Genomic DNA, 144,179 nt, shown 5'->3' on the forward strand with positions numbered 1-144,179 from the left:
ATGTTGTTATTTTTTCAATTAAAAAAATTTAAACATCATGCTTTCCTCATTAGGTACCATCATCAGTCCAAATTTATGCCTCACTTATGAGTTTTAGTTAAGTTTTAGGTTATTCGACATCACGTTATGTGGGTTACATCACGACATTTTTTTTTTATATTTTAGGTAAATTAAACGATTCTCTCACGCATAAACATGATTACAAAGTTAAGTCACTCAAATTCCTCGTTTGAGTTTCAGTTTCATCTTACTCGTTGCGATTTTATCATCCAAGACATCCATATTCACATATTCAAAAATCAAAGCAAAAAATATACTTGAATAGTCCCATAAGATATCTCGCGATGGAAATTCGATTTGGTTTGTTAGGCTAAGGTCTGATATAGCGATTCAACGAAAGTTCCCCGCCGAGCGCTGCATTCAAAAGTTTTATTAAGTTTAGTTCGTCAAAGCGCTGTTGGATACAGGTGGATTGGCATTGATATTTTGCTACTAGTTTGAATAACAAGTTGCTGAATTGCGGGGTTGATCTTGAATTTGTTATGTACTTCTATTATTTTTGGTATATAATAGATCATGATTTAAGTATGTATAAGTAAAAGGTAAGTATGTTTTCTTTCGGTTTCAGTATAAGTGATATTATGTTAAAAAATAGATCAATTACTTATATGGTAATAGTTCGGACGTCTTTAGTTTTTATTTTACATCTAGATAAATGGTCAGATTTTTTTCATTGGTGTTATTATGTGAAGGTAAAATAAATTCAGAGGTTGTATCGTGATTGAAATTGGAATTCTAAGAACATATAAAATAGCAATGTCTGATGGTTATAGGTACTGGAAAATATCTTGCGTACTAAAATCAAACTCTGTTATATTGCTCCTAAGCTTTCAATACACTATAAAAAAGGCTCACCCACAGGCTCACCTCTTCGGTATGCAATAGATAGCTATTTAGATACGGTGCTACATTATACAAAATTAATTAGACTGTGCTTATAATTCACATAGTACGTAGCGTGTCAGACCGAACTTAATCCAAGCATCCCGTTGGGTTTTACGGTGCACAAAATAAAGACATGTAGTTCCACTCCGACCCACGTATCCTAATAGAAGAGGAATTAGGTTAATCTTCTGTAGCGTGGGATATTTACTGAATGACTTTTAGTTAGCTTCTTTTATCCCTCGTCATTTACATTTGTAACATTGCTAAATTCTGCGGTTAGAAATGTATTTGCAAACTAGATTTAGGTTTTGATTGACTACATTTTGGGTGAAACTAACAAATTGTTGTACGACTAGTAGGTTTTAGCATCATTAATCATTACGGGATTAGCAATAAAACACAATTACAATTCACACAATTTTATTGTTTTATTACAACGTCAGCCTTGCTTTTATAAATATTTATACATATACATTATTTACATCCATCTCTTCTCGCTCTCAAACAAGTATAAAGTCCGTAAAAAGTTTCAAATATTATTCAAATTATAATCAGTTGATAAATGCAGATATATGAGAAAATAATTCTATTTTATGATAGAATGGTAACAAGAAAATATACACGGTCGAAATTTAATATTGATAAACACATCCAATTATACTGGACAATAAAATGCATTCACAACAATGATCATAACATTCTCAAGTGATTGTCGGTCGAGCTACATTCGCTCTTCTCGTAATGTCATTGACGAGACAGGCCTAAGCTGCTGGCTAGTTGCGAACATCGGGCCACAACCTCATCTTGTAGGAGACTAAACGACATCGCTATTAATATAAGTCCAAAAACAAGATAAGCACAACACGCGATCATTTGAATGTATTCACTTTTGGAGTATTCTGCGTTGGGTTTGGAAGTGAGAAAACTCGTAGGAACAAAATCGCCGAAGCCAATAGTTGCTAAGGCGATAAAGCAGAAGTAGGCGGCGTCGAGGAAGCTCCAGTTTTCCCAGGCGGAAAAAATGGCGGCGCCGATAAAGATGTACCCTAATAAGAGGCAGAGGACGATACCGACGGGTATGTGGCAGTGCTCGATGCTGTGGCTGTGGTTTTGGATGCTCACTGCTGTACTACTGCTTGGGACAGCGCAACTCTTCTGTTTGTGGTTCTCTTCATTCCATATTAAAGGCACTCGTGATGGTGTATCGTGAGGACAGATCCTAAAAAAATAGATTATCATTATACATGGACTTTTTTCAATCATGTATCAGCATGATGAAATCCTTGAACATGGTGACTTTAAACTTTTAAACTTTATTGACTCGGTAGTACAAATTAAGACTATTCGTAAGCGCTGTTTAATACAGTGTAAAATATTTTGATATTTACTTTCATTTCAAATTGAATTTTCCATATCTAACAAGCAAAAACTTACGATTCATCAGCATCTTCAGAATCATCAAGATCCTCGTGACTTCTGTTATGTATAACCTCTCCACACTCCTCCGCTATAAGCTGTTCGATAACTGCACCACGTGGCCTTTGTATTATCCTCCCCTTTCCCCTCCCTGGCCCGTGCACTGTGGCCATGCACTTCGTATTGCCCATAGTTTTCTTCCTGTCTAATGTTTGTGTTTGTGATGATGACGTATTGGGTTCTGTAATAAAGATAAATACATAAACTTTCATCTACGTATATTAAAATAAATGTGTATCTGTATCTCCATTATAGAATCGTAGACTACGTATTTGATTATGTGATTATCTTAAGCAAAGTGTTGTGCATGATGTCACGAAGACTAATCCGATAGTACGGTCAATCTCGACAGTGTACCACAGATAATACGGGGTACATAGCTATTTATGGATAATATTTTTGTATAATTGCACAGCAAACAGCTGATTATATTTTATTTAATATTTTATGTAGGAAAAGTATAGGTAAATATTTCAAAATTTACCCTCAACAAAGGCACTACGCTTGACTCGTCCCAATGTAGCAGATCGCGGGCTTGCTGGCGCCTTCTCGAAGACCTGCGAGTACTGGCCCCTGTCTCCAGCTCTTGCCTTCACAGTGCCAGGAGACCGGTGGCTTCGAGGTGGAAATGATGTGTACTGATTGCTTTCTATTGGCTGAGGAAGAAGCCGCTGCTGTTCGTGAAGTTGGAAGTGATTTTCCATCTGGGAAGAAATTATTGGTCTATTATATAAACAAGGAAATCTAATACTGAATTTAGAATTTATTTTCCTTTCTAGAATGCATTATAACACTAAGGTAAGGAAATATGGCTTTAAAATTAACGTAACCTTTATCAGCGTGAAAATCTAAATGGAAAAGCAGGATAATTCCGAAATAATTTACTCCAAAACACTCCGCGAAAGGGTAAAAGATACAGAAATATTATTGTGTATTTTGATCCTCTAATCTTAAGCGTACTTCGCTTCGGTGACTACGTACTTATTATAATTCCCTGTCCTTTACGCTTTTTACGATAAATTATTATATTCAACGCATTTTCATTATTCTAACATGCTTTGTATTACCAAAAATTTACATATAATTTAAATAGTATTTAAAAAAAAAACTTTTTGTAACATACAATTTACCTACACAGTATACCTACACAGTCAATCAATCTATACTAATATTATAAAGCTGAAGAGTTTGTTTGTTTGTTTGTTTGAACGCACTAATCTCGGGAACTACTGATCCGATTTGAAAAATTCTTTCAGTGTTAGATAGCCCATTTATCGAGGAAGGTTATAGGCTATATTTCATCACGCTACGGGCAACAGGAGTGGAGCCACGGGGGTGAAACCGCGCGGAGCAGCTAGTTCATAATAAAAAGGCTCGTATCACAATTCACAACACAGATACATAGCTTCTGCTTGCGCATTTAGAAAAGTCTAAAAAAAACAATCAAAAAATTCCTAGCTTAGAGGTAAAAGGACTATCCTGCTCCTATCACCTAAAACATTCACGTTTAAAATACCTCATCCTTTCTCCAATTATTGGGCACTTTGTTGTTAGTAGCTCTCAGCCAGGCGAGTCGCGCCAGCCTTGCCAGCGATGCGCCAAGCCCCGCCAAGCATGCCAATGCCAGAGGTACTCCAGCAGCTGCATAAGCTACTGTGGCAGCTCGACCAGCTGCTGTTCTTGGAGATACGTTGCCATAACCTGTATTAATGGTATTAATATAAAGTTTTTGTTTAGCTTGCTGCATTTATCCGCATTATCTTATATTCTTCTTATTTAGTTGACGTTTCGCAGTTTTTGTAAAAAAAAATATAAATTCATTATTTTTCTGCACAGCTACCTACATCTTAAATGTTATTGGGAGTTAATATTTTCACGCACTTCCTACAAATACGTATGTGCTATTTTTGGAAAAGAAAGTAAGTTTAAAACAAAACACTGCAGAATATATAAAATATTTGAAATATTTCACAGCATTTGTTTCAACTTATAGATGAGTAAAAAAAAAATATTTATGTTATTACATACATGATACAAGCGCGCGGTTTTATCACGTATAACAGTTAAAATCACACTTTTAACGTCCATTATTTGGATACTCTCAAAACGGAATAAATTTAATTAACGACTGTCCTCAGAATGTCATCATTAAGCACAAACAGCACCAAACAGAATCGTGATACATACTTTAAACACGTACTTTATGATTAATCCATTTATTTATTACGTACTTTATGATTAATCCATTGATCGACACTATATTTATCGCATTGTATCATTTTTCGTACATGTATTTTTGAATGGAAAAACAGTCCTATGTATTGAGATGATACCTACACAAAAATTGAGAAAATCAATAAACAATTCCCATTAAAACACCATACCTATAGTAGTAATAAGCGTGATGCAGTATATCAGCGCGCCAGAGAAGGTCCACTTGGACTCAAGCGCCAACTCGGACACATGAGCGTCTGTCTTCCTCGCCGCTGCCACTATCGAGGTCTCAAACTTTCGGAGCTGCTCGTGGACCAGCCTTGTCCAGTTCCTCTCGTATAGGACGTTCAATCGCTCTGGAACAATGGAAAATATGTATAAGATAAATAGATATAATATTATAAGTGTTTAAACCTCTAACTGTCAGTTAAACAATATCTTGTGTTGTGTACGTGAATACTTGTGTTGTGAGGCAGAAAAATTCGTTCAGTAGAACGCGCTTATCAAGGAACTACTGGTTTTAAATGAAAAATATAATTATGTATCACTGTGTTGGAGTCAAATTATAAATAGTTTTTACTATAACATCAAGCTTAAAAGCTTCAGGAACACAAAGTTACAACAAAATCTTGCAACACGCGCCATTCTCAGATATCAAATTTTAAATTATTTTTTAAATGCTAAAGCTGGTTATCCCTTTAGTTACTTTTATAATATTACGATTATTATCAATCGTATCCCATCGATATGTTATTAAACAACTAAAATATTGTGTATAAATGTATATTGTCCGAATGTAATTAGTGAAGTAATATTCATAGAACGATAACTAGAAACTAACAAAATATGACTTAATTATGGAAAATGATTATTACGTGTAAACGACGTATGACTTCATTACGAAACATAATTACAAACAGTAAATTTCTATGACACTTGTACATAAACTAGTGACCTACCTTCACGCTTTCGTTTATTTAAATTTATTGGACGCCACCTACACTTCACTGATATAAAAATTTAAAATGAATATAATTTCTATAATTCAATGTACAATGATAACAATACGCCAATTACAGATAATTTTTATTAAATAATATGAATATTTATAGAAGTTTATAGGACAGTTTTTAAAAAATGTAGATATATTTAGGAATTTTGTTAATATTTAGATTTCATTTGATGTTTTTCAAGGGTACCTTCTACCTACTATTGGAATATCGTACAGCAAATTGAAAATATTTGATTGAAGCCATTTAGGTACTACCGCACCTTTCCGGTCTCTATTTTAATATACCTATGTATAAAGATGTATATTGGACTTATTCCTTGTTACTATTCATCAATGGTCATACGTGGATACATAATAAGGTCACAAACTAAGAGAACAAGGCGTCATCGGGTCGTCAAGCTAACAAACGTACAAAGACGTTCGAAGCACAAAAGCTTGACAATTATCTCTGTTCTAAGACAATAGCATGTTTTCACGGCTACAATAGTTAATTTAACAATGTCAGAGCACGTCACGACTTTGACTTGTTATCTAATTGAGGACATAATGTTGCAAATTAATATTTGCCAAGTAAATAAATTGAATTCGCGCAATTGTTTTGTTAATAATTAAATCGAATTATTAAACGTCTAGTTGTTCATGTATGCCATTTAATGTTTGTGACATGTTTAATAATTTACGTTCGATTCCTGGTTGATATAAATGTTTCTATAGGTACGAGTCATCAAAGAAAATAACTAGGTACGTGAAAGCTCATATACAAATAAATAACGTGATTAAAAAAAACAATATTTCATTTAGAAATACACTAATGGATTCACAAATCCGTTTGGAAAGTGCATTTACGTATGAAATACGTGTATTTGCTTGCTACTGCTCTTTATTTTTAGGGTGTTTAAAGACTTTTCAATCGGTAAACAATCTACTATAACAGTAAGAAGTATTTATTCAAATTCAAAGATTAATTATTTATTCAATTAGCGATTCGGAAAGCAGTATCTATGGAGAAGAAGCGGCAAGAATCTCCATAGTTGCTTTTTTAAAATCATGTCAATATTCTCTAATGAGATATTTAACTTTACATGCACAATATAAACATCAAATAAATCCTTTCGTTCGCAAAGTCCCAGAGCAACGGGGTCGCTGAAATTATAAAGAAAACAGCACAATTTCTAGGGCTTGAGATTTCGCCGATAACATTTCAAGCTAAGAGGCCATTATAACTTCGATGGAGCTTCGTCGAAATTAATGAGGTCCGCAATCAGACGCTCTGTTTAGTTTAATCAAAACTGAAAAGAGCCATTTAACTTTTAAGAGCCTTAGCCTTTCTTTAAACGAAGGCCTGTTTAAAGAATTAGTTTTTGTTAATTGCGTATCAACGATAGCAGCCTTTGGGTAAGTCAAAACTAATATAAACTAATCGCTTTGCCAACTTTATTTTAGCGATTTATTTTGTTTAGTAGATTTATTTATAAAGCAATTATTTATTTGTTTGCTAAAACTTTAAATACAGCAGTTTATGCAGTGTTTAGTACATACAACATTCCAAAAATTACTGTTATATTTGAATGTTGTGTATAATACTGTTCTGTATTATACAAGCAACCATGTCGTCGAATTTTTTATGAAACTTGCATTGTATTTTTAGAGAAAGTTTTCAGTCTGACCTTTAGACAGACAGCGTTGCATTTTTAAAGCCACGTTACATTTCTCCTTGGTTGAATGTCATAGTTTGAGTTTAAACCTTTAGAAAACTTGATCATTCTTTTCAAATTATTGACACAGAAAAAGATACTTTATTTAATTGGTAAAATAAAATAAAACAGATACTTTATTTAATTGGTAGCGATCTACAAAGAGCTTTTTCGGGGAATGGGGCGGGGCGTATTTTAATATTTTCAGAGTAAAAGTTAATATTTTTCACGTACACAACAATTTTTTTTTCATTTATTTCAACGCATACAAAAAAGAAGTCTGGAAATATGTAACTTAGGTATTAAACAATGTATTAATTATGAAGAGTAAATTATTAATAAAAAAAAATATTATTTAATAGGTATTAAAAAAAGATCCATACCTACAAAATGTTTTCTTCTATACGTGAATAATTAAATTAATACCGTAGTCTGTACGTCAATTAGAGCGGCTGCGTGTGATAGACATACATAAACAACAATTACGTATGTAGTTCCTACTTAACACTTCCTTGATGGGTTTGTATACACCTAGCAGTCCGCCCTGGCTTTACTTGGTTCAAAAATTAATTAATATCTCTAAATTACTATCTACCACTATAAAAAAGATAATGATAATAATGCATCGTGCATTCATAATAATATTATAATCTACTACTTTTTCATAGTTCAGAGGATTTCGAGAAAGTTTTACACACAGATAGACTAAAGAATAAAGAAGAAGCTTTTGTATGTTTCAAAAGTCCAACTACAGATTTAAATTAATTTATTTAAAAATGTAAAGAGATCATCAGAGTTCGCATTAAAAATTTTACTTTATTATTACTTCTTAAATTCAGGCAAAAATGTGGTTAAAAAAAATAAGCCCTGAAACATTCATCTTCCGAGGAAATATAACATCTGTCGATCCCTCAGAATTGTACAATAACAAAAGAAACTTTTTCATTCATTTCGCGATAGAATGTAACTTTACTAATCGTTCCTTAGCGTGTGATAAATTAAACGTATATTTGTTTGTAAAAGTTTCGACTTGTTTGATTCATGCGATTGTTGTTATGATTATCTTGAACCTCAATTATATTATGATGGAAAGCTTATGCTTTGGCATTGCTACGGTTAAAAGGTTAAAGATTTTACTCAAATAAAGAGACACCTAAGCTAAGTAACTCGACGGTATGCATAAATATAAATCTTTTTTTTCCATGCACTGTTTGTGTAATTTAATATTATCTATAAATAAAGGGAATTTAATATAAAATTAAGATATCAGTTAAATACTCAGACTTTGATGTAGTTATCATAAAAAATTACATTATTCACTTTAACAAATGTATTAAACATTTTGCGAGGTTTTTACGCCTACTATTATATGTATTATACTACTAGATTTCCGCCCGCGGCTTCGCCCGCGTTTTCAAAGGAAAACCCGCATAGTTCCCGTTCCCGTGGGATTTCCGGGATAAAACCTATCCTATGTGTTAATCCAAGTTACCCTCTATATGTGTGCTAAATTTCATTGTAATCGGTTCAGTAGTTTTTACGTGAAAGAGTAACAAACATCCATACATCCATACATCCATACATCCTTACAAACTATATTAGAATATTAGATATAATTCGTATATATGTATATTTTATAGTGTAGTACAATTCAACATAGGGGTCACATTCGTTACTTGCAAACACTTTCGAAGAGAGATGTCAAATATATAACGAGGACTTGAAAGCAAATCGGATTGTTCATGTTTCTTGAATAGGAAGAATGAAGATAAAAATGCTGTGAAAAACATGTATAAATTCACTGAAGTATAACTCGAATAGAATTCAATAAAGTATAATAACATGAAGATTATATTAATAGTGGGAACTGGGAGCATATTATGCACATATTATGTTAATTTTTAATCATTTTATCAAAAAAGCAAGAGGATTCGAAACTTTATTACAATGTTTCCAAAAACCTACTATATATAAAGGAAAAAAAGTTAACTTACTTTTGTTACAAACAGTAATATTAAATATATTTTGTACCTAGAAAGCTTTTTTTCACATCAATAAAAAAGCTAGTAACTTTTATGAACGTGAGATATCCAAGTAAGAACTAGAAAAAGTCTCCGTATAAAAACCATGCTTGAGTAAAAACGTGAAGAAATAAAATCCAGTGCATTATACATCGACTGACAACTATATAGGACGAAGGCAGCTTACATTTTATTTACACCAATAAACCCTAAACTTTATAGACACGTCTTACCGAAGTAAGAGTTTCGCGCACCCTCATAAAACATTTAACGACCCGAACGAAAGTAAATGAAATTAATTTTTATATCATCCGCCTTTACTTCAATAAGCTAATGGTTAATTTAACTCACACCTCACGGGGGATTTTATTTAACGATATATTTTTATTTGTTCTCTCTTTTTTACACTCGTATGTTTTTCTTGCATTCATATAAAATTATCGTTTCTGTTAAATCCGTTGGTATTAAAAAAATAACATAAAAATAAAATGCGTTGCGAATAAATTTGCTAATAAAACGACAGTAAAACGATCACAATATTTATTTAACTAGGTACTTATCTATGAAAAGCGTTCGTTAGGCAATAAAATATTATTTCATCATTATTAATGGCAATACTTGAGAGATTACAAACATTCTTTTTACATCCATTCTATGAGATGTCTAGAGACCATCATATTTTAGGGCTGACCTGCATACAAGGAGGAACTAGGAAGTATGTCTCTAAATAAATGTCATTCTGCTAATACCGATTATCTTACGAGCAAGTCAGAGAGAACACAATATACGTCGTTCATTTTTGCAAGTCTTATTTGAAGTACGTTAAACGTAGTAAGCTAGTTTATTACTTATCCTAAATACAATTAGAGATTATGTGAAATAAATAAAACTATACCAAGATATAATATGTTTCCTTCATGGTTGTAGTTATACAAAACATAATAATAATCTTTTTTACATAAATAATAATAAAGCAAATAAATGAAATTAAATATATTCATCACTGGACTGGAATAGCTGAACGACGACCAACAAACACGATTGAGTAAAGTGCAACCACTAGGTAAGCAGAAGTGATTGGAGTAGTTTGATTGTATTTAAGTAAATATCACCGCCTCAGTGATTGCCTCTGTTAGGATCTCCTAACATTAGTGGAGATTACAAATCAATATTGTATTATAGCTAGTGATGGTATCACGTTCTGTTGACTATATTAAAGGTGCTATTGTGTTCGTGGCTGTAAGAAATGATGCGAAGATCTAATGTATAAAATTCTCGCGTCGCGGTTTTTGTCGTTCAACTTCTTCTAAACGTCTTGGCGTCAAAATTTTGTGTGTATTTTGGATTGGGTATGTCTGAGAATCGGACAACATCTAGTTTTCATCTCCCTAAATGATAGGAGTAACAGAACATTATTTAGACAGAACAACGTTTGCTGGATCAGCTATAAGTACGATAATATAAAATTTTTATGTGCGTTTGCATGTGCCTGTGGGTACATAGGTATGAGTGTGTGTGTGTGAGTGTGTACGTGGACGTATGTGTGTGTAGTGATATTTGTATTTATTCGATCACATTGTGTAATGTGTCTTCAATACGTACCTAGTATTGAGCGGGTTCAGGCCCAAGACTGCTTTATTTGATTTTCGAGCCACGAGGGTAAACTAACATTGTCAGTAGCATGATTGAGCACCTTTGGCAACAAGGAAGAGGCAGTTAAATCTTTAGTAACTATATATTAATTTATAATATTAGACATTATATTTGTATGTGAAATAATTTTGAATTCTTGTGTAGGTACGACTTTTTATAATAATCTATTAACTATAAATTAAGTAATTAATAGAGAGTCTTCTATTTGAACTTACTACTCGTACCCTAGCCACATTCATAGGAAATTTAAATTTAAATTTCCATTCCTACATTAAGAAACCATTTATAACGCGTTCAACAAAACCAGAACTAATAACCCCACCGCTAAGTATGCACAAAATAACTTCGCAATTCCCCATAAAAAAATCAACATAATGAAATGAAAACATGCGATACGGTACGCAAAACGCCCGGTGCTAATGTATTCTAATAAAAATAATGCCTTATGAACGTGTGATAACAGCTATGTTACATAACGTAGGCAATACTGGTATCGCCTGTAGAATCACGAACATTCAATACAGCCGAGATAGCTTGCAGTCCGTGCCTACACGTGGGTTTTTCCGCAAATTGTCCAACAGATCGGATCTATATTGAATTCCCAACTTTTACGGCGACAGATAACTGAATACGTGTCTATGAATAAACCTGTTTCGAAGAAAGTGCGCTGAAAAATTTTAACAAGTCTATAACCATCTTAGGTAAATTTAATAAGTAATTCTAGAAAAATTAATCTTCTTAATTTAACGGCTCTTTGCTCATTTTTTAATCATTACATAGGCAGTTTAAAATAATATTTTTCAGACCATACGTTGTGTGGCTACGAAATAATTTCATTAACATTAAAAATTCATGCTAGAAAAAGCGGTCGACGCATGTCTTAATAAATTAATGTAAGTGAATTAATGCAGTATTTTTACAACATTGTGTTTATGTTTAAGAATTTATAATTACGTTGTATTTATCGAAAATTTACATTTTCCTGCAGAGGCATTCTTACAATCACAACATATTGAACATCTTTTTTCATGCGAAAAATTTGTTCATTTCGAAAATTGCTTCAATTTTATAACTCGCTGCATGTCAATTGTAAAAATACATTCGAATCAATTATGAAATTATATTTGTAGAAACTATGTACTTCATTAAAGATATGAAATACCTACTAAATTTTCATAATTATATCAATTTTCGTAGTAAATATAGTTTAAAATATTATAAGGAATGAATCACTAACACTGTTACCTTGAATAAAATAAATATTTAGAATTATTGTATTAAAGAGACAGGTTCAAAGAGATGCATACATAAATAGAATCGTTCCTCGTATTTTGGCCTGCGTTGAAAATAATCAAACTGGGAAAAGCGATTTGGAAATATAGATTCCGTTGGAATTCCGATTTGAAATCGTCACTATAGAAGGATGGCATGGACTTTTATTTAATTTATGGTTCGATAAAATTATGTCTGGTCGAAAATGATATTATTTTATTTTTGAAGTGAAACTGCTTTAGGCGATTTGAAAGTAAAATTTCAACGACGATTTTGGTTGAATCATGACAAAGAAGTTTCACTTCTGACACGTCACACGCGCTCTTTTTATTATTATTGTGTTTAATTATGAAATTCTAAAACGAAAATAACATTTTGAGTCTGTTATTTCATACCAATCTTCATCATTTTCAGTTACAAAACTGTTACTGATAAGGAACAATAACTACATTTAAATTACATAATATTATCAAGAACAAGACCTTCAAATAAAGGAACCTGTACACTAACGAATTCGAATGAATTTAACATGCCATTAATGAAGTATAATTGGTCGCATTTACGTTGCGCTTTCGGCTATCATTCTGTCACGCTAACCCCCTTGTTTCGATCAAACTTTATTTCATTTTCTTCCATTGTTACCGTCGCTAGAAACGGTCGCGATTTATTACGGAATGATTTAGAAGTTCAGTTAAACGCAGATTTGATTTAAATAGCAGCTTTTAATGGAAGGAAGGAATTAGAAACATCTGTAATCTATTGAAACTCTAAGTAGTAATGATGCGTTCATTAAATAAAATAAATTGAATTCGGACACGAACCCAAACACAAATATTCATTCATTTAGACTTCAATAAGAATTAAATAATAATTTTTAGAACCGGCTCTAAAAGTATCTTTACATCGAAACATAATTATTATTAGACATAAACTTTTTAGGAAGAAAATTTTAATAAAATAACTTTGTCGAAACTGTTATTGATTAAGGTGCAAGGCACATGCACTTTTTTTGCAAAAGTAACTTATTTTCACATGTGTATCAAACAAAATTCAAGTCTTGTTAGTCAAATAAGTAAATGCATGAAACTCGTACCTCAAAGCTGATTAAAATCCCGACTGGCATCAAACACAGACTTTTTCAGCTCAATTAAAAGTTTGACGGGTAGCAAATAGCTACTGTTTCGTACCAACCCGGATTAGTTAGGAGAGCTTTCGCGCCAAAGTGATGTATGTATATGTAAATATTTTTAGCTGTTTTAATATTTTCACAGAACTCTTTAATTTTTATATCAATGTTATATTATAAAGTCCTCCGCTGAGTTTGTCTGTCTGTCGAATCGCGAATTGACTGCCTGTTCGCGATAAACTCAAAAACTACAGCACCGATTTTCATGCTGTTTCCAACCAATGGATAGTGCGGTAGGTAGTAGGTACTAGAGGCAGATTTGGTATATAAATGTATTGTATTTTTCACAGAAAGAAAAAAACGAATTCTTACGAAAATTACGAAATTTGTTTCATGTTTCAGTTGTATATTGATACTAATATGTAGTACAAAAGAGGAAAAAAATATTCCCTTATTTTTGAATATTTGTAACGAATAAACCACTGGACCGATTTTAAAAATTATTTCAGCAGCAAGCAAGGTTATTCGTGAGTGACACAGGCTATGTTTTATTTTTGTTTTTTTTTTATCCCAGGTTCACCTGGCCGGAGTTGTTATGTGCGACTAGTACATAATAAATACACATGCACAAAATAGTGCAATTTTAACGTTTATAAAGCTGTGGAAAAAATACCACAAGTTTTGTAAAAATCTTCTAAAAACTTTTCTTATTATCTGGTAACAAAATTGCGTATTCAGGACCAGCCTAACTATAACATTTCCCTTCCGTATTTATAATATTAGTAGAGGAGGATTATACTCACTTATTCCCCGACAAACTTAAATCTATCGAAACAGGACGCTTTTGTAGGATGATTTGTTTTCAAAGGGAAATCTATTTCAACTATTTTCGAAAACGAAAAATGTGTCAGGCTAATATTGAACTAATTTAGTTCTTTTACTTAAATAATATAATATAATCAATTTAGATACATATAGCTAATATCTACAATCTACATATTATGTGATTTAAAGATAAAATTAAAAACAATTATACCAACGTCTTCTTTAAATCTTATTTTTTTAAAAGTCGGTAAATAAATCCGTAAGCTATAATTCGGTCAACTAAGAGCCGATGAAAATTCCGTGATTCCATTATTATATTTGAAGAGGACGGGATAAGCCTACAGCGGTGGCAAAGGTAAGGAATTTCAACTCCAATACAAACAATTGTTCCAAATGGCCAAATATTTGCGGATTATAGCTGTATTTATTGAATAATATCAGATCGGTTTAGGGTTTTGTGTAAATAAGAGTGGGCAGAAATATGAATTAAAAAAGTTATTTTTGTTTTTGAAGAAATAGTAAGTTTTTCAATTCATACTTCATTCCTCTATCCTTCAACTTCGTGTTTTAGTGAATTTAAATGTATGGTGGCATTTGGGAACCATTTTCGAAGTATAACCGATCGAATATTTTGAAAATATTTTCACATACAACTATACTATGTATATAGGTATAACATTTTGTTTTTTATCATAGTAATCCCCACGGAATATTTGTTTAACTTATATCTTTATCTCTAAAAGCCAAGTTTTATACAACCGTAATACGGAAGTCGAAAAGTTGTTACTTATCTATTTACTTTTAATCTTTTCCTATCCTTGAGTGTTTTATAGATAGCATGTAGTGTAGTAAACTATAGAAAAACATTGTATTATATTCGAAAGTATCTATAACGTTACAACGTAAAAATTATTCAATAGGTAATTTTTTTTTTTTATAAAATCTACATAATATTTAATAAGGATTTTAATAAGGTTCAAACCAGAAAAATGACATACCTACTACCTATAGGTAGTTATGATATTATGTTTTCAAAATGCAGTGTCATACAGGTAAAATAATAAAAGCCAAGTCTTACTCAAATTCCGAATCAAGTTTAACAACGAGCATACCACTAGAATCAAATGAATATGCAGTCGAAGTATCGTTGATAAGAGTCAGTTGACTTGTTATAGCAGCAGACTGATTCTGGACCATGGAACTATGACCTATCTCGTTATCTGAGTGCAGATTGCTAACTATTTCATAATCAGTGAGTAAATGATATCGAATATTTGGATTGTGTATGTTTTTCGATACTCAGAATTGCCTAATACGTCTCTAATAGCTTATTAAATAATCTGTTGAAGATAGGTACATACACTCGTTGGAAGCTTTAATTTTACGAATGTATAACAGTTGGTGTCATGGTTCAAATATAATATTAATATTCTTAGGGCTTTATTGTTCAAAAGAAAAGGAAAAAAGCAAAAATCTACAAAATCTTATTGAAGATCAGAATATAAGATACGTTTGTTATTCAAATAGAAAAATCCCACATGAAAGCTTATGAATTACATAAATGAATTTCGTGCATGTAAAAAAATTTAGATTACATTTATTTCCCCCTACTTTCATTTTTTTCCACTATAGAAACTATACTACTAACACTCATATTCTACTTTATTTTCAAGAGACAAATTAACAGGAACTTTCTAGGCGGACGTGACTTACCACCTTAGATCTCGTCACCACTTTCCATCAGGTGGGACTGGGGTCAAACGTCCACCTATCTATGTATAAAAAAACTAAAGGTAATCTAACGCATTCTTTTACGTTTTCTTTAAAGGATATTAAAATATGATGATATTGTGCAACCACGCATATCGCCAAAAAGTTCAATCACAGTGACAGTTAGCGTTTCATTCGATGTGACTTTGTAAACACAATGTTAATTAAACATTAATTACGAGTAAATGAACCAACAGCTAATGACTCATAAGAGTTAATATCATCTTGCCAAATTCGCATTTCTCATTTCTTCTTACTGATAATTATTATTTATTAATGAAAAAGTGTTTGTCCTTCTTACACGTGGCAACGGAGCGATTATATCGAATGATTTTTGTATCTATACATAGTTAAGAGGCTAGCCAATAGGCTACTTTTCACCACGGTGGAATATCTCATTCCCATTGGAATTTCCTCCATAAATACCAATACAAACTGTTAATTTAAGTAGCCTATGTTACTACCACAGTTCTAATAATTACAACGACACGCAAGTCAAAATTTGCCCAGCGGTTTCATTCCGCTTTGGGCTGTCTACATACACTCGAATAACAAAACCCTTCATCTTTTGCAGTTGGTTAAAAATGCCCATAGTGATTGGTGACATACAGTTTGAAGATCCCATCGCCAATCAAGGGCACGGCAGACGTGCAAAAGTTCTTGGCGCGCTGCCAACTAATTAGGCATGTAAATGGAAACTAGCGTGTCACGTCAACACCACTATGGAAAAAAGCTATACGCTGTTCATATTTTTTGGTACATTTATTAAAAAGTCATTATAGTTGATCACATGTGAATTAAATGAAGTAGACTCTTAAGACTGTGAAAGATTATCATTGTAGATTTCATACCTAGTTGTCTTTTTATCTGAAGATTGTCATTTTAGATTTAGCCAACTAACATTTCTACAAGGGATGTAGTTGATATAACGTAGTCAATACTAGTAGATTCGAAAATAAAATTATTACTTAGTTCTATTACACTTATAAAGATGTTATTCAAAAATATATTTAAAATGCTTCAAACTTATATGATCACACTAAACTTTTACTAATATTCTTTCAAAGTTATAAGCACAACTTTCTTTGAATATAAATCACGATAGTAGAAAATAATCCAAAAGTCACTGCATAATAAATTTATGATCGAAGTAGAAATTGTTTTCATTTCTTAAAAATGTTTTCGAAGCAATATATTCGCTAAGAAATGAGAAAACATTTTAAGAAGAGATTCTCATCGACATGCTTTAACTTTGATTAAACGATACAACTAAGTATATACTTGAAGAGCTACCACAGTAGAGAAAGCTCACAAATGAATTACGTACAGGATAAATCCAACTACCTACTACAAAACTGTACATGGAATATACTAGAAATTTTTATATATACTTAGTTAATTTGATATTTTAATAATTGTAATAAATATTCTGTCTCTACCACTATCAACTTATTTTAAATGAGAAAAAAGGTAATAATTTTTTTAAATTATCATAAGTAAATGGAAGTGTTTTATTTCAACCAGAAGGTTTCAAGTTATTTTAATTCTTAAAATTTTCTAGCATTACATTTTGACGAACTTTGATAGATAAATAAAATATTAACCATTTATTTAACAAACAACAACTTCTTTGCGAATTTACATGTTTATAGAGAACTTCAATATATTCGAATCATTAGTTTTCCCTACGATAGAAAATCGTTGAACTACGAGTCACATGTTTGTATGTAAACAGCATTTAGCGATATTGCGAAAGTAATAGCTTTTGAATTTTTGATCAGCCTTTGAATGGTATAATGGTATTGGAATAAGCGAGGTCGTTTTAACGCGAAAATTGTTGTAGCGTTTATATAGCTTTACATAATAGTTATTGTCTTCATTTGAAAATGTCAATTTTAATTGTGTATTATTTATTTAAGGCTTAAGCTCAAAATTTTCCAGTCCAACGTAAAAACTGTATTGCTATACGGGTGTGAAACATGGAAGGTCACAAAGGACATCCCGCGCCAGCTGCAGGTACATTTGTTAACCGCTGTCTCCGCCGAATCATCGGAATTTACTGGCCAGAAACTATCTCCAACGACGACCTTTGGAAATGCTGCGATGAGACACCGATCGCCCATCAGATTAAACGCCGTAAGTGGGGCTGGATTGGCCACACGCTACGTAGAGACCCGGAACACATACCAAAGCAAGCTTTGGATTGGAACCCCCAGGGAAAACGGAAACGTGGCCGTCCAAAGCTCACTTGGCGTCGTACTGTTATCGCAGAGGCCAAGTCAATCGGAAGGTGCTGGAGCGAGATAAAACGAGCTGCCCAAAATCGACACGCATGGCGGAGTACTGTTGACGCCCTTTGCCCCAGCTAGGGGCCTTAGGATATTAAGAAGAAGATTATTTATTACTCCTTTTTGATCTAGCTCCAATTTAGTAAAATAGAAATGTTTTAAAGATTTTAATATATATCTATTATCTTGCTTTGGAGAAAAATGCAATAAACTGAAATTGTATTTGCTATCTCTTCAGTAGTCCTTATTTTGTAAGTGGTGAATCTAACACCACTCTCTTTTATACATCTAGAACATACAGACAACACAAATTGGTGTTTAACATGGACCTATCATTGTTTTATGCTGAAATATAAGAAAATTATAAATATCAGAAGTATAGCGTCAATCTCCTTATTTCACGATTAATTTGTCCTTATTTGAATTCACTTTAATTAGAGCTGTGGAAGTTGAAAAAGTTTTTTTATTAGATCTCACCTAATCAAAACCTCCCAAGAGTTTCGCTGAGGCGATGTTCCGAGTCATTTTAATAACTTGTTACTCAAAGTTTTATGACACAAACTTTGTCTTTGCTTTTTTGAATATTTTTATTTAAGATGCTACCTACTTGGATTGTTTGATCTTGCACGTAATTAATTGCAGCTTTTGGAATGTTTTACGTGGAAGAATTTCAAGTATTGTTGTGCTCTTTGTTTGTTTTATATTACAATACACTTTCGATTATTTTTATTAATATGCGTGTAAATATTTTTATTTTTCTAATGCTTTAAAAAATACAAAATTATAACTAAATTAAATTAACTCGTGTAATTGTTTCTCGCGTCGATAAATAATAATTGACCTCTTGTATATATGGGATTACCTTATAAAATTATCTGTTTATTTGTTTTGAATGATAAAAATACGCAATCACTTTTATTTGTTATGTTAAGTTAGGTTCGTTAGATTCGCGAAAAGAAGCACGAATATTTTGAAATTATTTTTGAGCGCCCAAATTATCGGGTACAACAAAATTAGTAAAATTCAAATAAACTAATTTACCTTGAATCGCATTCCATTCAAGAATTTACTATTTTTCTAAAATTATCTTTATCTTTATCCTTTTCTTTATCCTTTATCTTATTTAACTTTAATCTTTACTAGAATATGAATAAACAAGGAATGGAAAGCTCCAATTTGTCCCTATAAAAATAGTTCAATATTATAATTTCATTATAGAAACTTCATACGTGATGGATGAAGATAGGTCACTTGAATCGACTTTGCTTGCTGTTTAAAATAGATAACTAGTAGATATTAGGTAGACACAATCATTATACATAATTTAAGGTATTCTAAAATTATATAAAATATATACATACGACATAATAATTATTAAACACAAAATAGTATAAAACTTCGCTACGATTTTTCTCTACTCAGTTTTATACACTTCACTCTTCAGTAACAATGTCATAGTCCTAACCATTAGTAAATACATCAATCAAGTTCACATTAAAATTAATTTTATCTCATTATATTGTTTCACTAATTAACACCTTTTACGTCTTTCAAATAACACCTGAAAAGCAAGACAAAGTACAGATTAATATTATTCAGTTCGCGCTGAGTCTTTTTCCGTCCCATTTACTTCAAACAATGTACTTAAAACGGCTTCTTCAGTACTGTATCATTCTCATAGTGTAGTGGAAAGCTTTACTCCACTCCCTCTGAGTAATTACAGAATTCAAACGCGTTTCACTTTATATCTTTATTATTATACTAGCTGTGCCCTGCGGTTTTACCCGCAGTGCTCCACTCCTGTTGGTCTTAGCGTGATGATATATAGCCTATAGCCTTCCTCGATAAATGGTCTATCTAACACCGTAATAATTTTACAAAAAGAACCAGTAGTTCCTGAGATTAGCGCGTTCAAACAAACAAAAAAAAAATAAACTTCAGTTTAAAAAATTAGTATAGAAATGTAGATTTCTCCTACGCAATACAAATACCTTGAATGTGACCCAACAACCTAGTATTTTTGCGCCGACTAAAATAAATAGCATGTCTTTTATACGCGACTTCAATTTCCTTCACGTTGTTAAGTCAATACAAATTACATTTTGAAAGAAATACTGACATTTAATGCTTTTAACTCTCAACAGGATATTAAAAAAGGAAATTTTATTACTGAATTCTTGTTTTGTTAGTTTGGCGTTAACTGTACAAGGAATGTGATACGAATACATTTCAATTGGAATTTAAGTGTGTAAAATTGGGTCAAGTATGAATCTATGTTGATACTTGATATAACTTTTCATTATATTTTATACAAATGGTTTTTAGGTTACTTATACGTTTTGCCTTCTGAATTTTTATAACATGTAAGAATAATCAGATAAAACCACAAAAGCTGCCAGCGAGTTTTCGTCAGAAGCTATCTGCGATTGCATAAGAAATTGAATGTTCCATTTTTCAAAACAATGAAAGAGCAACTTACACCTTTATACAATATTATTATTATACGAACTTGAGGACAAATTATACTTATTTTTAAGTATCGGCAAACTAGCGATGTTTAGTTGTGTAAAGTTCTTAAACTTTCCTCATCTTTTACCACTAAAAATAGATTGGAACCCAAAATATTATTAACATGCAAGCATTCCATTTGAATTTGCACAAAAACCTCCTCAGTTACGGTATAAAAGTTATTTGTGAAATAACTTTTTGTTTTTGTAGTTCGGTAAAGGTAATCACGCGAAAAATTTGGTATTCAAATGATGTGCAGAATATGTATTTTATGAGTCGATATTTATAATGTGAAACTTCAGCTATACATAACCATTATATATAACTGAGATTATATTCCTGAGCTTAGCACGTTCAAACAAACAAAAAACTTTAACTTTATAATAAAGTATATATAACAAGTTTCTAAAGTGCTACGACATGGCTACGACGAAGACGACGTTGACTGAATCCATACTAATATTATAAATGCGAAAGTAACTCTGTCTGTCTGTCTGTTACTCAATCACGCCTAAACTACTGAACCAATTTGCATGAAATTTGGTATGGAGATATTTTGATACCCGAGAAAGGACATAGGCTACCGTTTATTGCGAAATAAAACCTCGGGCGGACCTCTAGTAGTGATATAAAGTAGACTACATGTTTCTGTTTTATTAACAAAGGTAAGGTTAGATTTTTTTAAATTAGGTCAGAACTGGATACTATATATATACACAAACCACACAGCTATTAAATAAAAAAATAATCATCAAAATCTGTTAACTTATTCGAAAGTTCTGAAGTACAAAACACAAAAACAGTCACATTGAAAACATTCCCAATTTTTTGAAGAAGTGGAAATGACTATTTTAAAATCCCTTCTTCATGCTATAATGTTGAATTATTTCACTTTTATTACAGTAATAAATCAAAGATTTCAATGATATTTATTATTTTTCGTAAATAAATAATAGATATTAGATAGGTGTACATTGGATAATCCCTTGTTAGTGAAGATCGTCTAGTTGGCACACCGAGGTCTGGGATTGAATATTGAATTGTAAATTCTATTCAATTGTTACACTGCTATTATTATTTATTTATGTACAAGAATAATATTTAAAGTTGTTAAAGATATATTACATACTAACTTTCCGTCCGAGGCTTCACCCGCGTTTGCAAATAAAAACCCGCATAGTTCCCGTTCGCGTGGGATTTCCGGGATAAAACCTATCCTATGATAGGATTAATAAATCCAAGTTACCACTTATATGTATGATAAATTTCATTGTCATCGGTTCAGTAGTATTTGCGTGGAAGAGTAACAAACATACACATACACATATACATCCATCCTCACAAACTTTCGCATTTATAACATCTAGTAGGATAGGATAGGACAATATTCTACTAAATTCAAAACGTATATCGGTTTTTAACGATTACATAAATATAATGTAGCTAATAGTTTTATCTTAATGAACATGTTCAATGTTCACACTTTGACGTAGTACCAACATAACCGCATGTTATGCTTCAGATAAATTCTGTCCTACAATTTCTATTTAGCTTGGTTAGTTCGAATTTTATCAGACCCGATATCTCTCGCTAGCTCTAATAGAAAGGTCATGTTTGATTGCTAACGATAACTACGTCAGATTTTCAACGGTAACATACGTCATGGTTTGCAATTTGAAACAACCTAAGTCCTCGATATTAATTCATTATCTGATATCTAGGAATTGATTCTGGGTTGTTTTGAATTGATTGGACCTATTTTATCTTGCAGGTATATGATTAGATTTCATTTGAAATCTGGAAAATGTTCAAGAAGGTAAATTACAACACTCCGAACACATACCTAATGAAAAACAAGACAGATTATGAAATTAAGAATTAATTAATGAAAATAGAATATACAACATTGCTCATCTCAAATTAACGCAGTTTTACTAACTACGTTATAGGACATTGAAGTAAATTTAGTTTAAATCACTTGAAAAGTTGAAACCAACAAATTAAATCCCAACAGAATAGAAATCATTCATTACCATTCATAAATAAACCATATTTTCTCGACTGAATGCTGAAAAATGTTTAGAATCCATTTTATTTAGGAAAATATTAATTTAGTGATGGGTCTCCTGTTTGCTGACCCTTCCTATATGCAATTAATTTTGCGACATTCCGCCCCAACGGCTTTTAACTTCCGATGAAAATAATGCGGAAATATGTTCTAATTAAATTTCTGTAAATATCTCAGAATACTTTTTTCAATTTATTTAATGACCCTTTATTGTACAGTGCGAGATATAAGAATAGAAAAGATAACGAAAACATAAACATGGCAAGTATACAGACGGCCTTATTGCTTAAAGCAATCTCATCCAGGCAACCATTAAAATAAAGCACATGTATCTACCACGATGGTTAAATGCGGAGGCGCAACCAAAAAAATAGAAAACAAACTCAAAAACTTCGAGATGTATATAAAAAAAGAAATTATTCCAAATAATGAAAAAAAAATGCGCAGGAACACGTACTCCTGTGTCCGATAAATTAATAAAATTAATCAAATGGTTGAAACGTCACGAACAGTTCTTGTAATTAATTTCGTTTCAAAATAAAGATATTTGCGCCCGAATTTTGTGATACCGTAGCTGAATTTTCAAGTGTTCTGCTAATTTACTTTTCTGAAATGTCTGGGAAGATAGTAGATACTGATATAAGTATAATTTAAGGCTAAAAATATTATGAGCTGTATTTATATTTCGTAGTAATTTAATTAGTCTTGCTTACTGCCCGCGTCTTCGCCTACTTTTTCTAAATACCACATTACATTAACCTTTCTTGATAACCACGCTTTCCATCAGAGAGAACGGAATAAAAAAAATCGGTGCAGTACTTTTTGGGTGTATCACGAACATACCTATAGTGTTGTTATGTATAATGATATAAATGTAAATAATGTATTAATTTTATAAAATAGGAAGATATCACATTTTTTTAACATAATATTATGTTCGTTTTATTTTGCTAACCGTTGTTTTTTAACATAATATTATGTTCGTTTTATTTTGCTAACCGTTGTTTGGTTAAATCGATACTTAAAATTAATTATAAAACGATTATTCAAATTTTATTCCAGCTGATTAATTCCACAGAAACTATTTTAATCGAAGTCATTTCAGCGATAAATCAAATATTGTTGCGTTAATATCAAACGAATGAAATGTCCATTTATTTTAATTAATAAAAGGCAAATATATCGAAATAATGAAGTGAACATTTCATCGCACACAATAATTGGACTATTTTTATTCGTAAACTATAAAATTTATTCAAGAATTCTGCCAAGCACTCAGATAAGTTTTTGACTGTGTAAATTATTTATCTAGGTGTTGGGAATTCAGTTAGTGTTAAGTGAATTAAAAAAAAATCTCCTTGTTTATCCCCTTTATACAGTTCTAGAAAATTTACAACAAAGAATTAACGGCCACATAGATATAATATTAGCTAAGTATTCTAATTCAGATTTTAAAATATAGGCTACTGCCTACTTTTAATAATCTTGTAGGTCTCTCTTCTGCGCCGAAAAATGATTCCGCCTACAAATTTTTAACCTTGCAACGAAAATATTGTCGATTGAAATCAAACCCGCAACAATGTGCCCATACTATGGAATTCACGTTCATTAAACACACCTCATAATGTATACATCAGTATAATGAAACAAAATATAATTTAATCAAATTGCTAAATGTAATTATCAATTTTCATGATGATGGATTTTCAGCTCAACGAGCTGCGTGTAATCACGCTTAAATTAAATCGAGATATACATTTGTATAGCATTTTTAATATGCAAATACAATCGGAATAATATAAATAATATAGTATCATTGTTGCATGTATAATGTATTTATTATATTACTTGTTTTTGGCAATATTTTTCTCTGTGTTTTGTGCATGGTCAGTCTGTATTAATTGGCTATGCTGGGGATTTTGTCAAATTCTATTTATTTCGATGTCAAAACGTTGACACAGCTCTTTTTAGAAAATGCTTAGGTCAGTAAAATATTAAATAGAAATACTGCTTTGTTACTAGGCCTCTGGATCAATGTTATTTAATTACCTAATTGCTATAAAGAAACCGTAAACTAACCCAACTTAATACATTTTGGAAAGAAAGATTAAAAAAGGTGATTTCAATATTTTTCACAAAATAATGGCTAGATTTAATGGGAAAAAAGTGTAAATAATTAAGTCGTAAAAACTAACCCTTGTTATGACGATAAAAATGTTAAAATAAAACCAATTCATGATATGATTTATTTACAAGCCACATTTCATCGCGCAATCAGGATCATATTTCAGGACAAACACGTTATAAATTTTACCGATGCTTTGGGAAAATTTAAGATTTCGGAAAGAAATGGTTCTGTACAAATTATTCGAAGAAATTATTTATGAAGAATGTACCTAATGTAAATAAGCCAGGTACCTATATTGTGGAAACTCTATAAAGTATAACTAGAAATATCTATGTTGAAATTAAAATAAAATTTTAATTGAATTAGCTTCATCCGATAATCAAATTTGGATCTTCTCACTCAACCGACTGACCTCTACGTGTGTGCATTGTTCCATGACTGAACGTATTATGTAAATAGATAATTTATTAACGTTCATGTAAAAAGGAACCCTAAACTTATTACAATAATAAACACGTAAAGAACCTATTTAGATTATGATCTCATAAATAATTAATTTTACTTAACGTGATAATTTACAGTAGTCATGTTCGAAAGAAATATTAAATTATCTTTCATTTCGTTCCATTAACAATGGAAAATATATATTTTCCCTCAAAATTGTATGAAGTAAAGCGCGTCACACACGGTGAAGATACTATAATATTTTATGTTAAGATTCTTCAATATAAAATATTACAGTATCTTAAGGTATCCGGTATCAGCGTTCTGACCATCATTTTTCTTTTTGTCATTGCGTACTAAGACCCCTGTAGAACCGCCATCCTGTTACAAATGACCCGAAACACTGACACAAAATTTCGGGTCATTTGTAAAATGATGGTCAGAACGCTGATACCGGATACCTTAAGATACTGTAATATTTTATATTAGAGAATCTTAACATAAAATATTATATGTAGTATCTTCACCGTGTGTGACGCGCTTAACTATCCACGTAAAAAGTATTTAAAAATAACTTTCTACATGTTCTCGATTTTGTTATGTTATCAAAATCACTACAAATGTGTCAATGTAAACATCATTTTCGAAATAATAATCATAATATCTTTATATATTACTACCTATACATTTATAATAGTACCTTGTTTATTAAAAAATATTGCAAATATTCCTTTCATAAAATTGTCTATTCCAAATATGTATAATAAAATATAATTCGTTATTATCTACAAATAACAATATCATCAAAATACAATGACACAAAAATAACGTTATTACGAAAAAAGTTCAATAGATAACCTCTACAATTACCACCTACGTCTTTACGTATATTAGCTTTCTATAGTTTTGCTATATATTTATATTATCTGTGGCAAAGCATTGAACATTTTACTATGATATATGAAACTCAATTTGATTATTATAACAGTTATTCCAAGATTAAGATGGCTTCGTGTGGGCGGAGGGATTTCAATTTACACAATGTAGACAACAATATACTGGGTATAATAGTCGGAGAATAGCGTATATTTATTTATTTATTTATTTATGGTTCAATGGGTAGATGATTTGGGATGTAAACTCGATTTGGCAATTGCTTTGATTGAAAATTATAATGATTTTCTATGTATAACCATACAATAATTAATAATATGGATATGCAACGTGTATCGTTCTAATTGCGTTTTCTATTGGATTATTTTTGTTGGGAAAAAATATTTTCCGTAAAGCAAACTAGAATCATTTTATTAGATTCAAGTTAGCAAGTTCCTTTGATCAGAGAACAATAAAATGAGAGAACAATTATTATTTTCCATAAATAGGACTGTAATAGTCATTAACATAGAGATAGCCTATCCATTTTATGTTATTTATGCAAAACTTTAATAAATTTTCAAGAGATAATACGGTATACAAGTTTAAATGCATGTGATTTTAAGTAAGCCAAATACAAAAGTTCATACAGTACACGCCACGGCATCAATATTAAATTCTACGAGTACTCCACTGTATATATTTTTCAAGTAGGTACTGCACTAAAGCCCCGAAATGACTTGAGAATTTAGTTCCACTAAACTTTGTACGTTATGAAATGTATTGTTTAAGGACGTGAATCTGCACAAGAAAGGTACATTGTAACAACATTCAACGTACAAAATATGATGGAAGTAAATATATTTTATTATATATACATACTTGTATGTAAGAGGATTCAAATAAAACAATTGTTAGTATGTACTTTATACAAAATACTGAGATATTTTAAATTTAGATACTGTTTAAAAGATAAGTAAGTACGTAGTGAAGCTTAGCTGTTATAAAAATAATTAATTTTAAAGTTAAATAAGTGTTTAAAGTCATTACTTAGGTATATTCCACGATTCAATTACTTCGCAAAGAGCGTAATCACGAATAGATTGAAGAAAACAACACGAAGAAACATAAAATGTGATAACTTTTCTCAGAAAAGTTATATCTTTTAGGCTGTCTCAAGGCGTATCAGTGAATATTTTTATGAACTTTCTAAAGGTTGACCTCTCTACTTTACGCACTACACTAAGATAATTAATTTTATAGAAATAATCTTTAAAAGAGAAGTAAATAGTAATCTATATGCAACTTAAATATACAACATATTATTATAATATCTTAAGCCAAATTAATTACAATTCATTACTTCTAGTTAAGTGACTATAAACCGAATGTTCAACAAAATATAATATATGAGGACAAGGGAAATTTTCCATCATGTTTACTGAGCGGTTCATTATTTGGATTAGCTGAGGGTTAAGCGAGGGTCTTAGTACTCTAATACACAAGATCGTTTGGAGAGGTCCTTTAGAAAATAGTGTTTATGAAAAATGTGAGCAGGGCACGTGTATAATGTTAATATTCCTGGACTCCTGAATAAACATACATATTACATAATCTATACTAATATTATAAAGCTGATGTGTTAGTTTGTTTGTTTGAACGCGCTAATCTCAGTAACTATTGGTCCGATTTGAAAAATTCTTTTGGTGTTAGCTAGCCCATTTATCGAGGAAGGCTATAGGCATATCATCACGCTAAGACAAAACAGAGCAATGCGGGTGAAACCGCGGCTAGTATTATTATATAACCTTGTTCCGAATGCAGACTTGTTATCCCGATTAAAAAAATCGTACGCTATTTCTCTAGTGCCTAGTTCTTAACCTAGAGTCTAGACTCTAGCTATTAAAAGCTCGTACTGAATAACACAGGTAAGGCCTAGCCAAGTCGATATTTTCTTAAAATACTTTCCCGGGCTGAGAAATCTTACGATGAAATAATAATGAAATGTTGGTAGTCATCTTCTAATTAGTTGTAGTTAATTATAATTTTTTCATGCCCATATAATAGGCCTTTTTTATTTTGACAGCAAAAATATTGTAGTTTAATATCAACTAGAAATAAGGACGTTTCTTTAGCTTAAGGGCCGATTTTTCAATGCTTGGATAAAACTTATTCGTCGAATAATGTATAAAACTACCATTTTAAAAACATATTCTAATTGCCCGTATTTGACAGTTTACGTGACATTTTAATATTATCGTGTAATACTTTATTGGACGGATAAGTTTTATCCAAGCATTGAAAAATCGGCCCTTATAATGATAAAACCACAGATAAAACGCTCATAGCTTCTGTTATTACGCTTCCTAGAAATCTAATTTATCTTTTTATAAAAACAGCTTTATTCGGGATTAAGACATGCGACATACTTTTATAATGATTGGATTAAAGCTTACTTGGGGATATCAAATAATATCACGTTCCCATATTAGGTACTATGGTTACAATAGGTTTTGTTTAGCTAAGAATCCTGTAAAGAAAACTAGCATTATATTATCTGTGATAGAAAATAAGTAAAGCCTCATTTCAAAGTTTCATTGACAAACAATTTACTTAAAAGCGAGCAATACTAAATACAGGTTAAAGATATTACCCTAATCTCTTCTTTACACTTGGTTGAATTGTAAATTGGCTTTAACTCTGTAGTATTTAGCATTAAGACATTACTGTTTTCAGGAGTTGAACATTTTAATGGCTAAATCCGTGATAAATTATTATTGTTAAGTAATTATTTTTGTAAAACATTATTTGATTGCATTTGTAATTTCAAATCTATAAGAACAATTCAGTGTATTCCCAAAGTGTATGTCGGTAGGTGGTTAGATGCATAATTTTAGAACTATGTAATAGATAAGAGGATACTTATTTAACAAGGATTAGGATTGCTATCAGCCTGCTTTTTCAAATTTAACTAAAAGTTCTGTCAATATGTAACAAAATTAATTCTTTAATATTACTTTATTTTAAATTTTCTTAAGTAAACGAATAACTTGTTAACCAATTGTAACAAGATACAATCAACTCGCACGTAAAACAAAAAACCATTTAACGGACATTCACGGAAGAGAAGTAAAAACTACGCTATTAAGAGCATATTGAATGAAGTTTATTTAAAAGTTGTATATATAGTTATATGAGTTTAAAACTGTCTATATATTTTAGCATCGCTTTTCGTATTTTATATAAAACAGGCCATTCTAGAGAAGCATAGATGCTTCTAACAAAAACAATACACAGAACAAAATACGTTTTCATTTCTATCTTTTTATATTCGTGAAAGTCATACCTATTCTTTCCATTTATATAAAAATGCTTTTACTTAAAACACCATAGACCTAAAGCATAGTAAAGCCTGACAACGCCTTGCGCTATTCAATTACAGAACCGATTGTGTGCTGATGTACACCGTTCATTGTCTCTTTTATATGAAACGAGTTTGAACAGCTATACACGTTCATCAATGGACGGTGTGCTGGCGCAAAACACGTCCTACTATTGTTTGTTGAACGTCAACATTTTCCTGTAGAAAATGAATGCAGAACTGGGACGGTGATTGTAGTTCGCGTGAAGTGGTAGTGAGAATTATGTTATAACTGGGTGATTGCACTGGACGCTGGTCTTTAACCTTTACAGTGGTTTTTAAATGTTTATCATATGAGAGACAACATGTATTTTAAACTGAAATAAAGATATAATATTTCGGGATGAGACTGCATTAGATTTGCATGTATAATATATAGGTATAGATTGTTAAGTTCGGCTGCATACTTATCAAATACTACCTTTCTGTCCGCGGCTTCGCTCGCGTTGTCCAGTATAATCCGCATAGTTCCCGTACCGTGATAAAAACTATCCTATGTCCTTTCTCAGGTCTCAAAGTATGTACGCGTACAGTGGTGAAGACAGACAGAGTTACTTTCGCATTTTTATCATAAGTGAGGATTTATAGCTATCTGGTGTCAGTAAGCTTTTGTTAAGCTAGACTATACCTCCGGTCGTATCGGATTTTCATCCCATCGGACTACCAAAGTGTTGGAACAAACATTTGTGTTTGTACGAATGTTCGTGCACTATTTCTTTGAAATTTAAGTACTTGTTTCAATAGACAGTCGATTGAAATCAAAATTCGGTCAGTGTTTTATATGAAGTTTTTTTTTTGTACTGTATATTGATCTCTTTTCTTTGGTCGCTACAAAATAAGAAATAAAACTAAAGGACTTTTTATTATTAATTAATACTCAGCTTATATAATCTGCCAGCGGGAATGCTATCACATAGCAGCAAATATAAGAGCAGAATCCGTATTTAATTAAAAATAAGAATTTTACTCGGGAATTTTTAAATTATACCATTCACTTATATTATACCTTGTTACTAACTATTGTTTTTGTTGTTTGCTCTCGTAAAATGAAAAATACTTTGGCAGAAAAAATTGTTTTAATTCGTAACAAAAAACTGATAAAGTGTCGTAGAAATATTCATTCTACATTAAAATTAAATAATTTAGTGAAGTCCCGTGTCCCCTAGTGGGGTAAGGGGCAGATGAATTATACATTTGTTTCACTGATCGATTTTCTTTAGGGACAAGTAGGTGATCGGCCTTCTGTGTAAAATTAAATAATGACAGATGATAATTGTTTCTCACAATGTAGCTGTTAATGTAATTGCAAAGATTTTAAATTTTTTACGTTATTTTACAATTCGGCCAAATTCGGCAAAATTGAAATGTTAAAACACAAAGGTAACCTAAACTTATAAGCTACTGAAACCTGTTTACAAACGTCCATACACTACAGATAGCGAGCGATAAGTCAAATTATTATTCATAGAATTAGATCAAAGGACCTTTGATAATCCAGACGTAAATATCTTGTTCAATGAGATTCTGTATCGTGGCAACAAATCTGAATTTCAGCCGGAATTGCATAACAAATGGAATTGGAAATGGTGATTGAACCCACAACGGATATTATTCAGCCATTTTGAATGTCTGCAGAACGCGGAACGAGCTGAGGACGCGAGAAAAATTGTTATTTTAATCCTTCTTATGGATTGAGATATAAATTCGATATTGTATTGTGTATGGTGACGAAGGTTAATGCCACCGAAATATTGTTTTTGAAGTGAAACTTCTTTAGGCGCGTTGAGAGTAAAATTTCAAGGTCGCGTCATGGCAATACGTCATGGAGTAAGGCGACCATTTTGATATCTTTGAATCTTGCCAAGGAAGTTTCACTTCTAACGCGTGTACTCGGAACACACGCTCTTTATTGTTTTTTTTTTTCATGAAACCTACAATCATCTTAATATAATCTAAAATGGCTCATCTAGATTGTTAAATCTTACTCAAATCTCTAAAGTATAACTCAGGTCGGTGGCAATATTATGACCGCGGTCGGTAAATATGAAAGGGTATCAAAGAAAGGCCCATATTTCACACTCAAATTACGACTTACGATAAATAGTAGCAATTATGGGTCAGTTATTTCTGGCTACAGCTTAATCAAAGTTGCCTTTAAATTTACATAATAACCGGCTTTTAAACGCTTTACTCTTGTGATAGTATAGCTGTAGATAGATAGGTATATTATATGTAGTTTGATGACTTTAGTAGAACATTTTTTTAATGGTTCACAAAGAACGACAGACCTTAGTAGAAGTATCCTATGTAGGAACTAATTTGGATAGTCTCATCACGAGAAATGTTTTTAATATTGTAAAAATATGTATTTTAAAGGTACTTATAATGAAAAAAATACATCAAGTACCTACCTAGTAGCACTTTTTGAATTCGTCGGTATAAAATTATAATCCGTTATAACGAAGAAGAATAACCTAATAAATTATATACTAAAACCTTCCTCTTGAATCACTTTATCTATTAAAAAAACCACATCAAAATCCGTTGCGTAGTTTTAAAGATTTAAGCATACAATAGGGACATAGGGACAGAGAAAGCGACTTTGTTTACTATGTAGTGATTTATTATTATATGCAAATTATAACGACAACACACTTTAAAATAAAAGACTTAATAGTCTAAGATCCCACCGCAGGATTAGTTAGTGCGTTCATAGTTTTTTTTATGAGACAAAAATTTTATGTATATTTATAAAGGAAAATTCAAAATATATATCGACTAGGTTGCCAGTCCAAATTTGGCCGCAAGCATGTTCAATTAATTTTTTTCTAATCGATTTTTTGAAAAAAAAATCCGTTCACTTTTTATTTATAGTCTACATCACGGCAAATTATATAAGCTGCGGTGGGATCGAGTACTATAAAGTCGTAATTGTATTTGCTAACACCTACGTCTGAAGTATTTCTAGCTGTGCTCGCTGAATTTGGCTCATTAAAACTTTAAATTGCCTCTATTATAAACTAGGTTTGTTTAACACAATACTCAAAATTATATAAAAATCACTGTATATAAATGAATGTTTCATGCCTTGTAAAAAGTACTGTGTAAATAAAAAGAGATAATAGAAACAAATGCATACCTACTACGCAAAGCTGGCTTTGTAACATAAAAAACAAGTTAGACTAGTAAAACACAGTTCTATATCGAATTGCTCATTATTATATTTATAAAATAGTGTGCATAATATGGCTCTCTATATAAAGTACAATATAATATTAAAATATGAGCTGTTGCCCCCGTGGTAAAATTTCATCGCAGTAAAATGTAGCTTACTACTAGTTACTACACTACCTCCTATTTATCTACAGACACAAAAATGCTGTCGCTTCGTTCTTATACACGTAGGTACTAATTTCTGGGGTACTTAAATAAAAATCCTATATAAAAAGTGGAGAAATGGTAAGAGAATTCCACATTTCATGTTAATAATATAACTGAAAATACATTTGAGGAACAGAAGCCCGTAAAAACACGGTTTGCTATTTTAAAAACTTCCCATTTTTATTGAATAATTACATTATAAATTCCATACATTAATATGCCATCAGCAATAAAATTTATTCACAGTACACGAATAATATTTTATACCAAGTCTGAAATTAACATCGCACAAATTAAATTCAAATTAGATGTTAAGCAAAACATTTTTATCGCAATCCAGTTGAAACAAATCCTTTTAACCATCGTTGGAAGCAAATTAATTAGTCTAAATAAAAATTAATCCGCTCGAGGAAGTTAATTAAAAGATACGTTTCTCGGATTCATCTACCTAAGTTAATCTCGACCGCACTTTATTTTAAAGAATAACCATTACCACGTTTATAAATTACGCAGTTATTCGCAGAATATATGTTTTGGAATACTTACCTAATTTATCTGTAAGGGAAATTTAATCGAGCAGCATCAAAATACCATTGAAAAGTATGGCCCTTTTTAAATGAGTCCCACATAATGCGGGTCAAACGGTTGGGTCATAAATCAGTAATCCAAAAGGTAATTTCCGTGTTCTACAATTTTTACTCACAAAATACGGCATAAAATTTTTTGTTTGCAAGTAAATTACCTTTTTAACTATTCAGAGTTAAACTACGCAGCTTTGTGTGGAATTTAAGAATCGTTTTCATTTAACGGAACACGGTTTTCAAGCTAAAATAGCTCAGTTACGAAATGAATAAACTGTTGGCGGAATTTACTACGTTAATTGCTCAGTATTTGTTATTAAAATAAGCTACATAGAAGATAGCGATTGTGACAGTTTTGTATTGTAGGTGTTATAATATCTATACCTACCTAAATGTAAAGTGCAGATGTACTATAAATATAAATAAACTGAACAAAAAAGTGGCTTCATAGCTCGTAACATTTTGTATTTTAACCGAATAAACCGATTATAATCAAACGTATCGTACTTTTAGCAAATGTAGGATACAGAAAACATTATTATAATCGCATAAATTGTTTACATCTATGATGTTTTGTGTTTATTGTTTTTATAAATTATAATACAAAACGAACGATAAAATAAAACTGTATAAAAAAAACATACAACGTTTTCATAGTACTAATTTCAATTAATAGACATTACATGTAAGTCCATTAAAAGAATCCTTTAAAATAAATGCACAATTTAAACAGTCACAACCAGGTTTACCTGTACATTTTATACACTGATTAAAACCCGGTTACGTTACGTAGTCGACGTCAAAAGGCAAAAACAACCTGATCACCAGCATCCCGCAAATTGCCGTGTTGCATTTTTCATGAGCTCCAATATTGGATGGTTTGAATCGTTGATTTAATTATTGAGATAGTCCGTTATTTGAATAATGGTTAGGCGTTTTAAGTATGAATGATAAAATATATCGTTGGCATTAGGGAAATATTTCTTCCATTATCGTGAATAATGCTTAACTGAAGGAAATCTGAGTGCTTTCGAGACGTTTTTTGTAATAATTATGTCCCAAGAGGCATCATTGATATTTTCTTACCTTAAATTTTCTTACATTGGATCAAAACCCAACGTAAATAGATAATTTTGTCAGAATAATCGACATAATTATTGTGTTTACATATTTGATAACAAAACACAAAAAACTAAATAAAAACATTAAGAACAATAAATTGAATCATTACAATGTACTTAGTTTACCCCAAATAATTGTTCTTTGAAAGAATAATTATTAGCGACGTTGTATTTGTTGAAGCTAATACAAAATCATAAAAGCCATTATCCTGACAAAAGAGTTCAATAACATACAGAAATCGAAGACCATTATAATAATTTTCATCCATACTTTTCTACTATCATACTAATCTCTAAGCATTAATACGCAATATGAATATCTATTAAATACAATCTTCTGGATTATGATTGATCGTAATCACGAATGACTGTTATTTACTCATTGAAATGATATTTTAGACCTTGGACTATACCTCTATAATAATTGTTTTAATGTACAATAAATTACAGGTTGTGTGTATGGAGTGTTAAAAAGAAAACAAGGTTAATTAATGTTCAATCGATACTTAATAAAGTTTTCATGGAAACTATATTTTCACCACAGGACTTAGTCCGGGATACATCGCCCATTTTTGCAAGTGATTACTATCAAGCTAATTTTTCGTGAGTAGCTTTATTTTGATGAGATGCCCAATAATTTCATGTACGAAACTCTCGATTGTGGTAGCTTACAGAGGTAACAAGGATAAAAAATTTTGATTTGACGGTTCTCAAATAATATTTATTACACAATTTGTAGGACAATATGTCTGTTGAATTATATAAGTATTAAATAAGTGAAAATAAAAAAATCAGCTGGTTAGTAATCATTTATGATGACTTCGTTATCGATACACATTGGAAAGGGGGACTCTTTGATCAAACCATAGATTTTGTAGGACAAATATTTTTTCGAATAATTTAGATAATTATCTTGAGATTGAACAAAAAAAAAACATTCAGTTAGTAATTAATATTTGAGAACCATCAAATCAAAATATTTTATTCTTGTTTCCTCTGGTAGCTACCACAATCGAGAGTTTCGTACATGAAATTATTGGGCATCTCATCAAAATAAAGCTACTCACGAAAAATTAGCTTGATAGTAATCACTTGCAAAAATGGGCGATGTATCCCGGACTAACTATTGATGTTTTGCATAAAGCATAAAAATCGTACCTTTATTATTTAATTACCTTTTATAAATATGTATCTGTTGATCGACTATATAAATTGCTCTTGTTAAGATTTATTTATATCGACGGAAACTTTTCAGTTATCGAGGAACGAATTAGCATGAATTATTTTCAGTCTGCTGGTTTTAAGAGAAAGCTCCAGTAAAAATCAACATAAAATATAACACTAAAACACTATCAAACCTAGAACCAGCGCATTCGATCAATACAAGGATTTTCCCAGATACAAGCTTGCATACTGATATTTACATACATAAAATATTCATACATATTCCAAAATTCAATATCAACTCACGACAGAGCGCTAGAATAGATTCCCGAATCAGATCCAATATGTATAAGAGCTTGGAGTGCCTTACCATTCTGTAGTAAATCTCTTTAACCTGTTGAAAGCGAGTTTAACTCGCACCTAAGTATTCGACGAAATGAGTTATGCATGGGAGGAGTAATGACATAGCTATTGTTGAATACGAAGGTGTGGAAACGGTTTTTCCAAACGCTAGCTGAGCTTTTAAATTCGAAATGTATAAGGGAAAGTAGAACTTAGATAGATTCTGTTATTCCCAGGTTTCATCACAGAGGTAATTCAAACGACAATTCTTTCAACAGCAAGACAGATATTAAAGTGGAATTCTACAAAAAGTCGAGGTTCCGAGATTTGACAAGCATGGAGCAAACAAAAAATACAAAGCAATTTTTAGTTTAATATTTATATTACGTAAGAAAATAAAACGTAAAAAAACGAAAAAGCGTCATCAACAGTCAACCTTCACTATGGTGATAGATGTTAAGTCACATAATTTAAAGCAGTCCATAGTATATGCAATTAGAGCAAAATTAGACACTAATAATGATAAATAATTGGAAGATTATATTTTTAAACGCGGTACGCCAATTTTCGAATAATTAGATATAATGCGTACATTATATGTAGGTACCTAGCTTATGAATACTTAAGTAAATGAAGTACCAGAAGACGTAATTCATCTAAAATATAAAACAAAATTTAAAAATGAAAATAAACTCAATACATTATCACAATGATGTTTACATTAGGTACCCACTCTGACGCGATAGCTGTTTGTATTTTCCCATCCAATGGAAGACTGAACTCTTATTCAATATCAGAATAAAAAATATTAAAAGCAAACGTCGTCAAGGATTTAGTAAACAAGCAATAACTATGATGAATTGTAAAATGGACGAACGTTGACGGTTATAAGGGCGTGTTTACAGTGAAACGACGAAAAACATTTTTTCAATATTTTCTTATACCGAAGCAGGTTGAAGGAGAAACAGATGATTAACAATGTAGGTAATTTCGAGATCCTGCTATTTAATTATGCAAACAATTTTAATTATGCAAAAAATTTTAATTTACCTTGACTTTTATCTTTTATATCCACTACGGGATACGAGAAATAGAAGAATACGAATATTAATGTAATATGTTAATTTGTCTACGTTAATGAAGTACACACACAGGCGTAATTTTTTTGTTAATATGAATAAATGTAACTATAAAAGTAGCTTTTCATTCAAAACCCTTTTCATAGAACTACTGACATAAAAGCATTCAGTGTAGTCAAGTGCTCTCTAAACGTTTGTCTATTACATTTTTGTTTTCGTAAAGTTTACAAATTACATTTAAACTTTTAATTCCCTTTTTTGGTATGTTTTAAAAAATGAAAAACTTGATAATAATAATTATTTTGCCTATATCACATGACTTTTAATCCTTCTACACGAAAGAATTATCAAAATCAGTTCATATTTCAAAATGTGTCTGCTTATAAACTTACAAAAAATTCTCCCACTTTATAATTAGTATACATTTGGTTCCTTATAACTACCGCCTAAAGTTGATTCCGTGACGTCACCCATTGTATAAACTTGCCCGCTTTTCATGTCAATTGCCAACTCGGATATCTCATTTCATCTTAGCCGTGGTTTGAGCACCTTCGTAAATTTGAAAAGTTCGCGACAAGTTGACTAGATATGCAAACTTGGTTTAGTTCTTACCTAAGTTATAAAACTCGGAATGAAACTTAGAAAGCTTTTCTCGGTGAAAAATACTATGTTTAGATTGTTTTACCTAAATAAGTAAGAAAACATATTTCAGCATCGCATCTTTCTCTTTTTGGATAAATGACTATTTTAATATCTATAGCAAGTAATAAAATTTCCTAAAAAGTTGCCTGGAAAAGATAACTTACAAGTGATAAGGATACTGGACAACCTCCTTGTTACAGCTACAGGTAAATACGCTTTTATACAACTTTCTGGATGTTACCATAAACTTACGACATACCATCAAAACAAGACAAAAAAACAGTGGGAAACAAAAAACGACTGAAATAGAAAATGTAATAACTCTATACTGGGTAAACCCTAGACCCGATCTTTTAATCCTAATCCGAAGTTGCTTCGTTTATCTCCCTTCTGTCAGTTCCCTCTTTTGTAGTGACCACAAATAAATGCTTGGCTTTGTCGTATTGCAAATTGCAATCTGTTATGCTGTATTATGTTACATTTAGATATCATTTGGTTCACATTGCATCATTATGACATAAAATAAAGATGAACAGAAATTAACGTATTTTAATGTTGAATGAATATATTAATATTTACAACTGTAGATGTTATTCATATGTATATACAAACATTGCAAACACTATAATAATTTTACAAATAACACTTTTTGGTAGCCTCAAAAATGTACATGTAACATAATTTTCGATCGATCTTTTATCAATGGTAATAAGACTACGTGACGGTATATGTATTCTAGCTAAGCTATAACAATAGTACGGTATGGCAATTGAGCTAATTCGAACTTCGAAGGTATGCGATTCTGTTTATGGTAATTGAACATTACCAGTTTAACAGGTACAATGTACATATTTTGTGTACTATCGTCTATCTTCAGAGATTTAACCCATCTCAAACAATGAATGGTCTACATCGTAAAATATTGGAATCCCTTCTCAGAAGACTGTACATTTGTACAACGTAGTATTCCAAATTCCTATTCTTCTATAGAAAAGTATCCTTAAAATTGCTAAGTTAAATTTTCAGTAATATTTGAACTAACATTTTTCATAACATTTACAGATTTAGAAAATTAATTTTTTCAAATTAATTAATTTTTAAAATTAATTTGCTATAAATCTTTGCTATATTCTCGTTAAAATAATACCCATTTTAGTATTACATGATAAAAGTTTCATCACATTCCGTTTAGTCATTCAAATAATAATGAAAACAGGTCATCAAACATACAAAGCTCAGGATAATAATTAATCTCTGTCTATTCGTCATTAGAATATTAGATGCATTTATGCAAATGCATTGTTAGGACATCGATCTAAAGGGAAACTGGTCATGATATTCTGTGTATCGCATCCAATTCACTCGATAATCCAACTCGTTAATACATTTCTAGATATTTCGGAATATTCATATCATTAGGAATTGTTTATTCTTACTAGCGCATCGTGTATCACAAAAACGCACTAAAAATATAGTGTATTATAAATTATAATTTCCACATTTCCAGTACCAAGATATATTATAATTATTTGTTTGACTTTTGCAAATTGGTTTTAAGAGACCATGCACCGTTAGAAGATAGATATTCCTATTAGGACATAACACACTTTTCTAATTATACTCACTTGTTATAATTTGTAGCATTGATAAAAAGGTGTTTCTGACCTACATTTTTAATTATACATTCTTCATTAAAACGTAGGAATTATTTTTCAGTTGTTAATTCTGAGCCATGTGAAGTTATTCAAAGTATAGCATTGTAGTGGACAGCAGTTTCCTCTGTGTGTGACATAACAAGGATTTAGAGCTTGCATTGTACAACTGCATCAACTATTCAATGTGTAGTGATATTTTCATTTTCACCACTTAGGGTACCAAAGTCTTGATTGAAACGAAAGAAAATTGAAAAATTATATATTTGCTTTTTAATGCGTGAGCTTTCTAGTTAAGCTATTGCATAGCTTCTATCGCGGGCCTTGAGCGCGGGGACCGAATCTAGAAATTGCGTAACGAAAAACCTCACGCTCCCCACTCCGACGGGCGGAGGTGTGGCTTGAAGGCATAGCATGCAATAGCTTTACCGCGGTAGTCCCCGAGTGCCACACGTCTTTTTTTATTAGTAGTTTTATATTATACATTTAAAAGTAAAGTAAAGGACGAGAAGAAGTATACTATCGCTTTTCTAACTGAATTGGCAGTAGTTTTTTGAGACTGTAATTTGCTCTTGCGTTGAACATATTTTGCTTGACTCCAAGCTTTTTTTGACCTTATTACCAACACACTACGTATACTTTTACTTAATCAGAAATATGCGTTTCTTTAATAATATCTTTTCTATGCATTAAATTTATACATCAGATAGTACAAGGGGTACAAAAATGTAATTTATGAGTGCTCATCAAAATAGAACCATCTGGCTGGACGTTTAAGAAATGCGAACGCAAGCCTCCTCATTCAGCGGTAAGTAGCCTTAAGCCGTAGATCTCCAGAAATCTCCAGAAATACAGTTTTTATACGTGCAGCCTGTCCAAAGAGAGCAACTTAAATTAAATGCATCGGGGATTTTTCCAGCGTCCCGAATTCGTCGTGTGATAGAATATTCAACGTGTTAAATTTTAATTTAGAAGCGCGGTGTTGGCGTGTGTGTCTTTCTGATTATAAGTTGTATAAAATAAAACATAATATAATGTTTAGAAATACCCATTTCTAACTACATATTTTAAAAACTACAATTATTTTCTAGTTTGCTTTTAAGACAAATATATTTCGAGAAGACTGAGAGCAAAATTATTAATGCCTAAATATAATATTATGTTTATTTGCTACATAATGTTATTAGTAGCCGTATTTAATAAGCCATTCTAAAAATATCTATAAATAATATCTATCCTGTGATTAAAACTTATTCTATTAAAGTTATAATATCTTCGAAATGTAAGCATTTTGAACTGTCACATGGTTTAGGCAAACCGCCAATTGGCTAAGTAAGTATTTAGTCTCTAAAGTGGAATCTCACTTAGGTACATGTTATCCATAGATAATATTATTGTAGAATGTGGTGTTTGAATTACTTAAATCTTATCTTTATTAATATCCTTTTCCAATTAAATATGTACAACAGAAATATAACATTGAGATTGCGTTTCCTAGAAATAGACATTGTAATAGAACGTGGTATTCATAAGATAGATTTTTCCATCACAAAAGGCATTCAATGAACTTAAGACATGCCGCATGTACGATGTAGTAATGATACTAGGTACTTTTTACCGTTCGCGGTTGTAATTTAATTTAGGGAATATAGAAATCAAACCATTAATGTGTATTAGTCATTCATATAGATAACTTTCGGATTATAGAGAAGAAGTCGATTTTGATACAGTTGGGTTTGAAACAAAGAATTATATAATATGTCACTTTTGTAACATTCAAACGCAGAATATTATTGAAGATACCTAGTACCTACCTAATAAAAAGTAACATGCATCTCACATTTCAAAGGTACGAAAGCGAAATTTTATTCAACATCAAAGACCATGTACGCGTCGATTTATCCAACAACAGCATAAGAATTCCTCTTTATTGAAACGTGATCATAAAATTGCGTGAAATGGCCGACGAAGGCAGAGGGTGGCGAGTAAACTTTTACCCGCGACCGTACTTATCCGATCTAAGCTTTCAAATGGATTCTATTCTTCGTTCCTTGCGTATTTATCGAACGACTAGTTATCTCCGTAATAGTATTGGCGGAATGGTTGCCAAACAGAATGTTCGTGATTTAATTGTAACAAAGTATGTGTGTGTGTATGCCTGATGTAGCTCCGATTTTCTATCATTTAAGTTATGTTAATTTTCATTTATTAACTTTATAAACATTAATATTTATTTTTTTAGTTATTAGTGAAGCCTAAATATTGATAATTGTTTATGTAAAATATAATTTTACATAAACATTTTGATGCCACAATAAGCAATAAAAAATAGTAGAATAACAATTATTCAAATTAAATTGCGCTACCCGTGAAAAAAAAGTAACTATACAACCAACTTAGATACGCAATAAACAAACTTGTTATCTTTGTATCCATTGATTTATATAAAAGTATTCTTATACATTTATTAGCTCTGTGTATATCTGTTTACGAAGTGAAAAATGATCCAATTATAATCCATCCCAATATTTTCGTCGAACAAGAAAACGTCAGCATCGTTATCAACAAATCACTTGCTTTTAAGGAAAATGTATAACTGAAGATTCGCCGTAAATCTTCGTTCCTCTCAAAACCTATTTACTTAAACAATAATAGTAAAAACAGTAACAATAGCGTTCCGTAAATTGGATCCATTACATACAAACGAACCTTTGAGAAACATAAAATTAGGGAAAATCCCATAGCAATTTTTTAACGACCGCCTAACTCAACTTCGGGGAAAAATTAAAGAGTTGACAGTTTAGCAACATTGAATTCGTAATAAACAGTTTTATCGAGTTAAGAGTTCTAATTATTAAAATTTATTTTAATTGATCAAACGAAGTTAATTGTTACGGATGAAATTATATACTTTCCGAGCTTTTGATCCGAAATTCGAGGCTGACAGAGTTTATATTTGTCAACTTGTAATAACATTTTATTTCAAAATTCAAAGGGCACTTAGCTAACTTTAAATATTGAGAATATTAATAAAGGAAATAAGTAATAACTATTATATAAACTAACGTTGTTTCCTTTCCTTTACGAAAAATCTCTTCACTCCAAAGGGCCAGTTTTGTTTGACCAAATGAAAGTATTACTAAGATCTATTCTTTAGCAATATATAATTTGAAATAATATGGAAAAATATTGAAAAGTGTGTTAAATACGTTGAGGTTAATAAACCCTACTTTACATGATGTTTAATTACTACGAAGTCTATAATTTTTTTTAATTGATATATTGAAATAAAACTTCGGATAAACCAAGCAATTTAAAAACTGTTTAACATTAACTACTAGTAATCCTAAATGCTTACTCCTCTGCAATGTTCACATTACCATGAAAGCCTTGTCAAAACGTATATAAAATACCGAGATGCAAGTAAAAGCCATGTTAACACTTAACATGCTGTAAACACGCATAACAATACATACGGTAAGGGCACCAAAAGAGCCACAATATAAAGTGTTCACACGTTCTCGCTTGCATAATTTTTATAGACTGGGCTGTGGTCACAGTTGCGATAAACCGCTTCCCACAAAGGTTTTATATCTTAAAACTGGGGCGGCTTGGATAGCTCTAATTTATAACACCATTTTAAAGTGATTTTTCAATTTCAAGTGAAACGTATAGCTGTATTTAGGTAGAGAATAGTTGTATTTTCAACGCTTAATTGAAATTGTAAAATATTCGGATTCGAGCACTCGAATAAGAGAGTTTAGTATTTTTATCGTCTGTTCTATTTTGTTCTTTACGAAAGAGAAGGTTTTATAAATTACTTCCTCGTCCCATCTGTGTCTGGTGTCTGGTCGAAATTCTCGTCATTATTTAAGGATTATGACACATTTGCACTGACAAAAATATTACGATGCTTCTGTCATATTTTAGTTTCTGCTTAAATGCAGCGTAGACACACATTTTATATAAATCATAGAATAACATAATTGTGAACTATAAATACTATTCACTATAGTTACTGAGGATATCCTTATCACTAAGGGTTATTTTTCTCAATTCTTCCCTTCCTATAATTTAATTTTGCTACGTTACACATTGGCTCCCAAAGTGGGATACAGCAATGATTGAAATTGACATCTGTAAGCTATTGCTGTTAGAGCCTTAGTTTGTTTTATTCCTTAACAAAAAGTTTATTCCATTAGGCCGGGTTCACCGTAAATTGTGTGTATAAAATAGGAATGATATGACATTATATGTATAATTTCGATAATATAGAGTTGTAACCACCGAATGTTTATGCTTTATTTTCCTTATTCCTTACATAATAATATAGCAATGTCAAAAAATCATTTGTGTATTATTATAAGTTTTAAATTGGACATTTTAGAATAAATTTTAAAGTAACACACACTTGTCTTAAACACGAATATTTTTGCAAGGCTCTAAAATTTCATCCAACATGCGCGTTTGACTAAATAAAAATAACCCATATTAGTAAAATACTATAGATTCTTATTGTATACCTTCAGATATTCGTTGTTGGCGTTAAAGTCTCAAACATTTTTCTTATAGCAAAAAGTAAAAAGAGTTAACATTTAATATAACAAATCGTAACATGCGGGCGCTACACAAAGCTTCATACAAATTCCGAATACACAATGGCGCTATCACTGGACAACGCGGATTCGGCTTTGTTAAATTTGTTTTGTTTGCAAAAAGTTCAGTACACAACTATACAAGCTGAGCGTAAGGAGAAAATATTACAGGTCTTTTGTATTTCAGGGTAAGTTTTCGGCTGTGATATGTGCCTTGATTTTTTTTATAAGGATGTTCTATTGGAGAAACCAAAATCTAGACCTGAAAAATAGTTTTCTTTAATTTTTTTAATAATATTACTTTCATGTTGTCTGTTATTCATTTCATTTCATTGAAATACACTATACTTATGATTCGGATTTTATTAAATTGGTTGTTATATCAAAGTGGAGGTACCTTGTGCTCTTTTTACTTTGAATGCTTTTGATGTACCGGTACTTTAAACGTATCTAAAGTTTCATTCGAAGTAGATAATATTAATATCAAATGTAAGATAAAAATAATTTTGCATTTATATAAATATTATGGAGTCGTTCTCCTAACAGGCTTGTATTTTACGATGACAATTGAGTGGATTTTTATTTCATAAGTAGAATGAATAGTCTGATACATTTTATTGAACATGAGATTTCCATTATAATACCTATATTATTATGATATTCTATATTAGTTATAAAATTATTTGCTTTGATTATTTTGAAGCATTAGCTCCATTAGTACGTAATAATAGTAGCTGTACTTAATGACATCTTTTAAATAAAATCCATTATAAATGAATTGCTATTTATTATTTTTAATATAGCAATTTTACACAATAGCAATAAATTATAAATACAGGACGATTGGACCAGGACATGATCTAATGATTTCCAATTCTTCACGACATGTCTACTTCTCAAGTAATGTTTTGTCGTGTGTTAAAGATCGATAAAACGCAAATCTATGGAAACTTTGTTAAGGTACATCTCTTATAGTTTGAGGGAACCCTAACGACGCCTTCACGACACAAGCATTACTCAGCAAATATATTAATATCACAACCAATCAATCATGTATTTCAATTGAATGTCTTAACAATATTTATGAAACGCATACGAAAATTTACTTGTTATTTTTAGCAAGTCATTATGCACGAATTTAATAAACTCATGGTAGTTAAGATTTTTAAATCAAATTCGACTTTTTTCAGTCTGAAACGTTGTGTTTTTTTATTGTAAGTTTAATCATAAACCAATTAAATTCGTTAGAAGATTACCAAATTAAATTAAATATTAAATTATTAAATTTAATTTTGATACATTTCTAATGTTGTAAGATCATTATTAATTATTGAGATTGATTAGGTACTCAATACTTTGAATAAAGTATCATCATAAGTAACAATACCTACGCCACAGCCCACAGCCTACGCGCTGACAGTTTAGAAAGTGATTTTATTCGTCGACAAAATTACGCACGCTCTTAAGTACTAGGTACATTATATCACGTGCACACGATAAAAAGTAATTGTAAGGCATGGGGTACCTACCCCTTTATCCCCCGATCCCGAATAATAAAATTTCAATTGAATGCGTACCAAATTCCATACGTTTCGAATTCGATTTGGTGAAACATTGTTTGAAATAGTCTCAAGTATTAGTGGACCTTTTCTAAATCGAAAGATGTAATCGCGATCTTTATTACAGCTTCGATTTCGGACAGGTACATTCAGCATGTAATGAAATGAACTAGGAATGCGGTGCAAGGAAATCAAATCGGATTTTAGTACCTATCGAATTATATTGATTTTATCAAGATTTTACGCTGTATGTTGTGAAAGTTTGATAGAAAGAGCTTTATCAGATGAGCTTATTTTATTATTCTGAATAATAAATAAAATAAAGCAATCAAATCAAAAATTATACGTTCTTTACTACAGTTTGTTCACTACAAAAGGGAATAAAAATAATCTTATAGACTTAGTTAAGTGCTATAAAATTCAAACAGTCTCTCGGACCATTCGATCGTTCTCTACGACTCAAATCAACCGTGCAAACGTGACTTGTAAAGGATATTTACTGCAAATTACTTTTTCCTTAGTTTCCTTTGAAGGACTTTCAATTGTTTATTACTGTATAAAGAAGTGAAAGTAAAAAATGTGACGCGATGTGAAATAATAATGGTAAGGTTAATTATTTTGTTTCATAATAATAAGAAACCGGTATCATAGACAAAGAGACTGAAAATATAAAGTGTTGTTTAATTGTTTTTAATAGTTTTTTGTTGATTTTGACGAAGATGTGCAAATATTTTAAATACATCCATTACATCCCACATTTTTAAAACATCCTTGAAACAATCATCCATTTATCATTTTATCCATTTATCATTTATACAATCATGCATTTTAGTATTTTAAAATACCTATTAAAAATAAATCTATTCACAATTTATTTTCTTTAACAAATACGACACAACATCTAATGAAACTCCACTTTGCACCATCAAATATTCACAAAAGTTGTGGATGGAACGAACTCAGCGTTAAGTTGAAATCCTTTTGTTGCGTATTTAAACTTTCTTACTTTCTTTTACAACGAGAATTGTTTTTATGTTTGTCTGTCTTGCTGTTTTTTAGTTTGAAATTGTTGCTTTTTGTGGAAGGCTTAAGTTTGATCTGAAATAAAAGAGTATATTGCTGTTTTGGCGAATAACAATACCTACCTAACTGCAAGGGAAGTAGTTGTGGATGAAATAGAGACAAGTTACTAACGCGATAATTATATATGAGATTAAATGGGCAACAGACTAATTATAAATGGACGTCCTTGACATGACAAGGAATCCTTCAAAGAAATCCTTTGGTAGGAATAACGAAAAAACTTGTGCGTAGATACCTACCTAATTGAGAAAATTTGTTCTATTTCTCCGGTTTCTTATTATCTCATTTATCATTTATATATTCTTCCACATAAAAGCCATATAAACAACACTAGGAATAGCTCGTAAGACAGGCAGAATAGTGCGTACAAATTTGGCACATTTATCAGCCCTGTTGCGGCCAGATACAGGCCCATTAATTTAGGACGCGATTTATCTCGATTTCAAAGTAAACAATGAACGATAAAAAGGTGTTAATTGCCCTTGCTTCGAGGGATTCTGTTAACTTGACTCATTTATATAAAGCTTTCGTTGCCATAATAACTGAGTACGTAATAATTAATGTTTCAATTTCGTAAACAATTATTAAACAATATTCATCTTTCCAATAGGATGAGATTGTTAATAACAAATTTATTCAACAAATCATAACAAACCTTGGTTAAAATTTTCTGATAATAATTAGTTGTTATTATTCTGTTCTCGGTATTTCGCTGAATTTAATTCAATTTATATATCACACTGATTAATTATTTAACGATTATAATAATGAATGAACAACCTCAAAATGATTATTATAAATTAAATTAATCGAGAACAAACTGCAGGTATTATAAAAATATTTACGATAATATATCCGTAGATAAACATTCATAAACAATTAGTAATAAAATAAACAAGAACAAAGAGATTTGTTACAGAGAAATACTTGATACAAAATATTATCTTTAAAGTGGTTCGTAAAAAATACAAAATACACAGATAAATTACTGTAGAAGAGGATTGGATACTAGCGTTAAAACTTATAATTAAAATAAAACACCTTTATTCATGTGAATGTATCCCTGTTTAATAATACAGTAGTTAAACGAACTAAATAACAAAGTTCCAAAGGAATGTCCAAATTCTAAGTCTAATTAATGATGTATCAAGCTAACTTCCTTTCGATATTTCGGACGCATTGATTGATTCGGGTTTAACGAACTTATGTTTGGAGAAATTGTTTTAAAATCCTGAAATGTATTTAAAACTAGCTGACCCAGCAGGTGCTATTGTCCTATTTCACCTTTTCGTGTTTATGTAGGTACTCTCTATAAGAACCTTTCTTGTGCATTAACAAAAACGTTAAAAAATTGCCGAATTGATCGAGCCGTTCTCGAGTTTTAAGCTTAGCAACACATTTGGCGATTCAGTTTTATTATTTAATGTTACGTCTTTATTTAGCTTCTTTGTATTTGGTTACAACTAGGAAATCCTGGGATACAACAGTGGAGACTAAAGCACACAAATTTCGTCTAAAAGGGACAATGCATACACGAAAAGCATGTACGTATGTTCCTTTGGGAGGCACTGGATTACCCTTTTTAATGCTCGAAAAGTACAACCAACAACTGAAAAAACGGTAGTAATGTAGAGTAATAGTATAATATGTTCAGTAATAATTCATGAGGATTCATTTTATATTCATTTACCCGTATTAAGTACCTAATAAATTAAAATAGCTACTTCCCTAGTTTAGTAAAGTTTCCTAGTTTTACAAACATGTTGCATATAATTTAAACATTGAATATTCACAAAACTATATTCAGACCAACACCCATTGGATTTGAATTGAAATGAACAAAAAGCATCAGCTGAACTGATAAATGAAGTCGATTTGAGCAAATAAGGTCACATTCATTGTTTACTGTTTCCCGCCGAACAGTTTAAAAGCGTGTCATAAAACGTTGATTATGCTATTAAATTGTACAGTAAAATCCAATGGCTATTAATTAAATAAGATAAAAATTAATAGTATAGTATGATAATTTATTTAGCTACGGCAACCGGACCTATGTACAGGAAAAGGCCTACGAAAAATTGTAATAATTCATTAATGTTAATTTTTGTATGTTTAATTATTAATACTAAATTATCTGTGAAAATAATAGGATTCAAATAAAGGTAATGAATAAGTTTTACTATTTATATAGGTAGTGATTTTATTCACGAGAACAATGTTAATACATAAATTGGACTGTATTGTAGATACTTTTGGTTGCGTGTGCCACCTGAGATCAATCAGACTGTTATATAAAATCGATCGAATCTATTTCCGAAAATTTTGTTCCACAGAATAAGAAAACATACAATTATAAATTTATATAATTATTAAACATGGTTATTAAACATACAATTGTTAAAAATACAATTATTTAAATGGTTTCGTAAGATAGTCTACAATCTACTCTGTTATACCTAATCTACTTGATTGGTCTTGCCTCTAATCCGGTCTTCAACATACAGTTCTCAATTAATCAGTCAATACGTTACGTAACGACCTTTTAAAACAATCCCATTGGGATCTGTTATCGCTTAATTAATAATGTATAAAGGAACATTGCACCCCACGACGATGCTCCGTCATTGATTAATTCTCTAGGGAGAAGATTGCATTAACCGCTCTGAAGGGCTTTAGGCATTTCACGTTACTAATTGCTGGCCGTCAATACAGCTGGGGATATTCTATTTATCCGAGAGCTAAATATGGAAACACGTCAATTTGAGACAACTAAAACGCTGTAAACATTTTCCAGTCAATATTGTCTGTATGAGATGAGGCAGGAATGAGGCACCAATTTAATGAACAGTTCTGGTATAATGATCAAAGTGATTAGAGCTTTTAGCGTTAAGAAGATGTGCTCTGAATATTCTGGCAAGATGTAAAGAAAGGTACTGAGATAGTATATTTCATCACAATATAAATGAAAAAAAGAAATAGTTCGAAAGGATACACCACGGAGGTGGTTCCATAATCATAAGGTGAAGGTGAATTGATGAAGTTATGTCAAAGAAATCAAGGGAAATCACAATTATTAACAATGAAAACGTATGAAATGTGCTACACTTACCTAAAAACTTCACCAACTAATTTTCTAGCCATATGTAAACCTGAGATTCAGGATACCGAAGCGTCACGTAGCAAAGGATCTCAAGGCACCTCAATTTTAAGATTGCGAATACATGCCTCGCGATGTCAATCGCCTAAGTGTGGAAACGGTGTCGAGTAGAGTGCTCTCGGGATGTCGGCCCGATGGTGACATGTTTTCTGTCAGCACTTAATGATCATGGATATTTCTTTGTGAGCTTTTGGATTATAGCCTTTTGAACGCTTAGAAGAAATGCACTATGTTATCTGTACGCGACAAACAACGGAATAGAAAAATTCCTTACACCTAATTAAGCTTAATTAATATTATAAATATTTATTATTATCATAAGTCTAAAATTAAATACAAGCCACAAAACGTTAGATACTGTATTCTGTCAGATCAAGAACTTTTCTTAATAGTCAGACTAATTACTACATGACTAAGGTTTAGGTTAATTAATATACTTTATACATAATGTGTTTGGCATTGGGCTAGAAAGATTTGTGTTATCTAAACATCATTAGTAGCTGTAAAGCTGTATAGCCTTGACCTTATCAATATTAAATCTATTGAATATAATAAGATATAACTGAACAATCATAATGCTACATGAAAAAAAGGCACAGCGAAAAATCACATTAATTTCTCATCATTTGATATTCTATATTTGACTATCCTGAAAACTATCAGCTTGTCAGAACCTAGTATTTATCATCACTGTTTGAACTAGGCTTTGTTCAAATAGTGAATTATAGCCCGATTTGAGCAGTGCAATTGGCACGAGTATAACGTTCTGAATTGATTTCAGACCAGCTGTTTCTTTCCAATAAAATTTTAAAACCTAACTTAGGCTTTAAATTCTCAAATTTATTATCCTCTAAACTGTTATTGTCAGAGAACTATTAGGATTTTAATATTCAACTGCCTGTAGTTATGAGATTTTTATTGAAGTTTCTTGAATATAAAATTACAGCCTTGTCCAATTTTTGTATAAGACCAGGAGTCGGGACCATTGAGTTGGTTTTTCTTTAGAACGAGCTGTTTTTATTGAATTTGAAAACGCTGATAATTGATATATCATATAAAAGATGTAGGATATCTAATGTCCTCGCTCATAAGCAGTGTATTCAGCAGAAGGGCTATCTGTTATCATTACACATATACAGGTAATGAATGAAAAGATTAGAGCCCTTTTGAATAGATGGTAGATATGGGTAAGGGTTTGCGAACAATATTCTAATTACAGACCTACCTTATATGAAACATGACCTGAGATAAATTAGGTAAACGGTTTTATGGAGACATTGCTACAATGGGCTTAATTTGTGCGAATACCTTTTTATAAATGGGACATTTAGCAATAATTATGACCTTTATAAATTTTGAAGGAAATTATAAAATGAAAAAGTTATTAAATCTTTTCAAATATGAATGTAAAATAGAAATAAATTAAGTTATCTGTAAGAATAACATAATTTATATTTGATACTAGCTGTGCCCGCGACTTCGTCCGCGTGGAATAGTGACTGCATAGTAGTTACTACTTAACACACAATTATTGAGTAAACACGTCTTGAAACACGTTCTATCATATACAACTAAATTATAAGTACCTACTTACACATTATTATAAAGTAAAGAAATAAAATAAATAATAACACAAAAGAACTGTTAGTAAAATTTATTACTAAACTGAGCTATAAAACTTAGGTACAGAAGAGTTCAAAATTTCCAGGATGTGGCTATTCTCCCGCTCCCATATTCCTTCTACTTTCACAGACTTTCAACTTTTCCCTTTCACCCCTAGTAAATGGCAGAACCGATTTTGATCTAAACCATGTCTAATCATACCTATATATTATGTACAATGTACATGATGTCATATCCTTTCGTTTGGTACTCCATTTGGATTATTTATCCCCACTATCACCCCTAAGGTATATGTAATAAACAGATAAACCAATTTTGATAAAACATGACTAATTTTAATTCACACGTCATTTGATATGCCGCTTGATAATATTATTTGACCACATTCGATTATTCATTCCCACTTTTACCGCCATAAATCAATAAATGGATGAACCGATTTTGATTAAATATGCCTCATCATACTTCTCACGTCAGGTCATGCCCTTTCATTTGATATGCCACTTGGGTATATTATTTGACAACTTTTATTCCCACTTTTATACCTATATCCAATAAATGGATGAACCAATTTTGATAAAATATGTCTTATTGTACTTTACACGTCATGTCTTTCATTAGATAAGTCACTTGAGTATATTTGATAAAATTTATTTATTTATTCCCACTTTTACCCCTATATCAAATAAATGGATGAACCGATTTTGATAACATTGGACTACTTAATTGTTTCTGACAGGTCGTCTTTTTTCATTTGATATATCACTTGGGTATAACAGACAGCATTCGTTTTTCTCATTCCCACTTTTGCCCTACATATAATTATTGGATGAACCGATTTTGATTAAATATGCCTCATTATACTTCTCACGTCAGGTCATGCCCTTTCATTTGATATGCCACTTGGGTATATTCGACAACTTTTATTCCCACTTTTATACCTACATATTATATCCAATAAATGGATGAACCAATTTTGATAAAATATTATGTCTTATTGTACTTTACACGTCATGTCTTTCATTATATACGTCACTTGAGTATATTTGATAAAATTTATTTATTTATTCCCACTTTAACCCCTATAACTATATCAAATAAATTGATGAACCAATTTTGATATAATTTGACTTGTTGTTTCTGACAGGTCGTCTTTTTTCATTTGATATGGGTATAACAGACAACATTCGTTTTTTTCATTCCCACTTTTACCCCTCTATATAATAAATGGATGAACCGATTTTGATTAAATATGCCTCATTATACTTCTCACGTCAGGTCATGCCCTTTCATTTGATATGCCACTTAGGTATATTTGACAACTTTTATTGCCACTTTTATCCAATAAATGGATGAACCAATTTTGATAAAATATGTCTTATTGTACTTTACACGTCATGTCTTTCATTAGATACGTCACTTGAGTATATTTGATAAAATTCATTTATTTATTCCCACTTTTACCCCTATATCAAATAAATGGATGAACCGATTTTGATAAAATTTGACTAATTGTTAACATGTCGTCTATTTTCATTTGATATATCACTTGGGTATAACCTACATTAACAACCTACATTAACAACTAACATGCGTTTTTTTCACCCCTATATAATATAATAAACAACTAATGTAACAAAAAAACGCATCTAATTCGTATTACCCGTTAGCGAGCTACGGTGGCACAGACAGACACGCAATACACACATAGCGGTCATAACATCCCTCTTTTTGCGTCGGGGGTTAAAAATATAATACCTACGACATAATTTCAAAGACCTTTTATATAGAAAATTTACCTAGAAGTAACCATAATGCTATTTGTGCAGGTTTTAGACTTATGAGCAAAAATCTAAATAAAGGTCCTTTGACCCCCCCCTACTACCCCCTCAGCATAACCACCCCCCCCCCCGACGCTTGGGGACTTTCGATATGATCATCTGGACATGTCAAGGAATAACTTTAGCGTATAATTTACGTAATAAAGTAATTCATGTATAGAATGCCTTAGCAAATGTTCGCTGTGATTACTTAAATGGTCATAACTTTTTTATTTATGAACCGATTGACATGAAATAAACACTAAATGTTAAATGAAGCTTACCACAATATATTAGTGAAAACCGCATCTAAATCGGATAAGCCGTTTCTGAGATTAGCGTGTTCAAACATACAGACAAACAGACAAACAGACAAACCGACAAACAGACAAACAGACAAACAGACAAAAATTTTTTTAACAACAGTTTTGGGTTTGGGATCGATTTAGTAATAACCCCTGCTAATTTTTTTTTACATATTTTCATTGTACAGACACCACTTTTCTAGAATTTTATTATATGTATTGATTTAGTTTTTAAGTATTTAAATGCAATATTAATGAGAAAATTTTAAATTTCTCATAATTTGTGTAAATTAAAATTGTGCTCATGCAGTAGTATGCATATTTTACTAATTACACCTATAGCAATTAATATGTTTGCGCTAAAATGTCTCTAGATTATAAACGGTAAACATAAAAAGCAAGATCTACATAACGTGGAACAAAATTAGTCCTTACACGGCTCTTTGAGGTTTTGATGCTAACTCACTAAGAGGTCCTCAGTAACGGACCCTCGTGGCCTGACGTAAGACAAACTCTTCAAAGTCACTGCTTTATTCAATTTAAATAACTTTCAGCGCTATGAATGTTTAAAGCTGTTATACATTAAATGATGATGGATTTGAATATTAATTCTTCAAACATTTTAGGCAAAATTAAAATTTCTTAATTTAGACGCAAGTATTAAAAGCTTATTGAATCGCCGTTTAATAGAAATGAATAAAGCTCATAATTTTCTAATTATTATATTTGTAAAGTTCTGTAAATAATATAATTTAACTTTTAAACTGAGGCTTTGAAATTCTTTAGCAGGAATCTATTCAATAAACGAACTTCTGTTACAGACAGGAATCTATTAAATAAATACAACTTATTTCAATACAACTGTATAAAAAGAGAAATATTATAATCAGCTATTGAATGGTATTTCCCTGCTCACGAGGGATGCTTCAGACCCTTAATCACCGAGTTTATCCGTCCTAAAATATTTTGACAATGTCCCTTTTTGTGTCTCATTACGAGTGATTGGGGAATAAGAAGGCTTTCAAAGATTTCCATCTTTGATATTGGGTATATTTTAAACAGAGGTGTAGCATTTCAAATAAAATTGGAATAATTAAATGATGAATATCGGATCAAATCATGAAAATATTTTATCTTTTTCAATGATTGGTAAAGTAGCGAAAGATTAAATTAGTCATGTAATTATTACTAATGTTTATTGTATGTTGTATATGCTCAAAGATAGGACATTATCTGGGTAGATAATATTTTTATAAGAATTTAATTTTAGGAAATCTTTAAACTCCAGACTCCAAAGCAAAGTATAATCAAGAAAAATAATAGGTACTGTAAAGAGTCAGATCGTAAAGATTTTAAATATCAAAATAAACAAAACAAACAATTTTTTAGCTATAAAGGTAACCTACAAAGAATGTATTGAACCGAAATATCAATAGCCGTTTATAAGGATGGATTTATGAAGCCATCGGCTGTTACCTGATTTATTTGTTTCAAGCATTTGCGAACATTAAAGGGTGCGTGATTGATGAAGACGGTTGGAGTAGAATTTGGCTTGCTCGTCGATACATAACAGCCTTGTTTTGGGATAACCTTGTTATATTACAAGTCAAGAAAATTATAGTGTTTTAAGTATATAATATAATTCCTATCATGTAACTGTTTTATCTTTAGTTAATTAGTTTACGTATCTATTTTAAGTTTAGTTCGCTATTTTGAATCAAAAAGCATTTTTAACAAACCTTACCAAATCCTTACCGTTCTACAAATTCCAAACCTTTTTGTACATACATGTGATAACTTTATACTGAACTATTTAAAAGAATCAAACAATATTAAATTCTATACACAACACACTTACACTATAATAATTCATTGCTGAATGGAAAAGTTACGTTTAATAAAAGTGAGCCTATATCGCAAAAATATAAGTCACGTAATAGAGCTTTAGTCCTTACCTCATTCCCAAGCTCCCAGTATTTGTTGGAAGCGACGTAAATAACGATTACCGAGGCAAAGCTAACATAACATGAAACTATGACGCGGTAGAATTCAGGTCTATGAGGTAATCCTGTAAACACGACACGCTCGTTTATCATGTTCTCGAACGTTCTATAACTCCATAACAGGTGAATCTCACAATGATATTTTAATACTCATCTAATTTCGGGTCTAAAGGGCCGTGATACAGCTAAATCGTTTAGTTTGTTCAGTGGAGGGTAATGTTGTGATAAATTACGCATAATACTGGATCATAGCTGGAATAAGTCATTGAAACTAAACAGCTATTTCACATCAAATTTTGAATTCATATTAATTAACCTAGCCTAATAAAAATATGTAATATGAAACAAGAACAACATAATTAGTTGGTAAAAAAGGGTTTATTAAAAAATCTGTAGCACTCCAAACAACGTTTAAAACGGTACAGTTGGAAAAGTGTTGATTGAAAAATTTTTAATTTGGGAAACACAGAAAGAACATTTTTCGCGAGATTTTGACGGAACAAATCAACGAATGACGAGTCTTTGCCAGTTAGAAACGTGAACTCTTTTATCGTAAAATCTATATAGGCAGTAGCGCATAACCATAGTATCAGGAATAGCAATTGCTCTTCGCAAAATTGAGTTATAGTTAACCACTTTAAAAATCTATGCCTGATCGTTATTTTATTTCGCTGTTGCATTGTGGCTGTTGACTATTAAGCACTACGTATTAGTTGTTATAAGCATATTCTTTGCTCAATGAAACAATAACAACATCTACTTCTCAATTTCCTTATATATATTCTACACACTAATTCCTCTAACCACATACTCAAACACGAATACAGGCCATGTACGGTACCCAAGTGATTCGAACCTTTCATTACGCATAAAAGGTATACCGTACGTGTAGGTCTCAATCTCAAGAGTAGTTATCGTACGGAATCCAAACACTCGAGCCGAGGTTATGTTAAGAGAGTGTAAATGAAAACTGGCGTCGTACAACGTGGATTTCGTGGTGTACACAGAGTAATAGAGTGTGAATGCACGGCGTTTTATCCCTGGACAGAGACTGGATAGTGTTCTTATTGTCTTTCCGCTTAAATTTTTTTATACCTACATAATATTCTTCTAAAGGTGCCTCTTTCGATTTACTATTTTGCTATGAAAAGTTTAACACTCAGTAGAAAGTGTGACGCTTATTTATCTAAAAGTTTTGTAACTGCAAGCTAATTTTATTTATGAGAATTGTTCATTCATATTGAGTAATACTAAAATAAACAATACTATGTCAAACAGTGAACTTAATCCTATCAATAATAATTATTGTTAAAAGAAAGCTTAACTTTTTTGATCTATAAATATTTTTTTACATTCGTTTGGTAACAGATTGATAGATTGGGCATAGACACTATTATTACTTCTGGCAATTCATCCTTTTCAACATTTCTAAAAGTTTGTGATAAATTTGGCACAGAGATAGATTTGCCTTGATTAGAACATAGATAACTTTTTATCCTTTCTACTATATCTAAAAAAGCTCTCTCTGTAGAATTAATATGGATAGGTAGCCAAAAAATAAAATTGGTTGTATCCAACGTATCACTACTCTGTATCGAGTGCCCCATAACATTTACTCTGCTGGATTACATTTCGTAGGACGCGTTAAAGCTACGCAATTAGTTTAGCTGCTAATTAGGTGAGATAGCACAGATTACCATAACTTCGGTAGCGTGAGGGTTACGTGATGCGGTTTCACTCGACGTCTATTCACTGCCGTGGATTAGTTTGTCAAGTTGTCAACTAACTTGGCTGAGATTTACTTCGATTTCTGATTCATGATTCATGTGTCTATTCTTAGGATATGATTTGTAAAACAACATAGGTGAAATAAAAAAAAACTGCGTGTTAATGTTTAGACAACGAAAGAACGTACGTAACGATGAAACACTGGATAATAATTGACCTATACTGTTTTTAACGTGGAAAAATATACAAGCTATTTGTCCATATAATTCGCTGAGCATAATAGCAACGAAATAATTACGCAGCACCCAGCTAAAACGTTTTCAATCAACAAACCATGACAGATGTTTGTGAATGCCTCCATCTATCAAACGCTCAAGACACTTGAATACTGAAGGGTATCTGCCGATTGTAAAGTTTACGAAATCTCAACAAAATGATGGAAATTAAACAAAATCATCCATTTATTTGGTGTTTTTAAATGCTAAACAAAATTAATTTAAACATCAGCTGCTGTTTCTAATTTGTCTTATATCGAGAGAAGTCAGAGTTCAGACTGAAAAAAAGCACGGTCTATATTATGTAGGTAAGTATTGTAATCTGTTTACAGGAAAAATGTTTGATTTTAAATAATCAGGACAAGTTTAATACAACATTGAAATATTAGATCGATAAAAAAAAATAGATGGAAAAGTTTAAGCATTTTCAACTGATAAGCGGACTTACAGATCCTTAAGAAATCCTTAAGAATTAATCTTTAAAATGGCGTTAAATAGACAATTTTCACAGGAAAACTTAACGATAACAATGTTTGTCTCAAAACTATCCAACCATACATTATTGGAGATCACAAAAAAAAACATTAAGATAAAGAAAATATAAGTGAATATTTTAGTATTTTTACACGGCAAGGTCGAGTCAAGGTTGGTGTAAAGACACAAGGTCCAACAAGGGCCATACACTATGCTGAGTGCTCTCAGTACCGACGTGTGACGAATTTGTGCTCTTGATAAACTCTTGGGCTTCTTCTGGAATGTATTTACGTACATATGGAAAATAAATAAAAAGGTAAATAAGAATGTGAAGGTATCTAAGTGATGAATGTGACCCTTGTGACGTTTTTACTTTAGAACTATAAGTAACTAGATTTCCGCCCGCGGCTTCGCCCGCGTTTGCAAAGGAAAACCCGCATAGTTCCCGTTCCCGTGGGATTTCCGGGATAAAAACTATCCTATGTGTTAATCCAAGTTACCCTCTATATGTGTGCTAAATTTCATTGTAATCGGTTCAGTAGCTTTTACGTGAAAGAGTAACAAACATCCATACATCCATACATCCTTACAAACTTTCGCCTTTATAATATATATTAGATTATACGTGAAGGCGTCATAAAACGGTTATAAGAAAACAGAATAGAGTATAAATTCAATTGCTTAGTCAAATTCCATTCAATTTGCTTTGAACTTATCAAAGTTTTGTATAGGAACTAGATAACTGATACTCAAACAATAAGTAACTTGTATGTAACATCAGTGTTTCTCTAATTTCAAAACATATCAGCTCCTTACAAATATTAAGTCTATAGATTAATTTTTTGTTGTAACGTTCAAATAGTAAGTTATGAATTATCAATAGAATATTCATAATGGCAAAAACCAAAAACAATTGCAGTAATTCCTATAAACTTTAAAATGGAAAATTCTAGGTCAAATCTGAAATATCGCCTTTGTTTACAATGGTCGATGAACTGAATAAAGAGGCTGGCATTGAGCGATAGCCTAGCCTTCGATATAAGAATTTGCAAAAATATATAAAGCACATATTTTCTATTCCTCTAGAAATACTGGAGACTGAATTTCAAACAATTATAAGGATGGACGATGTAATTTCCGAACTAAAACGAAAATTAACATAAAATAATAATATGACCTCGGACGTTTATGGTATAATTAATAATATATTACATGTGTTACATAATTTATCATACACCAACTAAGTAATTGAAACCCATTTAATTATTAACAGATTTCAATTATTCGCCCATTAATCATCTCATCAGAGTACATTTCACTAAGTGACCATACTGCTTTGACATAGCCATCAACTGGATATGGCCAGTTTAATCCAGTTATGGGCTGATAGCCACTTTATGACAATGTATGGAACGATGAATTAGCGACAATGTTGGATTATGAGAGCAAATTGAGTGGTTCACATATAACATGCACGTACACTATAATTAGAATACAATTTATGTAATAAATATACCATGTTTATAGGGAAGAACTGACTGCGTTCAAAGTAATGATTTTTATGCAAATTCTAATACCTTCATCTCTAGGGTGCGCAAACAATATGATTGTGATGTTATGTATTTCTAATTCAAAACAATTGATTTGCAGATAATGTAGTTATAGTAAAGAAAAAACAACCAGAAGAAAATTGTGTTCACTTTCTGGGCTTGTATCAAAAGACATTTGTCAGATTACATACAATAAATCCATTTGTAACGATTTATCAAATACACCACTTATGAAACCGTACAAACTCCTCATTTTATCCACAAGCCACACAACTACAAATCTTTAATTTAGTTTCGTTTTTTTAGTTACAAAAATATTTAAAAAGAGATTTATGAAGTTGCGTAAGCTGCATTATAAAATGTTACTTTTAAACTACGAAACGTATCAATATTTCATAAAAAATACCGTAAAATAGATTCATATTGTGTTTTAATTATTTTCTATTTATTCGAAGTTCAAAAAGTTATTCTGCTCTGCAATTATTCTTAACTTGAAAAACTTTATCCGTGTACAATTCTATTACTGAAGCCTTACAATAGTTAAATTAATTTAACGTGACCCTCGAAGTTGTAAAGTTCCTTCCAACTTGATGTTAAACCATTAAAAGTTAACGCGAGAAAATTGTAAATACCAACCAACCTTACAGCAAGTTCTTGATAAAATAACATCTCTAGCGTCCATTAGAGCTCTCAACATTTAGGCTAAAAATTAACCCAAATAGTTGATATTTCTGGCTGCCTAGGGATCGTCCCTGTTGCTTGTATTAAATATATTGTACTTCACTAATGTACGTGAAAGTATAAAAATAGAATTACATTGTATAAAAAATGCGTAGCAGAAGGATTTTTCATCGTTTGAGTTTATGAATATGTACTATTCAACATAAGTATAGATTTAACTATTAAATCAATGACACACAATAAATTCACAAATTACAGATCTCAACGCACGCAAAAGGGCAAAGCTTAAAGCAATAAGAAAAATTATTACCATTCAGAAAAATATCAAGCGAAACTGTGTCTATTGATTTTCTTACAAATACTTACAGTAATCCACGCAATCAATCCTTAGGTCTTTTGTGCGTCTTTTTATATACAAACCGAGTAGAAAATTATGAATGTATCCTCTATGAAAATCATTTCCAGGAATCCACATATTTGAAAATATTCTTTTGAAATATTTTTTTTTTCTTTCATACTTATCTACTTTTCTTACTCCTTTTATTCGGCGAATAAAAATGCTACGTTTTAATGCGGGCACAATTTTCGTTTTTCGTCATTTCAAAATACGGTCTAAAAAGTTCATGTTGTAGTGTATTAGATATAAGCTTCTTGTCTTGTACTGTAGTGTATTATAAGTGCAGTTATAATAAATCACTCGAGGAAGATACACGTGTTTCATTACCCCGCAACCCGCACTCTACATGGCGACCCTGCCATGCGCGAGCGCCGCGGTGTAAGTTGCCGGGTGTCGCGTATCGGGCGAATTATGCAATTCAGCGGATTCCTGTGTGCCTCAGTGCTCTAAGTTAGAGCATTTATAATATTAAAGTAATGAAAATGGAGATAACGCAAGGAACATTCTCCATAACCAGTCACGTACGTCGCTTCAGAAATGGGCAAAAGTTACTCTAAAACGGGAGACAAGGAGGTAATAATTGCACAAAATGCATCCCAAGGAAGTAATTCTGCGGTCGAATCTAATATCCACATAAATAATATATTATTGGCGACAACCTTGACAATTTTCGCTGTTATAATTGTCATATTTATATGGAAAAAGCTGAAGGACAGACAAAAGAAATGGATCGAGAAACAAATTGAATCACAATTTATAAGAAGAATGCGTTTGCGGTTGTCGGGAAAGCGAGAACGTGAAGAAGGAAACGAATCCGTGTAAAAAAAAAAAAAAAAAAGTGAATTCCGTGTTAGTGAGCTCGAGTGAAAAACATATATCGTATATTAAGTGCTTTCTTTTTGTAATCATTTAGTGAGCAAAAGTAATAAAAACAACGAACTGTGTTGCGTCATCTACTATCGACATAATAGGAACTATAAGTGTCGGATTAAAAATAAATAATAATTATATTACAATGCCAATGTAATTGTTACTTTTGTCATAATTTTATGTTTCTTGTATCTTACAGCCTAAGTATTTCGGAATGTCACATGGAAAATATATTGGCCATAATGCATTCATGTAAGGACCAAACTACTAGGTAAATCATTTTTATGTAAGTATGTTTTAATTTCGTTTTATATGGAAAAAGATTTAGAAAGGATTTTTAATGAATTATCTGATATTCAAATTACTTTGAGGAAGTTAGGCCCATCTAGAAGGTTACAATATAAAAGTAAAGTTAAGGATAATATATTAAGAGCTAAGGAATTATATTCATCTTATAAAACTATTATTAGTATATTTTCTGAGCGAAAAACCTCGTTAGAATTAGCTGAATACGTTTATGAAGTCTTGAAGGAGAGAATAAACGTTATTTACGATAAGATACTATCATATGATTTTCAAGGTAACGTAGAAACAACTACTTCAAACATGGAGAAGTTTGAAATAAAAACTGCAACATCCTTGATACCTGTTATGGATGGTTCAGAAAGTACGACAGAAAAAATCATAGACGCGGTAGAATTATATAGCGATTGCCTAAAGGACACAGACCAAGAAAAAATGTTAATATCTTTTGTTTTGAAAACTAGATTAACTAAAACCGCTAAACTAAAACTAAAATGCAAATATGATGATGTAGCAAGCCTTTTACAAGATTTAAAAACTTATTTACTTACAAAAAAGTCCGCCAATGCAATACTATATCAATTAAATAATTTGAGTCAAAATGATATGTCAATTTGTGATTATGGAAATAAACTATCAGAATTATTTATAGACCTCACTATTGCGCAAGCTAACGGTAACGAAAAGACCTGCGAAATACTAAGACCTATAAACGAAAAAATTGCTATTAAAAGATTCTCTGATGGATTAAGAAATAAACGCTTGAGCACTATCATTTCAGCGCGGAACTTTTCCGAGTTGAAAGATGCGGTGCGTGCGGCGGAGGACGAGGAGCTGGGGCAGCTCTCGACTTCCGGAGGTATTTTCAGCGCCAGGGGTAAGTCAAACAACAGATATAATAATAATTTCACTAGAAGAGGGCAGAATAATTATTATAATAAAGGTTTCAATTTCCGTGGCAATTCTCGAAGTCAAGTTTATAATAATAATTATTATCGGCAGAATTATAATGGCAATCCCCGTGGTGGATATATACGCGGAAGAGGTAATAATTTTCCAAAATTTGGCAATAATCATAATGCTTCAGGATATTATCGTGGTAGAGGTAGTCGAGGTAGGAACAACCAACACAAAATTTTCTCAGCCGAAGGGAGCGCGAACCGTCAAACAAATAACGAAGAAATAGAGACCAAAAACCAGTTTTTTCGGTCCTAAATGTTATAACATTTTAACCTGCAATAAAAATGTTAGGTACGTCCATTTCGACATAAACAATTCTAAGTATTCATGGTTACTTGATACCGGCGCGTCCATTTCTGCTGTTACTAAGAACGCCTTATTAGAACATACTACTTTGTATGAAGATAACATTATAATAAATGGTATCGGTGGAAAAATATGCTCAAAAGGATATGTTTATCTTACTTTGCGTACTCAAAATAGTAGATTTAATCATAAATTTTATTTGTTCGATCATTTACCGTGTAAATCAGATGGAATCCTCGGTTTAGATTTCTTATCGAAATTTAATACACATATTAATCTAGAAAACGATACATTAATTCTACATAACCAATGCAAAAATATTATACCACTATATGCGTCACCTACTACTTCACATAACTACTTAACTATTCCTGCGAGAAGCGAGTCCATTCACTACATACCAATTATGAATAATAAATTAAATAATGACTGTGTTGTTTTACCACAACAATTACAAGAGGGTCTATTTTTAGCAGCTCTAATAGTGAAGCCAGTAAATAACGTTATTCCCATTAAAATATTAAATACTCAAGAAGAATCAATTACTATACCGACCTTTCAACCAGACCTACACTCGTTAAACGATTACCAAATATGTCAGTTTAATAAATGTAAATCAAACGCAGAGAGAGCTAATATTTTGTTAGAATTATTAAAATTGGATCACTTACATCCTACCGAGCGTGAGACTATACAAGCAATTTGTACTAAATACAATGATATCTTTCACTTACCGGGTGATAAGCTTACAACTACTAATTCATATGAACATAATATTTATTTAAAACCAAATGCTAGCCCCGTTTATACAAAACCATACAGGTTACCACATAGTCAAAAACCTGAAATAAATAAGCAAATTGAGAAAATGATACAGGATGATATTATAGAAGAAGCTCAAAGTGAGTGGTCTAGCCCCATTTTACTTGTTCCTAAAAAGTCAAATGATGATAGCAAAAAGTGGAGATTAGTGATAGATTACCGTAAATTAAATGAAGTTATACAAGATGATAAATTTCCGCTACCGAATATCACTGATATCTTAGAGTCCCTTGCTGGTGCCGTGTATTTTACCCATTTAGACCTTAGTCAATCTTATTACCAAACGACCTTGAACCCCGAATCACGTAAGATTACTGCCTTTACAACCAATACTGGACAATACCAGATGAAACGAATGCCAATGGGTCTTAAAACCAGTCCAAGTTCTTTTTCAAGGTTAATGACTATAGCCATGTCAGGCCTAACGTATGAGAAATGTTTTGTTTATCTTGATGACCTTGTAATTTTTGGACGTAATTTAGAAGGTCATAATAAAAATTTAATAGATGTTTTTGAGAGACTTAGAAAAGTTAACTTAAAATTAAATCCCATCAAATGTAATTTTTTGAAAAAGGAATTATTATATTTAGGACACACAGTGTCAGCAGATGGAATTAGTCCAGATAAAACTAAAATAAAAATTGTTGAAAATTACCCAACACCAAAAAATACAGAAGAAGTAAAACGTTTTGTTGCATTTTGTAACTATTACCGAAAATTTATAAAGAATTTCGCGGAAATAACTATCCCTTTAAATAATTTGTGTCGTAAAGATGTCCCTTTTATATGGTCGGAACAATGCGAAAACTCGTTTAAAATCATGAAAAAAGCGTTAGTATCACCCCCCATTTTACAATATCCAGACTTTTCAGACGAAAACGAGTTCATCTTACAAACTGATGCTTCTGGCATTGCAGTAGGAGCAGTACTTTGCAATAAAGATAAAAGACCAGTCGCTTATGCAAGTCGGCCTTTAAACAAAGCTGAAAAAAATTACCCAACTATACAAAAAGAATTACTTGCGATAGTGTGGGGAGTTAAATATTTTAGGCCGTATCTCTTAGGTAAAAAGTTCACAATCATGACGGACCATAAACCATTATTGTATTTATTCGGAATTAAAGATCCATCGAGTAGATTATTAAAATTTAGGTTAACATTAGAAGAATATGATTTTAACGTTGTGTATATTAAAGGTAAAGAAAACGCCGTAGCAGACGCGTTGTCTAGAATTACAATAAACTCAAACGAATTGAAATGTATCAACGATAAAATAATTAACGTAATGACTAGAGCACAGAAAAAGAAACTAGAAGAAGTTAAAGAAAAGAGTGACACTCCAACTACCAATAATGACACAGACTATCGGCCTGATCAACCGAGAATCGTGGAATTATTGCGAGTTCCGAGTGGTGCGATAGAGATGATTTTAATAGAAGGAAAAGAGTTAAATAGGATTCGAAATCGAATGGGTATAGATGTAGAAACCGAGTGTTTTGCTTTCTCCCAAAATAAGAAAATTTTATACATTAATCTTGATTTCAAAGCACAATACACGCGAGCCGTTTTTGTGAAGAAATTAAGTGAATTAAGTAAAAATATTAATGTCGACGAAATATGTATAATAAAAACAAATAATAACGCGTTATTTATAAAAGAACTAATAGAAGAAATTAAAAGTAAAGATATATGGACCGGTCCACGGATATGTATATTACGAGGTGTAGAAAGAATTGATAATGAAAATGATAAACATTTTATTATTAATGACTATCACTTACTGCCCACTAGTGGCCACGCAGGCATTCGTAGAATGATAAATAATATTAAGAAAAAATATTTCTGGCCAGAAATGGAAAAAGACATAAGAGATTTTGTAACTAAATGCGAAAAATGTCAAAAATCTAAGTATTCCCGCAATACCAAAGAGCCGATGGTTATAACAACCACAGCCTCGTTTGCTTTCGAGAAAGTATTTTTAGACTTAGTTGGTCCTTTGGATCAAGATGTAGACGGTAATAATTATATACTTACGTTACAGTGTGAATTAAGTAAGTTTGTTGAGGCTTATCCTCTTAAAAATAAGGAAACGGTCACCGTTGCTAGAGCATTTGTTAATCAATTTATTTTAAGGTTCGGAATCCCAAAAATTATAGCAACAGATAGAGGCACTGAGTTTATGTCATCTACTATGATAGAGGTCTGTAAACTTTTAGAAATTGAAAAATTAAACTCAACCTCCTACCATCACGAGTCGATTGGTTCACTCGAAAATGCACATAAACATTTAGGTTCATTCTTAAGAATACAATGCAATAATTACCCTGAAACGTGGAGCCATTGGCTACCCTTTTGGTGTTTTAATTTTAATAATACTGTACATTCCTCTACAAAATATACCCCGTATGAATTAGTTTTTGGAAAACCAAGTGAAATTCCGAGTAGACTAAGTACTAGCATAGAACCTTTATATAACCCAGATAATTATAGTTTAGAATTAAGATATCGTTTGCAAGTAGCACATAGAGACGCACAAAACAATTTGTTAAAAAGTAAACAAGTGCGAAAATCTGTATATGATAAAAACATAAATCAAGTCCGATATAAGAAAGGTGATTTAATATTGTTAAAAAATGAAACTGCAAATAAATTAGATACTTTGTATAATGGTCCATTTATTGTTATTGAAGATAAGGAACCTAATGTTATAATTTTGAAGAACAATAAAGAAGAAATTGTACACAAAAATCGAACAAAATTGTATAAAAATTAGGAATTTTCTTTTAATCTCATATTAATTGTTACTTACTTAACAAAAAAAAATTTTAGTATAACATTTTTTTTTTATCTCCTACCCCTGTGGTGTAGTGTATTAGATATAAGCTTCTTGTCTTGTACTGTAGTGTATTATAAGTGCAGTTATAATAAATCACTCGAGGAAGATACACGTGTTTCATTACCCCGCAACCCGCACTCTACAATGTCAACGACATGTCATCAGTACAACCTCATAAGCAATTTGAAATTGAGGGCGCATTTAATATTTGAAAAAGGCCTGCCTTCGATAGTAGCTGGCAGTTTGCCAAAGATCTAACAATGTTGGATATCTCATAGTTCTGGCTTACATGGAATTGGCGATAATAGGGCCCTGCTGGTGGATCGTATCGTATAATTAAACTAGAAACCTTATTAAGTTTGGGTCGAATTACACCGTACACTTTGATTATAATATCTTCAATTTTACATATCCAATGACTAGTACCAAAGTATTTTGTTAATATAATTTATTGGATTTGGCTATTTTTTAAAATATTCGCTGTTTATGATTCGACTTCGATTGTAGAAACATTTTACGATAAAGTACAAGGGTTTATAAAGATTAATATCGTATCTTATTAAAATTAATATCGTAGCTTCTATAACCATAGAATTTAAGTAAAAAATATTAATTTGTTTACAAGGAAAAACGTTCAAAACACAAGGGTTAATATTTCAGATACGGCTCTGTATTGGATCCACATTTGGGTCATAATACTATTTTATCGGCGGTGTTGTTATTGATAGGTCCCATTCAAACGTATGCATCCACTATTTTAATGGTTTTTGGAATGTCAGAGCTTTATCGATAGGAATATAATAAAACTTATTTTTTTGTATTTTTACTACAAATTTTTGCAATGTTTATTTGTGTATAAATACATGTTTCATTATTGGAACACCAGTCATCCTCAAAAATTTACTATGTCTCCATTTGTTGCTTTATTCAAGTACGTACCTAATACTGTATTATTATTACATTAAACAATTATTTCTAGAACGTGTAATATCATAAACTAAATTAATAAGAAATTTTACCTAACAGTATTTCTTACATAAATAACATCCGACCTTGAAATAAACACGAATTTTTACAATTTAATGGTGTAACATAATTTGTTATACACTTAAGTAATTGCCATTAGATTTTATGAATCCATGAAAATTGTGAATTATGAGAATAATGACGTCGTAAATGTTTTACTGTATTTTGATGACTTTACCATTCATTCGGCAGTAGTAAAAATAAAACGAAAACGTTCCGAATGGAATAAGGTTAAACGATACTTTACTCATACAAAACCTTCAATAGCGGTGAATCGACACTTTAAAAAGTTACTCAAAAAGCGAACTATCTAATTCAGGTTTCGTTTTTGCAAAAAAACAATAAATACTTGAATCTTTTTAAAACGAAATGTATGAAATGAAAATGAATTTTTCAACTGCGTAGTACCTACATGTCACTACGTATAAAAAATTAAATATTTATTTTAAGAATTTGTAGTTGTAAACATGTTAATCACTATTCACTATTTAATAAAATCGATTACATACCTATACTTGTACTTATATAATAAATACCGTTCTTAGTTGTCTATAAATATAACAAAGTTTGTACAAAACTTTGAAAACAAACCTTACGCGGAAATGAGCATTCGTTTTTCATATTTTCCCTCCGTTTGTAATATTAAATTATATTTTTCGGCGCAGGGAGTTATGACAGCTATAACAGATGCATGGCATTTTCCTCCAGTTTACTTAACAAAACAGATTATAACCATTCAACATTATGTGAGATTGGGATTGTTGTAGGTATCCTACAGTTGACGGTAATTCGAAAGAAATAGCGAATGATATGCAATGAAAATGAGTGAAAATAGACCGTTACTAAATCAATCTATGCGCACTTATTTTGGTCCAGCTTTTAAATGAAATTTGACTTAACGAAATGAACTACGTTATAACAGATTTTAATCTTTAATTAGTCTGTAGATTCTTTTACAATATCCCTTGGATGAAGGAATAGGTACACGATGACGTTAATTTTGTAAATTTCGAATGTGGGTAGAACAATCTTAATGATTATTGATTATACATGCCAATGAACTGAAAATAAATTATGTATTGCGTCATAATATTATTACCTATATTATTGGAATGGAAATACCTGATTAGATAAGCGCGCAGAAATTACCCTCAGGCCTCAACCCGCCTCTGCAGAACACACACAACGCGGCAACACGACCAACTTATAGAAAGTTCTGCGATGGTACCAGCTGGTGACGCTGGCTCTCAGAGGAATAAACCTATAGAGTTCTTATATTGAGACAGAACAAAATACATATTTTCTAATCTACTTACTCTTAGTCAATAACAGCATAAGTCAGATTGAGATAGCGATAGAGTATCTGCACTGTCTTCAAACGTAGCGCGCCGGCAGTCAGTTTGTTTTCCAACCAGCTGGTGGGCTCAGTGCGTCAAGTGTTTTTAACGAAATATTTAGAAAATATAAAGTGTATAGTGTTTCTTTTTATTTGTCAGTGTGCTAAAATGACTATTGTATGTTTAGCTACCGGCTATTACTAGTCGAATGGGAGTTTTGGATGAAAACAATGAAAAAATATATTTCCATCGGTAAGTGATTTTCAGCAAATTGATAAATATTTATGTTCTAACCCTATTTGAAGGTTTTATCAAGCGCTTTTTTATAAGTTTATGTTGTAACTGTAACATTTACCCACTTTATGGGGTTGTGGAATACAAAAGAATTAAATAATTTTTAAAAAATGTCACAATATTATCAAGTTTGGCATTTTGTTTACCACCGTAGTGTTGTAACACATCTAGCGTATATTATCGATTTATGACAAAAAATCTATTTCATATTAACGTTGATTTATTTATTTTGTTTCTTATATCAGATTTATATGTAGTTGTTGTAGCAAATAATTGATGTAAATTTTCTACAGCAGGAAAATAAAAAATACCACGTGGTTGTTTTATTTGACTTATCTGTTTAGTTTGTTGTTTCTCTTTTAGATTATTAATAAATTCATTTTGTTTTAGATTTCCAGAGCTAAATAAGAAATGGGTATAAAACATGAGACGTGTAGATTGGACGCCGTCGAAATTTGCTAGATTGTGTTCACTGCATTTCGAGCCTGCGTGTTATCAAGATGGATACTCTAGAAGAATTGTGCAATCTTACGCTTACGTTTTTTTTTTGTTCCTTTAGATAATAAATACATTTGTGTGTGAGTGAATTTTTATTTGGAAATTTTTTTACACATTTACTATAAATGTGTAACTATGTGAAAATTAAACGGTTGATTAAATGACAGTTCTCATAGATGAGAAACTACTATTGAAATACATACTTAATATACATGCGTTTTCAAAGAAAAACCCGCATAGTTCCCATTCCTGTGGGATTTACGGGATCAAAAGTAATTTTTCCAAATTTCATTGTAATCGGTTTAGTAGTATTCGCGTGAAAGAGTAACAAACATCCATCCTCACAAACTTTCGCTTTATTAGTAGGATGTAAGGAAAATGTTTTCTTTAAGACTGTCCTTTTATGAACTTGTTAAAATTCATGCTGACTGTGCCTTTCTCCTCACTCCTTTAACTTTATTGAACTTTAAAATAATGTGTTTTAAATTATGTAGTTATATTTCAAGTTTTAAAATTTATTTTAAAATATACTAGCTTTCCGCCCGCGTTTTTAAAGAAAATCCCGCACAGTTCCCGTTCACGTGGGATTTCCGGTATAAAACCTATCCTATGTGTGTATGTACAAAATTTCATTGTAATCGGTTCAGCAGTGAAAGAGAAAGTTATCCATTCTCGCATAATTTCGCATTTATTATATTCGTAGGATTAAACAAATAATGTATTCAACTGAAATTTATGATTAATTTTGTTTTTTTTTATTATTTATTATTTCACGAAACCGTAAATGCAAAATGCATTCACGATTTTATCGATTGAAGCACATCCCATCACTATCACCTTCTATCTATCTAAATACGTACCTATAGTAAAAATGGTGCCATGACTATGTTGAAACGTAGCTTGTAGTCTATAGCTATCTCATTCTTTCTTACGACGTTTTCTTTAGATAGAGAGAAACAAATATATGTAAATTGTATACGCTCGATACAAGTACTCTATAGGTTTATTCCTCTGAGCGCTGGCTACTTTTTTTTAATTTGAAACTAGCCTCTAAAACATCAACTGTCAATTTTTGACAGCGGTCTGTCAGTTTTGTCGCTAAAATCTTGGTAAAATGGAATCCACCAAACATGCACCGAAACCTTAAGATTATTATATTTTTTATAAATAATTATTTAATTTGTGTAATAATAATTCTTAAATCTTTAATTTATATAATAGGTAATTATAAATTATATATTTTATATAATAATAATATCTACGTTTCTTTTTACGTGGTTTTAACTTTTACCCGGTATTCAAATACTAATAAAAACATTGCAAATTTCCACAGTTTAAAACATTCCATTACACGATATTTTACATGTCAAATCCCCGGACAAGGGATACCGTCAAGAACCGGGATCCCATTACGAACTTTATAAAAGTGGAACACGTGTTGTGCGAATATGAACAATAAACTACGCTCTTACAAAATCATTCAACTTTTCCCCCTTTCATGGGAATGTTTTGACCTGTACATTTATTTATCCGCTGTTGTTTAACGGGGTTATGAAAAGACTGAATTTTCTTATACATAACGAATAACGTAAAAACTTTAGTAGGTAATAGGATTGACAAGCTCAGGTATGCATATTTTGTAGGTATTTATGAAATAATATTCCTTCTTTTTCATATTTACCATACTATATTATTTTATTTAAGATTTTATTGACACATAATCTTATACTTACGTTTAAAAAATAAAAGGTATTTATGAGTGCCAAAGGCCTGAAACACTATCGATGTTGGTTATTATTTATTAGTGAATAAACCAAATGTATCGGAAAACTATAACTTCCAATACATATGGTAGGGAAATAAGCATTGTATAGTTTATACAGGGTGTCCCACTGTTGGTATACTAAGCCCAAAGGAGGTTATAGATTTGCATACGCTAAGTACGTAAAAAATACTTAAAAAATTCCAGACGCATTTTTTTTTCAAGTAGATGAATTCTTAAAAGTCTATGTGTACACCCATAACAAGCAACCCGCCCAATTTTGTCACCAGCACATGAGCTATCGTTTAATATTATGTTTTCATAGACAAAATGCTCACATCAGATAAGCGGTATATGCCGGCTGCGCGAAGCTAGAGAAGAAAACATGGATTTTCAGGAAAAATTTAGCAAAAAATTTTTTACGTAATTTTGTTGTTTAAGTATTTTTTACGTGATCAGTGTATGCAAAACTACAAGTCTCTTCGCGCTTAGTATACCAATAGCGGGACACCCTGTATATAACCATTTTGCGGTTACAATTGCAACAGTTTGAAAAACATTCGAAACTAAAGCAAGCAAAGGTAATTATTACTTATCATTCTCACTGAGAATAACTACAAAACTGTAACTGTGTTAAATTTTAAGTTATACATCCATAATAATATTATAAATGCGAAAGTAACTCTGTCTGTCTGTCTGTTACTCAATCACGCCTAAACTACTGAACCAATTTGCATGAAATTTGGTATGGAGATATTTTGATACCCGAGAAAGGACATAGGCTACTTTTTATTGCGAAATATGTACCACGGGCGAAGCCGGGGCGGACCGCTAGTATAATATATATCCTTTTACTGGCAGGATACAATGAAGTGCGTTTATAGGAATAAAATGTGTATTAAGTTCAATTGTTGTATTAAGACTAATTTATATTCTAATTACAATAGAAGTAGTTGTAAGGTTTGCATATCCGTAGTTTATGAAAAAAATATTTCAGATTGAAGCTGATAGAAATAGCTACTTACATTATCATAGCAAAACCATAATATCAAGGTCCCTTTAAACAGCGCCATGTAGGAGACACCGCGTGACCCAAATATAATTTACGTAATGGAGTAAACTATCAATCTCAACTGAAGCGAACTTATATTAATCGGAAGCAAGTTTGTCGAGGCAATTAATTACATCTCAGTGGACTTCCAAGTTACCGAATCTTGTACAGGTCTCTTTAGCGCTCGTTTACTTTATCGATGGGAATGAATTGCGGGAACAAGATAGAAGAAATCTCTCGATTGAATACAGTTTTGGAATGATGAACAAAATAGTGACTACTGTTAATAAGACACGGAGAACAAACGAATATTGATATATTGTTAGAATATAGTTATAATAACTGTAAACTGAGGATATTTTCGATACATAGTACCTATACTTTATCTGTCCAGATCTTTAATTTTCACAAAATAGGTGATCAGGTTTAACTTAACACACCTACCTAGCCATAGATTTTTCTGGTATGGCAAAAAGATATAACTATTTGCCTGCCCTAGCCATAGTTGTCGCAGAGCCAAATTTTCTTATTGCAGCTAATAAACACATGCGATTGAACTCAGTAGGATAATATAAACTTATCCTATTACACACATGAAAGATATTAACTATTTATAAAGGTCTTTCTACTGAGGTCCGATAATCGCAATACTATTTAATTCATAATACCAGTGTAAATAAAGCTGCTGGCGGTTCCTGGAATATAAGATTCACTAAGTCCGTAGAACATATTACTTCCATATCCAATTATGGTTGCGAGATAAAATAAATTAGCTTACTTTGACGAGAAAAAAATCAACACGGGAAATAGAAAGAGCACTGAAATAGCGATGTAAAAGAAATATAAATGCACATGAATAGAAATCATTACGCAACTTTAAACATTGAAATGTATGCAATGTTATTTCAATGTATGGATAAAAATTAAAAAGCAGCAAAATAGTTTATAACGAGCTCTTTAATTAAGCCACTAATGCAACGAACCTTTAAAACGCGAAGAAAGTTTCACCTGAAATTTTAAAATGTGAAATGTCGTCGTCAAACTTTACAATTATATTTTGATACATTTTTTTAAATTGTTTTCGAGACCTTGGAATGTACTTTGTACATTAATAATATAAAATTGTACTTGCGGATTATAATCAACTTTAATTACGAGTCATAAAAGAGTGTTTTATTAACAAATCTTTTGTGCAATTTAACGGTTCTTTTAAAGACTTTAAAGGTCAGATGATGGTTAATGGAGATACTTTATATTCAGTGTCAACCTCTTCTAATAAAAGCTAAATTTACAGTATTAATATTCCAGAACGTTTTCATTGATTAAAGTTATACATAACACATTTTTCAGAATTTAGTTCTATCTCACACATTAGACAGTATATGAATGTAAAAATTAATAATATCAGAAAATATTGTTTATCAATAGAACAAGGAAAGGGAATTTTATACTAATCTGATATCGATCTGTTAAAAAATTAATTCTCGCGCTTGTAAATTTTCAGATACTGTAAAATTCTTTTACTCATTAAAAAAATAGATATCCTCTCCGGTTCTCGTTATTTACTCGTTAGTTAAAATCAAACTAATAAAAATAAAACACCGTAAATAAAAATAAAACTTTCAAAAACTTTCGCTATGCAAAAAGACATTACAACTCCCATGGTGTTTGTATAAAACAATAATCATGGAGAAACCTCAGCACTCCTCACTTTACGTACTCGTTAAGAATATTCTTAATCATTTTAAACTCATAGTGCGAAATGCGCGGTTTCCACAATGAGGTATATTATTTGTGTTCCCTTGTCCCAGATTCCTAATTGCTCCGTACCACGGTAATGACTTCCCCAATTTCGACGCCGGCTCTACTCTTTGTTCCGTCTATTGTTTATGCACGCTTACTACTCAAAAATATGACAGTGAACCCTTTAGAATGCGCTCTCGATTTTTGTAATGTTCTGCTGATGGTGACAAAAAGGAATAATAACATGTTCAGTTGGTAGCAAAATCGAATATGTACTTTTGTAAAGGATTTATTCTTAAAAAAATGTTAAAATATCTATAAATCTTCGTAAAAAAATGTAAATTAAATATTTAAATATTGACAGAAATGTGCTGGCTCGCAATCATTTTAACACAATTGAATGACAGTTAAAAAGCGTGTTTACCTAAAAATCAGTAGGTAGGTATATTATAAGTTATAAGTCTGTTCTCTTATAAGATTTATTTCACATGAAAAAATACTCTACGTAGAAAACAATATAAGACAAAAATTTGGAAAATCCAAAAGTGCACGCCTCATAATTTTTTTTTAATAAATACTTATTTATTAATTATTATTTTTGTTTATTTAATAACAATTAAACCACATCGAATCAGACCCTGAAAAATGAAAGGGTTCTATTCCTGAGCATACTCAAGCGTAAGAGAAAAAAAAAGACTCGATTAGTAAAGTATTTCGGTCGCTATCGTGTTAACAAGAAAAAGGATCCGCACATACAGACACACGGACGTCCAAGACAGAACTTTTTTAAACTGTTTTTTAACTAGTTTAAATAACAAAAATGACATCAAAAATATCATGAACGTTAAAAATAGTGTTTTTTCTTAATATGTGTGTGTATGTATTATCTTACAAGTGCAATGTATGATACATAAAGACATTTTAAGTTTGAAAAATCAGATGTTTTGCGCGAAGTGACAGTAGTACCCACCTCAACGCTTCGCTTATGAGGCGTGCAATAAAGAATAATAAAAATAAACAACGTAGGTTCCTGGAAACATGCTGGAGGGAATGTTCCCTATATTGTGTTTTTATTTTATTGTCTAAGTACATCATTTCATACTACGTAATACCATTTTGTCTTCTGTTTTACAGTCTTGAAGGACTTGTGACATTAATTCTTTAAATTAATATTTTAAAGCTAACAGAAAGAAACTAATTTTAAAGTAAGACTTTATTTGCACTGAAAAAAAAATATTTTTAAATTGCAGACAGACATCAATTCGATTTATTTGTAGGTATATGTACTTAAAAATTAAATACTTCGTGCTATTGAAATTATACTCCACAATGAAATATAGTCAAATACCTCGTTCAACATAATTTCCAAAGGAAATTACTCAGATAGAAAATATGCATTAATAAATATGCCTCACATTTTTCCTATGTAGATAAAACATACATATAAATCAAAAATAACGTCACAAATCTCATTTTATTTCATTACCTTATCGTTGGAATACCGTAAATGTGATTCAGTCATGCTACAATATTGCAAAATGATGGCTTAAAACCTTCACTAGTTGAGTTTCAGGCGCTACGCGTTCAAAAATAAAACGCATTTGTATACAAAAAATATTTTCTTCTTCTCTCTCTCCCTTCTATAAAGCTTTCCGTTAAAAGTATTAATATTTGAACGCACAGATATGAAATCTTAATGATCTTTATATTTCCCTAATCACCAATGTTCTCTTCTCTACGTTTACCGGAACAGCTAGTAATTATATAATATAATCTAACTAATCTAACTATCTAGAGAAATTAATATCTTTAAAGGTACAATTTTATGAAAATAGTATATAATTAAAATTATATCTCCCTCAACATTACAGTAATTATTTATTTTTTAATGCGCAACTCCATATTACATTTGCACTGAAAATACAATAATTGCAGTGTGCTCTACAAAGTATTATTAAAATGCTCATTTGAGTCGTGCAGGTTAAATATATTATGTTGTTTTAGGTACGACATTTGACATTACCTAAATGATATTTCATTTCAAAATGTACATGCGTTATTCAAATTTTATGTATTAACGTAAAATAATTTGCGTGTAACATATTTGCAACAACATAAAATATGAATTATACTTTGGTTAAAATTTTACTATTTGCTATTGGCGATTTAAAATATATATATTTTGTATTTATTTGAAGCGGCATAGAGATATTTAAACAGTGACGTTCAATTTGTTCATAACATATTTATTGGTGATTGCAGTTGTAATATCTATCGTTGGAATTTTTACTTCAGTTCAACTATTTCGATCATAAAATAAACAGTAGTAATACATATTTGTACGTCATAAAAATACTAACGAAGGCCTATATAACATCCTACTTTGCCACTGCTAGTTATTCAAAATGGAGATACTGTATTTGTTTCTCGTATTCATAACAATTTTATTCGATAAAACGGAATCGGGTCATTCAAAATCTAAATCACTTCTGATTCTCTCTGATCTTTCCAATGAACAGAACAGAGAATTCTTTAAGAAAACGTATCCTTGGATAGCTGAAAACATCGGTGATTATATTGATGTCGCTTTGTTTTTCAATAATTGCGATGAAGACACTGATATAAAGTACTGTGTATTGCAACAACTAGATACAAGAAGTCAAGCAGATTACCTTCAATGCGAAGCAGAAGATAGCTCCACCGACTGCGCAGATGGATTCGAATTAAATAAACATAAATTCAAGAAATGTATGAAAAAAGTGGGTAAAATCGAAAGAGAGGCTGAAAGAGCATTTGCCCATTACCATCCAGCAAGGACACCGTTTATCGTTTTGCCAAGTGGTAAAGTTTGTGATCTCTATCCAAAAACGCTTTTAGAATGTATTTGCAATGCATTGTTTAAGAAAAGGATGCCACGGGGTTGCAAGAATCCTTCCCCAGAACCTTTTACTACAACCCCCAAACCAACAACAACCACAACAACTACTCCTAAAACTACTACTACGGAAATACCAACTACAACAGAAAAATCTACAACAACGGAGAAACCCACAACAACAGAGAAACCAACAACAACGGGGAAACCTACTTCAACGGAGAAACCTACAACAACGGAGAAATCTACCACAACAGAAAAGCTAACTACAGCAGAAAAATCTACTACAACAGAAACACCTACTACAACAGAGAAACCGTCTACAACAGATAAATCTACTACAGGAGAAGAACCGACAACAACCACCTTAAATCCTTTATCAACAAAAAAACCAACAACTACGGATAAGCCAACAACAACTTCCAAACAAACTACAACAGAAAAGGTGACAACAACGTTAGAGCCTTCTACTACTAAAAAACCTACTAAACCTTCAAAGTCGTCAACGACCAAAACTCCGTCCACTCAAAAGCAACCTAAAAAAGTCAAGCCAAAAAGAAAGAAGGGTAAAACAACAGCCAAGCCTATAGCAGATAACTAAACAAATCATCAAAGATAAGCATTAAATGGAAAGTCCTTAAATTGTTTTATAAATAACACCGTTCACTGAAACTATATTTTTGTGTAAATTCTAATGGATCTAGATTAATATCGAAATATAGCGTAACAAAGAGCATTTCTGTTATGAAAAGCACTATTAATTCGAACGCTACAATGCGTTGGCTTTAGGCATAATAATATTATGATTTAATGTTAAAATTATTTCACATAAAGTGGTATATCGTATGAGTTAGCAACAGGCAACATTAATTTATGCAAAAGTATCAACAAGAAGTAGAAGAAGTATAAGGCCGCCTTTCCATCTGCAAGAAAACTTCCGCGAGAAATGTCCGGCAGTCTGTCTGACAGTAGCTAGAACATAAATTGCACAGATAAAAAATCGTCACTCATAAAATTCGTGACAAAAGTTGCGGCCTAACATCAGGTGGGGAATTGCAAGTGAAAAAGTTGTTTCGGTTTGTTTTCCATAACAAAATTAGTTACCGATTGAACTGTTACCCAAGAGCCGATAAAAAAACGTACCCTAACCATGACGTGTTTACTGTAAATGCCATACTCAGAAATCGTAACTTCAGTTTTAAAGGTAAATTTTAAACTTTTCACTCCTACGTGAAACGAGACTGAAATACTCCAAGTGCGTGAGTAATTTTAATGGAATGTTTGCATTGGATAATTAATTTGCCGAGATTTCGATTGAACCTTGTTCAGAAAACATGTGTGCTCTCTGCTTATTTATTGTTGCGATGTTTGTGATACTTTAACTTTATTTTACATCTGTTACACTGGCAATAATTTTTGAAAGTAAAAAGTTTTTACCTTCTTTCTTTTTCTTTTAAAAAGTAGTAGAACCTGTAAGCTATAAACCACTGAATAACTTGTTGTTTCCAGTTGTTCAATAATAATTCCAACGCGACGTAAGAGCACATACCTAATATAGAGATCGTGCCAAGAGAAATGATGCTGCTAATAAACATAGCTGATATGGATTTAATTTTTCGTATTATAATGAAATACACTTCGTATTATAATGAGATCAAAAAATCACAAGCATTAGATTCTTAATTTTATAGACCAGCTTATGTTACAAATTTAAATGATTTCGCATTCAATATAACTTTAAATTCAAATTATTTTCTGTACTGAAGCGAAGATTTTCAAGGAAGGCAATAATGAAAATCTCATTAGGCAAAATTCAGAGATCTTTTCAAAAGATTACACGTGATTTATGCAACAAAAATAAGCATTCTCACGCCTTGAAACCCTGTTTATCCCGATTACGGGTCCCTTGAATATGGCTTATTATATTACAGGCAAAGTTTCGTAGTCATCCCTTATTAAATGATAATAAAAGCGTTTGAGTTATTTATTCATTTAATTAACATTTTACTTCTTTTATAGAAAACGTTTTATTATTAGTATTTTTTGGGGAAAACTATGTCTTTTGTCCTTGATTCATGAATGGAAAATATTTATTTTTTCACGTTTAATTAAATCTATCTCTTTGACCTTTTCCTCTTTGTCTTTTATAAAACTATTCAAACATAATAAATGTTGATCGTCATTATATACTCTCAAGTCATTTAAAATTAAACCATACAATATTCCAAGTGATATGTACATATAAATCCAACCTATTATTTAGTATTATTATTTAGTATTTTATAGAAACTAATACATAGGAAAATGTACAAATATGTAGGTACCTATACGTCATTTTAGGCACCTAGGTACCTCATTAATGGATTATAACAAGCACTTAGACACACATAGGTACAGATACGTTTTTAGTTAGCAAAATGTTGAAGTACAATGAATTAAAATATTTTAAGTGAACAAAATTTTAAAATGAATTTGTACTCGAATAAAATAAATGAAACTTGAAACTGGTAAAGCATATTCATATATCCCGACAAATCCGCTCTCACACTCGGCTGGAAAAACTTTTGACTATAACTGAAATAACATCACCGTATGTCACAAATCCACTAAAATGTACGGAGATTTTCAACTGCGACTTAATTAAAACTTTTCTATTTTATAACTAAATTATATTTGGAAGCAAGCAAAAAGTAATTATGTAGGAAGCATAAAGTTAATTTAGAAGTGATTCTTACTTTAGGATATATATTGACATAATATACTTAGCCACATATAAATCACAGAACAAAAAATATATCACAACACAAAATGCTCCGTCATGATTCCACTCTACATAGCAATGGAAAAGTAGCATTAGGTAATTCATAGGCCCGATATGGAGTAATAGACGTAAATGATCCTAAAATACTTTCCTAATATCCTAACATGATCCTAACATATCATACCAATCTACTTAATGTTATATTGACAGTTTATATTGGAAAAATGTACACAAAAAAATGTTGTGTGGTTTTATGAAACTACGGTAAAAGTGAAACTTAGGCACAAAATTATCGTATTTGTACGATAATAATTATCGTACGGTTCCGAACACTGCTTTAAATACCTACTCGGCAGCCGACCGTCACGCGACATGCGCTACACAGACCAAAAAGTTTGAGTTTAATTGAAAGTTTCACTTTAATTACTTTTCAATTCCGATAAATATGTTTTCCTTAAAGGACGGACTGAATGTTTCTGTATAATGCAATCCAAAGAAACATCTCTAAGGTTTAAAGCTTTGATATCAAAACGCAAGTCGCATTAACGAAAATATGCCTCGAATGCCTCCGTACTGTTTTAATAACGGAAGCATTGAAGACGGGCTGAATTAAAATATTCCGTATTTCTGTAGCAAAAGACATATTTTTGTTTGTCTTTTACAGAACAAAGTTTCAAACGACGCCCCATTAGAGCCACATAATTTTCATTTGCACACTTTATACATTCGTGACAAAAACAGAAGATTTATTTTAGCGTTATCTTCCTTACATACCTACCTACTATACAGGGTGTCCCACTATTGGTATACTAAGCGCGAAGGAACTTGTAGTTTTGCATACACTGATCACGTAAAAAATACATAAACAACAAAATTACGTTAAAATTTTTTTGATAATTTTATCCTGAAAATCCATGTTTTCTTCTCTAGCTTCGCGCAGCCGTCATATACCGCTTCTCTAATGTGAGCATTTTGTCTATGAAAACATAATCTTAAACGATAGCTCTCATGCTAGTGGCAAAAATGGGCGGGTTGCTTGTTATGGGTGTACACATAGAGTTTTAAGAATTCATCTATTTGAAAAAAAAAATGCATCTGGAATTTTTTAAGTATTTTTTACGTACTCAGCGTATGCAAAACTATAACCTCTTTTGAGCTTAGTATACCAACAGTGGGACACCCTGTATAACTTTGGCTGTACATAATGTACATATTACATAGGCCTAGTGGTGCTATTATTCCAATCGGTAATCGTTTTTAAATCTAGAATAACATGCATGAATATATTTTTATTAATAAAATACGCAAGTACTTACCTACTTGGATTTAAAATAAGACGTTGAAATTATTACTTAAAACTTTGGATGTTCAATTTGAATAAATTCTTATTGAATGATTAAATCTTAATACTACGCTACGAACCGTTGCTACGAACAATAAGCCTTCCGTTGTTTCTAGGAAAGTCGGATATAAATAAAATAACACAGAATTTTACGTTTAACAATAAAAAGCAAAAGATTTATATATAAAACGTGAATAACAAGAAATACCAAGCTTAGAGTTTAGAAAGCTAACACCGAGTAAGGGCTCATATTCTACTCTTTATTTATATGAAATCCCGAAACCCAATAAAATGTCGAGTGGACGCTATAGTCCAAGAGCAAGTGATAATATTATTTACATGAAACTATTTTTCAACAACAACAAAGGTTAATTCTAACGATGTCATATTTTCTGTCTATATTAAATAATTTAAATAAGCACTGAGTAATAAGTAACAAAGTGATTTCATTTTTCAAATGTTGAAAAGCTTTGTGATTTGAATATAATATGGTTGCGGAGTTGCGGCTGCCGGCTAGTTACAATTTACATTGTTTAATTTCATATATTGTATGGTTTGACCTAAGTACATATACAAGTAGGTATTTTATTTTGTTTAACATGAAATGTATCGACAATTATTTTTCAAAATTCCTTTATATTTCAAATCAAAAATTCATATTCAGGGTTGTAGTCACAGAGCCGACAAAATCTACAAAGGGCAAGCAGCTCTTTCTCTTTGTCTACAATTTTAAAGGGGTTTTATTTTATGTAAAGGCTTAATACACGAAACGGCTATACCGGTCATAAAACCTACACAAAGGGCCGCATTTACATTTCGGGCGCGTTTTACATTTTTCAAGCCAATTCGCACGCGAGACCGCCTGCGGGTTATTCTAAAACTACCCTCATTTATAACACGACAAGTGTGAAGTCGCCTAATTTAAGATTTATATTGCAAAGGTGTGTTGTACAATTTTATAAAATTCACACGAAAACAAAGCGCTTATTTAATTTATATTATAAAGGTCAGTTCACTTTTTAACATTATATGGCATCTTTATAACAAACATTATGTTGGTAAATACCTTTAAACAGTTAACTAATGTATTTTGAATATTTATATGTAGTTTCCTAATACAATATCTGCAATAGGTACATAAAATAAATGATTTATTCCAAAAGGTTTCCTTTACTATTTTTTTTCGTACGTTCGTATTGTTCCTGCGCATTTCCTGCGACTAATGCAACTTCTGTCAACAAAATCGATACAAACATTTAAAGTCAAAACAATATCTATGGCATAGAAACACAAGCTCAGACGATAAATCGATTATGGTACGATATGAAAATTCCCCCGCTGTAACGTGATAGGCTACAGTTATTGAAGATTATACTAGAAAACGAATATTATTCACGCAAACAGTGGCTAGTTGAAATGGGGCAAATGGTTCAAAATATGTACGATAGATACGTACCAATGATAAATGTTCCTAATGTTATATTTATAAGAAAGAAAGAAAATGTTTAATAATGCGTTATGAAAAACAATATTGTATGAATGATAATATGATGATTGTGTCAGCTACGTCATAAATAAAGCAGCAGTTAAGTTAATTATCCTGAGATTATGCTCACATATCAATCGTAAGAACATCATATTATGATCAGTATTGCACGCAGTATGAGTATGGAAAAAGGGTCAATTTAAGGATTTATAATGTCACCAGGCAGTGGCACCAGCACATGTCCACATCATAATAACGTTATTAAACACACACAATGTATTTCATTAGCAATATTTTTATTACTAATTAAGTTCCATACTTAACCACATATAAATAACGACTTCATACATTAATATTTTTACGTTTAACACTGATTAATACGCAAAGTTCGTGACTAAGCCTCTTTATACAGCTTAGTGAATAAAACTTGTTTGCACCTGACTTTGTAATTCGTCTTCTGACATAAACCGAGCCCATTCAAACAAAAGTAACCGTTGTTGCTTGTCCTTAAAATTGGAAGTCCTGTGAACATTTTCCTTTGCCTTTTAAGGCCGTTATAACATCTATTTTCCAAAGATTTGGGAGATTTAATAACTAAGTACCTACATCTTATAAATATTGACCCGTGTTCGCTTTGCTTCGGTTTTATAACCTCCCTGAATATTCCGACAATAGGGAAAATAATTTGGAAAATCCAAAAGTGCACGCCTCATAATTTTTTTTTAATAAATATTTATTAATTATTATTTTTGTTTATTTAATAACAATTAAACCACATCGAATCAGACCCTGAAAAATGAAAGGGTTCTATTCCTGAGCATACTCAAGCGTAAGAGAAAAAAAAAGACTCGATTAGTAAAGTATTTCGGTCGCTATCGTGTTAACAAGAAAAAGGATCCGCACATACAGACACACGGACGTCCAAGACAGAACTTTTTTAAACTGTTTTTTAACTAGTTTAAATAACAAAAATGACATCAAAAATATCATGAACGTTAAAAATAGTGTTTTTTCTTAATATGTGTGTGTATGTATTATCTTACAAGTGCAATGTATGATACATAAAGACATTTTAAGTTTGAAAAATCAGATGTTTTTCGCGAAGTGACAACGCTTCGCTTATGAGGCGTGCAATTGTTTAACGTTTTAAATCAGTATGACAGTATTTTTCAGAGAGAAATAAGTAATTATTTAGTAATCTGTGGCAACTGAATACTTTGAAGAAGTCCACCTATTCCTGTAAATGTATGTATATAAAAATAAATAAATATTAATAACAAAATACGGGTTTATTAAAGTTTATATTTATAAAACACCAAAATTATAGTTTTACAGTTCACAAGAACAGGTGAACGTGAAACACAAAATGCGTCAGACAAACCTATATCTAAATGAACTATCCACATGTAATGTGTGATAATTTTGAATAACTACCCACATATCCTACATTAAAAGACACTTCACACATGCATGTGCAATGTGCATTATGCACTCCCCATATAAAAAGGGCTGAAAACAGACAATGATGTTTGACATAGTTTAATTCTACAAAGATGCATATGGAGTAGCGCCCTTATTTGCGCAAAACAGTACAATATTTACTTGGAAACTTTCACGTTACATCACATGAATAATAAACGAAAGTATATTTATTACGCCTCCAAAATGGCCATTTATTGTTAGACAAAACTGAATTCATAACAAGTGTTGATAAAACTTGGTTATTTATTGCGCGAGTTAACTGTATAAGTTTAAATTGAATCATTTTATGAAACATCACGTTATTCTCACTAAACTATGTTGTAAGCGTAAAAATAATTGAAAATTACGTAATAGGTACGTGATATTGTACGTAGGAAGTAATCAAGCAATCATACTACAATCCATGTCTTATTGATAAAAGTTTGTATAAACATACTTTCACAATAATTCTTATTATCAAATCTCTATAGTATTCAAATATAATATTATATTTTTCTATCTGTAGAGTAGTCCCGTAATAAAAATAATTAACTTGAAAATCAACTACCTGAAAGAGAAATCTTGACCTGAATGTTTTTTGAAAAAAGAGTACTGTACCTACTATGTCGAAAAAACATACAAAAAGCTTGTCGCTCGTCTTGCCTCTCTTATTTTAGGTAAAACCTCTTTCTTTGTCATGCTTCTTTTGGTTAGTAAAGTTCGTTATATCATATTTTAATCTGTGGAACGCCTACATTCGTCAATAAATGGTGACACAAAGTTAATTAATCACAACCAACACAACGATACTTGAATTCAAGCCCTTCAAATAATCTCAATAGCGCTGAAAATACGGTATTGGAACGAATTAATTCTAACACCTTAAATAGACTGTTTAAACTCAAAGGCTTGGAGGCATAATGGAATCTAAATTAATAAGCCCATCGAAGGTCAGCTACGCCTTTCGAACTGACTTATTTGAACTCGTTAATTTTTTAGCTAAGTTGTGGTTACGTTCTTCGTTTCAGAGCAAAATAAACAGTTATCGTTAGATAAAATATTACGTCCGCTTATTACTATTACTTACGTACCTACTTACCTAATCAATGAAAGTTATAAGCGATATCCATAAAAATATTATATCAACGCGCATAGAGTAGTTTCACTTCAATAATGGACCATTGATCTTCAAAACATACGTAATATTACAAAAACTTATTTTAAACATGAGCTTCGTTTTCAAAACTCTTAATTTTTATCAGCTACCTTCAAATATCTACCTCACCATAATACCCTTCACACACATCACAATAACCTTCCTATCAATGTGTGAAAAAAATCTACAATACCACTATTAAAGTACGATTACATTATACAATGAAAGAAATAAAAAAACGATTTATCTATAAATGAATAGCACCGTTCGCTGTTTAATAAATGAGTGCAGACAAAGCATCGATGAGACCGATAGAAATACCTTGAAGGTAATAAGATTCTCGAGCCCGAAGAGATCCGTCTAGCGGGAGATTATAATTTAATCTATCCACTTTATTTAAGTCTTAAGGGATCGAGAAATAGAAAATGTCGCAGTTACACACAGACAGACGATATTTATCATTCCGTACAATTTAAAACTGAATGGGATAGTTTGAATACAACAGGGATAAGATGAAAAAATAAATCTACAAAACAGCCCGAAGGTATCAGGCATTTTGGCTGGGGCATGTTTGTAGTCCTGTCTACTAAAATATTGTTTCAAAGACATTAAAATGTTAAATTAATTATTAACATTATACAATTCTGTCAAATAAAACAGCTTTTATTAAGAATGTTTACAAAATATTAAGCAGAATAATCCCTTAATATTTCAAAGGTAACAATTAATCATACGAGGGATGTCGTTTTCGGGTTAAGTCATGATATATATTATATCTTCAGATTTTATTATAACAAAATATAAGCAGCATATAAGAAGAAATGAATTAGGTACACTGAGGATAACTCCTTATTTGAATTCAAGGTGTAAATAGCTTCTCATAAATAATTGAGAGAGAGCGGGTAGATGACGAAATTATAATAACCATGAGCAGCAGTTGATGAAATTACTATGTAAAATGACGTCATAATACAGTATTATGACAACAGTTTAAAGAGTTATTCGAAAATTTTATTACAGCGATACTAATGTTTCGTTGAATAAATATTTAAGAACCTGTAATTAAGGTAGCGTTTTATTGCTCCGTAAAAGCGTCTTACTAGTTGAATTTCTTTTTTTGGAAAAGGGACATTTCTTGAGAGACTTGTAACTTGATTTTATGTTATGTGAGGATACACTTTAGTTTTATAGTTTGTTTATTTATAAATTAGTAAAAATAAAAATAAGATAGATATGATATTTTAAGGCTTTCGTTCGTTTTTAGAATCTATTCTATCCATAGAATCAATTCTATCTATAGAATAGACCCTAAAAACATTAATAAAGATAGGTTGTCTTATTATAGAAATATCTTTTCTCTAGAAGAGAACCGAAATTGTTTATTTCTTGTTCTCAGACACTGTTGGCTTGCTTGGTAGAATATCAGTATCAGGGTTTCATGCTTCTGACATTTATGATAAGTCAAGACGGTACTTACAACACAGTACTCAGTATTTTATTGTGTGTATGGTTTGTGTATCTATTCTTTATGTAGTAAATAATATTGCATTTCTTTCTTTAGATACCAATATAAATGAATTTCTCTATACAGTTTTCGGAAAATACACTCTAATTGAATTGCAAAATGATTTGCAATTATAATTTAAAAGCCTACAATTAATTTTAGACGATGTCTTTTCAACGCCGAATCTTCTTGATTTCCCTGACAATGCCTTCAGGCAAAATTAATGCGATGTCATCGACCCTTTCCTTATAGGAAATAATTTTCTGTGTTGTGGCAATAAAATAAACGTCCTTTTTATTTTGAAATTCTATAATAATTTGGATATTCAATAAAAATACTCTAGTAATATGATTGTATCATAATTATGTTAAGTAAATAATAATTAACAATGAATTTTCTATATAGAGTTTGGGCTCAACTAATAAAAGCAATTATCTTATTAAAGAAAGAAGACATGTTAATCGCTTTTTAAATATAAATCATCTTAGCGCGGTACGTGTATTAATCAATTACTTTAGAAAAGCCGGTAGCTATCAAAGTAAAACATACATAGAGCTTCTACATACATACTAGAGCCTCCATATACATACATAGAGCCTCTCATACAATATAACACGCTCAGTGCCTATACATTCGTTTCAAACCTCTTTTGTAGAAAGCTTCCAATAAGCTGTTAATTGCGCATATAATGAGAGGAAATAAATTACGTTGAATAGTTATTTCCGAGCTAAACGATCGGCTTTTCAAATAATTTAATGAATCAAACCGAATACACCATTGTAACATACATTATGAAAGAGAATTAATATTCGAAGTAATGATGAATTAGTTTAAAAATTTAAGGGTTTAGAGTTGTGACATATATTTCTATCGATTCAACTACATCCTCGGAATATAATATTTTACAACAATAATAAGAGTACCTATGTAATCTATGATTTAGGAATAGACTACAGGCCCGTGTTGAAAAAATTATGGGTCATTTGACCCACCACCTGACCTATCTAGAATGATATAAGATCATAAAATAATAAGATTCAGCACTATGACGTCACTTGTAAGCTGTCCACCTGAGTGCAGATGAGAATTCGAAGGTTCAGGTAGAGATTTTCTCCCCTTGTCTCCATGATTTTTGTACGGCGTTGCGGAATAATTGATTAAAAGTAGTATAGAAATAGTATGACACAGATGCCGTACAAAATCAAATGACCAAATTTACCCCGGCAACTGTCGAAAAATAAAAATAAATTCCGACTTTGTGGACCACCATTTTTGTACGGCATCTGTGTCATACTATTTCTATACTGCTTTTAAGCCATTATTCCGCAACGCCGTACAAAAATCATGGAGACAAGGGGAGAAAATCTCTACCTGAACTTTCGAATTCTCACCTGCACTCAGGTGGACAGCTTACAAGTGACGTCATAGTGCTGAATCTTATTATTTTATGATCTTATATCATTCTAGATAGGTCAGGTGGTGGGTCAAATGACCCATAATTTTTTCAACATGGGCCTGTAGTCTAGAAGACAATTTTTTTTTTAATTGCATCAGCATTATAGAAAATGTAGTATGTTATGTAGGGTAGACTGGGTACAGTTGAAACAAAGGACGGTTGAAACAAAAGACGGTTTTGAAACAACACGCAAACCGTTGTTGCGGTGGTGAGGGGTCCAAGGGGAAAACGAAGCGAACGACCCTTGTTCTAAACACGAACCTCAATGTTGCGTCGATCTCCGCGCGCTTCAGCTGTTTTTAGAAGACCCTATTGTGTTTTGATGACCAAAAGTAAGTAATTTTGCTTAGAGATTATTTCAATTTTTGTCGTTTATATTGAAGTCACAGTATTAAGTGCGCGTTTTTTTTTTAAACGAAGCTCGTGGAATATAACATCGTGACTAGTTTTTGTGTATCATTGTTGTTACAATTACTATAACTGAGTTTTACCTAAAGTAGGAGTTGGGGACGGTTGAAACATTTTTTTTTTTGGTGTAGTTGAAACATTATATTAATTTTGTGTTGTTTTTTTAGATGCCGAGAGTACGCGTAAGAAAGACTTCGAGAGGACAAATAGACTTGTCGAAGTACAAAGACGCATATGAGGAGGTGAAAAAAGGAGAATCATTGCGAAAAGCGGCAGAGAAGCACGGATTAAACCATTGTTCGCTTCTAAGGTATATTCGAAAGCGAGATGTCTATGGCGAGCAAGAAAATCCAAACATGGGATATAAAGCACATAACCGAGTTTTTAATGAAGAGCAAGAGCGAGAGCTTTCAAAATACTTGATTCGATATGCAGATATATATTTTGAACTACCTAAAAAGGAGGTAAGAAAATTGGCCTATGAACTTACAGTTAAATATAATTTATCACGGCCTATAACTTGGGATGACAACGAGCTGGCTGGTGAGGAATGGTTTCAGATGTTTATGAGAAGAAACCCCGAACTATCTTTACGCGCAGCTCAGGTTACGAGCCTCTCCAGGGCGACTAGTAACAAAATCAATGTAGATTGTTTCTATGACAATCTGACCATTGTCATGGATCGTCATAAGTTTGAGCCTCAAGATATATATAATGCTTATGAAACAGGCATAACTACTATTCAAAAGCCTGACAGAGTAGTGGATAGGCGTGGTACTCATCAAGTTGATTCAGTAACTTCAGCGGAAAGGTTGGTCACAGTTGCCTTTGTGGCGAATGCCATCGGAAATGTTATTCCGCCATTCTTCGTCTTCCCGCGAGTGCGTTACCAAGAGCATTTTGTTAGGGATGGGCCTGTTGGCTCCGCTGGAGCTGCCAACCCCTCTGGCTGGATGCAAGATGACACATTCATACATTTTCTGGAACACTTTAAAAAACATACAAATGCATCTCTGTCTCATAAGGTGTTACTTCTGATCGATAATCACTCTTCGCATATCCACATTAACGGACTAGACTTTTGCAAAAGCAATGGCATTATCTTACTATCTTTCCCATCACAATGCTCGTACAGACTCCAGCCACTTGATCGATCTGTATATGGCCCTTTAAAGAAAGCTATAAATTCAGCCTGCGATGCATGGATGCGAAGCCATCCAGGAAAGACAATGTCCATTTACCATATTCCAGGGATTGTAGCGTCTGCTATGCCAGTTGCTCTTACGCCTTCAAATATTCAAGACGGCTTTCGCAAAACAGGAACTTACCCGTATAATCGGAATATGTTCACTGAGCTCGATTTTGCTCCTGCATTTGTTACGGATAGACCAAATCCCGAAAATACTTAATTATTCTTACATTTAAATTAAACAATTAATAAACCATATTGTAATATTATATTTTTTATTATTCGCAAGTGTTTCAAATGACCCCAATCACTGTTTCAACCGCTCCTGGTATGGGGATAGTTGAAACAAATCGGATTTATTTTTTAATTTTATCTACTATCAAAAATAACACACCTAGAACTAAAATTACATTGCATCTTTTTCATCGCTCGGGTTATAAAAAGCAAAACTATGGACGTTATAAGTTAAACTGTTTCAACCATACTCAGTCTACCCTACATTCCAGGAAAACAGAGTTGAGTAGATTTTTCATCAAAAAAAGCGTAATACACAGTTGCGTAGTGTTGTAATTATAGAGCAAGTTGTTGTTGTAATAACAAGGATTATAGTTTTAAGAAAACATAACATTTTAGAATTAAAATTTAATTATTTCATGAGTCACGATGAAAATTATACTTTTCCTAAAAAAAAGTTTCTGAAATCTGTGCGGTTACTTTTATTTATCGTTGTCGTTAATGACCCTAGTTGATAAAAATCGGCCAAAACTGGGTAAAATAAGAAAGTAAATACCTTTATTCAGAAATTAATTATTCTAGAAGTCGGGTGACAAATGTTTAAAGGGTCGGAACTCGGGTAAACGTTTCACCTTTCTCAGAAGCAAGTATCCAAAACAATGAAACTGCGGTCAATGACACCTGTCGACTAATACCTTTTAGTTTGATTGTTTTCCATTCAAGACTATGTTAAATGGGCTTTTTAACAATGCTTTTCGCTGATACACTTTTAATGTTCAACCGTCGATTTCAGGAAATGAAATCAACAACGCAAGAATATTAAAGCTTTGAATTGTCAAATAAGTTTTTAAATTGGCAGCGAAAATCGTAGGTAAACAAATGCAAAGGAATAAAATATATAATTTCCCAGACAAGCACGTAGGTCAATTAATAATCTATAAAGATTAGAGCTTCAGTTGAACACAAGCGAATATCGGAAACTAAGTTTTGCAAGGACTTATAGGTTCTGAAAGTAGGCAATTTAGTTGTCGTCGCCCGCATGATTTTGAATATGAATTCCTATTGAAACCAAACGTTTTTGTATTTCACTAGTCTGTGAGTTTTTTCTTGAATCTCCGACAAGAAAAAAAATTCCTCTTGTTTTTTCCAATTTACTTTCAGAATAGTGTTGGCGGCCTTGGCAGTTAGGGTGGTAGGTAGATATCTCATATTTTGAGTAGTTTTCCTAACAAACTTATGAACATATTATAACATTACTTACATAGAATATATTATGTTTAAATTATTTAATTTGCTTTGTGTTCTTGTATTCTAAAGTGAAACGGATTCTTCGATCAATTAATAACTAAACTAAACGAAAATAGTAAGATTTTACTAATTCATTCAGATTGTAGGTATTTTGTTTGCAATCAAAATATTAGCTAGACGCTGCATATCGGATGGCGAATTTGGTCATTATAGATAGGTACCTACTTAATTAAGAGGCTTATCAGCATATTATGATGTAACAGCAACTTAGTGGAAAATACCATTTGTATCTAGTAGGTATATCATAATAATATGAGTGGGTAGGTTTTCATTATTATAAAACCAAATTGATAAAATATGAACCTATGTACAAAAAATCTTAATTCATGAATACGTGCAATGCCAAATTCGCTTTTATGTGATGATTTTGAAAAGTATGGAGGAGCAAAAATATTTAAGCTTTGACTTGAAACCGCAAATATTGAGGAACTGTGAAATTTAATTAAATAAGAGAATTGAGGTTTCTAAAACTATATATAATTATTAATTTCAAACAAAACCTTGGTGGGCCAGTAATTACCTACTTATAACTAAACTAATTCTTAAATTCGATTTACGGTTGACTATTTATCTATTAGTAGGTATTATCTAGTAGAAACCAAAAATATTGTAACAGATTATTTTTTCGAAATATGTAATAACATTTATTAAATAATACATTTTCCAACGTATAATATCACTCACCTGTTATAGCCCACAGCTCCTTCAAGCATTCTTCTCTTGAGCGTTGTATTGCCGAGCGTTTCTGCACCTCTGGTCCAGACTCCAAATATTCAAAAAGCACGGCGCCAAGAAGTACATAAATTACCACTAAAACAACTAATCCAATTTGTGAACAAGCGGCTTTCATACAACCAGTGGCCACTCGACGAAAAAAACTAGGCCTTTCTTGTCCATCCAATGAAACCTCAGAAGACATTGTTCTTTAGTTAATTTACTAAAAGCACTTTTACTGAACTAATAGTATTTCTTCATGACACAATTTTATATCACAGAAGGAGTCACACCACAGCTAAATTAGGTAATTATTTATATTTTGAGATTTTACTAGGTAAATAAATATTGCAGCTTCATTATCTATTATTGAATACAGGTTTCTTTTTTATGTAGACATTTTTATTTTAAGACTACTAGTACTAGTAGATAGAAATATTTACCACTAATAGTTTGTTATAAACTTTTATTTAATTGCAAATTTACTAATTTAGTATTGTATTGATATAGATTTAAAATTATTTATGTCTTACCAAAAGAGTAAATTTTAATTACTTAGATATAAGTATAATATTTACATTATTCTCACTCCCGCTAACTTATTAAAAACTTAATTAATCATATTTTTATAATATTACGTATAATATGTTAGTAAGTAATAATTATATTTCACATACTGTTTATCCTACTTCATCAAACGTTTTTACTTGCATACCACTATACATCGAGAACTTGGTGCAAACCACAAGTTTATAAAGCACATCCAACTTCAACGACACGCGAGGTTAAACTGAAATATTTCTCATGAAAACATACCCCCGACTGCCGACGGTTTCCCACTATTTCTTTCACGCTTCCAAACCTGCGGGAAAAGCATTTCCACGTGGTTGGTCATATTCATTTTTTGATAATAGAGACATCTTTGGGGTGGTCGCTGTAACTAAAGCTTGTATTCAAAGTGTTCCGAGTGACATCTAATAAAGTATATAGTCAAATTAAATTCACTTTTTTCCATATACCTAATTTAACTATAAATATTATTTTAAGATGAATAGAAAATTCTTTTAGTTGATTCATCCCATTTGTGTTATTAAGTATACCTTTTTAGTAAACATTTCTTTGACTTATTCTGAAAATTTATTGTAGTAATTGATTTATAAAATAATTTCAGATTTCAAATAATTAATTAAAATTTTGTATTTTCATTTGTGTTTGAATTAAATTATTTTCTAAAAGCCTTGACAAATAAATTCAATACGACCTGAACTGGCAACTTTTTAAATGGCAACCCTGTTTTTCCGGCAGCCGGGCTCTCGATGTTTCATGTCGACGTCTGACGGTCTGTCGCTGTGGTCTGTGGTCTGTCGAGTGTCGAATGTCGATAAAAGATTGACACGCTTGAAGTCTTTATTTTGGGGATATTATTTACGAATATTAAGACTTAGAATAATATATTTATTTTTGATTTTAAGAAAGAGAATTTTAATATTCGAAGACTACCAAAATGAGTACTATATTAGAAAAGATTGCAGCCATTGAGTCCGAGGTTTGTACTAGAGGTTATGCTATTCCGAACTTAAAATGAATACAAAAATAACAAACAAATGTTTAAATCATGAAACAAAATCCATTAACATTTATCAATGATGCATAAAACATTTATTTTCACAATATTTTAGCGCAAAATTATAATCTAGCGGTTACTTTTCAGATGGCTCGGACCCAAAAAAACAAGGCTACTGCTCTGCATTTGGGTATTTTAAAAGCAAGATTGGCTAAATTGCGGCGAGAACTCATCACTCCAAAAGGTGGCGGCGGAGCTACTGGTGAAGGTATGTTGATGAAATACATATTTTCAACTTGAACAAGAAGTCCTCGACGTCTGCAAGGTATGGTAACGCTTTATAGTTTATAGTGTAATGACCTTAGGTAGGCAAGTGTAAAGTGGATGCATTTCTTTACTGGCTTATCAGTTATCAACCATCTGTGCCCTGAAGAGATATTGTGAGAATCCAAGCCAAAACCACTTTTCATCTGTTTAGCTGTTGATTAACTTTTTGTTTACCTACTTTATAATAGATGACTTATTATTTCGCAGGTTTCGATGTCGCCAAAACTGGTGATGCCCGAATTGGATTTGTAGGTTTTCCATCCGTAGGAAAATCAACACTGCTATCTAATTTAGCGGGAGTTTACTCTGAGGTTGCGGCCTATGAGTTCACAACGCTTACAACTGTTCCTGGTTGTATTAAATATAAGGGTGCTAAAATTCAGGTAAATGTTTATTTATTATGTATTTTTTTTCCTATTATATTATGTCCTCCTAATAAATGCGAAAGTTTGTGAGGTTGGATGTGTGTGTGTATGTTGTTACTCTTTCACGCAAATGCTACTGAACCGATTACAATGAAATTTAACACAGATATAGAGGGTAACTTGGATTAACACATATGATAGGTTTTATCCCAGAAATCCCACGGGAACGGTTACTATGCAGAACTATGCGGAACTATGCAGGTTTTTCTCTGAAAACGCGGGTGAAGCCGCGGGCGGATAGCTAGCAATGAATAATACTTATTATTCCTTATTTTCTATTATTTAATAATGAAAATGCAATGCAGCAACTTTGAATAAAAATAGTTTAGACTAGCATTAATATTTACTGTTCAGACTATAACTGAGCGTATAATTTTATCATACAGTTTTTTTAATTTGATGAACACAGAATAATTGTACATAGAATAGGTTATCGTAAGTAAAATGTTAAGAACAACGCTATACTTAACATAAGTCACTGCCAAAATATTTTATTTAAAAAACTCCTTTAATTTCAGTTACTTGATTTGCCTGGTATTATTGAAGGTGCTAAAGACGGCAAGGGTCGTGGTCGTCAAGTGATTGCTGTTGCTCGCACATGCAGTCTTATATTCATAGTGCTTGATGTTTTAAAACCTCTGCAACACAAAAAGTTACTTGAACATGAATTGGAAGGTTTCGGCCTGCGGTTAAACAAACAACCTCCAAATATATACTTTAGGAAGAAAGACAAAGGTGGAATCAATTTGAACACAACTGTAAGTTATTAATGATTGAAATTTATTAACCAATTTCTTGTTATAAGAATTGAGAATGTATGTGTAGAAAATCTAATATATAAGAGGTAAAAAAAAAACAAACAGCATGCTAATTGGAACCTAATTTACCTAAAAATTTTTTGTAGAAACATGAATTGTATCCTGTTAATTTTAACATTTCAGCTTATATCTTCAAATGCATTGTTTGTTATAATTATTGATATTTTTACTTAATATATTCATATTATATAATTAATTTTGTTTTAGTGTCCACAAACTGAACTGGATGTAGAAGCCGTAAAAACAATTCTTTCAGAATATAAGATACATAACGCTGATATTACACTTAGGTATGACGCTACAAGTGATGATCTTATTGATGTCATTGAAGGAAATAGAATTTATGTACCATGTATCTACTTGTTGAATAAAATTGGTAAGTAAAGTTGTAATAATGCTTTTCTAAAATATCACTGCACAGTATAAAACAACGCTTTCTCTGTCCCTATGTATGCTTAAATCTTTTAAACTACGCAACAGATTTTGATGCGGTTGTTTTTAATAGATAGAGTGATTCAAGAGTAAGGATAATTTATTATGGTTTAGATAAAGCGGACGAAGCCGCGGGCGGAAAGCTAGTACCTGTATAATATGTAGAAGAAAGTGGCAATATTAACACCACTTATTACTAATTAAATTAATGGCTGAAGAAATTTTAATGATTTTTGATTCTAAGCAGTTGTGCCGATATTAATTTATAAAAACACAATCTTTATCACACACAAAGTTTATCATTACATAAGAACACCATGCCAACAGATGCACAAAAGTTATGAATGAATGAATGAATGAATGAATTTTTTTGCTATAAAACAAAATATTATTTTCAGATCAAATTAGCATAGAAGAATTGGATGTAATTTATAAAATTCCGCATTGCGTGCCTATCTCCGCTCACCACAGGTGGAATTTCGATGATTTATTGGAGAAAATGTGGGAATATCTCAAGCTTATCAGAATATACACTAAACCAAAGGGCCAACTGCCTGATTATAATGCTCCCGTTGTTTTGCATGATGATAGAACAAGCGTAGAAGATTTTTGTAACAAGCTGCATAGATCTATTGTGAAGGAGTTTAAATAGTAAGTTCCTTTTATTGCTGTAAAGTTTGTTTTTCCTTAAAAGATGTTAAATTCTCTTAAATACATTTATTTATAGTCATACCAATTTAACAGGCAATATTTGACGTCAATCAATTTTATCTTCGAAGAGAGGTAACCTGCTTAAAACATTGATTAAAGTGAATTAATGTGGTTACGTTGTTGAATTTTGTTGAACTGTCAAATGTTGCCTATTAAAATGGCTTTACTATAAGTATTATATTCTTAAAATTCTTTCAATACTTGGAAATTGGCTTCCTATATAATGTTCAAATATTATTAAAAGAAATAAAATTTCCATTTCTGTTACATTTAATTTATTTTTGTTAATTTAATTCTTGAACATCTGTACTTTAAATAATATCATACATTTTTATGAGGAACTAGCGGTCCGCCCCGGCTTCGCCCGTGGTACATGTTTACGTTTTCTCTACATAAAAACCATCCTCGTACTTCAAGGAATATAATAAAAAAAGAATTATCGAAATCGGTTCAGCCGTTCTCGAGTTATGCGCTTACCAACACATTTTGCGATTCATTTTTATATATAAGATAAGTACATACATACTTACATTATTTTAAAATTTGTACTTTTTTTCTTACAGTGCCCTTGTATGGGGTTCATCGGTGAAACATCAGCCGCAGAAAGTTGGTATCGATCATGTTCTAGCAGATGAAGATGTTGTTCAAATTGTGAAGAAAGTTTAGCATGACCTATGTTTTATGAATTACTTATACAAAAATATTTTATTCACCATCAAGTTAAACTTGTTGAGATATCCTATATCCACAAGGATGTAAATCAATGGAAACATGATTATAAATACATTAAAATAAATACCTAAATGTTAAATTTTAGCATTTAATTTTTACTACATGACAAAAATATAGTATAAATTGAAAGCTTCAAAATTAAATGTTTTCAATGTATTAAGACTCATAATTCCACTATTACATTCTTGTGCAAGTATCATGTTTGGTTTATCAATAAACGCATATTGTGTTGTATTTATTAAGTAACTATATTTTATCTTTTTTATGAATGGTTTATAAATGAAATATATGAGAAAGATTTGTCGAGCTGTCTATAAGTTATAGTTTCATCAACTTACACATGAAACATTGCTAATAAAATTATGCTTGATAAACCAAGAGAAAACAGTCTATATTTGTTTAAAATATTCAAGGCGACATAACTCACATATATCTCTTCTCTATAAAACTGTCTTGTATATAATTAAAACTAAAAAAAATGTATGCGTGTACTAGAGTACACACGTAAGAAGTGAAACTTCTTTATGACCTTAAAAATGTCACGCGTACGGCGTAACGCAAAAATGTCACGCGTACGGCGTAACGCAAAAATGTTACACTAAATTTTTGTCCAACCCCGATAAAGAAGTTTCACTTCAAAAATGTCTTTATTTATATTAAGTGCTTAACTCTTTCTGCATAATACAACTGGTTTTTTCCCGTGAATGTTTACATAATGAAATGATATATTGAAAAATATATCGTGTTGATTTCTACAGATTTCTAAGATCAACAAACTATCACGTGTTTTTGTGTTTAAACTTTGAAGTTTAACATTGTGTGTAACTCAGGTTGTTTATTTCTATAAGCATTTAATTAAGACTTACAGTTATTTTACATTGTATAACAAAAGATGAATAAATATCGTTATTTAGTTATGTTTTTCTTTTTTTTTATTTTACTCCTCGTTTTTTATCAATACAAATAAAATGTCTTCCGCTGCATCTGTCTGCAGACATTCACAAATACCCGTTGATAAGTTATTCATGAAAATATAGTTGAAGTTTTCAGTATTCCTATTTTTATCTACGAAGCAAGACGTATATAGGCTTTATATAGGTAACTGACGCTAATTAAGCGTCCCATTGAATATTAGTTTACAAGAGTGTAATGCAAAAGAAACGGTATTTGAATTTCGCGCCATTCTTATACAGAGTATCTACATTATTTTATTATCTGCGACAGTATAAACATTCTCTTGGTATAAATAGCGAAATTGCAAACTTGTACAATGATAATTTATTATCAACTGTAACGGACAGTAATATGTATTATGTGTTCTGTGGTAACGGACGTGACGTCGCCTGTCACCCCCGTCAAGCCAAGCCGCCATGTTGACATCCCCTCCTGCCAGCCGCCATGCCACCGCCATGCCTACCAGCCAGCCACGCGGAGGGGATAAGCCTATATATTAGCTGGCCATTGTTAAACGTGGATTATTCTTGTTAAAACTTTCAAAATAAATAAGTGTGTCGTTACGCTGCAATTTTATTTTCTCCATTTCTTCACAAATCAGAAGCGGGATGAAACGACGTCGACCACAAGTTTGTCGACCTCCTGACGAATCAATGTCGGAGGAAGATGAGGGTACTTCTTCACCGCCTGCACGGAAGTTGCTCAAGAATCTGCTGGAAAAAGAAGTAGTAAAGGCTTTACGCAACCTGGAAGATGACCCCCAAGCTCCAAATAAGTCAAAAGTCCATCGTGCTGCATCTTTAATCCCGGAATTTGACCCTGATAGTGAGGAATGCACGGTACAAGCATGGATTCGTAAAATTGACCAAATTGGGGAAATAAATGGATGGGACGATACAACTAAATCATTTTACCTACAAGATAAGCTGCGAGGTCAAGCAAAGAAGTGGTATAATCGTCTAGAGAACTACAATTACACGTGGGAACAATGGAAGGATATGCTATTGCGAGCATTTCCTCGATATCGCGATTATGGAAACATGCTTGAAGAATTACTACAAAGGAAAAAGCAACCTACAGAGACGATGACAAAATACTATCAAGATAAAATCGCCATGTGCTTCCGGTGCAAGTTATCCGATAGCGCCAGCGTTTCCTGTATCATTCGTGGTCTGCCACTATCGCTACAACCTAACGCTCGAGCCTTCCAATGCCACACGCCAGGAGAGCTTTACGAAGGATTTTTATGTGCACTTGACGACTACCGTACTTTACCTATCGACACAAGGTTTCATAAAAATTTGGTGAGTAGGCCATCTCACCTGGATAAAAAGTCAATGCCACCCAATGTCGAAACAGACCCGTGTCCGAGATGCAATAAAACTGGTCATTTACTGCGTGATTGCTGCCTACCTGACACACGTACATGTTATAAATGTGGAAATAAGGGACACATTGCTTCACGTTGTTCTACAATTGCCACGGAAAATAGAAGATCTATCTCAACCGACAACATAAAAGAAGTAAATGTACTACGCCCTTATAATGAAATATACAAAAAGGTCGTTAAAGTCGATGGCATCCACGTGAAAGCATACATTGATACCGGCAGTCAAGTTAACGTTTTAAACGATCAAGTATCGAACGCATTGTCATTGAATGTCAAACCGACGAGTGTCATTTTAAAAGGATTCTCCGGTGGACTCTCAACTAGTCGTGGAGAAGTCGAATTTCAATTAGAAATTGACGGTATAACCATGAAATGCCACGCCTACTTGTCTAGCATCAAAATGGCCGATGTTAATCTTCTTTTAATCTTATAATCGGCCAGCCTGTCATCAACAGCGAAGGTATGACATTGACAGTTAACAAAGGCCTTGTCGAATTTAATCGTACTCAAGATCCCATTTGCGATATTGAGGCTATCGAAGACCATGATCGCTTTAAAGTCGTCACAGTCAACGAAGAGAGACTTGCACCTGGCTCTTCCATCATTCAAGTGCGGGTTCTCGGAAATAAGGTCGGCAACGATGCGGTTACACCGCCTCGGCATCATGAGCTGCAGGGAGTGGCCTACTCTCTTCCATCCACCCTGCTCACTGGTGAAGACGGGTACATCAAAGTCATCAACATGGGCTGCGAGGTTATCGTGTGGCCGCCGGGAGAGGTCCTAACCAGGGCTGAAAGCTGCCAGGAGTCTCCACTACAGCCAAATAGCCAGGTACTTACCCTTGCTTGCCATAGATTTGCCAATTATAATGCTAATAATAAAGCTTACTAGTGATCAGCCTATTTACCGCCAGCCTTATCGATTATCGCATAGCGAACAAGCAGTAGTTCAGTCTAAAGTGATTTATTAGATGCCGAGATTATCAAAGAGTCTGAATCTAGTTATGCATCTCCGGTCATTTTAGTCAAAAAGAAAAACGGTGACAGTAGGATGTGTGTTGATAACCGTGCCTTAAATGCTATTACCGTAAAAGAGATTTCCATTGCCAAACATAGACGATCAGGTTTCGAAATTAGCGGGCCACAAATATTTTACGAGTTTAGATATAGTTCAAGGCCATCATCAATAATTACGTGTTAGTAATGAAGATACACATAAAACTGCATTCATCCTCAGGGTCATTTCGAGTACACTCGTATTCCATTCGGTTTAGCGAACGCGCCATCCGTTTTTATGCGGTTGATAAATAAAATAGTTGAATCTGTAGGTAGAACTAAAAATAATAATGTTAAAAACAAACATGGTAAACGTGAAATTTTGGCATTTCTGGACGATTTACTCTTACCCTCGAATGACGTTATGTCAGGCGATATTTTGCAAGCGGTACTTGTCAAACTTGAAGTAGAAAATTGAAAATTAAACATGAGTAAGTGTTCGTTCTTGCAAAATGAAATAACGTATTTAGGTCATAAAATATCGGCTAAGGGTATTCAACCGGGCGATTCAAAGTTATTAGCGGTGTCTCGTTTTCCAACACCGACCAATGTTCATAGTGTGCGTCAATTTATCGAGTTGTGTAGTTATTTTCGCAAGTTTATTTACAATTTTGCTATCATTGCCCGCCCTTTAACCGATTTAACTAAAAAGAAAGCTTCGTGGATATGGAGTAGTGATCAAAACAATAGTTTCGAACAATTAAAAAAGTGTTTGTGTTCCGAGCCTGTGTTAGCTTTGTACGATCCTGTGCTTTGTGTGTAAATTAGGAATAGCAGATTGATGGTACGTTGCGACCCGTTTTATATTTTAGTAGGGTGACAAGTAAAGAGGAAAGCATGTATCATAGTTATGAACTTGAAACTCTTGCCGTTGTAGAATCCTTGCGTCGTTTTCGCGTATATGTGTAGTAGAAAAAAAGGTTAAGATTGTTACTGATTGTACAGCAGTCCGCGCTACGCTTACAAAACGTGACATTATACCACGTATCGCAAGGTGGTGGCTTTCTATACAAGATAACGATATAAGCGTAGAGTATAGGCCGGGGGAACGAATGAAACATGTAGATGCGTTAAGTAGACATCCAGTAGACACTATGAACGTGAATCGTCTCGAAGTAGCGGATTGGTTTTATATGGTGCAATGTCAGGATACTAAAAGCGAGCGCTAGAATGAAACGTAACTTCGATAGGAAACGAAAATCCGCTCACATATATAAGAAGGGTGATTTATTGCTAACGCGTCAAGCACCTACTTGTTCAGCATCCAAAGTTAACACTAAACTTGACGACTTGCATTCCGGTCCTTATGTCGTAACGAAAGTATTGGGCAATGATAGGTACCAAATTAGAAGTATATAGGGTTTACGTGGGTATAAGAGTTTTAGTAGGTTAGTAGCTGCAGATTCGTTGAGGCCCTATAAAAGTATTGTTACAATTTCTGATAGTGCTAGCAGTTCGGATGAGCAAATGGAAACCGAAGATCTTATTGATTTATTAGAGAGCTAATTATTTTTGTTGTTCCTGTGGGAACAACTGTTTCAGGATGGCCGAGTGTAACGGACAGTAATATGTATTATGTGTTCTGTGGTAACGGACGTGACGTCGCCTGTCACCCCCGTCAAGCCAAGCCGCCATGTTGACATCCCCTCCTGCCAGCCGCCATGCCACCGCCATGCCTACCAGCCAGCCACGCGGAGGGGATAAGCCTATATATTAGCTGGCCATTGTTAAACGTGGATTATTCTTGTTAAAACTTTCAAAATAAATAAGTGTGTCGTTACGCTGCAATTTTATTTTCTCCATTTCTTCACACAACCCTAATATTATGGCTGCAGTTTATAATATATTGAACGAAAATAAAAACTTCTAAATCTTATAAGTTATATTAAAATTAAGTTTTGTTAGGAAATGCATTACCGTAATGCAATTTACGTAAAAAATTTTAGATGATTTTTTTTGTTGAACATTACGCGTGCATAGGTTAAAAATTAAAAAAAAAATATATAGATATTTTTGTTCATCTATAATTTGGATTTTATATGCTGGCAAAACCGAATAAATGTCAAGCTATTTCAAATGTCATTTTTACTTTCAAAGTTTCAAAAATCAAAACATTGGGTTTTGTCGGGTTTTGTAGATTATATTTTTTATGTAAAGTCGTATGATATATCAGTATACTATTGTTACTAGAGTTACTGTTCATAGAAAGTGTGTTAATAATGTCAAGCTACTGATGAATTCAACAACGTTAATATTATGAATACTTTTCAAAGTTTGACCACACCACAGGTAGTAAGTATATTTAATTAAGTATATAAATTATAATGTGTCTTGTGTCGTGCTGTTGATGTGAGGATACAATCATATTTTATTTTTTTATATTCTTAAGTAATTATTATTTTCTGTAAACATTTTTTGTAACGTCTTGTAACTACACCTATTATTTTGAAAGATGTTTGTCTATAATTGCTTGGAACCTAATTATTTATTTCAAATCAGTTATTTTTTTTATTCATTTATAATATAACAATAATTTAGAAACGATGTAAAATAAAACAGAACTTTTTTATTTTCAAATATTTCAGCGCCATCTTTTGAAATTTGCATGTACTGACTAGGTTTTATTTACAAATCAGCGCCATCTATTGTAATTTACATGTACTGACTAGGTTTACCAAACTATGCATTAGTTATAAATGTTATCACTAGATGGCAGTTCAATGTATTTCAGAAAGCGCGGGCTGCACTGCATCGCGATGTTCGCGCCATTTGTACGGAAGCTTGTCACTTCCTTGGAATGGAGATCACCAAACCTGCCATGGAAATAATTGCTGAATTGGTGTACAAGAAACTTGAAGTATATGGGTCGGATTTGGAAGCTTTTGCTAAGTATGACTATTAAAAGATTATTTGCCTAAAAATGAATAAATAAGACCTATATAATATAACCTAATAAATAAGATATAATATTTTCTGATTTCGCTGCACGATATTTAAATTATTATTATACTAAAGTACCTGTGATAATACTATGACGTACCTATTCCTAGCTTTCTGCCCGCGGCTTCCTCTGCGTAATTAGGTAGGTAGGTACTTACCTAGTTTATTAATATCAATAAGTAGGTAATAATTTTCCAGTAAAGATTATGCATGAAAAAATCATCCAGAATCACGTAACTAATCCATTGATGAAAACTGAAAAGCAAGATGAAAATCGGTGGAATAATTTTTGAATTCATCGCGAACAGACAGACAGACGCTGCGGAGGACTTTGTTTTATATGACCTAATAAAGTAGTGATTTACGTGTCAGCAATATGTTTGAACAGGCAATTATTTCAATTTCTCACAACTCTTTTGTTAAACAGTATAATAATCATTATTTAGAAACCAGTTTAGTACTCGATCTGCATAATATGAATTGCAATGTGGGGCATAAACTGTCTTGCGAAGAGGATAAACTAAAGGCAAAAGGTGTTATTATTGACACCATTGCTTTGACATTGATATGATGAAACCAGATTATTTTCTTAGTTAACGTTTTTATGTTATACTAGCACTGCCCCACGGTTTTACCCGCATTGCTCTGCTTGTATTGGTCTTCGGCATGATGATATTTTATAGGCTTCTTAGATCAAATGGACTATCTAACAGAGAAATATTTTTTCAAATCGGAATAGTTGCAGTGATGCCTGAGATTAGCGCGTTCAAGAAAGCAAACAAACAAACTCTTCATCTTTATAATATTAGTATTGATTCTATACCGACAAAGCAAATAATTTGTTTCTTTGGTTTGTAAGTAATTACTAGTTTAAATTAAAAAAATGTGTGCGTATACTAGTGTACACACGTAAGAAGTGAAACTTCTTTATGACCTTATTTTTCAAAAAATAATTTACTATATGCAACTTTACAGAAATACGTCGAATCACGCGTAGTAGTGATAAGAAAAAGATGGCGCGTAACAGAAAAATGTCACGCGTAACGAAAAAATATTACACTAAATTTTTTTCCAACCCCGATAAAGAAGTTTCACTTCAAAAAAACGTTGTATAATCAGCATATAATAAAAGCCTATATAATATGATCACGTTGCTAGTTAATAGGTACGAGTTAACTGAAAAATAGGGGAAAAATACATTTTGTCTATTAGCTGTGGCGCGCCGTTTTACGGAGTAACCCGCGGGCAAGTATCACTATAGCTTATGAGTTAAATATTATAAAGTGGTAATTAAGCTGCAACACTGCCAGGCATCAAAATCCGCGCAGCGTTTTTCGAGTGATAGATTATCAAACATGCATCTAGATATACCTTACACTTTACAGTTACAGCCTTACAAACTTTTGCATTTATAATATTAGTAGGATTCGGTCAGAAATATGTTCGATTATTTATAAAATTCTGCTTTTCAGACATGCAAAACGGGCAACTGTTAACTCGGACGACGTCAAGTTATTAGTACGAAGAAACCCTTCATTGGTAAGAAACGTTTTTTACACCTGTTAATACCTAGTAGGTAAGATTATCGTGAAAAAGCAAAAAAGCAAGTTTGAGTTTGAGTTTAAATATATTTTCATACCCTTCATAGTTGCGAAAATTTTAAAATATAAAAAGTTACAGAAAAATTATCTATGGCTAAAATATAATTTTACTATATTTACAGGCGATGATAGTATTTGCCAAAACGTATCACTCTATGGCTAATGAAAACTTGTTTTTTCCCTAACGTTCGACAACATAGAATGGCTGTTATCAACCATTTTTCACTCAAAAGTGATACTAGCAAGTTCAATTCTTCTTGTTATGATATTCATAAAAAAACCAATGGAAATTAAAAGAACCTCTCAGTTAACCAAAAAGTTGATGCTCTTACGCAAAATATTGTCCTATTGTAACAGCCTTATAAGAATATTTTTAAATAAAACAATAGCCGTTGGTCTCATTGTCTTTTAAAGTCGTTAATTCGCTTGTACTGCCAATAACTTCATTGTCATTATAATACTAGCTGGCAAGAACTTAACAAAATATTTTATTAATCGCCTTTGCATTGTGTCGCAATGAAACAACGCATCAACATGCTCCAAATATGTTATAATTTCACATTCTATATATCTACTATCTTAAAAAATATTTTTATCGGTATTTTTTGATTATTTTATAACTTGCACTATTATTGTAACCAATTGTCTGTTTGCGCAATTGCGCATGCATAAACCGCTTTTATATACTCACATCAAACCACTACCTAGTCTAGTTTCATGTTCAAAATTACTTCTTACTTTAATATTATCGCATTAATCGTTCGAGTCATATCTCTTGTCCTATATGAAACGTGAAATTAAAACCCATAATAAACTAATGATTAAAATATAGGTACCTTTGATTATTAAAATGACATGTTGGATCATTAATTATAAAACGTAATTTTCCTTAGTCTTATTTTTGCATATTATTTTGTATGTGTAATGTTTATATTCACATTAAAAATTAAGTACTCAGTTGAAGCTACTTAGGTAATCCTTAATTGTTCATCACTTTACCGACAATAACATTTTAAACACCATAACGAAATACGTCGACGCATAAATTGTTAATTTACCAACAAACAGCTGATAACATGCAATAATGAATCGGTTGGTGGTTATTAATATAGCAATTTTAATTCAAATTCGATTCTGAATCACTAACAATCCGTATGATGGAGGTTGTTATTTATGCAACCGCTGTTTTCAAGTGAAAATCATATAATTGATGTTCTCGCCATGTAACTAGTATATTAATAACAAATGTATCATTCGACGGGCGGGAAAAGTCGTGATAGGTGTTGAATGTTGAGTTGAATTATACAGAGTTATCTAATTTTGCATGCGGTGTTTGTGATGTTTATAATAAATAAACAAAATTTTATTTTAATCTATAACACTTCTTAGTGATGGCTTAAGTACCTGCGTCGACTTTTTTAACATGCCATGCCATGCTATCTTTTGCGGGAAAGAACATTTTTCTGTATACCCTACTTCGGTTTTTTGTTACACATTTAATGCATAATATGCCTTTGTATAAATTTTCTTTTTATTTTTACCTTTATCAAGACCACAATGCATTAAGGGAAGGGACTGGCTTTCTTAACACAGGCTATGCCTAGCAAGAGAGCCAGAGCCTCATAACCAATATTGTATATCCAAAAGGTGAAATAAAGATTTATTTTATTTTATTTTTAATATTATTATAAGATGATAGGTACTTAGGTTAAGTATATGATTTACAAGCAGCTTCACAAAAAAACATTTCAGTCAGTTCATAAGTTTGACATAAATTATTATCTGACATTCCTGCTTTTTGTATAATTTTCCAAGGAATTATAAACGTGCCTATTTCTTTCATATACTTACTCATAATATCAAGTACCTAGTTAATCATAATTAACTAGGTACATGATATTAAATAATAGTTCGGCAAAAAAAAAATAATCCACTAAAATCTTTATAGATTAAAATGTTTTACATTTAATTATTTGCAGACGACACACCTGAATGGGATCGCTTGCAACTCGGCTACAAAAGAGAAACGACGGAAAACAATACCACTTGTCTCTAAACCAGATACTCTTGCGAAGACTAGCAAAGACGAAAACAAGGAAGCAGAGGGTGAAGATATGGTTGTTGACCAAACGATTGATTTAACTTTTGATTAAATAATATGAACTAAATTCATGCTTTTTATTGTGAACTTTTAGCCTATGTATAGCCATTTTATTTAGATTTCTACATAAGCACTGTTTATTAGGTATGTCTATTATCTACTATAGGATTTTAAATCATAAATGTAGAGAAAAACTATTTGATCCTTTTGTGTTTTTTAGCTACTACGATTCAACTCTAGGTACAGATTTTTAAAAATTATTAGGTACAGATTATTAGAAATTATTTCAATACAAAAAAAGCTAAACTTTGATACAGTGTGCAATAAGGTCATATAATAGCAATTATATTTTATCGATAAGCAGCTATTAGGATGTAATAACCATTTACTCCACCGGTATTTTCGATAACGTTCTAGAAAATTTAGTTACCATGAGATGGAACTCTTCCTAAAACGGTCGAACGTTCAAATAATTAATATGGATAGGTAAATATGCAGACAAAAGCGAAAGCATGCTGGCGCAAACCAGGGACATGGCTGAGCGTGCCGCCAAAAAACTCGTTATAACCAAACACAATTACAAACAAACAGAAATGGGTGTGGAGTCGGTGTTGTTTTGTTTTTTCCGTCTGCATGTCAGATTCATACATCGCGCTTAATTCAGAAATTATTTGTATGAATTATAAATGTCTAAAGTGGCAAAGTGTGTTCCTGATGTTAGGATGCATTTTCCCATAATATATCTACCTACTTAATAATTTATACGAACTTATTCAAGTGAAAACGCATTCAAAAATGAATACATAAGTACCTAATACTTATTACAATTGAGGAACAATTTTGTATGTTCCGTTACCCAAATGCCTGAAATGCCTTCCAAAGATTTTAGACGTAGGTACGAATTTTTGGGGTGTCACAATAAATTTTCTTCTAATATCGGACGCGCGTCTCTACACACGTCTCTGTGCCAGGTAGTTAATTACTCCTATAACGACAGTTAGAGCATAATGAGATTTTTGCAATTCAACAGTAGCACATTACAGGGTGTTTGTCACCTCCCACTGACCCAGGGGTTATTAGGCGGGCTTGTTAATGAATTTCATGTACGCTACAAATGCTTGACGTGTGTTTTATATCTTTTTATAATTAACATTAGTATATTTTGTTTTTACTGGTGATAGCTGGTCTAAATTAAACTTTGGTGTAAATTGCAGTAAAAATGATAGCTTCAATAATAGGTAGTACTCCAGTTTCTAATTTATAAATCTATCTCCAAATCAATCTAATCTGTTAATCACTTTTTGCCTATCTACTTACCTATGTTTAAAGAGATAGGTAGGTAATTAAGATATTTTCGAATTTATAATACTTACTTCTAAATTTTAAATCATATACTTAGCAAGAGGATTTTCCATTTGAAAGCCACACGAAACACCTCACTGATGCTGAATCATGTCTATCTATGCAGAGAGAAGAAGCAAGTTACCGATTAGATAAGTATAGAGTGCGAATCGCGACAAACAGAAGGCAGACACGAAGATACTGCTTTGGTGTACCTCCCCGATGCTAGTTTGACATGATTACTGATTAGTACCTAACGCTTCCCTCTATGTAAAATTTTATTAGATATATTTTATTTTAGAAGACATCTGTGCTTTCAAAATATCAACAATAGGTACAATACAAAACTTATATTAGAACATACAGCACAGAAAGTGGACTTATAACATAGTGATCTCTTAGCAATCAACCAATAACTTAGGATAGGTATACCTACTAAGCTTTATTGTATAGTTACCACGCTATTTACTCAAAAGATGCATAATGCAATGTAAATCTAAGGATAATTTGCCAAAATCAAGAAGAGTATCATCCAAAAAGCGCTATCAAGAGCTGTTAAAATGCAATACTATTAATATTACCTACTCGTGGACACACGTTCAAATTCCTACAACTAATAGCATAGCGATCTGGTCTATGTCTAGCAACGGGTATACATGAGAGCAGATAGGCCTGCGGTGCTCATTAAAATATGTAAATGCTACCGAGACATTACGCAGATAGGTGCTTCTGACTTATTGACTGGATTGCTTTAAGCACTGCTAATATTTCGCGTGAAATATTATTTAGTGCGATGTTTAGTGGTATAAGAGCTCGGGCGTTCGTGATGTTTTTACGTGTTATTTCTCCATTCATATGCAATAATGTCACATTGACCGATGAGATAATACTAATTGCTACAGCTGTGCATGGCAAAGGCTTACTGTTTTTTTTATTCATACAGATGTCTTATTTCAAACTAACTTTCTAGCTTCATATACAATATTGCAGTAATAGGTAATCGGTATAGTAAAATCAACCTTGATACTTCCGGCAGTGTTTGGGTTAAAAAGAAACTGATTAATTCAGTGGGTAATTAACGCCAATAATTAATAATAACGCTTTTGCCTACTGAAAGTTCTACAATTTAGAATTATTATAATGGAAATGAATCAGAGATGGCTAATTTACTTTTTTCAGGTACTTGTAGTGATGGTATTATACAACAAATAATGAGTGTGGTGATAATATTTGGCAGTACATTATAGTTTACATAGTTTATATCTTTGTAGTAGGAGATTTTACCCATAGACACATTTTCGTTTAAAATAGATACGAGTATCGAGTACCTATTCACGACGATAGAACATTAATAAGGCTCTACCTACGTAGAGAAATTCTAAAAATAAACCAAATAATTCCTAAACATTTTTATAGGTATTGATTTTGTTCGTATTTATATTATTCATTTAATAATTATAAAGTAGAGACAAATTTTCTATCATCTCTTCATTATATTAGTGTACCTACTTTAGAACCTAGAATAATATAGTGTGTGACGTAAATGTACCTACATAGAATTTGATAACGTGAGGCGTTTTTTTTATAATTAAGTAATATTTATAATATCTAGGAAAACCCATCCAACCGGAGTAGAATGACTTCAAGCAGGTATATTCCAAATTAAATATTACGTTAGCTGCAAAATGAACAAAAATCATACACTTAAATGGTCACTATCCACAAATAATCACAATATTGCATAATACCATCCCGCGGTTGTGAACGCATTACTGGTAAGCGGGGCACCTACCGCGCGCAACTATTTAGTATCATTACAAATGTCGCTCTGTCCGTCTGTGCACTGCTACCGTTCCTTATTAATAACGAGCTGATGTTCGCCAAGGGTGGAGAGGTTGTTTTTTTTGTTATTGTTGGGCGATGATTTGATGGGTAATTAATTTATAAGTGGAGATTCCTTGATATGATAGAGGATAGAGATGAAAGATATAGAGACATTTATTATTTACAAGAAGTATTTCTAAAAAAAAAAACAAATTTTACTATTCCTTAAAAACTTTAACTATTACTTACTAGCCAAGGTAAGACGTATTACTTACCCAATTAATTATCTATGTATATGGGGTCTAAGATTGTATTTAATTTAATAATGCATGTTTTTTTGGGTTTGTTTAAATCTCTACCATAGAAATTAGTAGATTGATATTATAATTTATGAGTATTCAGTAATAACGTTTTCATTTTCTTGCTTTAATATCGATCATCCTTCACCCCTGCAAGTTAACTGGAACGATATTTTTACATTTTTTTACCAAGCACAAAAACAAACAAAAGCCAAATATAAAGAAAAATCAAAGCAGTTCCACATTAAGCCAACAGCGATCGTTACTGGAGTTCGCTAAGGCAAGCAAGAGTGTTGTTTTGTTCTGTCCTCGTCATTACGTACCTTTCAGCTCATTACAGTTACTGCCAACAGATCACTCGCTTAATTTGTGCATTTCCGATCTGAAGATATTCAAATTTCAACCCTAATGACGGGAGGGAAATGATAATAAAATGTTAATGCTGTGAGAGCGGTTAGTAAGTACAATAAGAGATAGATTTGCTTGACAGACATCTTGTTTGCAGGACAAGTCACGATTAGTTTTTTTGTTTCTATATTATTTATGAGGCGAGCGAGCCATGTCGATTGTATCAATGTTTGTATTAAATATTGCATGAAGTACTTATGTTTGGCGAAGATATTTAATATTTTGAAATAATCCCGTAATTTTATTCTGGTATATATCTACATCTCATATTCGATTTATATTGTTCCCACTCTATATTATATCAATGCAAATATCAATAATATTTTTTTTAAATATTCTTTTTCTTAATAGTCAGTATAATATACCCATGGACGTATAAAAAAAGACGGACGCCGTATTACGAACAAACAACGTGAAGCCACCATAGTAAGCTAGCGATCGTGTAAAGACAATAAACACGCACACACTCTCACCATAGTAAGCTAGTCGGCCGCCATTACGTCGTGAACTACCGACTGATTAACTGCGTCACTGTTTCACAAAAAATATTTAAAATGCCGTCTTGCGTGGTTAAATGGTGTCGCAACAATACAATTTTAAAAAAACAAAACACAAGGGATTACATTCCACAGGGAAGCAAGTTATTTCTTTTATGTTTTAATGGCAAAATTATTACGGCAAAATTTATAGAAAAAAAATACAGCCGCCATTGTCATCAGGACAGCTGTTGCCATGGCAACATGGCACACACACATGGATGTTTCGCCGCCATTACTAGGCTTCACTCAATGTTTAGGCGATAAACCGTCCGTCTTTTTTTATACGTCCATGAATATACCTATATATATATATGTTATCTTTAATGTAAGCAAGTGATTTCCAAATCGTTCAAAATCATCATAATTTTCGGAACATCTCTGAAATAAATTCTCATTATTTTGGCAATTGAACCCACAGCTTACCCACTTACAAAACAAGCTCTTAACCAAAGCGAGTTATAAAATTTAAATTAAAATTAAAAATGTTGGCGAGAGAACTAAAAATACTTGGCTCATAAAGCGACGTCAAGAAAAATTTATTCGCAATTATTTCCTTCATTATGATAATTAACGGCAAACGGAACTAAATGGTAATTATTTTCTGCTATGACATTTTTATTGCGACAGACTTTCAGTTTTGCGAGATTCACTTGATTTTTTAACACTTTTATGTAGAAATTTCATTTAAACGAAAACAATTAGTGCACGAAAACAAACTCGTTGTCATGTTTTATCATCTAAAAGTAGGTATCTAATTAGTGTTATTGTCTCAAGTTAAATTTAATTAAATAAAAATCAAATAGGCTCCCACGCGTTTACGACATAGTTTAAGAGTCAAAACACACCTTTTCCCGACTTTGCCAGAATAAAGTCATCTTTCTAATGACTCATATGATCCTAGTGAATGGCTAGAATTTTGAAAGTCACAAGGCCTTATGCGTACAAAGTCAATGTTAGAACATGAAAGGTTATGTATGTTAAAACGTATTTTATTAAATTACAATCGCAAATAATATGCATTATGCTTTAAACGATTAAATATTAAAGACGTGTGACATTATGAGAGATGTAGATTACAACATTCGTTAACGCTAAATAAATATTGTTCCCTTTGAAACGCCTACAATTGCAGCGCTCTCTCAAAAAACTTTAGCTAACGAAAAAGCATGACTCCGGATACATTTTGTACGAGTCGTTTAAAAAATGGATTTCACTGGCCCTTTCAAAAACTGCATTCAAAGGATGTCTTTGATCTGTCAGGTTACCTATACACTATAACAATAGAAGCAAAAAGGGTGCGACAAAATTTTCAGCGACTATTCACCTAGGGTAATATATTTGTGCGTTGAATTATTCATTATAATCAGTGCACTTAGGGACCGTTTTAGCCATCCTACGCTAATGTTTTCCGAGATAATTTAGTATTAATGTATTAGGAGCGGTTAATTCTGAGTTTATAGTATATTTTTGTTCTTGAATATATAAGTTTTAGCTTGTCAACTTTCATTATTTATATTCCACGTTGTTTATAGAATTTCCTACGTGATGTATTTTCAGAGTTATGGTTGTGATGACGTCTAGTAATAAGTTTTACAAGGTCCAGTCACCGAACCAATTTGTTTTATAGAATAATCTGGATACAAATGACATCGAATAGCTACACATTGATGGGAATGAAATAAAAAAATAATCATTTCGTTGTGTAAGTAGTATCAATCCATCGTTTTCCACTCGATTGCGACGCCGACTGCAATTGACATTTTTTGGTTTTCAGCCTTAATTATTAATAAAACGGCAAAAAAGTAACAGTCACGGAGGATCCGTGATGAGTTTTACACTTATTACGGGTTTGATTTGAGATTATGAAGGCGTTATCAAGTCGATTGTGATAAACTTAAATCCTTTAAACAATATAGAGTAATGGATGATTGGTCCAAATTATATTATGGTCAAACGTCTTTTTGTTTCTGTTTAATTTATTGGTAGTTTTATTTTATTAGATACCTTCCTACTTTAACATTTAGTTAGTTCAGATGAAATTCTGAACATTTAAATTATTAGAGTCCCTCAAGTCAAGGTACGAAAAGTATCTAACACAATTTTTTTTGTGTTTGGAGATATTTAAATTACCCTTTATAAATCTGCAAACTATTATACAAGTAAAATATTGAAAAGCAATTGATACTATCATTCGGCATATTCCACAACAGAGTGAAGCTACTTTCCTATAAAATATCATTGCACGCAAATGAATAATAGTTATTTTATTTTTCAATTGTCCACTGTGGTCCGAGCCGGCAGAATGTCCAAGAATTAATAACGACCGGCCCAACCGCGGACAATCTGTGCTCTTTTTGACTGTACAACAACATTTTTGTAATTTTTTTTCTATTCAGTATCGGATAGTTTTTTGCGGTTGATGACCGTTGGTGCTTTTATGATGGCCGCGTATGTTTTTAATAGGATGTGACAGGTAACTCGTGATGGAAGATGGATCGGCTCGAAATTTATTGGGAATGTAAAGAAAAGTTTTGATGTATGGGTCCGCGTTTATGTAAGGTTTTGTAGGTATGGAGTGGTTACAATATAATGTGTTGATTGTCTATACAGACTAATACGAGAATATATTACTTTCATCCAAGTTTATTCATAAAATGATGAAATTTATGACTTCACAAGGGTTTCAGAACTGATTTCAACTTACCTATATGTTATTATAAGGTACTTCCTAAATTACAATTTTTCCTAAGTATGCATAAACTTCAGTTAATCAATAACCATTTTATTTACAGAAACTTCCGTCAATCGATTCCCTTTTTCAGAAAAACATTTATAAAAATCTTAAGTAAATTACATGCAGACATCCTTAATCTTTCTTACAAATTTCTTGGAAATCTCTTAACTATCAGCACTAAATATGCATGCAGTATGTGCAAGGGGAGGACTAGCATTAAGCATTCGCCCGTAAATTACAATTAAAAGTCTAGATTATTATCCAAACTCTAGCTTTGCAGAACTAGATGTAAATCTAATTACAGCCGGGTGTCTCTCAAGGACCACCCTAATTCTTTAGTTATCATAATCTTATCTGAGCATATTTCATCACCGTACATTCAAATTATTCATCTTAGTTTTGTGTCTAATGAAATAAGTATATTCAGCAAGTATGAAATAATGGGTTTGAACGAATAAATAAACGAATTTGGTTTATTTTTTACGTAATTTTTTATTAGTAGATGTTGAAATTTTTCGTATTTAACGATACATTATTGAATTGATTGGGTAATTAAGGAAGATAAAAATATTATCTCTTGATAACGAACCAAAATTAATAATTATAATTTATAACTCTACATAGAGTTCTCTATTTATGTTTTCCTCTATTCCTAACATCTTGCATATTGAAAAAATAATAATGAAACATAGAGTATCATTGAAATGTTTAAGATGCTCACAAATATTATAAGTGAATTGAAATTGAAACGAAAGCATTGAAATAATTTGCTATAAATGTTGTAAATGGAGAACGTTCAACTATTTTCAGTATGAATATTTAATACGGAACTGTCAATTTAAAACTCGATACAAATTAGCTAAAGCCGGTTTCGAGCTGTCAAATATGATAATGATTCGAAAATAACCACTTAGCTGTAATCGATTCTTGGTTGCGATGCAAGGGGATGCATTTTCGGTGTACATCACTAGCAAGCCCATGCTTAATGAATTTATACGGAATGTGCATTTACAAACACTAGGGTTAGCGGGAAGACGAAATTGTATATTTGTCAATGTGTGCTTTGAATGTTCAATGTACTGCTTAGCGATTTTTGGAAGGCATACATCTTATTTTAAAAGTGTGACCGCTTATTTATTGTGTATTTTTTGTTTGTTTCTGAATTATTTATTAGAATTTTCTGAATTATACGAAGAATCATCGGCCTATAAATTTTGTTATTCATAAACATAGCAGCTACTTATACTCTTACTACCTATATGTAGATATATAAAGACAATATAAATGTGAATAAACTTGAATCAAGATTGCTTTTTCCTGCCAAAAACCCCAAATTCCAGGCTATAACAACAATAGGTATGAAAAACATTTCCCGTACATACTTATAAGCGAACTGAAACCCAACTGCTTTGAATAGCACTTTGTTCATTTGCGGTGTGCAGTAAGTTAATACACGCATTGCCTAATTTTAGCGTGAGGACAGGATTGTTACTACTGACTATATTGATGTTGGTTTCTGACTTCTGCCGCTATGTGATAATGGTATTTTCTATATGCGTTGCATTAGCTTTGAGAAGCTCTATTATAAAGTGAGAAAGAAGAAACACCTATTTATTTATACGCTGGTTTTAATATTCATCATCATCATCATCATCAGCCCATATATGTTCCCACTGCTGGGACACGGGCCTCCTATGAGGGTACAGGCCATAATCCACCACGCTGGCCAAGTGCGGGTTGGCGGATGGCACATGTCGTCGAACTTTTGATTCTTCGACATGTCGGTTTCCTCACGATGTTTTCCTTCACCGTTCGAGCAGTGGCGATGTTACAACATGCGCAGATAAATTGAAAAACCAATTTATTTCCTGCGCGCTCGCCCGGTCTCGAACCCCGGACTTATCGATTCGAAGTCCGAGGTCTCACCACTGAGCCACCACTGCTCGGTTTTAATATTATAAATTATATATTATGATCGATAATACTTCACTTCATACTATAAAACAAAGTCGCTTTCCCTGTCCCTTTGAATGCTTAAATCTTTAAAACTTCGCAACGCATTTTGATGCAGTTTTTTAATAGATAGAGTGATTCAAGAGGAAGGTTTTATTATACAACTAATTAGATTTTAGTCAAAGCGGACGAAGCCGCGGGCAGTAAGCTAGTAAAAGAAAGAATCGATTTATAAAATAAATAATAAAATACTTTGTTACTACACTAGCCCTTCACACTAGATACGTCCGATTCGGTCTAATAAAATTCACTCAAGTATGAAGTAAGTAGATTTAGTGTCGAAAATTTTACTTATTATGATAAGCCCCATGTTTGTAATAAGTCAATTTACAAAAACTGGTGAAATATGAGAAGCATTTACGGAAAAGAGATGTAGAATATACATTGTTTCATACGATTTTATTAATGTAGAGTTTTTATTAAGTATATAGATATTATGCTCCAATCCATTTATCATGAACATTAATCAATTTGAAGCGATTTATTTATAAAGGGTGCACTTGCATTATCTTAAACATGTTTTACTTAACAATTAACATAAGTAATTAAACTTCCTGTTTGTGTTTTGAAAAATGTTGACTTTACGCAAAAAGTATTTTGATTTATAAAATTGTATTTGTTTTGTTTATGTAATATGGTGGTAATATGCTACGGATTTTTATCTTTTTAATATGATAATCAATAATTATTATGTATAATTTGATGAATCATGCAAATTTTTTTCCTATCTGTGATTGTGTGCAGTTGTGGTAAAGTATTTAGAAGTGTAATAAAAAATAGTGCTCATTTCCTTGAACGTTTTTTTCCTTTAACTGGCAAGACGTTATCATCATAAAGATCACAAGCTTAATTTTGACACATTCGTCTACAGCGAAAAAAAATTGTAATTCCATTTTTAAACGTCTGTCAGGCAAACAATTTCCAGGGTGCAGATAATGAATAAAATAGCTATAAGCATAGACTACATTAAGGAACATGTTAGGTGTACACTGCGCGCAAAATGTAGCGGAATTAAGTGCATGATTAGCATACGTAATTACTACTCTTATCGGCAGCTTAATTGCGCTAAGAAATCGCCGGTGCGCCGATATGCGTAATGTATTTCGATTCTTAGTTTATATTTTGAATTATTACAGTAAAGCAGATGTGATAAGCTGTGGAATGTAATTAACGAGGTGCCATACGATTATTTACTGGTAACCCTATTTCCAGAGCTGTCACAGAAAAAAATTTAAAAATAGAATTGTCTATGTAACTTTCAAACATAATTTGCGTACAACCGGCCACTATTTATATGCGTAATCCTTTGAATCATATCGACTACCGTGTGGAGTCAGTAACTTTGTCTTTGCGTTAATTTATTTAATTCGCCGGTCTGTATATGCTGGTCTAATTGCCGACTCGACGTAAGCCAACTTATCATAATGTCTCGCAAATCACGACGCAACAAGAATAAATCTATATGATAGGAACTATGAGTAGGGCTGCCTCGTGAATAATTATTGTAATATGCGCTAATCTGGTTAAACTTGTAAGATAATTTCTGGAATGTGTAGGTATGCTATCAATCTTGCAGATAAAATAACATATTTATTAATCGATGCATGTCTTCGATGCATGTGACAGAAGTAATTAATGTTGGTAAAATTGAAATTAATATAGATACAAAATCTAATTTATTTGGTCTTTTGCTCATATGATTAATGCAAAAAAAGCCAATCATTTTTATTTTTATTATTGATACGTATTGTTGGGTGCATACTTCTAATGTCTAATCAAATCTAAGGTCATAATATTTAATTAAATTATCACTTATTATATATATGTATTTATAAATATATTTCAGGCTGAAATAAGGTTATTATGCTGAAATGTTCAGCATAAAAACTATTACATATAAACTCTCGTAGACGAGCCCTACACAAAAAAGCTCGATAAATTAATACAGAAAGACGCTCTTCGCCGCACACGCAGCATTCACCAAATTGTTTTATTGTATATCAACACGAGATTATTAGCACACGACCACCTGCATTAATGTTATTGTGACACACGTCGTATATCTTGATTATTTAGAACGAGCAATGTAATTAGAAATGTGGGGGCATCGCAAATTGTCCTTTTTCCTTGCACTTTATCGTTACGTATTGAAAGTTTTGTGATAGCAGGAGATAACTGAATGTGGTTTTTATTGGGTATTTTAATATGTATAACATTTTGTACATATTTATCATTATGGTTGTAGGTATCTTATTTAATATCATGTAGATAACCTTCTCAAAATATTATCTTGCCAATTATTATACTATTATTATTGAATAATGAAATACTAAGATAATGTATTTAATTAGTCTGAAAATATTAATTTTGAAGTTTATATAGTTTTCAAGTTTTAATAACGATGTTTATAAAGTTTCTATTTCAATAAAATTTTATCAAACGAGTGCTTTATCTATCATGTTTTTATTAAAATATTCAAGCCTGAAAACCGAACTGATCTATAAAGTTTCAAGTTATATGTGCATAGCATGAGACCTGAGATCTTTACATAATATCTTTTGGCTTGAAACCAAAGGCTTATCTGTGGACAATGTTCTCAATTCTTGTTTAGATTTACAACATAATTTAGTTAAAGGTTTACAAAATATTTAGGTATATGTTTTATGTATGATTAAGTCAACCGCTGATTTACCAAATTCTCTATAAAACATGCATATGCATAAAATTTTATATACCTAGGTTAATGAACTTCTTGACTTCAAATTCATTATGATTGACATAACCTGCATGATGCATCGTAATTTGTAAAATATATTCCATATTTCTAGAACCTTCTAAGGAAAGGAGAATAGACGAGTTCAGATAAGCCAAAGCATTTGACTATTGTATAGATAATTGCATTAATATGTTTAGTGTTACGGAAGTCTAAATCCCGACTCATTAGGTCCGATAGGCCGGTACAAGCAGCACACTAGTGATTGTGTTTAATTTATGACTTCTTACGTAACTATTTTCCACGTGAACAGTACGCAACATCGACTGAGGCAGCGCAGACGTGCACATAAATCGGTGAGGTTCGTAATAGCCGGCCCTCTCAAATCCATGCTCAGCTTAGAAAGCCGGATTTCTACCTCGGTAATACACTTAAAACGGCCGAGCTTAAATCATCGTCATCGTTTGTTGAACAAGAGTCCGGTCACATATCAGGCCGGTGACGGCCGACCCCAACCCCTGGCTTCCAATAATTTTCGGTCTAGCCTCCCTGAGCATAGATTTCTAGAGAGCAAGTACGTATATCGTCGTTTGTGGGGGCCAAGCGAAAACTTGGTCATGGTGATTGAATAATATTCAAGGCGGACGTTGCTTTTCGTAAATTGAGCTATTATTCTCTGTGGAGGGAGCTATTGACCATATAAATACGCGAGCTTTAACGAAGAAGGTATACTGCATACTTCGCCATGTAGCATCGATAAGACTTTTTTAATTTTTCAGTAAACACGCATATAGCACAGGCTAGTTCTATACAAAATGTGTGAATTATTTACATCCTTTCCTATACTTTGATACAACTTTATAGTATGATTATAAACATAATATTATAATGGATAGGTATAATATTTTAAATGTAAAAGTTAAACTATTAGTAGAATAATGCATAGCATATACAAAAGCATTCTACCCTGTCAAGGCGTCAACAAAACTTATTGCCTTCGGTTTCCCCAAGTCGTCCATCACACAGAGTTCAACTAGCAAAATAATTGTACATTTCGCACTTAATAAAATATTACTGTTTAATCCTCCTTTTGATTTTATATCTTTATTTTCTATTTACTTCTCTAGTAGAGCCGTTTAATTCCCTTATAAATAATCAATATATCGCATTTATGTAGTGCATGGAATTTTATTACATATAATTGGGATAATTAATGTAATATTAATGTAATATTGCCTGATACATAATATTAAAATAAATTAATGTGCAAATAAGGTGATTAAAATTTTAATTATAATCACAAAATGGCGTCAATCCTTTGTGTAACGAAGCAAAATTCGATATTGGATTTTTCAGACTTAATCTTGTATTCAAATTTTAATTATATCATTCTGGGGTTTGAATAAAAACGGACTCATTTCGCGCCGTCAGTGAATAATAACGAGCCCTCGAATTATGTTGATGTAGCTTACACCGTCTCGTAACTCGTAATACTCCGCGGTCATAGAAACAACATGCTATTGAAATTAATATTGTTCTATTATTTATGTCTTTTTTCAGTGGATAAATAGTCTTGAAGAAGTGAGCTTGTGATTTAGTGCAGCCTGACGGACGCTCTAGTCTCAATCTCATCTTTACATGAAATGAAAGCTTACGTTAGTGAAGCTTTTGAGTATGTTACAGCGTTTCCTACAATAACTGAAGTCTGAAGCAGTGAATTCCCATTCTTATAAATAACATAGAGCTGACAAGACCTATGATCTTGTGAAATAAATGGTCATCATACTATATACCTTTTGCAGGTGGTAAATGGCAAAACATGTTATGCCGATTGTGCTTCTAGAAGAAGTCTAATTGAATAAATGTTTGAGTTTGTTTGAGTGTAAGATAAACTCACACTAGGTACTACAGTAGCTACTCACAGTAGGATACATGACTCTTATTACTAAAAATTAAGTTTATTATTAAGTGTAAGTATTTATATGTAGTTAAAATGATTCTTAGGAATCTTCAGTTAACGAGTTGTTTACCGATCACCTTTACACCCACGAACCAAGATATTGAGAGTGCTTCTGAAATAAGATCTATGGGCTGATTAACGATTACTGTATTAAGTCTACAAAACTGTTCTCTATTAATTGCCATAACTATACGCTAATTTTAGAAAAGTTATACGTTTGCAGTTGTTTTGTATAATGAAACTGCATACAGATTCACGCTCATTAAGTGTTGTTCGTCAAATGTTTACACAGCGGTGTGAGGATGCCCACAGTTATGTAGATCAACAATTAATTCGTATCTGTGTATCCGTGAAAGCACTTCCATCACCTCATATGCATATTAAAATTATTCTTTGTGATTATGGCGCTTAGAATAATTATGTTTGCCACATTTGACGTGTTGTGGAAATACAACAGTTAGCACTTTCAAATGTTCGCATAGCGTTGGTTTTAATTGATACTAATTTTGTCTAAACTAATTTTGGTAACGCTGGTTTGCAGTTGTGAAGTATTTGTTGTTGATATGATGCTTAAATTATATTATTGTTTGTAGAATAATCTGAGCTAAATATGTGACTTTTTCGAATGTATAGGGTAAAAGTGGGATAGATGCCCCACTTTTTGAAATAGCCTCATAATTTAAAAAACATGAATCTTATACGAACACTTTGTATGAATATAGCTAGGTTAATTATCTGTTTTGAATTACTATATATATTTTTAATCCTATCATTTATAGATAATGTGTAATAAATATTTTTGTAGAACACCTTTTTTGAGGATAGATGCCTACCTAGTTGGATAGTTGCCCCACCATGAAAATACTAAGGAGGATAGATGCCTGCAGAGTGGGATAGATGCCTGACATACTCTATAAACGCGAAATCTAATAAAATTAATATGATAAACCAGCAAATGTCAAGTTCACATAGTTGTTCTGTTGTCCAAGAATATACTTGCGCTCGCACTCCTTCTTTTCTTTTGTATTTTCGTGGCGTGGTTCTCCTACAATCAGTATAAGGGCAGATCATTAATAAGTAAGTAAACATAACAAAAAAAAAGCAAATTAAACGAGTAAAATCGGTTAACATAGAGAAAACCTCTGACGCAATCAGGTAAAAATATAAACAGTACCTGTGATTATCGATACTAACATGTACATATGTATTGAGGGATAGATGCCCTTAGAGGCCCCTAAGGGCATCTATCCCTCGAAAAAAAAGGGGCAACTATCCTTTTTGATAAGGATAGCTGCCCCAGTAGTTTTTTTATTAAATAAAAACAAAAGAGCCACTATTTTCAGTTAGATTTGTACTTAATGAACCAGTGTATAGACATAATAAGAAATATAGTGAAATTTATTAATACTTATAAAGTTATGCAAAGGCAAATATCAACCTTTTTAAATTTTAACGTGTTCGTGAAGTTCGCCGCCGATATTATAACACGCACTAGCGAAACACGTCTTCACCAAACAACAGCTCATGCGTACACGAGGTGCGGGGTGATAGGAGCTCCTATTTAAATCATTAATTCGTAATCAGGACTCTGGGAAGTGAGGTTTTTTGAAAATGGGGCATCTATCCTAGTGCGGCATCTATCCCACTTTTACCCTAGTTAAATTAAAAATTATTATGTGGATAAATAAATATGTCTACCAAAAGTATGCGTGTAAAAATTGCTTCATTATCTGTTAAGATTAACTAACTACTAAGGGTACCTACTTATGAAAGTGATAAAACTACAGACATGAGGTCTTCACATTCATTTTGCTGGTGATTTAAAATAACTTTAAAATGCTACAAATATTATATTTCAAATGAAACCAAATACAAAATCTACTGTTAATGAAACAAAACAATTGTGTAAACTATTTCAGATTTAGTGCTACAATAAATGGAAATAAACATGAACGAGCTCCAAAAAATTAAAATATCTGCTTGCAGATTGATTCATTTAAATAATCAATTAAAAGTACTTTCCTTCAATAACGAAATAAGAAGAGCATAAGAAATGACAAAAAACGTAAAAAGTAAAATAAAAGACATTACTAACACAATCACGACGAAGCGCTCGCTCGCTTATAATAATAATCGTCAATAATAAATTTCATTAAAATGTAGATCTAGTTAAAAGCATTTTTTCTGATTAATTTTCAGTCGCGGGCTCTCTCTTCTTTTTTTAATTGAATATCAGGCCACTTTGATGGCGCGTCGAGAGAAAGGGTTGAAAAAAGTTCACCCTCATTTGAATAAAATAACACCACTCGCACTTTGCATTTACGGAGATATTTGAAATTATATCTGAACTCTTTTTTGTTTAATTTTTTGGTATTTATTTTATTTTTCCATCAGCCCTCCCTATCTAATTGAGTTAGGCCTCCGAATCGTGAATGTCGATCGAGTTTTAATTCAATTTATTTTTGTTTCTAATGGAGTTCAAAGATTTTTTGCGCTGTAATTTTAAATCATTGGCCTATTTGAATGTTGATTATAATTTTGTCATAAATTTGCTTTTTGGCTAAAGGATAACTTTGTTGAAACAGAAAGAATTTTAGATTATAAAAGTGAGTTAGCAACTTTTTTGTATTTACTGTTTATTTAGTCATAATTTGATCAAATGGTTATCGAATTACAACTGCTTTGGAAAGCTATGCTTTATAAATATTCAAAGAATGAATTACAAAGTACAAGCTAATTAACCTATTTTCTTCATTTCACAGTAACACCCCACATTTTCACATCAAATACCTACACTGTTTTGTATAAAATAGTACAAACAATTTTAAACCGAATTATCTGAAGTACATAATATTATTCAAATTATTATATTTACAGCAGGTACCTAATATGTACATTACTTTCCAATCCAGTCACACAATATACCTATCAGTCGCGCTATTTTTCTCAATAAAAATGTGGTTGTGGATGTATATAAAATGTTTCATAGTTTTGAATGATAATTCAATCCATTCTATCAAAGCATTATTATTTATTTTATATATGTAATTTGACTTTATAAAATTTACACAATTTATTTTTATTAAGCGTAACGTTATTTTGTTCCTTTCCCATACACTATTTACCGTTAAAGCTCCAAAAATTGCCAAAACACAAACAAATTGTAGTAATTTAACAATACTAAAGCTACATAGCCATTATTATATTAGCGATACACGGTGTACAATGCCGCCGCGGCTAGGCGCCACTCGAGCCACACTTGTCGCGTCTACATGGATGTATAAGTCTTAATACTTTGAAAATTAAACATATTCGCCCGTATTCATCATGTATTCATGTATGGGATACATACAGATATTTTTGTTAAAGTAGGTGCATACTTTGTTTTATTAAGGAATGAGATAGTGAACGAAATTAGACAAATAGAGCAAATGTGTTTTATATGTACCAACATGAATTTTTCTTTCGTAGTATCTTATCGTTGGTAAGAATGACGTTAAAAGTATGAGCCAATTGCAAAATTAATGAAATATTGAATAGATCAAAGAATGTAGGTATAAAATATAGAGCTTTTAGTAAATTATATTACATCGAAATAGAGCAGAAACGAAAAATAATACATACCTCTATGTGGAAATAAATATATAATGGAAAGTTAATTTGAAAGAATTAAATATCTAACACTAGGTATTTGTGCTTAAATTTTATCAACACCACTATAAAATAACCTTCAGCCAGCTCATTAGTATTCAAATCTAATTAATTTTTTCGATAATATTAATAGTTTCACCATTATACGTCCAAGTATCAAGCTTAGCGGTCGCAGTACATCAAGCAAGAGCGTTTAAGAGAGTGAGAAAAGCTCGCCCGACCTATTCGTTTCCGAGGGCGGCTCTACTTTTGTCTTTGCCACGATGGAAAAACGAACAGCTTGTCTTTCTTTTATAAGCCTTTCATAGTTTTCGGTTACTATTCGAGGGTACAATGCTAACTTAGCGGAGACTAGTTTTTGCTTTTTTTCTACATTCGTTTTTTATGAGCGGTTTATATGTTAGTCAAATACAAAATATGTTTATTTGATGTCTATTTACACTTACTTCAAAACAATTTGCTTTCAACGAAAAATCCTAAAATACTTTGGAACAATAAATTAGATAAATACTTTACTAGTATTTTATATAAATGTCATGGGGTTATGGTGGTGCCCTCATTGTCTTAAAATAACACTAAATCACGATATGAATGATAGATTGCTACTACCAACGTGGAAATGATAATATTCAAATGTTCATATTGCTCAAGCTAAGACATCGAGGGAGGCAGGGTGTCCGGGATTTCTTGACACTCATTTAAGTAGCAAATAATTCGGTTTATTTAGCCGAATTGAATCTCGGCGAAGGGTTGGAAAGAGAAAAAATACGTATTTTAAGGACCGTTTCTTTATCGGAATAAATTAGTTGATTTGAGCTCCACTAATGAATGTCTTGACTAAGTGGATTTCGTTTTAATTAATTCAGTTTTTAGCGACACTTTAAGATGTCTCTGCGATATTTATGGCTAATAATTGAATGTTTTGTGTAATTTCTTTAAATTTAATTTCAATTGGTGTTTGAATAATTATGATTCGCGGTATTTATATATCGGCCAGGATTTAAGTAAATGGATGTCGTTTGGTGTCATGAGTTATGACAGAGTCTTATGAATGAAAAAATGGATTCATCTCTACATCTTAATATATATAAATCTCGTGTCACAATGTTTGTCCTCAATGGACTCCTAAACCACTTAATCGATTATAATAAAATTCGCACACCATGTGCAGTTCGATCCAAGTTCCAACATGAGAGATAGGATAGTTTAAACATGTAGGTACTACGGGCGAAGTCGGGGCGGACCGCTAGTAAGATTATATTTTGTATCTCACGAATTAAACAAAACTGGTAGGTACCTACGTTAAGCATGGATAAAATTAAATATACGCCTCTTACCTACCTACTAATCAAAATTTAAAAAATATCATAAATATAAAATAGTAAGAAATTATCTTCGGTCAAGATATTAATAATTGTTTTCTACAGTCGCAATAATTAATTTCTATTCACTCCCATCAAGATTAACGATTTGACATTGACAGTGACAGTGACAATCAAAACAGAAAACGATAAACGCATTTTCGCGCGCATTATATAAATTCATCCCCGTAACAGATGTCGCTCGAGTATTTTATCATGGCAACAATCAAAACCCAACCGCAAGTTTAATTATGCAAACATCAAGCCGTTGCCAGATTTCTCATTAGAGCCAAGATAATGACGGCGTACACTGTCGCAAAATTAGATAGCAAGCACGCACCCAAACAGATATACGCGGCACATTAACATAAACCGAATTTGCATGTAAATTACATTTTACAGCGTCTTAATTAAAACATTTTGGCATTATAAATGATCAAGGGAGGCGGGTGTAGCCCTGGCCTTAGCTCCCTTGTGTTACAGTTATAGATCATAGTTTTTAACGCGTGGCAATTGATTCTGGTTATGGTAAATAATGGGGACAATGTTATTTATTGAAATTGGCCTAGTTAGCAATTTTACGTGATATCTATTTATTTATTATGACTGTCATACGCGGCACATGCAGCAACGTCCTCCTAGGACATGTATGTTTTCCGAGTTTCTTACATACAAAATAATGCTTATGTACTTATTGTGTTTCCATTGAATCGAGTTTAAAGCGAATAAAGATAAAGAAAAGGACAACAGAATAATTTATTAAATTTTTATTTCGTTTTCCATTAACGAAACCCCATTGAATTTTCTAACATAATTTACATGCAATTTCAAGAAAAGAAAATCTTTGCCCTCTCAAGGGGTGTAAGGGTGATATTAACAAAAACCTCTTTAAATAATTTGGCAATTAGGGGTAACATTAAATTTGCATAATTGTGTAAGTTGTGTACTTTTTATGTTTTCACAATAGGATTTATCTATTAAAGTGGAGCGTCTCTGTGTAACCGTTAAAATTAATGTTGGTTATTTTCTTGATATTTTACCATGTGCTTGTATTATTTACTCTTATTTATTTATATTTTTTACGTAATGTTTTTTGTAAATAATTCGTTTCATTTATAAGCTGAATTAATACACGTTCTTATCTAAAGTGATTTGTAGTATTTTACCTACTAGGTATGTATGCATGATAATTTATTTATGAATATTACGGTTTTATAGCACCTTAACCTTTTCTTTAAAATTTGCTGTTATAAGTAGGTAATATTTGTTAATTCAAATATTAAACACAAATCACTAATAAACTGTATGCAAAATAACGTTTTCACTAATGCCAGGATATTTGTGAATAATTATTATGTATGCTAATTATCGATCTTAGCATATCGTAATTAAATATAAACACATGTATTCAAGTAAGCAGGATTTTTGTAAAACACGGTGATTAAAAAAACGTCTTGACACAATTTTGTTTCTAAACGTGTATTGTTCCAACAGACAGCATTCAGAATTAGTTATGAAGAACTAAAGACAACCGTCTTTGTATACAGAGAGCCGCCGCAGGCTACGCATAGTCTAAGTAACACATTGTTCACAAGAAAGTACTTCAAAAAATAATGAACCTGTTCTTCCCCGAGTAATAATAAAAATTATCAACAATAACCCTCCGCCAAAGTAGGATCTCGAAAATAATGACACAAAACTCTTTATTTCACACAATTACAGCAATATGTGTGTGACACGACGCAGTGCACATTCACATTTTGCTAAGTTTTAGAGCTGTGCGTCACAGAGCAGGGAACGTCAACGGAAGAACTGCACCGTGTTCGCAGTTAACCAAGTAGGTTGCCTGTTTCTTTCATTTACATATGACAAATAAAAAAAGAATACTGAATGTAGACGCTAAGCCTGAGTTGCATGTAGAAAAGTAGTGAAATACGGACGCCTAGTGTCAAGTGTAAATCGCCTTGTTAATTTCGCAGAGCCTGCGGCGAATTTCGCCGAGGACGCATTGTGTATGCCGGCTTTATGTCGCGTCTTCCCGTTGTCTGTACACGGCTTTAATTGCGCGCGTCATTGGCGCGCTTTTTGAAAAAAAGAATGACGTGTAATTAACGCGGGAATATGGAACGTGACAACGCGCGTTCTGAGGGAGTGTTTTTTTATTTTTTTAATTAGGCAAGGGAAGGGTTTTATTGGTGAACGGTGTTTCGTTTTTACTTACAACATTAATAAACAAATTAATTCAGTAAAATTAATACAAATATTTGACGCTTAAAATGTTTAAGTGTATTCAGTGGTATTTACATTAATATTTTATTTTTAATTTTATTACATTAGAAGCTCTTTTGATAAAAAAAGAGTCAGGTATTCGATAAACGTTAAACGCTATTAATATGGGGTGTACATTCATTATACTGCGCGTTTGTTGATAAATAAAAACATTTTTTCAGGACAATGACTGGTCAAAATGGCGATGATACATGATCCTCGTTTCGCTGCTGCTCGTGTATTTTTTATTATTAAAAAATCACATTAACAGCCTTCATTGGGGCGGCGATAAATAATGCTCTCCTTATTCAAATTTTTTGTTTTTGTTCAGCCCCCGTGCGTTATAAATGAGCTTATTTGGAAACGACCGAATGATAGGGCGCGATAACATTGCCGTTATGATGCTATGCCCAATCTATATCGTTTGTATTTGGGTGAAAACACCTGAAACAAAAAAAAAATATTATGTTACACTTTAACCAGAAACCAATGACGTATTTTTCACATAAATACTTTTACAATTGATGTTAAAAGAAGCTGTTCCATTTCTGAAAAAAAAAAAAGAAACGCAAATAAGCGGCTCTGCCAATTCAAACAAAAAAATCTTGCGCCTTTTCCGTGGCATAATATTTTAAATTGTTTCATTGAGGAGGATTCACTATGGGTATAACATCACCATACCATAGACTAAAGAATATAAAGAACTATTCACGTATTCACAAATTATGATTCAGCCACATATCATGATGGTAAATTCTGAGGGTAAATTACCATTTATCTGTATATTGACGATACAAATAGCATTAATTAGAAACCTAAACTAAGTCCAGTTGAATAAAATGTTTAAGCTTGATATGAAATGTATGAATTATCTACAATATATCCTTAGTGCGTAGATACAGCGTTGTAAATCAGATGTAAGTGCAGCCAATTTTGCAGTGACCTTATATGCATTGTCATCTTGACGGATGCAACTGTGTCATGCATCTGGATGTCAAGTATATATTAGGTTATGTGTGTAATCATTTTATCTACGTCTTTTAAAAAAGTGAAGTAAGTATGCAAAATTGGCGGTAAAGGTACAAAACTACTAGGTACACTACAAAATGGTAAAAATCCTGTGGCATAGGAAATGAAATAATTTATTAATCAAATATTTATAATTTAAACCAACTATTTAGACAGTATCTTTAAACAGCTTACTGCTTTTCTGTATGAGTAGGTATAAACTGTAGACTATAGAGTAAATTTTATTTATCCATTTATTTCAGGCAACAAATTACATATACAGTTAAAAAGTAAAAACTGTTAGATGTATGTGATGTTTCATGACAACCAATAAGTACTGAAACTTATTGGCATTTACTCAATATATCTATTGAAGTTTTCACTCTCTATCCTTGTTTTCCACATATCTTACTTCACAGTACATTTCGCGACACTTCTATTTTAAACGTAACCCTGCACAGGTGTTACAAAATAATATTATAGACTCTACAATATTACATTCACTTTAATTAATATAATGAGGTAAATTATACATGATATATTTCATTATATTATGTGAAGAAATACGTTAGGTACCTACATGTTATAAAATAAAGACGTACCGATCCTTTGCAGTTTTGTCATACCTACCTGAGAACTGCTGAACAGAAGTTGTACCAGAAGTTCTACAGAACCAATAGAGCAAGAGACGTATTATATGGTAATTGGTTGCGTGTATTATTTTTTTTTGTTAATTAGTAGCGAATATAATGTGCGAAACCGGAGCGAGGCACTAAGCATTAATACCTAAAAGATTATTTTATACCACGTATGTCTAAACATAGGAATAATAGAAGTATTACGTACGTAAACGATTAATTATTTCTTCTTTATGTATTAATATTTCATTCGTGAATGTTATAATATTTTATAGACTTGATAATATCCAGTATATACGTATTTACAAGGGATCAAATAAAGTTCGATTATTTGTATTGCTCTACATAATGTATTGCGTTATGTATGCTTAGAGGTATAATAATTTAAATCTTTGTGAGTCAGCTGTTTATTACGTCCATTACCTACTAATACTTGTGTTTTGATTTAATATAAGTCATGTTATTGTTTTTATTAAATTCTATTTATTTAGGAGTTAGAGAAGTTGGGAAAAAAACATAAAAAGTCGTCTCCTAATAAGCATATTAATTTAAGGGTTTAACCTTTAAAGAAATTGTTTGTGTTCGTTAATAATTATAAAGTAACTAGAAACTATGTCATAATTTTGTATTTATATTATTGGGTCAGTTTCTTCTTACGTAGATATAAGTTGGTTAGTGGTTACAATTTGATAAGTAGCGTGTACCTTATAGTGATATCAAGAGGGGTCGGAGATAAAAACTTCCTCTTCCTATCCTGAAATTGCATACTGGACCGTAATTTCCTTTTAGTTAACTTATAAGTCTATTTGTCTGCATATGAAGATAAATGTTATGACGTTAGTTAGATCGATATTTTGTATCTCTTTGTAGAAATTCGTATCATATTTAAATCGATAATCATTTTAATTATAAATTAAAAGATCGAAGCTTTAAGAAATTTTAATGAATGTCTATTGTCATGGTTCACACCATGTTCACATGTTCATCAATGACATGATGACCCTTTTTAAATTATATGTCTAATTCTTACAAAAAAAACTATATATATCCTCACCTGATCAGAGTATTGGCGAAGTTAAAAAAATATTTTTGGCAACTAATCTACCTTGAATGCACCTTTACATCTCACTTAGAACAGAACGTTGGGTCGTTACTATTAGACTACAGGCCCATGTTGAAAAAATTATGGGTCATTTGACCCACCACCTGACCTATCTAGAATGATATAAGAGAATAAAATAATAAGATTCAGCACTATGACGTCACTCGTAAGCTGTCCACCTGAGTGCAGGTGAGAATTCGAAAGTTCAGGTAGAGATTTTCTCCCCTTGTCTCCATGATTTTTGTACGGCGTTGCGGAATAATGGCTTAAAAGTAGTATAGAAATAGTATGACACAGATGCCGTACAAAAATGGTGGTCCACAAAGTCGGAATTTATTTTTATTTTTCGACGGTTGCCGGGGTAAATTTGGTCATTTGATTTTGTACGGCATCTGTGTCATACTATTTCTATACTACTTTTAATCAATTATTCCGCAACGCCGTACAAAAATCATGGAGACAAGGGGAGAAAATCTCTACCTGAACCTTCAAATTCTCATCTGCACTCAGGTGGACAGCTTACAAGTGACGTCATAGTGCTGAATCTTATTATTTTATGCTCTTATATCATTCTAGATAGGTCAGGTGGTGGGTCAAATGACCCATAATTTTTTCAACACGGGCCTGTAGTCTATATAGGGATTAGGGCTGAGTCTCCTCACGGCAAAGCATGGTGATATTTTGAACGTCTAAATTGGTCGATGCCAAAATAATGTAAGGCATTTTCACAAGAAACCTAGTATCAATATCAAAATCCTTGACCAGTTAAATAGATTAAGCAGTATTAACGCTCCCCATACATAATGTATGAAACTTAAAGAAATGCAATGAAATGATAACCTCCTATTGTAGATAAACGGGCCATTTCCACTGGCACAATTGAATGATGACTAGCCATTGTGACTATGTTTAGAGATCCTGCTCTAATGCCTGGATAGGTGCTGCTATTTGATCCACTTATCTATATTATTACGTCTTACTAGGTCACTGTGTGCAAATTGATGTACTCGCAAATGTTAATGGAAAATAACCGCGATCTTAACGCGGTATTATGCAAAATGTTTCATAAAATTGTTGATAATTAATCACCGTTTATGCCGCAGTATTCAGGCCAACATAAGGGTATAAAACATCGACATTTTAAATAGACGATTTGTCTGAATACAAGCACAGAAATGTCCAATACGGATCGCGTAGGACTTTAGTTTGAATTTTGAATAACCTGTGTTCAAAACAATCGTCGATAACAATGACTGATAACAAAAGTCAGTCGAATTGTCTATCCTTCTCTTTCGCGTTGAAACAACAGATTAACAATTGCAATTGGGAGATGTGGCTGATAAAGTTTTCACGCTTAGGTTCGATAGATGATATATCCAAACACAATGTAGACTATAATCTTTTAACACAATCCAGCAGAATCATTTTATCGCGGCATGCTCAGCACGAGTAGTGTTTGAGTACCTACTGTATAAATTATGTTGTGTCCTCTTCATATGTACGCAACCTTTTTTCAATTTTACGCTACGTGTGAAACGGTTCTGTCCGTATTTTATAAGTGGAACGAATTAACTAACATGGATCAAATAAAATTAAGCCAGTGTATTATGTAGAGTGGTTGGTTAATATTGTATCAAGTTGAAGTATAAAGAATTGCTTTTAAAATACTCGAAGTATTTTTATACAATTATTTTTTAACAATGCAGCTTTAGAGATTGAAGACTTTTATTTTAAGCTTGAACATCAGTTGTATTAGTTGAACAAAATATTTTGCAAATGAAAAATAATTTCTAGAATAGAGAGTAATAAGTTTTTTTTTGTGAGAAAAGGTAGTGGTTCTACAGTTTACAGACAATACTAATTAAATATCATCTGACGACAGATTATTTCCCTTCATCAACGTAGTTACCATCCTATGATTAATTACGTAATACACTGAAACAATATTAAAAATAATAAAAGACCGCGGGTAACAAACAACTGGATCGACATTTAAATTACGAGCGGGACCCATTTTTATCTGCTTTTTTCCCGTCGAGCCTAGGGGTGGCGCGCACTTTTTTTGAACTTATTTTTTTATCGAACGGTTCCGAACGCACTGTGCACGGTTAAGCGTTCGATATGGGTCCACTTCGGCCATCGACATTATAAATACTGTTAATTGATTCAGTGTTATGATATCCTATTATGCATTTTCATCGCTTCTTCGAATAGCAATCTTACACCCTATTACGCCAATCTTCAATTCATTTTGTATAATTTTTTTAACGATTTTAACGTTGATGGTTTCAATACAACAAACAAGTTCAGTTTGTATTTGTTCACAAATTACAAGGCAGTTTACGTATTGAAGTTAATTATGTAAAGCTTAAGACATCAAAAAATTTTTTTCATGTTCAAAACTATTGAAAGAAAATACTAATACCGGCCGACACACAACGAATACGGTTCATAATTTTTAGTCCTTATAGTTGGTATACCAAATGAAGAGATTTTCTGTAATTTTTAGTACAAAAAGATTACAATAACATTTTCAAAACGTATTATCTGCCTTCGGTAATATTTACATTCTTATTGCAATAGGTACTTTCTTTCACTATTTCCACAAACCATACACATTAAATGCCCAATAAAATAGAATCAGTGTTTATTAGATCTTTGATTATCATCGGATCTCTGTTAATTTGTTGTAAAGTGATCGTTTGAATAATTAAAGTGATTTTATGAGCATGTCATGTTGGGTCAGTGTTGTATGTCAAGGCAATGTAATTGTGACTACGATAAAGCATTTCTACCAGTCACGTTCAATTCCTGCATAATATGTGATTTTATTGAGGACTTAGGAATGTTTTCAATGAGGCAGTTTATTTAATTAATTATGTATTGAATGATTATTTAAAAGCACGATTTCATTGTTAAACGTATTATTAATTAATAATACATTTTATAATGCAAGACGAGTTTCGATTTAGATATGGTATTAAAGTCAAATTAAAATTAAAATAATACTAAAGTCATCATAAATTATTATTAAAAATAGAATAAAATTATTTAAGAATATTGAAACTGTTTTTCAGATATTCCACTTCTCGGAAATAATTTCAGATTCAGATAACTTTGTTACTGAAATAAATTAAAACATTTTTGTATCAATTTCCTAGAAAACAGAATCACATTTACAAAAAATTACATTAAGCCAAAAATACTGATTTAAATTATACTATGTAAATACTAAATACTTTCTATACATTTACATTATAACTTAAAACTTATTCCATGTATCTCGATTTTATCTATCCGTAACGAAAAATGTTATGATGTACGGATAGATAAAATCCAGGTTGTCCTTTTTATAATACTTCACGATATTATAAAAAGGAATGATTAATTATTATGTTTGTTTGTTGTTAGTATAATGGATAAACCACAAACATTAATATACTTTTACAAGTATTAAACCTATCTTCCGACTCTACATTCTATAAAAAAAACTAAGAATAATAATCTTTAGTATTCCTAACTGAAATGTCTACACATACACTTTTTTATTATTATTTCATACCCAAGTTTAAAATCAATTTAAATACTTACATCGAAATGAGCCAACAATCTCCTCGTACAGGATCTAAGACAAGCGTACACTAGGTACCTACTTTCATTTTGCTAGGGCTGATAGTAAGGTATAGTGATTGATGATAGTAATTAGATTGAGTTTATTTTTATTGTTTTAATTATTAATAGATAAGATTATGAATACTTGAGAATTTATTAATTGTTGATTGAAATTAATTTGTAATACATGAAGTTTCTGATGAAGATAGAAAGGATATATTGGAGTTACTGATGAGGAGGTATTGATTAGATTTCAAATGATTTTTATTAAAAGTACCATTGTTTTGTTAATATAATCAAACAAAATCTATTAAATATACATTTAATTACAATAAAATAAACTACAAACTGTTTACCGTGACCTCATCTGCATAGAAATGAAGTATACTTATAATTATCAAAGAAAATGTTGCTAATTTGCATAACCATTAGGAACTCAAGGTTAGGTTGAATCTAAGGAGCCATAAATTATCCATCGACAGCCCTATATACTGGCAACACAAGCAGTAGCCCTACCTTATTAATAAACATGCGCTAACAATAAATAATTGTTTATAATGAACTTTATAATATATTAGTGCAGATACTTCATTATCTCGCGGTTGCACGCACACACGCACATGGTACATGGAACCTGTGAATCTTTAGTGTTGTATCGATTTTTGTATCGATATCGATGGCCGTGTTTGTTTATCATAAATCACGCAGCTCGTATTGACATTTGTTAAATGTGCGTCGGAGATATGCTGTACATGCAAGTTCTTGGAAGGTAAACCCAGATTAATGTCGAATCAAATATGTTCTATTATTATATTTAAGAAACTATTTTTAATATACCTACTAATAATTAAAAATTTGAATCTTTAGTAGGATTCTTTGCGTATCACGATTCACTACCAGCGATAATAACACTATAAACGATTAAACAATAAAACGTGTCCAATTAAAACCACTGAAGATTAATTTTACAAGTAATTTATTTGCATATTATTAAATGATATTACAACATCGATACGTAATTTGTATCCAGTCACATCACTACGCTGCGCAGGAGCACCGTCGATCGCATTTTCTTTTATGGACGTATTGATTAATGCAGTTCGATTTGAATAATAATTTTCAGCCACAAACGTTATTGTATGATAAATTTAGTGCAAATTGTAACGTGAGAGAAGTGGGTTCGATGTTCGTTTAAGCCCATTGAATTAAAGAGGAGGTTCTTATTGTTAACGAGCCTGTTTTATGGGGACTAGACGTAATTTTTATGGCTAAGAATATTATCTTAACTAGCACCTCAATGATATTCATATCCTTACTGATAGTTGTATCAGATGAATCTTCGAACATATTAAACAGAAGAATTGGTTTTTACTATAATATCTATTCATTCTATTGGTTATTCATTTTATTCTTTGATGTTTCATGAGTTTTCTGATGACTAGAAGAAATTGGGTATAAGATTAAAACTATGACAAATTGCAAAAAAATCATGCTCTCAGACCAATTTTAAGTGAAATCTCACATCTAAGTCAATATAATATCTGGAATCTTTAAAAGGTGGTCGTAACAAGCAGGTTAAATACAAAATTATTTAAAAGTTATAATAGTTAGATAGAAATAACGGTATGAGATTATGAAAAACATATAATAACATTCGAATATCTTAATATTTTTAATGAAACAATGATAATGTAGTTTTGCTTTTTAATTATCTTCCTTAATTACTAGTGTCTCCTGATCTGCATATTATATGAACATTTAATGCTAATTCAAATTAATTAATGCGAATTTACAATGTATACTAATTAACATTATAGATTATTCAATATTTTTTCCAATTATCTTAAAAATATCATCACATACCTTTGAATACTTATGGTATTTATGAATTATTTATCTGATAAGAAAAAAAACTTTTTTAACTTAATGAAGTGAAATAAAGAAAACATATTAATTTACAGTTATGTAGGTAAGTACATATATAAATTTATATCAGTACCAAATTTATAATAAACATTGACTTGTATTTGGTGTGAATATTATGCTGAACGATTTATGTATTATTTTTCTTGTTCTAAAAAAGTTCTATAAGGGTGTTTTATATATTATGTACAAACATATTAGTATACAGTCTATATATATATAAAACTCAAAGGTTACTGATATAGTGATCTATCAACGCACAGCCCAAACCACTGGACGTATTGGGCTGAAATTTGGCATGCAGGTAGATGTTAGGACGTAGGCATCCGCTAAGAAAGGATTTCCCGAAATTCTTGCGGAAACAGGGAAAAACGGGGATGCACGTACGAAGTCGTGGGCGGAAGCTAGTTGTAAATAAAGGTAAAGCACAGATATACCAAAAAACATACCTATGGTAAAATAAATATACCATTTCAGGCCGTGCAAACGTGTTTGCGAGAACAGCTTACGAAATAATTAAAATTCCCATTAACAAGTGTTTAGAATTATTTCAGAAACAGTCAACATTAATAAATTATGTACTCGAGTAATTGAAAAACAGTAAAATTGCATTGCGAGACAGGTTGACGAATATGTATCCGTTATAGTAATTAATATTGATACGAACATAAAAACAGACAAGTGCAGTAATGATCATATTATGTTAAACGCAAATTAACATTATTGTTGCATTCGTAACATTTTTTAAGAGTTATTCGAACATGACACGTAACTGACGTAGTTTCATAATTATGCTCATTAAAATTATTCGCAGTTTCGTCTACTTTAGGTGTGACTATTTAGCGGTGTTCCGAAAAAGTTGAAAGTGTCCGCTTTTTTAAATTTTAATAAAGTTAAATTTACGGAATGTTAGCGTTTGGAAATTATAAAAATACTACATCAAAATAGTAAGGTTGAAAATTAGTTTACAATACACTCAACGTCTGTTCATTTAAAACTGAAAAAAAAAAATCATGATCTCCTATTTTCCTGGTATATATAGACTTAGCCTTTTAAAAGATAATATCTAATTAATTTCATCTTGTAAACTATATTTCCCTTCAATAGATTAATAGTGGTAGCTTAAGGTATTCGCAACACACGATCTACAATTAGGCCAACTCGAACTCTAGATACATTATCCATTACTATTAATCCTTAAATACAGACGCTAAATCCCTCCATATTATATTTCCGAATAAAAAGATAAAGAAATGTTTGATATTAAGCACTTCATATATTTTCAAAAGACGGTACAGAAAAGTTCGATACTGCATAAAAAGAGAAGCTGAAATTCCTTCATTCCATGATGTAGGTGAAGGTCATAAAAGGAAGATAGAGGTGGTAACTCAAACCGGTAGAGTAGACGTTCTACCAACAAGAGAACTTTGCCACTCGGTTACGTCTGAAAATAAAAGTAAAGGCTTTGGAATTATATGGAGCTGTTAAAAATTATTTTGCTTGTTTTTTGCTTTGTTTAATATATAAATCTACTTGCGTTAGTGTAAAAGTTACTAAAAGTTAAAGGAGGGTATCTGGTAATTTTAAATATATTTATGTTAAAATATGCATTAGAGATTCATAAACTTAGCACAGCAATGTTTATGGTCTTTTTTATAGTCTATGATAGAGATATCCGACTAATCGAAATAAAAGCTTAAAGCTTTTATTACTACTACCTACTGTTTATTTCTAAAAGCATACACCAAAGTTTACATAAGCAATCACATAGGTATATTTAACTTAATATTTCTTAAATATTCTTATATAATCACATATATTTAATTTACTATCATTGTGCATTTCATTTGTTCAACCTTAAGCCAACATATTTATATAATAATCAAAGGTAAGTTTTAACAGCTCCTGCAATATATGCTCGGCGGGCGGGCGTCAAAATGCCCGACTCCTTTCTCAACTCGCATATTTCAGTGTGGGAGCCCCTAACCGCGTTTACTTAATCTTTTGTACTACACGAGTGTTTAGCAATCAAGCTTTACCGATTTATTCATTGCAGTTTGTTTTTTGATTATTTTTTATTGAATTTTATGGTAATATTTTAGGTAAACTGTTTTTGTAGACCAAAGAGTGCGGTAACTCAATTTAATTTTGTTATAATATTATAATTAATATCGAAGATAAGATACAATTTATGTAACTGTTTATTATGATTTATGATATATTAACTGTCCAAACATTTTATTATCTTTGCGTATACCTACTTCTTTACGCGTTTTTTATAGAGTCTTATTCGGCTTTTTATTATTCTCTGCAAAATACTTTCGATTTTGCCTTTCCGTAGAAACCTATAACAAAGGATTTAAAAACTTAAAAAAAAACTAAAAGAAATTGGTTATGTCCTTCTCTTGACATGGCATAACCAAGGCAAGTAATGATTGCTTTTAATGCATATAGATAATTGCATTCATACGTGATACAGATGCATTGTATGCATTGTCTTTATCAAATAATATAACAACATTACAGCGAGCATTATTCTCTCTGTAATAATGAAGTCATAAATTACATAGTGTCCTCAAATAGTCCCTAAATGTGGTTATCCATTGAACGAGATGTGCTAATTGTCATTTGTATATGCAACTGTCAAATCGTGGAGTTATGTTTATTAGATCAATATGGTTAATTATTCACCTATTAAAGCATGTTTAAATAATATTTAAGTAGGTTAACAGATTGAACATTGGTCTTCGTTGTTTGCCTTGTTTTTAAGATATTAACTTGAATATTGCTATGAACTCAATCTTCATCTCAACTTTTTCAAAGCGAAGAATTTTGTGTTTTGTTGCTCGATTGCTGAGTTTATAATACATATTTAATTGATTATCCAAAATAAGACAAAATTTTGGACTGAATGCTAATTCTTATTTCAATCTCAATTCCTTAATACAATTCTGCTATGTTTAATGAAAAATTTTCTAAAATAAATAAATAAATAGTGAAATATTAGTAACCAATGGCAACCCCGAAGATGCGGCGCGAACTTGCACCCATTGTGGACACGAAACAATGATCTGACTACAGTAATAAGTACACGAGCCAACAACGCTTCCACAATATACACAAAAACTATTACATTTACTGTCAATTTATATATATTTGATAATATTAAACTGGAAAATTAGAAATATTTGGTTAGAGCTATTGACTATTCTATAAGTCACTATTGTGATATTGGTAGAGCCAAGAAGCTTATATCTAATACACTGGAGATTTCAGTATGAACATTAACTTGTAACAAGAAAATATGACGTTGAATGACGCCTGTATGTTTTTTATCCCTTTCACACCTAACTAACTACCTAGGTGTGAAAGGGATAAAAAATTCATACTGAAATCTCCAGTGTATTAGATATAAGCTTCTTGGGTAAAGCCAAATCTCTACCTTGTCATGTACTTACTTCAATAAAGATTACAATTAGACTAAAATAACAATATGTTTTTAAATAATTCCATATTGATATATACCACTTTTAGGCGAAACTAGCATGTATATAAATATATAAGAATCCTTCAATTCTTTAAGATTTATTTTTTCTCTGTAGGTTCTACTGCACCTTATCGCTATAAATTAAACGCAACTACTTTCAATCAAATAATAAACATTATTTATTTTCAGGCATCCGTTTGCACACACTGTGGAATAACCTCTGAAGACATGCTTCTTATGCAGATTTTACGAGCACCAATATCTGAAGTACTGCGAATTGCTTAATTGTATGAACTAGACTGGGACAGTACATTTCACTACATTATGTATGGACCACACAAACTGTCGTCTCAGACTGTAATAACGTACTTTACACTCAAGTTATGTATATGCTACATTGTGAAATTAATGTGGCCGTATAAATACTTTTTTATACGTAGACGTTTCGTTTTACTTAAGTGTAAATGGAGAAAAAACAACCAATGAATAAATATATATTTTATTCATTGTAAAACCGAAAATGAGAATTTTACATCCATGGATGTGTTTTTCACACACCTTCCCTAATACGTATCCGTCCGTAACTATTCGTCTTCTTATAAAAGCTCTTTATAAGAGGTATTTATATCCATACTAATATTATAAATGCGAAAGTAACTCTGTCTGTCTGTCTGTTACTCAATCACGCCTAAACTACTGAACCAATTTTCATGAAATTTGGTATAGAGATATTTTGATACCCGAGAAAGGAGGAGGCTACTCTTTATCCCGGGAAAATGATGTAATCCCGGAAATCCCACGGGAACGGGAACTATGCGGGTTTTTCTTTGACTGCGCGGGCGAAGCCGCGGGCGGAAAGCTAGTTAATACATAAATGACATTCCACGTGTCGAATATTAATAAAAATATTCTGAGTTAAAGTAACACACAAACAAACAATACATTTCTTCATTCTTGATATTTCCTACAGAGGTCCGTGACCCCGCTTTCAATAAAGGGCATATGCATTTCGCATCTGTTTCAGTGATAAATTTTCTTTATAGACAAGTCAGTCTTCTGTGTCCTGTCAAACCAAAACTTTTTTAAGCCTCCACAAACAATCGGACAGTGAACCCCTTGGACCAACGATCATATCACCCACTATACAGAAAGAATCAATTTTTAATAACAAGATTAAAAACTACGTATACTGTTATTATACTCCCATTAAACATCGTTCCGAAATAGTCCAGTCAACGCACTAATAACACGCTATTCACATAAATGAACAATGAACACCTCAGTAATGTTTGCTCAACATTAGACAAGATTTATAAGGTCACAAATAGTTAAGTAAAGCTACAATATAGGCTGAATGAGATGTTGTCAGTGCCACATTTAGGCGCCGCCATAAAAGTATTAATTGCACACCGACTAGCACTATTGTTTTGATTACGGTATGCGCTAAATTTGTAGATGAAATGCGTTGCACTTTGGTGTTATGCAGTTTAAAGTCGGGGGCAGTTTTTTTGGATTTGTATTCTATAATAAGTAAGGTAAATTAAATTGTCGCTTAAATTGGGATTGTTTTAATAATTTTACTAGTGATGAATATTTCAATGTTATAATTTGTATTTGTTTCATTAATTATAATAAAATAGGGTAGGCATGACTAAATTTTGCACGCCTCATAAGCGAAGCGTTGAGGTGGGTACTACTGTCACTTCGCGCAAAACATCTGATTTTTCAAACTTAAAATGTCTTTATGTATCATACATTGCACTTGTAAGATAATACATACACACACATATTAAGAAAAAACACTATTTTTAACGTTCATGATATTTTTGATGTCATTTTTGTTATTTAAACTAGTTAAAAAACAGTTTAAAAAAGTTCTGTCTTGGACGTCCGTGTGTCTGTATGTGCGGATCCTTTTTCTTGTTAACACGATAGCGACCGAAATACTTTACTAATCGAGTCTTTTTTTTTCTCTTAGGCTTGAGTATGCTCAGGAATAGAACCCTTTCATTTTTCAGGGTCTGATTCGATGTGGTTTAATTGTTATTAAATAAACAAAAATAATAATTAATAAATATTTATAAAAAAAAAAATTATGAGGCGTGCACTTTTGGATTTTCCAAATTATTATTTCAATATTAACAACGAATAATCAGGAAAGTAATAAGAATGATTAATTTTATATTTTATTATTACTATGTTTCCCTTTTTTAATGTATTTTTTCAAATAAGAAATTATGTGTTTATACCTAATTGATTCAATTTCCAAGACAAACTGAACTATTTGTATTTAATTGTTAATCATAGTTATTATGCATCAACCTTGAACAACCGCACAAATTATCGAATTCGAAAGCACGTTTCTTTCGATACAATCTTACAACCCAAAATACTCATAAATAAGACATCCGATAGTGATTTATCTGCTGAACCAACATATACTATCATTAGAGCACATAACGATTAATTGGTATAATGCTAAGGCGCGGCGGATGATAATTGCGCACGAATAATATCAACGGATGATTCATCCCCGTCTCGGAGGCTATTTCGAATATTTTGCTGATGTCATTTGTGTGTGACACGTGATAATGTGCTATTAAATCTTGGCTGATTGATCTGAAATTATTGCCTTGATTGCGTTTGATTAAATTTGAAAAAAGCGTTATGATGAATTTTGGAGATTTGTGTTTTGATAGTTGATATTTTTTTTAAGCTTCAAGCTTGCACTACTAAGATGTTTCGTTGTAATTGTACTACAGTTTTATATTTGGTTTAAGTGATATTATATTTAAATGGGTGATGTAAGAATTAAAATAAAATGTTTTTATATAAAAAATTGCATTTTATGATAAACACCTAAAATATAGTAATTAGATTAGATTTTAGAAAACTTTACTAATCTGGGAAGATGTATTATAAATAAGCTGATATATTAGCATGTAAATTGTTGACATACAGTTTAATAAGTAAAAGTGACTCTGTCAAGACTAATTTAGCTGTGACCTGCTATTTTGGGTTCGTCGCCTGGACAAGCATGATTGAATGTATTAAGAAAGTAGGACTGCAGTTAAAAGAAATTAATGTATTTATTAATGACAAGAGTATAGACACTTAAATTATTATCACTAAAACCAATTTTATATTATAGTCGGTACTGGATTTAGGACGATAACTTTTTTGTTCGGAAAAATCCTGCAATATCCCGTGACATTTGGAGAAAACGTAGGTATAAGAAATAATGCATAAGAGAAGGTTTCTTCTCCAATATTTCACTGTGAAACAAAAAAGCAATATGGAAATATAAGTACATTGACGTCAAATTGATGCATTGTATAAGTGACATTGTTTATTACATCAAACTGTTAATATTTATTCCCAACATGCAATTTTAAATTGCCTTATTAGCCATATTATATTATATTGTCCTACCACAAGGTCTGTCTTACCACACCTTGATTAATTAAAACTGTTTTGTATAAACGTACAACACGTAATGACTCCTTATTTAGTAGTAACAAAACGTGATTACATAATAGAAGCTTAGATAAATTATTATCAAGTCTATAGCATTGTGTGGGAGTAATTGTACTGTT

General features: G+C 31.7%; 5 protein-coding genes across 8 annotated transcripts; 4 read left to right on the plus strand and 1 right to left on the minus strand.

The window, feature by feature from the left end:
* Positions 1-1,314: 1,314 nt before the first annotated feature.
* LOC149483365 (uncharacterized) lies at positions 1,315-92,986 on the minus strand. Its single transcript, XM_089702401.1, has 6 exons — positions 92,623-92,986; positions 4,806-4,991; positions 3,938-4,122; positions 2,906-3,125; positions 2,380-2,602; positions 1,315-2,164 (listed from the first exon to the last, which is right to left on the minus strand). Exons 1-6 carry the CDS (start codon positions 92,855-92,857, stop codon positions 1,690-1,692), a joined length of 1,524 nt encoding a protein of 507 aa, XP_089558527.1. The 5' UTR covers positions 92,858-92,986; the 3' UTR covers positions 1,315-1,689.
* On the plus strand, positions 77,070-78,234 carry LOC149483366 (uncharacterized). The gene has a single exon (XM_089702983.1). It carries the CDS (start codon positions 77,164-77,166, stop codon positions 78,232-78,234), a length of 1,071 nt encoding a protein of 356 aa, XP_089559109.1. The 5' UTR covers positions 77,070-77,163.
* A 1,002-nt stretch (positions 92,987-93,988) lies between the features above and the next one.
* 128up (GTP-binding protein 128up) lies at positions 93,989-98,578 on the plus strand. The gene is made up of 7 exons (XM_089702353.1): positions 93,989-94,198; positions 94,364-94,484; positions 94,751-94,926; positions 95,487-95,726; positions 95,994-96,162; positions 96,617-96,869; positions 97,493-98,578. Exons 1-7 carry the CDS (start codon positions 94,157-94,159, stop codon positions 97,593-97,595), a joined length of 1,104 nt encoding a protein of 367 aa, XP_089558479.1. The 5' UTR covers positions 93,989-94,156; the 3' UTR covers positions 97,596-98,578.
* Positions 98,579-100,446: 1,868 nt separating this feature from the next.
* On the plus strand, positions 100,447-102,840 carry LOC149483368 (uncharacterized). 2 transcript variants are annotated; one of them, XM_089702354.1, is made up of 2 exons: positions 100,447-100,836; positions 102,603-102,840. In XM_089702354.1, the coding sequence occupies exons 1-2, from the start codon at positions 100,468-100,470 to the stop codon at positions 102,615-102,617; spliced, it is 384 nt and encodes a 127-aa protein (XP_089558480.1). In that variant the 5' UTR covers positions 100,447-100,467; the 3' UTR covers positions 102,618-102,840. The 2 variants fall into 2 exon arrangements, 1 of the variants encoding a protein (XP_089558480.1); XR_016316484.1 differs by lacking the exon at positions 100,447-100,836 and adding an exon at positions 101,103-101,844.
* A 293-nt stretch (positions 102,841-103,133) lies between these two features.
* Positions 103,134-107,769, plus strand: LOC149483369 (centromere protein S-like). 3 transcript variants are annotated; one of them, XM_089702945.1, is made up of 4 exons: positions 103,134-103,352; positions 103,777-103,949; positions 105,473-105,539; positions 107,581-107,769. In XM_089702945.1, the coding sequence occupies exons 1-4, from the start codon at positions 103,317-103,319 to the stop codon at positions 107,752-107,754; spliced, it is 450 nt and encodes a 149-aa protein (XP_089559071.1). In that variant the 5' UTR covers positions 103,134-103,316; the 3' UTR covers positions 107,755-107,769. The 3 variants fall into 3 exon arrangements, with proteins under 3 accessions (XP_089559071.1, XP_089559072.1, XP_089559073.1); XM_089702946.1 differs by having other exon boundaries at positions 103,135-103,352; positions 103,792-103,949; XM_089702947.1 differs by having other exon boundaries at positions 103,135-103,349; positions 103,792-103,949.
* The last annotated feature ends 36,410 nt before the right edge of the window (positions 107,770-144,179 follow it).

This window comes from Colias philodice, chromosome 13 (genome assembly GCF_061535455.1).
Source record: "Colias philodice isolate Cphi_HAF_F1 chromosome 13, ilColPhil1 Martin Lab GWU primary, whole genome shotgun sequence".
Taxonomy (NCBI): domain Eukaryota; kingdom Metazoa; phylum Arthropoda; class Insecta; order Lepidoptera; family Pieridae; genus Colias; species Colias philodice.

Coding starts and splice junctions, on each gene's coding strand:
- LOC149483366 (XM_089702983.1), top strand. CDS start 77,164: ATGGAGATACTGTATTTGTTTCTCGTATTCATAACAATTTTATTCGAT.
- LOC149483365 (XM_089702401.1), bottom strand. CDS start 92,857: ATGTCTTCTGAGGTTTCATTGGATGGACAAGAAAGGCCTAGTTTTTTT. Junction 3,126..3,937: donor ATAATTGGAGAAAGGATGAG/GTATTTTAAACG, acceptor ATTTCTTCCCAG/ATGGAAAATCACTTCCAACT. Junction 2,165..2,379: donor TCTGAAGATGCTGATGAATC/GTAAGTTTTTGC, acceptor CTATTTTTTTAG/GATCTGTCCTCACGATACAC.
- 128up (XM_089702353.1), top strand. CDS start 94,157: ATGAGTACTATATTAGAAAAGATTGCAGCCATTGAGTCCGAG. Junction 94,485..94,750: donor CGGCGGAGCTACTGGTGAAG/GTATGTTGATGA, acceptor ATTATTTCGCAG/GTTTCGATGTCGCCAAAACT. Junction 96,163..96,616: donor CTACTTGTTGAATAAAATTG/GTAAGTAAAGTT, acceptor TATTATTTTCAG/ATCAAATTAGCATAGAAGAA.
- LOC149483368 (XM_089702354.1), top strand. CDS start 100,468: ATGACATTGACAGTTAACAAAGGCCTTGTCGAATTTAATCGTACTCAA.
- LOC149483369 (XM_089702945.1), top strand. CDS start 103,317: ATGAATACTTTTCAAAGTTTGACCACACCACAGGTA. Junction 103,950..105,472: donor GATTTGGAAGCTTTTGCTAA/GTATGACTATTA, acceptor TCTGCTTTTCAG/ACATGCAAAACGGGCAACTG. Junction 105,540..107,580: donor TACGAAGAAACCCTTCATTG/GTAAGAAACGTT, acceptor AATTATTTGCAG/ACGACACACCTGAATGGGAT.